The sequence below is a fragment of the Maniola jurtina genome, chromosome 24, assembly GCF_905333055.1.
Source record: "Maniola jurtina chromosome 24, ilManJurt1.1, whole genome shotgun sequence".
NCBI classification, from domain to species: Eukaryota; Metazoa; Arthropoda; class Insecta; order Lepidoptera; family Nymphalidae; genus Maniola; species Maniola jurtina.
In genome coordinates, this window is record NC_060052.1 from 5,121,137 (window position 1) to 5,265,315 (window position 144,179).

The 144,179-nt window shown below is 38.0% G+C and overlaps 10 protein-coding genes across 16 annotated transcripts in view; 5 read left to right on the forward strand and 5 right to left on the reverse strand.

Annotated features, from left to right (window-relative positions):
- Nucleotides 1–15,875: 15,875 nt before the first annotated feature.
- Nucleotides 15,876–16,859, forward strand: LOC123877680 (zinc finger protein 182). The gene has a single exon (XM_045924533.1). It carries the CDS (start codon nucleotides 15,876–15,878, stop codon nucleotides 16,857–16,859), a length of 984 nt encoding a protein of 327 aa, XP_045780489.1.
- A 10,136-nt stretch (nucleotides 16,860–26,995) lies between these two features.
- Nucleotides 26,996–28,310, reverse strand: LOC123877679. The gene is made up of 2 exons (XM_045924532.1): nucleotides 28,194–28,310; nucleotides 26,996–28,097 (listed from the first exon to the last, which is right to left on the reverse strand). The coding sequence occupies exons 1-2, from the start codon at nucleotides 28,258–28,260 to the stop codon at nucleotides 27,094–27,096; spliced, it is 1,071 nt and encodes a 356-aa protein (XP_045780488.1). The 5' UTR covers nucleotides 28,261–28,310; the 3' UTR covers nucleotides 26,996–27,093.
- A 347-nt stretch (nucleotides 28,311–28,657) lies between these two features.
- LOC123877685 lies at nucleotides 28,658–32,907 on the forward strand. The gene is made up of 4 exons (XM_045924539.1): nucleotides 28,658–28,894; nucleotides 30,149–30,292; nucleotides 30,637–30,790; nucleotides 31,690–32,907. The coding sequence occupies exons 1-4, from the start codon at nucleotides 28,799–28,801 to the stop codon at nucleotides 31,761–31,763; spliced, it is 468 nt and encodes a 155-aa protein (XP_045780495.1). The 5' UTR covers nucleotides 28,658–28,798; the 3' UTR covers nucleotides 31,764–32,907.
- A 3,026-nt stretch (nucleotides 32,908–35,933) lies between these two features.
- LOC123877881 (negative elongation factor A) lies at nucleotides 35,934–44,983 on the reverse strand. Its single transcript, XM_045924821.1, has 12 exons — nucleotides 44,774–44,983; nucleotides 43,546–43,800; nucleotides 42,760–42,937; nucleotides 42,003–42,155; nucleotides 41,025–41,135; nucleotides 40,430–40,539; nucleotides 40,078–40,242; nucleotides 39,646–39,705; nucleotides 39,185–39,325; nucleotides 38,905–39,004; nucleotides 38,604–38,779; nucleotides 35,934–36,296 (listed from the first exon to the last, which is right to left on the reverse strand). The coding sequence occupies exons 1-12, from the start codon at nucleotides 44,981–44,983 to the stop codon at nucleotides 36,207–36,209; spliced, it is 1,749 nt and encodes a 582-aa protein (XP_045780777.1). The 3' UTR covers nucleotides 35,934–36,206.
- Nucleotides 44,984–45,769: 786 nt separating this feature from the next.
- Nucleotides 45,770–48,818, forward strand: LOC123877887 (leucine-rich repeat-containing protein 27-like). The gene is made up of 4 exons (XM_045924837.1): nucleotides 45,770–46,003; nucleotides 46,103–46,812; nucleotides 47,635–47,983; nucleotides 48,699–48,818. The coding sequence occupies exons 1-4, from the start codon at nucleotides 45,884–45,886 to the stop codon at nucleotides 48,771–48,773; spliced, it is 1,254 nt and encodes a 417-aa protein (XP_045780793.1). The 5' UTR covers nucleotides 45,770–45,883; the 3' UTR covers nucleotides 48,774–48,818.
- A 6,602-nt stretch (nucleotides 48,819–55,420) lies between these two features.
- On the reverse strand, nucleotides 55,421–72,545 carry LOC123877874 (protein O-GlcNAcase). Of its 3 annotated transcripts, none has more exons than XM_045924806.1 (21): nucleotides 72,250–72,545; nucleotides 72,085–72,136; nucleotides 71,518–71,746; nucleotides 70,880–70,984; nucleotides 70,064–70,355; nucleotides 68,692–68,835; nucleotides 67,846–67,960; nucleotides 66,783–66,868; nucleotides 66,187–66,371; nucleotides 64,664–65,060; nucleotides 63,900–64,012; nucleotides 62,790–62,878; nucleotides 61,737–61,914; nucleotides 60,981–61,155; nucleotides 59,992–60,045; nucleotides 59,206–59,396; nucleotides 58,721–58,809; nucleotides 57,717–57,856; nucleotides 57,001–57,149; nucleotides 56,302–56,467; nucleotides 55,421–55,899 (listed from the first exon to the last, which is right to left on the reverse strand). In XM_045924806.1, exons 1-21 carry the CDS (start codon nucleotides 72,314–72,316, stop codon nucleotides 55,775–55,777), a joined length of 3,141 nt encoding a protein of 1,046 aa, XP_045780762.1. In that variant the 5' UTR covers nucleotides 72,317–72,545; the 3' UTR covers nucleotides 55,421–55,774. The 3 variants fall into 3 exon arrangements, with proteins under 3 accessions (XP_045780762.1, XP_045780763.1, XP_045780761.1); XM_045924807.1 differs by having other exon boundaries at nucleotides 64,748–65,060; nucleotides 66,187–66,380; XM_045924805.1 differs by having other exon boundaries at nucleotides 66,187–66,380.
- A 658-nt stretch (nucleotides 72,546–73,203) lies between these two features.
- On the reverse strand, nucleotides 73,204–88,908 carry LOC123877885 (protein glass-like). The gene is made up of 10 exons (XM_045924832.1): nucleotides 88,550–88,908; nucleotides 84,190–84,362; nucleotides 82,016–82,215; nucleotides 80,073–80,190; nucleotides 78,947–79,081; nucleotides 78,151–78,546; nucleotides 77,585–77,802; nucleotides 76,221–76,304; nucleotides 75,370–75,474; nucleotides 73,204–74,596 (listed from the first exon to the last, which is right to left on the reverse strand). Exons 2-10 carry the CDS (start codon nucleotides 84,307–84,309, stop codon nucleotides 74,524–74,526), a joined length of 1,449 nt encoding a protein of 482 aa, XP_045780788.1. The 5' UTR covers nucleotides 84,310–84,362; nucleotides 88,550–88,908; the 3' UTR covers nucleotides 73,204–74,523.
- A 15,511-nt stretch (nucleotides 88,909–104,419) lies between these two features.
- LOC123877879 (protein TRC8 homolog) lies at nucleotides 104,420–111,276 on the forward strand. Its single transcript, XM_045924814.1, has 2 exons — nucleotides 104,420–104,877; nucleotides 109,070–111,276. Exons 1-2 carry the CDS (start codon nucleotides 104,628–104,630, stop codon nucleotides 110,830–110,832), a joined length of 2,013 nt encoding a protein of 670 aa, XP_045780770.1. The 5' UTR covers nucleotides 104,420–104,627; the 3' UTR covers nucleotides 110,833–111,276.
- Nucleotides 111,277–111,378: 102 nt separating this feature from the next.
- LOC123877880 (F-box/LRR-repeat protein 2) lies at nucleotides 111,379–128,155 on the reverse strand. 5 transcript variants are annotated; one of them, XM_045924816.1, is made up of 12 exons: nucleotides 127,783–127,865; nucleotides 122,106–122,589; nucleotides 120,283–120,451; nucleotides 118,411–118,566; nucleotides 117,740–117,889; nucleotides 116,705–116,865; nucleotides 115,451–115,556; nucleotides 114,709–114,910; nucleotides 114,069–114,236; nucleotides 113,252–113,306; nucleotides 112,539–112,687; nucleotides 111,379–112,287 (listed from the first exon to the last, which is right to left on the reverse strand). In XM_045924816.1, exons 2-12 carry the CDS (start codon nucleotides 122,502–122,504, stop codon nucleotides 112,152–112,154), a joined length of 1,851 nt encoding a protein of 616 aa, XP_045780772.1. In that variant the 5' UTR covers nucleotides 122,505–122,589; nucleotides 127,783–127,865; the 3' UTR covers nucleotides 111,379–112,151. The 5 variants fall into 5 exon arrangements, with proteins under 5 accessions (XP_045780772.1, XP_045780771.1, XP_045780775.1 ...); XM_045924815.1 differs by lacking the exon at nucleotides 127,783–127,865 and adding an exon at nucleotides 125,160–125,326; XM_045924819.1 differs by lacking the exon at nucleotides 122,106–122,589 and having other exon boundaries at nucleotides 127,783–128,155.
- A 1,762-nt stretch (nucleotides 128,156–129,917) lies between these two features.
- The window catches only part of LOC123877888 (zinc transporter ZIP13 homolog), a 17,277-nt gene continuing 3,015 nt past the window's right edge, over nucleotides 129,918–144,179 (forward strand). The window contains exons 1-4 of the mRNA XM_045924838.1: nucleotides 129,918–130,522; nucleotides 140,361–140,474; nucleotides 142,688–142,963; nucleotides 143,868–144,010. Of these exons, the coding sequence (XP_045780794.1) occupies nucleotides 130,339–130,522; nucleotides 140,361–140,474; nucleotides 142,688–142,963; nucleotides 143,868–144,010 (717 nt within the window). The 5' untranslated portion in view covers nucleotides 129,918–130,338. The remainder of the gene's footprint in view (nucleotides 130,523–140,360; nucleotides 140,475–142,687; nucleotides 142,964–143,867; nucleotides 144,011–144,179) is intronic.

The following is a 144,179-nucleotide window of genomic DNA, read 5'->3' on the forward strand; positions in this document are numbered from 1 at the left end:
TAGCTTAAAGGAATTCGCAAATGAATTGTAAGACCCCGTAAAAATACCAACAGAATACTATACCGTACAGTAAAAATTAGTAAAGGTACAATTAGTATACCTAGTACTAATAAAATCAATAAGATTTATACGATTGTCATTTGAATATTATATTCGCATTAAAGCAAACTTATATCTTAGTGATATCCACAGTAATTATATTATACTTTTGTACTTACTTCGAGTTCCATCTATATCTATTACTTTATACTACTAATAAATAAAATTGAAGTGTCTGTCTTTTCGAACGGGCTAATCTTCGGAATGGCTAAACTTATTTTGACGGAACTTTCACAGACAAGTAGAGGATTAACCAAGGAGTAACATAAGCTACTTTTTTAACCGACTTTGAAAAATGGAGGAGTTGTGTTTTTCTACCTATGTACACTGATATGTCCGAAATTTCTGAACCGATTTGCGTATTTTTTTTTTATCAATCAAATCGAAGGAACTTTGCGACATTGTTCCATAAAAAATTTGGATTCCAACTCCTCAATCCTGATGCTGCAGGGGATCTGACCAATCCACGCGGGCGAAGCTACGAGCATCATCTAGTTTCCAATAAGATTAGATTTTTACTGCGTTGGGTTGAACACTTATAAGTAAACATTATATATCGCTGCTTATAAGAGTCATTGGAGTACGCCATCTATCGGGTGGTAGCGGTGATTTCATTAATTTTGCGAGACTACGAAACTAACACGGCCTCAGCTCACATGATGATGATCTCTGTTTAATGATTACGAGATGCAAGGGTACAAGACTGGACTATGTACCGTATACCTACGTGACCTACCGTATACCTATGTTTTAGTTCGGTCTGACCCATTTGAAAATGTCACCGTGTGCAATTCCTAGATACATGTGGCTGATTGAAAAATGTTCGCTTCGTTAAAAAACCGGTCAAGTGCGAGTTAGACTCGCACACGAAGGGTTCCGTAATATCGTACAAGATCGACACGCACGGAGTGCGTTAGGGCAGTTCCGGCTTAGCACGCAGTGTGTATATTTACACGATATACATAACATCTTTATATTGTAGAACTTTGCTAGTTAATAAAATTCTGCGCGATCTATATGTGATTTAGTGAATTAAATTTTGTGGTCAACACGTTTTCATTTTTTTTTGTGCGATATAATCAATAATTCATGGTTTTCGGATTTTTTCGTATACCTACTTGTGCTATAAGACCTACCTACCTGCCAAATTTCGTGATTTTAGGTCAATGGGAAATACCTACTATATAGGTTTTCTTGACAGACACGACGGAAGGACAGACAGACAGATGGACAGAAAGTCAGGCAACAAAGTGATCCTATAAGGATTCCTTCCGTATTTCCTTTTGCGGTACGGAACCCTAAAAATATGAAATATCAAAAAAAATGTTCTCACAGGGTAATTAAATTCCTACCACATTTTGCTATAGTATTGGGTGTATTGAATATGGCCATAAGTGCATGGGTGTGCCGAAACAGATGCGGTTAGTGGTGTGCGTTATTTTTATTATTGGGTGTCATTTAATTTATTGGGGTTGCTTTCGCGTCCGCCCCTAGTGACATCCCTTCGTATAACTGATTTTATAGAAAAATTCTCGACAGAATATACATATAAAAATGCCGAAATTGTAACCGTCCGTTTGTTAACTTTCATAACTAAACTATATCTAATAAGTAAAGACCCAAATCCAAAGTTTACAATGGAGGGACCTCTTTGGCGCAGTGGTTTTATAAGTGGGAGGTCTTAGGTTTGATTCCCAGCAGGAGAGATTATAATTTCTAAATAGTCTGACCTGGTCTTGTGGCAGGCTTTGACCGTGGCTAGTTTTGTATTTCCTAGTATGGTATTTTAACTGCATTTCATACAAAACATAAATGGAAATATTAAATCAAGCAAAGTAATAGAACTTCACACTATCACACTAATCACACTAATATTATAAAGGCGAAAGTTTGTATGTGTGTGTGTATGTTTGTTACTCCTTCACGCAAAAACTACTGGACGGATTTGGCTGAAATTCGGAATAGAGATAGATAATATCCTGGATTAGCACATAGGCTACTTTTTATCCTGGAAAACCAAAGAGTTCCCACGGGATTTCGAAAAACCTAAATCCACGCGGACGAAGTCGCGGGCGTCAGCTAGTATTATTTAAAGGCGAAAGTTTGTATATGTGTGTGTATGTTTGTTACTCCTTCACGCAAAAACTACTTGACGGATTTGGCTGAAATTTGGAATGGAGATAGATAATATCCTGGATTAGCACATAGGCTACTTTTTATCCCGGAAAATCAAAGAGTTCCCACGGGATTTCGAAAAACCTAAATCCACGCGGGCGAAGTCGCGGGCATCGGTTAGTCAAATATAAAATTTCGTAGGAATATCATAATTGAGGTTTCTTAAAAGTAAAGACAGTAAAACCACATTCTAAATCAACAGGAAATATACTATTTTAACGTTTAAACTATCGTGAGTGATTTCCATTATAAGATTGTTGCTGCTATACTGACGTATTTAGTCCTTTCCATTTTGGTTAAATTTCTTCACTTTCTGTACAACTAAAATGATCGCAGATTCGTCACAGCACCTCGCCCCGTCACACGATTTAGCAAAGTCAAATATTCAATTACTTTCAATCTACTTTCAACACAAACTCTCCTTTTTACTAGCATAATTATAATTATCAAACGAAAATCGACTCTATTACCAATTGTATAAGGATCTACAATGGTCATGAAATAGCAAGTAACAATCAGTAGAGTACTTAGTATAGATGACATTGTTGAAAAGATCATGAGTGCATTAGCTATTGTGGTTTCTACAACAATGAAAGATATTCACCGGCATAAGTCAACGGTTTTCAAAAGGAGCACCAACTTATTCTTCACTTAAAATACAGAAAATAGAACTCTATTGCAATGGAATAAAGAAAACATGGCATAGTCTTCAGAAGTGGGATTATTACAAAAGAATTTTATGTATGGGTATTTTTTCGTGTTGCGTTCTCTAAATTGGGTTAGGATTTGAACGCATTATGCCTGTAAGTGTTTGACACTTCGATTTGAGCTTTTGAATGTTTACAGTTTTTGTTTGTAAGCCGATTACTGAGTATTTGTTATTGTTTTGTTTGCTGTTATGATACGTTCAAACAGGTGTGAATGTTAATGTGGTTTTTGTAAGTTTTGTAAGATAATATGTCCCGTTATTGGGTTCTTTAATAGGTTAGGATATTACGTCGATTTTTAGAGTTACATACAGCTGTTTAGCTATTGCTGTACTAAATTATTTTCTGTAAGGAAATCAGTCAATTAGTCTGTAAGGGTCAGTATCATCATCATCGCCTGCCCACTCTGAGTATCCCTCTCAGAATGAGAAGGGCTTAGTTAGGCCATAGTCTACCACGCTGGCCAAGTGCGCATCGGCAGATTTCACACACGTTTGAGAACGCTGTGGAGAACTCTCAGGCAGGTTTCCTCACGATATTTGCCTTCACCGTAAAGGAGTATTTAATTGCGATAATGCCTATGTCTAAAATAAATTATTTATTAGAAGTCATTAAATGGAGGGACTTCCAAAATTCGTAAAATCCACGTCCGGTGTTAGTTTTAAGTTTGCCAACTATTTTAAATTATCGATTTAACTAAAAAAAACGTCCAATTGTGTCAAATGTCTATGACGTCACATCTGTGAATTTCATACAAGCTCCCTTACTAAGCGAGCGTTTTGACGTTTGATAAAAAGTCACCGATTTGACTAGTATTTATCATCCCTATTGCTTTCAACGCATACAACTCCAATAAGTTAAGAGGTGCGTGCCCGAGATCGAACCCCGGACCGCCTGAATAAGGAGACGACGTTTCCACCACAAAGCTATCATCTCTACGGGTATCTATAATCATAATACTTACAATAGATTATAACAAAATGTGGTATGGCATTGGGATGCGGCGACGCGGAAACCGCCGACGCACGTGTTATGGGGACAGACCAAAGAAATAAATTTTAAATAATAGCCATAAGGGGATTTTATTATATCGGCAACTTTTGGTATAGTGCGAGACAGGCCGAGATGGCAATCGGGGTGGGGAAGCTCCACACCACACACCCGCACAGCCCCCCGCGCTTACCCGGTGCGGGATAACGCGGGTTATGTGCGGTTGTACGTATACGGGGCATCACCCCGCCTCATACCCCAATAGCCATTTCAACCTGTCGCGTACTATTCTCGTGGTGGTGGTGAGGTCACCAGGCCAATGTCTAAAATGTAATAATTGGCCTCGATTAATAAAATTACCGTATTAATTATTATTAATTAAAAAAAAAAAAAAAAAAAAGCTGTGATAGCCTAGTGGTTAGAACGTCCGCCTCCTAATCGGAGGTCGGGGGTTCGATCCTGGGCACGCACCACTAACTTTTCAGTTATGTGCGTTTTAAGCAATTAAATATCACTTGCTTTAACGGTGAAGGAAAACACCGTGAGGAAACCTGCATGCCTGAGAGTTCTCCATGTTCTCAAAGGTTTGTGAAGTCTGCCAATCCGCATTGGGCCAGCGTGGCAGACTATGGCCTGAACCCTTCTCATTCTGAGAGGAGACCCGTACTCAGTAGTGGGGCGGAAATGGGTTGATCATGAATAAAATTACCGACATAATTAAAATTTACTGTACCTATCGAGCACTAGATGATGCTCTCGACTACGCTCGCGTGGATTTAGGTTTTTGAAAATTCCGTAGGAACTCTTAGATTTTTCGGGACCAAAAATAGCCTGGTATCCTTCGCCAAGATGCAAGCTATCTCTGTACTAAATAAATGATGTCAACAACTTCGTACATGTGGATTTAGGTTTTAGCCCGTACAAAAGGATTTAAAGAATTGATCAAGTGCGATTCGGATTCACATAGGAAGGGTTCCGTGGCAACGATGGCACGGAACGCCAATTCAAAATTAAACAAAAGTGATAGTTCTTGTACGAACAAGGAATATCACTTTTGTTTAATTTAAAATTAAAAAAAAAAAAATTTTTTTTAGTATTTGTTGTTATAGCGGCAATAGAATTAACATTCTGTGAAAATTTCAGGTCTCTAACTGTTATATGGTTCACGACTCATGAGATACAGCCCACTGGCAGACGGACGGACAGCGGAGTCTAATAGGATCCCGTTGGCACCCTTTGGGTACGGAAACCTAAAAATCTTGGTAACCAGACGTATTCTGGAGTGAAGACCGCGCCGTACAGAAAGTATAGCTAGTTAGTGCCACGTGGCTCTAACCCTCTGACTAGCGAAGTGGGTACTGGAAACGCGAAGGACTTACTAGGTGGCGTATAAAGGCTCTGGCTGGCGACCCTGGAAGGACTACCGCTTGCTGTAGCGCAAGCTGTCGTGCCTACATGCAAAGTGCACGAGGCCAGGGGAGTGCATCTTTCAGGATGAGTCCACTGGGCGTCGCGCAGGGGAAGCACCGGCGCATGTTCGTAAGAGTTCCCGGAGCCTCTTAATATGCGCTGAGGATGGCCATCGAGGGGGTTTTAGTGGGTACAAATCCCACATAACCCGATCTCTCCTCAAAGAGGTCGGGTATCTTGTGAAGATTTCCCCCCTGTCAACAAAAAAAAAAAGGTGGCGTATAAGAGGCATTTGGGCCATCAGTGGGAGGAAACAGGCCGATGATAATGAATCAGATTCAAACCCAGGTTTCCTATATGCCTACCTCATTCCTTGTACCTATTAAATACATGTTTGTTGCGTTATTTACTCCAACTATATAATTTAAAATTTAAAAAACCCCCGACACAAAAACCTTTATAAGAAAACTAGAAAAGAGCTGATAACTTTCAAACGGCTGAACCGATTTTCTTCGATTATAGCTAAGAACACTCTCGATCAAGCCACCTTTAAACAAAAAAAAAACTAAATTAAATTCGGTTCATTAGTTTAGGAGCTACGATGCCACAGACAGATACACAGATACACAGATACACACGTCAAACTTATAATACCCCTCTTTTTGGGTGTGGGATTAATAACAAAATATATGATGTTAAATCAATCTCAATACGTCAACACTCATTTTAGATATTAGGCGGGCTTGTTATTGGTAAAACATTCTATGATTGATTGTGAACGCTGAAGGGTTAAGTAACAGTAAAAAGCTTAATTTTTTTCGTGATCTTATATTTGACAGTTGGAACAGTTCTTCCATCCTCAAAAGTCAAAGTCCGTTCAGCGGGATTGTAGTGTTTTTATTGTATAGTTTTTTTTTCCTGAGTTTGTATGCAACTTTGGGGTTTCTATAGGCCTAAATGACATAAGCGTCGGTATCAACTATCAACGTTTCCACAAGTTGTCCCATTTGGGCTATTTAGTTAATTGTTTCCGTGCTTTCTAAATCCATTTTTCTCATAGGTATGATTCATCAAACATAAATACATTACGAATACAATAATCCCAGTAAGTACTTGCTCAAGCTGAGAAATTGCGGCACCCAAAACTGGGTATCCATAATAATACTACCTTGTATAATCATAGTATTTACTCCAAATGTTATATTTAAGGAATGTATTTATGGAATTGCAATAAATTGATTGAAATTTAAATTGAAATTGAAAGTCCAGTGGTCAAAGACATTGGTTAAGACATCCGTCTCCTAATCAGAGGTCGGGTGTTCGATTCAGGTAAGCACCTCTAACTTTTCGGTGTTTAACTTGCTCTAACGTTAAGGCAGAAAGTTAAACATCGAGAGAAGCTGTTCACTTGAGAATTCTCTATAAGGTTCTCAAAGTTGTGTGAAGTCTGCCAATCCGTACTTGGCCAGCGTGGCAGACTATGGCCTAACTTCTTCTTATTCTGAGAGGAGACTTATGCTCTGTAGTGAGCCGGCGGTGGGTAATGATGATAATGAAGTACCTGATTGTATTTGTATGCACCTACTGATTGTATAAAATGCTAATTCATCTTCTAAGTTTTTTTTACATCTCTCTTTCAAACGTCAAGCCCTAACGCCGTAAAATTTCTGTATGTAACTATATACGTGTTTATTAAACTCAGAGTGCCGTAATAATGTCGTTTGGCCGTCAATCCAGTATTGTCGGTAGCTTTTGGCGTGTTTGTGTCATTGTTTGCTATTATTTACTTTAAACTCAAAACTAGCCGACTTTGGTAAAGTCAAATATTGTAGCATTTTTAACAAGTCTTGCTACTCGTCTCTATTTGGGTTTTTATAAAGTTATAGGTAAATATATAGGTAGATAAAAATATATTAGTAACATTACACAGTATAGTTAAAATCATGTTGAGATTGTTAAGTTAAGGATTAATTACCAAACAAGACACTTTGCAAAGTACTTTTGTGATTAATATTTTAATCTATCTTTGCACTATGACAATTACCAATCTTGCCTTTTTTTTATCAAAATTAAAAAAAAAAAAAACATTTTTTTTTAAATTTCAAATTCAAAATATTTTTTTTTATTCAATTAGACTTTTACAAGTACTTTTGAATGGCCAAGAGCATCTACCACTGGTTCGGAATGCCTATCTAAAAGACCTATAACAAGCCAATAGAATCAAAAATCGGATGCTCAAGATCGGCTAAAGTGTGTGAAAGAATGCAAGAAAGCGGATCTACAGGTGGGATAACACTACGTGCTCTAGATCGCAGAAGAAGAATTCTTAAATGAAAGCTAATATTAAAGTATCAAAACACTTCGGTCTGTGTAATTTTTTAAACTTGTCATGTATAGCGGAGGCGGGGCGCGGCGTCTTTGTGTGTGTTTGTTTGCCGGGCTTATTCGCACCTTGTCCTCAGCCGCTACAGATGTGATCGCATTGCGAAACAGCCAAGCGTGAGTTGCAGACAAGGGTTGAGCGACACGTTGACAGTTTAACTCTGTGTCGGTTGTTTGTTGAATACTCACGTCTTTAGTCATAAATGCAGAAGAAAAAAACCGGCAAAGTGCGAGTCAGACTCGCGCACTGAGGGTTCTGTACTCAGGTATTTTTTTCAACATTTTGCACGATAAATCAAGAACTATTATACATAAAAATAAATAAAAATCGTTTTAGAATGTACCTACAGGTAAAGCCCTTTCATATGATACCCCACTTGGTATAGTTATCTTACTTTGAAAATTAAAACGCTTTTTTTTTAATGATGTAACCACAAATTCGGGGTTTTCAGATTTATTCCTGTACTTGTGCTATAAGACCTGCCTACCTGCCAAATTTCATGATTCTAGGTCAACAGGAAGTACCTACCCTATAGGCTTCTTTACAGGCAGACAGACAGACAGCAAAGTGATCCTATAAGGGTTCCGTTTTTCCTTTTGAGGTACGGAACCCTAAAAATGTGCTAGAGATACATAATTTTGATTCTACGAGATATCGAACTATATTGGTCATATTTGATAGTAACTAACTTTCCACCACCAAATTAGATGAAAATAATTTCAAAATAATATCCTCATCGGGTGACAGAAGGGCTGGCCCATTTTTTGCGCAACGGATCATCCTGGCTGTTCGATTTTCCGTTCCGTTTCGATTTCCTGGCTGTTTGATTTGTATACCTATTACCTAGTAATTAGATAAAGCTACCTTTAAATTTCAAAATTGTCCCAATTGCCACTTGTAAATGCAGAGTTCGTCAAATAAGTTAAATACCCATGGAAAGCATTTTTTTACACCAGTACCTACCTAAACCGTTTTATCGTCATTGCATTAATAGACAATGATCTTTATACCTATACGCACTACCTAAGTATATGATTTAAGAACTATATAACCTTAGAACGAGTAGGTATGTACTATGTAGTATGAGTATGAAGGTAACCCATACAGTTTTAACCGACTTCCAAAAAAGGAGGAGGTTCTCAATTCGATGGAATCTTTTTTTTTTTTTAAATTATTAAACGTTACAATAAAACTTAAAAAGCAAGTCTCATCTAACTACTGTTCAAATCATGCGTGGAAAAGTGCCAAGAATACTGGCTGCTATTCAGTTATTATAGAGTTGTATAAATATAAGACTTAAAGTAGGTTACTTGCCTATAAAGTATAAGGTTTAGCCCACATAAAATACAAAAATAAAATGAGAGCAGTTACAAACAAGAATTTTGAATGTCTACAAGTCATTTTTTATTTTATGAAGACATTAACCAGAGCATAAAAGGATCTACCATTAATATAAAGTACTTATCCCATTCAATCGCAACCTTATAACATGTCAACTGGGCGAAAATACCTTCAAATTCAAAAGCCGCCGATCTTTGAAGTGGCCGTCTTTTCAACCACCGACAAAGCTCACAAAGGTATCATTCTGACTGTCGCAAAGGTGTAAATTAGATTAAAACCGGCCCGCGATAGATGTGGCGAATTATTGTTGTGCTAACAATGTCGTTTTGTAGGTTTTTATACCGGCTGGTAAGTGATGGTTGCAAAATTGACGTGTACGAGAGCAAGCGTAGTTTTACTTACAGTAAGATAAGTTAGTAGATATTTTTTTTTACTTTACTCACTACAAACAAAGATAATTGTAAAGTTTTCAACGATTATCAATTAGGTATAAAAATAGAGACTTATTTCTAAAAGTTCATACTTCATGATTTCTACGACTATGGTAGGTATTTTGCGATACGCACGTCACTCGTATGTAGATAATAATTGTTAGTGATTACATACTCTTTGTAATATGTCACCGGAAATGTATGAAATCCGTCATTGTATACAATGCCTTGGAAATGTATATTATAATTCCTAAAACCAGCAGGAAATGAGTGAAATAAATTTTATTACACCTACACATTTCCTAGGAATTCATTCGTTCCCTAAACAGCAAATGAAAATGAGTTAAATTCGAGATAGGACTTCGTCTGTGGTGGCGTTTGCTGGCGCGCGTGTTGTGATTTTTTGGAGTGTTTTTTTTGTTAAAACTGACTGGAAAGCGCTCTAAGGGGGTGCCGTGCGTATGTCGGTGAGCGCCGGCACAGACGGGGTCCATACTTGTATAGTTTAACTAACTTGTTACAAATAACTACAAACTTGACATTGGCTAATCATTGTAAAAGCCAGACGAGAGAGAGAAAAAAAAAAAATTCGAGATAACAATGTCGATAAAAATACTTAATATGTACCTACTTGAAGTCCTATTTTCATAAAAATTATTTAGATAATGTGTTAGATGTAGATATAGTCCGTATGTTCTGACGGGCAACTAGTCACTGAGCGTGACTCGAGCTCACACGTTTCTTAATTATTATTTTTAATTTTTATAAAAAGCATACGAGCAGGCAGGTCACCGGACCGCGCGCAGCCCATATTTGCAGAATCCGCAGCACCAGAGGATTCGCCAATGCGTTACCAGTCTTTCAGGAATTTGTTGATCCGCACGTTGAATAACCCTATGTTATCTAGTGGGAACACCGCCGAAGGGACACAGTTTGTATGTGTTATAGAAGGTAAATCCTACTTCCTACTAATATTATAAAGGCGAAAGTTTGTATGTGTGTGTGTGTGTGTGTGTGTGTGTGTGTGTGTGTGTGTGTGGGTGTGTGTGGGTGTGTGTGTGTGTGTGTGAATGTTTGTTACTCCTTCACGCAAAAACCAATGGACGGATTTGACTGAAATTCAGAATGGAGATAGATAATATCCTGGATTAGCACATAGGCTACTTTTATCCCGAAAAATCAAAGAGTTCCCACGGGATTTCGAAAAACCTAAATCCACGCGGACGAAGTCGCGGGCGTCAGCTAGTTGTTAGAATAAGAACGGGAGTCGGATAAGAATAATTTTTGGTTCCATATTTCTCCACGAAACACTTTACCTTAACGATCCAGTGTAATTGATTTAAAAAGTATCTAATATCGCCGCAACAATCTGTGGTTATCCAGCAGGGGACAAGTAGGGGTCAGCGGGGAGGGGCGACACCCCTCGATGGGGACGAGAGTGGGGTTACGTAGTTCGCTCTGGTTACGGTATTATTACTTTTGCTCTAACCTTTCACCTAACTTATGGCGAAATTGTATATAAGCGAAGCTCTTTGCAACTTTAGCTGTCTTTGTAAATTATACGAGCTGTACCTACCTACCTACCTACTACTAAAATGAAAGGACTAAGTACTTAATACCATAATTTTCATGAACATTGTGATAAAATTAGCTTGTAAAACTTTGTTACTTTTTTATTCCGTTAAAAGTTAGCCCATGACTGCAACCTCACCTGCAGGCCGATTCAGAACCCTTCGATAACATAATTGTCGATCGAGGCAAGTGATAATGTAGTTTAAGATGGATGAGAGATAACTTGGAATTTGGAAGGGGTATGGCAGTTTCATTAAACCCATAAATACCGCTGATGGGTTTCTATGAGCCATCGCACCAGAACTCTAAATCGCTTGTCAGCATGGCTTTGAGAGTGAGGTGGTAAATAGCCATGGCCGAAGCCTCCCACCAGACCAGAGACAATTTAGAGATTATTAATTTTCAAATTGCCATTGCCGGGAATCAAAACCATTGATCGATCTCTCGAATAGGAGGAAATTTAAAATTTGCCCAGTCAGGAATCGAATTCAACGGTCTTCAAGTCAATTATATACCTATATCTAATAATTTTATTATAATTTTATTTCGCTTGCATAAGCAGCTTGATATGCCCATCAAGCAGCGTGATCCAGTAAAAGGCACTTTTCTCATATCTCGAACACTGTCCTAATGTCTCGTCAAGCCAAATTTATAAAACCGCATCAATCACCATCAAGGATTTTACTCCTTGACTCAAGCATCAAGCAAACATTGTAAACTGTCAACATACTTGGCTCAAGCAAAAATCTACGTGCTTGCCATCAAGCTGTTTGACCGTCTCGGAAGCCCTAACAGTGTTTATTTCATGTAGCCAAATATTTCAATGACCCTCGTAAAACCGCATGGCGTCAGCAAGTCTGGGCAAATCAATGGAGTGTCGGTGGCGCGCTTGCGGCGCGCAAACAATAAGTTGTCAGCCATTTCAAATTTATAGCCATTTTGTTCTAGATAACTCCGTGATTGTGGTCAAATATCAACTGTGGACCACACAGGACATCGCGAAACAGTGTACAGGGTGTTTTAAAATCTTCTTCTTTGTTGCACTCTTGACGAGCGGTCGTGGTCGTCACTTCAATATTGTGGCTCGCTTAACAATGCGTCTTCATCCTTCTTTGAGCACCATCGCAGCCCTAACTTGGTCTGTCCGTCTCATGTCTGTCTGGAAAATCTGCTACTTTAGAATTTTGCCCTTTCCCTAATGTTTATCTCATACCATCATCATTATCAAAAACCCAGCACCGGGCCGCTCGGGAGCTTCTCAGAATGAGAAGGGCTTAGGCCACAGTCCACCACGTTAGCCAAGGGCGAATTGGCAGACTTCACACACCTTTGAAAACGATAGTTTCATTCTCCGTCAAAACTACTTACCTATTTGCAGATAACTTGATTAGTTGTTAGGTTAGTTGTTTAGGCGGTTTTAGTCTCACAATATCCAAACCAAGAAACAACTCTTACATAACCCTACGTAAGAACGTAATTATCCATATACCTAGGTCCAAACGCATATGCAACGTCGTACTTACAAAGACTATATTCGCCGCGCCGCTTTGTTCCATACAAACTCATCACACTTTCACACTAATATTATAAAGGGGAAAGTCTGTGTGTATGTGTGTATGTATGTGTCTGTGTGTGTACGTTTGTTACTCCTTCACGCAAAAACTACTGAACGGATTGGGCTGACATTTAGAATGGAGATAGATTATACCCTGGATTAATATATTTAAGCTATTTTTTATCCCGGAAAATTAAAGAGTTCCCACGGGATTTTTAAGATCGTACATCCACGTGAACGCAGTCACGGGCATCAGCTAGTATAATATTATAAACTATAATAGCCGCGCCGCGCAGCGCAGCTCAAGTGCCTTAAGAATATAGCTATAGTGTACCGTAAAAAAATCTCTTATTTATATTTTAGCTATACCTTCTTCTATACACCCTGTATCTTCTTACATCTTACAATTCCATTGATAAAATTCACTCCACTACGACAAGCGTAGTAATCGACTAAACTACAATGAGTGGCTTTAAAAAAACCGCACCAAAACCTATTCTATCCATATAAAGTTGTCACGGTTCGCGAGGATTCCACTAAAAGATACTTTAAATTACATTCAGTGCATTATCCGAGAGATTTATAGGAATTTCATAAAGAAATTAGGACGTTGGAAACCAGAGCGAAATATTTGTGGTATTATAAAAATATCTTAAAAGGAGGCCAGAGGTTTATGAATGAAACGGTAGAGTATTGTGGGTGGATTTATTTTTAATGCAGTCAACCATTTATTAGATTTGATAAACGTTTATTATAGGTCGTACTTATTTACATGGTAGTTCAGGTAGGTTTTAGCGTTAGTTTTTTTTATCCAGCTACAAGTTAGTCCTTGACTGCAATCTCACCTGGTGGTAAGTGATGATGCAGTCTAAGATGAAAGCGGGCTAACTTGGAAGGGGAATGACAGTCTGAGATCTACACCTACTTGTCTTACTTTGGTTTTACTCAGAAACCAGATTTATGTAAGAGCCATAAACCTGTCTTGTTTAACTGTGTCTTAGGTTTGAGAAAAGTCAAAGTTGATAGGTACGTCTATACTTAGATTTGGCGTCAGATTCGTCTCGAGCTTTAAAAAAATGTGCTATTCACCCCAGCTTCGAACGGGTGAACTTTAGAATCTGTCCAAAATGCTCTCTTCCTATTGGTGAAAACTTAAATAAAATCCGTTTGGAGCTTTCTGAGATTAGCTATTTCAGATAGATATACAGACACAACAAGTGGATTTTATACATACTAAAGTAGCCATGTTTTTTTTGGAAATACTTACTTAGGTACTACCTAGGTAAACAATGATAAAGCTTGAAAGTTCTAAAATTTTTACTGGATTCCTGTAACTATTCCCTTATGAAGATAGATTGTCTTACATTCTAGTTCCTTTAACCTCTCTCGGGAAAGAACTAATGGTAAGAACGTACTTACCTACTACAATTTTCTTTGTTGGAAAAGAAAATTTTTCTCGTTTCATTCTTTTCTTTCAATAATTGTGCCAATGCTGTGTGAAGTTCGTTTTTAAAACGAACATACAATATTCCGTTATTCGGAGACTCTATCGATCACTCGATACTGAGGCGTGTTTTAGAAACCTCCAAATAAAGATAAATTTTCAAAAGCCATCCTCCAGTACAATGTCAACGTTTTGATGCATCGACTTATGATTGTATCAAGAATTTGAATTTGGAACTGTATCATAGATGCTGTTACTTTTAACTATCAAAAAAATGCTTTAACACGCCTAAGTACTTTGCAAGTACCCTGACGGTGGAACGTATGGATCTAGAATTCTAGAAGGTCCTGTAAATATCCATAGACTACAAAAAAAATAAACTGTCTTTTCCCAATAGTACGGACTTGCGAGCTAACTTGCGTACATCATCCATCACTCGCGGCGTGCTCGCGGCATCGAATTTGACAGATCGCGCCAATTCCTAAATTCGTTCAGAAACCGCCCAAAAAATATCAAAAGCATCACAATCAAGCGCATTGTATTTGAATAGATAACTTGATTTGTTTAGATTGATCCTTCCGATCAATTTTGTGGATGGCACTTGGACTTTTTATTATAATCCAGGAAATCATTTCATTGTACCTATTCTTGGACTGTATTTTTGACCTGGTAGGTTAAAAACAACAAGGGAACGGTACGGTCTATATTATGAGATAAGATGTTCTATTTTTAACAAACTTCAAAAGAAGTTGGCCACAATTTAATAATAAACGAAGATTTTTAACGTACGTTTTTGTCTCTGGGACTATGTTATGCTGTTTGGCCCTACTAGCTGTTACAGCGTCACCGGTGAGTTGGGCGAGCGGTGAGCTCTGCCAGAAGTAGAGTTTAAGCCTTAGGGTTCGACGAGATCGGAAGGTCTTCCGGAGCGCGCCTCATACGAGGCTCAGACCTTGGCTTAGGATGACTTTAAAACGTATGGTATGTAGGACTAGATTGATTAGTCCGCATGTAGATGCTTTAACGGACATTTAGATTTGGATCTCCTTAAGTAGTAATAAGTGGAACAGTTTGTTTCGCTTGTAGTGAGATGGGACATAAAATTATGGAAAGAAAAAAAAAAGAAAAAGAGACCATAATGTGCGTTTTGGCTTCATTAATTAGATACAATAAAAAACCGCGAAAGTTAACATTTGGCCCTGGGAAATTAAATCGTCCCTCATAAACTATTCCTGACAATCCAACCGTATATACTTGCATTGTTGCGTGTATGTATCATATAAATCGTTCGGGAACCGCAACAATCGGCGAAACCATTAAAACAACAAGCGAGCAGCTGCAAGGGCCGCGGCCACTCGAGCATGGCGCTCTGCCCCCGAGCCCGCCTCCGGACGATGCACAAAAATCAACATAAATAACATTACACACCCCTATCTCAAACACTATGACAACTAATCCAACTAAAACGAAGCCACTACAACACAAAAAACAAATAAAATTCAACCTAATATCAACGAATATAAAGTTGAACTTCCATTCGAATCATAAAGTTACATACGTGACGAAGAATAAGGTGATTTCAAGTGTGCAACAATTGAAAAATATTTCGTCTCTTTCGTCCATTCAATGGCTTTGGATATCCCTCTACTTTTCGGCGCTTTTATTAAATTTATTGTTAAAGGAATGTATATAAAAGTTGTTGAAATGAGAAGGGGTCCCAGTTTGTTACTTCGATCGTGTGCGAGATCATCCTGATAGTTTCACTAAAATGTTATCAGTTCAGCAAAATTATTCAAGGCTTTTCAGGCCTTGGGATGTAAGTGAAAATAAGAACACGCAAGTAGTCAATACGAGTATAAAAAGTGAGAAAACTGAGTTAAAAGAAACACAACTCAAGAAGAGGAAAGAAGAAAAGAGGGAAAATCGACTTAGAAAAATTCGCAATTCTTTTAAGAGAACCGACTGTATTACTAATAATAATTATCAAGACGCTACCGTCTCTACAACAACGGTGGACTGTGACGATGACAAAAAAGTTCTAACTCTTTCTAAGGAGCAATTAGATGTGAAAGATTCACCGGTTGCAAGTTTAAGTCTGTGCTGTGATAGATTGCTGCAAGAACCAGATAAAGAAATAAAAAATGAAAAACCAAAAGAAAAAGTCACCAGAGCTTTACCCGATAATTTGTATCCACATAATATATTCCCACAAAATGCTATGCCACCTTTATATGGTCATGGATTGCTGCCTGAATATATGCCCACAGATATAGCTCAAACGCTAGGCGTTCCACCAACAGATCCTCTCTTACTCGAATCTTTAGCCCAAGGATACGCAATGGAACTAGAGTATGCCAGAATACTTCAGCAAGAAAACGAGGCTAAGCTTCTAAATGCAAGGAAACAAAGACCGAAGAAATATAAATGTCCACATTGCCAAGTTGGGTTTTCTAACAACGGCCAATTAAAAGGTCATATTAGAATACATACTGGTGAACGGCCTTTCAAGTGTGATGAGAAGAATTGTGGCAAGACCTTTACCAGGAACGAGGAACTGACCAGGCATAAGAGAATACATTCTGGGGTTCGACCTTACCCCTGTCCTGATTGTGGGAAAAAGTTCGGAAGAAGGGATCATTTGAAGAAGCACACGAGGACTCATTATCTTCAGGCTGAAAGGATGATGCCGGTGTTTGTACCTCTGTCGGCAATGCCTCATGTTGGGGGATTCCCTTATTTATACGGCTATTAGAAAAATACCTACGATACAAAAGTTGTTCAAAAATTATGCTAAAACAACACTTCCCGGCCAGTATAGACAATTTTAGTAAAAAAATAGGCAAATAACACAGCACAGCTTTATTAAGTGGTCTGTTTGGGTTGAAACTGCGTTTAGATGTAAATAAAGATCAAACGAAATAACGTATATTTTTGTATAATGTTTTAGAGATTAAATCAGGAATGTGTGCAAAATATTTTTATACAAAGAAAGTGAGAATAAATATTATATTTCTATGAATGTGTCGCATTTTATTACGAACCTTTACTTGCTATAAAATGTACGTGCTCCTATTTCTTTCATATTCTTCAGTGAAATACTTTAACACTAACAAAGCTGCGACCTAGCTTTGAATACAAGTTTATACACTGATTATACAAGCTTTAAAACTACATATTTCAATCATATATCATCGAGTAAGTAAGTAAACCAATATTAAGGTTTATAAAAATCTCGTGGGATTTTTTTTATCTCCTGAATAAAAAGTAGCCCATGTGACTCTCCAGGACTTTAACTTTATTCATGCAAAAACTACGCCTATCCGTAAGTCCATTATGGCGTGATTGAAGAACAAATAAACACACTGTCGTATTTATAATATGGTGCCATCCATGTATGAACAGTAAGTGTAGTAACAGCTAATGTATGTTATAGATTAACAGGGCTCTCTCCGTCACTCGTTTCATACAAACGTAGTTCTAATTTCATTTGAATATTAAGCAACCAAAGTCCATGAAATTTTGCAGACATATAGAAACTAATATCTGTGTCTGTGGTGTTTTAGATTTTTCCAAAAATATGTAGTTTTAAAATGAAAGGGGCTCAAAGATTTGTATGAAAATTTTTAAGACCGCGTAACTTTGAAACCGAATATTTTATCAGAAATCTGGAAAACCACAGACATAGATATTAGTTTCTAGAATATGTCTGCAAATCTTCATGGACTTTGGTTGCTTAATATTCAAATGAAATTGGAACTACGATTGTATGAAACGAGTGACGGAGAGAGCCCTCTTAAGAGATATGACTATAATATGAGGTAACTAATACCATATTATAATTATACTCAAGAAAATAATACTACGCCTACTAATCTATAAAAGTTATAATTAAAAAATTACCAAGCTACTGTTCGCGTTCAGACCTTTGCTGAAAAATATAATTTTCTTTTAACTGAATTTTTTCCTCTATTTACTTTCTACAATATCGTTGAAGTGCAATTCTGGAGCAAAGTTAATTTTTAATCAAGCTTAGACCTCTCATTAGTACTGAGTTTTAATTTTTCCTGGATTTTCTTAATATGATTATACACTTGACCTGAATAAATTAAAAATGAAATATGTATTAGAATTAAAATTATTAATATTTTGCTTTTCTCTTTAAAACAATGTAAAATTTAACTATATGACCTACCTGCCAAACATGATTCCAGGTCAACGGGATGTACACGATAGGTTTCTTGGCAGACACGACAGACAGACAGACAGACAACGAAGTGATCCTGTAAGAGTTCCTTTTTTCTTTTGAGGCACGGAACCCTAAAAATCCTGGACTAATACTCTACTACTACTATTATTAAACTACTGTTACGTACTACTACTTAGTAAGTAGTAAGTACTACTATTCACGGTCGCCTCTCGGCCGGCGAGTCCCACATACCCTCCCTCAGCTTGTACATTTGAAAAGAGCAACCGCCGAGTTTCTTGCTGGTTCTTCTCGGCAGGAACAGCATTCCGAACCAGTGGTAGATTATTTTGACCATTCAAAAGCACTTGTAAAAGTTTAATTGAATAAAAATAATTTGAATTTGAATTTGAATTTGAATTTGTACGTCATCATTACGTCACTGCTTGGCCACGCGCCGTAGCGACTAGAGTCACTACGTCGTAGCCAAGGGCTACAAAACAAAAGCGTAGCTCGCTTATCATTGTAATTAATTATAAGCAACGTAGACTCAAATCGGTGAATGGCCATTTTACTTTTGTATTTTAACTTCTTAAAACCTACTGGATCTTATCTATGGCTAACATCAACTTAATTATTCTTAGTTACAAGAGAGTTGGCGATCTACACAACAGGCTGACTAGACACCGTAACAGGCTTGCGACTCCTACGCTCCGCCTCAGGAAGGTCCAAAAGTCATTTTGTGGGAATGGGTATAATCTTTTATAACAAAATTCCTCAGCCAATTTTGGACTTGCCTTTACACAGGTTCAAAAATCTATTAAAAATATGCTCCTGAGAAAAGCATATTATACTATCGAAGATTATGTAAATTATAAAAAAGCGTGGATTTGACCTGCAATTCGCTCTAGCAATGCGCAGGACTTCAATTGTTTTTATACATGGCATAATATTGTATATCAAATCTTTGAAAAGACCAACCGCCGAGTTTCTTGCTGGTTCTTCTCGGTAGGAAAGGCATTCCGAACCAGTGGTAGATGCTTTTGACGATTCAAAAGAACTTGTAAAAGTCTAATTGAATAAAAATATTTTGAATTTTGAATTGCACTGCTACCATAAATTACCAGTGCGATGGTATATACCAGATATGGGTCGCGAGGTCTGTTAAAAAATCAATGCAAAAATTTGATCCTTATGAGTTCTGACTTTCTGTGCATTGAAATTAACAGAAAAAACCTACAGTAAAACTCGTTTCTTTTGAGGCGTATTTGGGATACGGCAGGGCTATACAAAATCAATATCAAAACTCCCTGTACCTACATCGATTGATCACTCAACTTACAAAGTCACAAAGGGAAAAAAATACTTACGCAAAAAGCCATTGAAGTACGGACTTCCGGTAGCCGTGAATGGAGACAGATAAACAATTAGCCGTTAGTAAAATATTTTGACTCTGTGCCATTGTATGGACACTTGCGATTTTAAAGAAATTTTAGGAAATGTAAAAGACCCTGGGGCGCATCGTATTAATCAAGTTTTTTGTTTTGATGACAGTTTTATAGGAGTGAGCTGAGATCACGGACTTGCAGTAGCTGGATATCGTAGGCTATCTGTCCAGTATGCCTGCCCGGCTAGCATGGGCAGTAGATAAAAAATATATCCCCTGATATCCACTGATTTGTATGACATCAGTGGATATAATCGGGGGATATAATTTGTATCTACTGCCTATGCTAGCCGGGCTGAAAGAGCCAAAAAATAAATAAATAAATAATAGTTTATTCGCTGGAATGTAGGTACAAGTAGGTCTTACATTTAATTGAGTGACCTTACACATTCTACTCAGGTCTTGGTGTGCAAATAATAAATAAAAGAATCTTATAGGTACGCAATATTAAAATTATTCTGGTTCATTACAATATGTTGAAATTATATTGAACTAATGCAATCTTCACCAAGTATAGCCTCACAACTTTGTTGGTATTTGAAAGTGAAATTAATTGAATTTAACTATGTATTTCATGCAGATTTCATGCCTATGTCGCTTAAGATATAAGACTCTACCACGCACCGGTTCGAAAAGCAGATTCGACTGAGAAGAGCCGACAAGAAACTCTGACGTTGCTCTTTTTTTTAAATAAAATATCACAATATGTAAATGTAACTAATCTACACATTGTAACGTTTCAAACGATATTCATGCATAAAATCGCGTTAATTAGACTTACCAAAAACAAGCACATTTTCGCTTTTACAATCACGAAACGTTTTGCGTCATCATTCCTCACACGCATGGCTAAGGTTTGGAATACTCTTCCGCGATCTGTGTTTCCTACCAATTACAATCCGGGTATCATTAAAACAAGAGTGACTATGCACCTTCTAGGTAAACGCGTCCAATCTTAGACTAGTAGTTAGAGTAGTGCTTACTATATTTATAATTTGTGGAACTGCAACAATAAATAACAATCAAATTAGACGTATTCCCACGACCATTTACAACAAGAAACAGGAAAGATGCCCTACATTTACGATAAGAAATTCGGAAGTCCGTCCGCGCAACGGGAGTCCGCCATTGGTGACAGTTTATCTTTTTAATCTGTGATCTTAATTTAAAGGGATATTTATCTGTACAAAGTCGTTACAATCAGCTTGACGTCTTTATCATTTGACGTTGAATTCGACGTTTGAAAATTATTTATTATTGACAATAATGTGATTTCGTTGTGCAAAGTGCAAATACATAGTTTGCTTTTAACCCCCGGCCCAAAAAGTGGGGTGTTATAAGTTTAACGTGTGCATCGTAGCTCCTAAACTAATGAACTGATTTTAATTTAGTTTTTTTTTGTTTGAAAGGTGGCTTGATGATTGTTTAGGTTAATTATTTTTAACCTTGAATAATGCATGGGTAGCTACATAAAAGTTTTCAAATATTAACGCCAACAAAAAAACAGCATTCCCACGTATTAAATTAAAAAAAATACCTACTTAAAAAGATGGTCAACACAGCAGAAAGAGGTGTGACAAATATTTTAAAGTCAAAAACTCTACATTTTTTGTGACTACAATAATTTTTTAGTCCAAACCTATGAGAAACTGTGATAAGCTATTTGTATTAAAAACCCGCCTACAAATCCAACAGATTTGTTGAATAGATAATTTATCGGTCGTATCAAATTTATTGGTTTGTTCTTGGGATAAAAAACATCGGGCCTCGCAGGTGATTCGCGACTTGAATGAGTTTTTAGGGTTCTGTACCTCAAAAGGAAAAACGGAACCCTTATAGGATCACTTTGTTGTCTGTCAGACCGTCCGTCCGTCTGCTCGTCCATCATCCGTCGTGTATGTCAAGAAAACCTATAGGGTACTTCCCGTTGACCTAGAATCATGAAATTTGGCAGGTAGATAGGTCTTATAACACAAGTACAGGAATAAATCTGAAAATCGCGAATTTGTGGTTACATCTTATAAAAAAAAAAACTTAAATGTGTTTCAATTTTCAAAGTAAGATAACGATACCAAGTGGGGTATCATATGAAAGGGGTTTACCTGTTCATTCTAAAACAGATTTTTATTTATTTTTACGGATAATAGTTTTTGATTTATCGTGCAAAATGTTGGAAAAAATACCCGAGTACGAAACCCTCAGTGCGCGAGTCCGACTCGCACTTGGCTGGTTTTTTCTTAAGATAAATGATACCGTGTAAACATTTATATCTTTCTGCAGGCTTCTTTGAATATCTGCTGCTCATTCATACTTTTACGATTGTTTGAACTAGGAATTATTTATGGCTACCTACAAATATTCTTTTCTTTTATTTTTGACGACCTGCCAGGCGCAGTGGTAAGCGCTGTGGTCTTAATAGTCGGAGGACCTAAGTTCGATTCCCGGTAGGGTTTAGAATTTTATAATTTCTAAATCTTTGGTCAGGTCTGGTGGGAGGCTTCGGCCGTGGCTAGTTACCACCCTGCTGGCGAAGCCGTGCCGCCAAGAATACGATGAGGTAAAACTGAGCATATCGACCACGATATCGACAGAACTTCGACAGAATAAAGTTCCATCGAGGTTTTAACTTTGTTGAAGGACCGGTCAAACATAGATGGGCCTAAGTTTTAAAAACGTGTGTAATAGAGTTCATATTTCAAAATCACAGATCTAATCGCCAGAGTTGCATAGATATAAAATTTTTTAAATGCACGTCTTTTAAACTTAGGATGTATGTTAGGATATAACATCGTGCTAGGTACGTAGTTACATTTATGGGTAATTTTTCATAATATCAATAAGTAGATACTTCTTTAAATTCTAGGTTAATAAAATCAGAGGAATTTGGTTATGATAGCGGGACATTATTAGCCTGTTACGCCTTGACAAGTATAATTGGGTTTCATAGCAATAAATTAACCTGAACAAATAATGGGTATGGGAACTCTCGTCAGGTGGGTCAAATCACGCCTACGCTTTCAAGTTTTTTGTAATGCTCGGCCACTGCGCTACTACTTACTGTAAGGTGGCAATGAATTGAGAGAAACTAGGTACTTTGTTTATTTCAATTTTTTTTGTTTTTCTTTTTTACCTTTAACTCTTGACCTTGGTTTTCCAAGTATTTCAACCAAAGCAGGCTTTGATAAGGATAGTGATTTTGATAAAAATTTGAACAATATTTTATCTACTGGTATAATAATATATGGTATATAATAAATCATTAGGTAGGCTTTCGATCGGAGCAGTGGTTTAGCGAAATCTGCAAACAACACACAGCAAACAATAGTACATTATTGCAATGGCCGGGAAACAGGCAATTGCCATTTCACGCTGAGGCATATATATAGTGTTTTTCTCAAAAGAATGCAGGGAAATAAAACACACTTTTTATATTATACATTATATTTAATTTACCTTTGTTGGTAAAATCTCTTATATCGCTTGGTCTATCTGGAGGGTCCCCGCACTACGCTTACTTTTTTTAATATTTATTAAACTTATACAATGTACAGGGCATTTTTATTACATGCAGTGCCACAAAAACCACCACATGTTTTTAAAACTTGTTCGCGGTCTACACTTAAAAACTCTCTCACTCTTGCGACAGCATGATCTACCCACTGCCAATTAAATATCTAATACGTAATCCCATCTATTTTATTAAGTAACTAGCTGATGCCCGCAGCTTCGCCCGCGTGGATTGGCCAGATCCCCTGCAGCATCAGGATTGAGGAGTTGGAATCCAATTTTTTTATGAAACAATGTCACAAAGTTCCTCTATCGATTAAAAAAAAATTTACGCAAATCGGTTCAGAAATCTCGGAGATTTCGGTGTACATAGGTAGAAAAACACAACTCCCTTTTCGAAAGTCGGTTAAAAAAGTAGCCTATTTTACGCCCTGGTCAATCCTCTACTTGTCTGTGGAAATCCCGTCAAAATCGGTTCAGCCGTTCCAAAGATTAGCCTTTTCAAACAGACAGACAGACAGACAGACAGACAGACAGACAGACAGACAAAAATTTTAAAAACGTGTGATTCAGTGTTGGTATCGTTCAAATAACCATATGAGCTTAATATGAGGTAGTTATTTCGAAATTACAGACAGACACTCCAATTTTATTTATTAGTATAGATTGAACTATATAGGAAGCGACCGTATGATGTTGTACGTAGTACTTAGTAGTTCCATGCTGGAAACTGGCCGAAGATTGTGTCACCCTACACTCGAAGTCCTTCTCCTAAGGATTGCACTTACTCTTACAATACAAATAGCGCCATTTACCTCGGTCATTACGCATAATACTCATTCATGACTTGAAAATGCAAAAAAAGCAACAATTTTATTCTCACGGGCAACTCGTGGATTTTTGCTCAAATTCGTCACAGCGCAGGTTATTTTTACAGGTAGGAATAAGAATTTCGCGCTCTTTTTTGACGTGTGACAGTTCAATTGTTCGCCATTTTTATTTCGCGCCTAAAAAGTGATCGATTTGATCCGATTTTTGTGTTTGTTTAGTCGACCTATGTGACTTTTGCCACTTGTGACTAACAGCTTTTAAGACTCCCACGCAATATATTTCTTTTGAACTTTCGAGGTTGGACCGATCGCTGATCTGAGGAAAGGTTTTATTTAAAAAAAAATTAAGGTTACTTTTAAAAATTGATTTGAATTGTCAACAATAATATAAAATTATTAATTTATCTAATAAAGGTAGTTTGATAAAATCGATATTTGGCTCATTCGATGTCATACAATCTGTTGCTAGGAGGCCAACAAGAGTGAACTTGCATAAATACGGGTGTTTTGAAGGTTTTAGTTTAGTCTCCTCCTGAGATTCGGAGCGATATCGCATATTTTCGGTATTTGGATTGTGAACTGGATAATTAGATGTTGTGATAGCAATCACGCTCTAATTAAATTACTTATTTTGGCATTAGTTTGTTTAGATTAAAACTCTCGGATAACCTTACACATTGAACTTGTGTTTTTGTGTTGGTTTTGGAGAGGACATTCCAATAATTCGATAAAAATATTTAAATAATACCTGCTTTTCTGAGTGACGCCAATAGTATTATTATAAAGAAAGTATAAGTAAAGAAAGAAACTGTTTGCTAGCTTTTCACGGCCCATCCGTTTAACCTTAAATTTTTCATGGGTAAGTACAGAGATAACTTACATCCCAGAAAAGGACAAAAGGTAGCTATAGACTACTTTTATCCCGGCAAATTAAAGAGTTCACACGGGATTTAAAAGATATCAAAACTTACGCGGGTGAAGTCGCGGACAACATCTAGTAAACCTACTTACTAAATATATCTAGCTATAAATGGTAACAGTAGGTATTCATATCTAATAGCAGTACGTTTCTCATACCCCCAAAATATCGGAAGGAAACGCGGGAGAAAACAAAATGGCGACCACCCATGGCGCAGGATTTGTCAGCACGCTAATGATCTTGCGTGTGCCATTCAATCTGCGGCCACAAATCGATTTATTGAGATACTATTGCATCAATACTTATGGTTAACCGTTATTTCCATAATAATAAAACTTTTTTTTTTCAGATAAAAGTTAGCCCTTGACTGCTCTCATCTCACCTGGAGGTAAGTGATGATGCACTTGATGGAAGCGGGCTAACCTGGAAGTGGTATGGCAGTTATTAAATCCATAACCCTTGGCGGCACTACTTTACCAGTAGGGTGGTAACTAGCCACAGCCGAAGCCTCCCTCCAGACCAGACCAGAGATTTAGAAATTAAAAAATTCCATACCCTGCCGGGAATCGAATCTGGCAACTCTCACTAATTAGACCACAGTGCTTACCACTGCCAGGGAGGTCGTCATTAGATTGCGGATTAGACCAAACTCGAGACTCCCAAAAAAAAATATAAAACCGACGCTAACTGAAATCACCAACCTATACCTAAACCAGCCATATTATAAATGCGAAGTTATGTCTATTTGTTGGTTTATTGGTTGGTCCTTCAATCACGTCACAACGGAGCAATAAATCGACGTGAATTTTTGCATGGTTGTAGTTAAACATTTTATTGACAACTAAATCCTCGCGGACGAAGTCGCGGCCATAAGCCAGTACTTAGATAAGTTCCTATTAAAATTCATCAGTTTTATATAACAGCGTAAGTTACCGTCCGTGTGGTCTATCGACCGCAAATATCGCAGCCCCATTGTGCAATGAGGGGACCGTGCACAATGGATCTTTGTGCATCACGATTGTTGCAATTTGATTTATAGTTCGCGATGTTGCTTGGGATGTGTTGATGTGTAATTTATATAGAAAGAGAGAGAAAGAAACCCTGGTAACATCACAACATTGTTACTCTTATAATGTAGGTTATAGGCATTTTTAACCCCCCACCCAAAAAGAGGGGTGCTATAAGTTTGATGTGTGTATCTGTGTATCTATCTGTGGCATCGTAGCTCCTAAACTAACGAACCGATTTTAATTTAGTTTTTTTGTTTGAAAGGTGGCTTGATCGAGAGTGTTCTTAGCTATAATCCAAGAAAAACGGTTCAGCTGTTTGAAAGTTATTAGCTCTTTTCTAGTTACTGTAACCTTCACTTGTCTGGGGTGTTATAAATTTTTAATTTACACTTGTGTTTGGATTGCATTCTCTATCCTTAAATTTCGTAAATAATCAGCCTATACCGAATTCGGGCGAAATTGATCAGCTTACGGTGCATTAAACGGGTCTAATCGCGAAATTCAAATTTAATTTGGTTTTCCAATTAACTAATACAACAAAGTAGGCTTATAGCATTTTAATAGCGCCAATTGCAGTATTATTCCCACGGATTTATATAAAAATCTTTACTTGAAAGAGTTCAGTTTAAGAAATTAGTCAAAATAATGAGTTTGACGTGAGTTACTCACAAATTAGTCGCAACTCTAATTTCTTAAACTGGACACTTTCAAGTAAAGATTTTTATATATAAACCTGTGGAGATGATACTGCCATTGGCGCTATTAGAATGTCATAAGCCTAGTTTTGTCGTAATAGTTTACAAATTGCGAAAATCCAAATTAAATTTGAATTTCGCGGGCAGACCCGTGTGGTTATATAGTCTTACAACACCGCCACAATTTTTCCAGAGGTTCAACATAAAAGTAAACCAAGATTTCATTATCTTTTTAAGTAGGTACTTACTAACTTATTTATAATTTATTAAGTTTACTAATTTTAGAATCTCACTTACTAAAACAAAACAACGTAAAGAGATAAACTTCTACAACAAAAATAATCTATCGGAAAACTAAAAAGTAATGAAACAAAAATAGCTGCTCAAGAATTGAATTAAAACTCATCTCTTACACTGTCCTTTAAATTCTTGACAAAGTCTTTTACAACCACTATCACTTCGGTCATGTTGAGCTCAAGACTATGCAACAAATCTACATTTTGGGGATCCATGAAATAATTTTCTAATCCTTCAAATAACTGAATTGCTTTATCTTTGCCTTTATACAATTTTAGGCAAAATGTCTTCATATTCTTCACAAGTTCAAATATTAAAATTGAAACTTGCTTATCATCATTACTAAACGTCATGAGAGCTTCTAATATGTTAAAAAGTCCGTTGCACACTTGTGGAGTAGCCATTCGCTCTATGAGACCAATCGTTTGATAAAGTTGCATTCTCTCATAATCTTCTTTGTTTCTCTGAGATTTGCTATTGCGGGCATCTATGTGTTCTTTGAGAATTTTGTGGAATAAGTCTAATAAAGTGTAGATTGCAGTGTTATCTAATTTGGAGATTTGATTATAAAAGGCTTCTAGACCTTTACGTCTCATAACACGAGCTTGAACTGTTGGGTTATTTGGTAGCCAAATGTACATTATGTCTAGCGCGTGAGCCTTCAAAGCCAGATTATCATCATGTTCGAAAATATCTAGCAATTTATCAACGACACTTATAGGAATCAACGCTTTCGTTGTTATAGGCGCAACGTTAAACAAAGTTTTGATTACAATCAAAAGCTGTTTCTTCAATGGTTCATAAGTAGTTCCGATTATAGGTGTAATTATTCTATCGACTCCTTTAGAATTGAGGAATTTGTATGCTTTAGTCTTATGTTTGAGCTGTTCCGTAATGTCTTCTAGAGTTTCAACTATGCGACTGTGCAGTTTGTCGGCATGGTCCGTGGGAAGGATGCCTTCTCTACGAGATTTTTCTGCTGAAGCAGCAAGGTTTTCAATCTTTTGTAAAGAGCTTTCGATATTTTTGTTTTCACCGACATCTTGGACTGCGGAGGGAGTTGAATAATGTTCATTTTCTTGCGAGAATATTGGAGTACGCTCTGAAGATAAATAAATATAATTAGAAGTTAAATTGCGTTATAGTCAAGTCTTGAGACTGTAGGTATTTATTTGCCTAAACATTCATCAAAAGTTACCTTCTATTAGATCATCAGCTACAGAACAAACAACGATAAAATAATATGGCAATAAAAGCGAGAACATTTTGCACTTTTGCGTAAAAGCAAATTGTCAAAGTCTTGTGAAAGAAGAAATCAAAGAAATTACAGACATCTGTTTGAAAAAGTTTTATCCTGTAATTAGTAATGTTTTATCGTAGCGAAAATTGTAAGTCTATGGTTTTATCCATTATCATACAAAATATATTGTAATTATATTTTTTTTAATATATGTGATTAGAAATGATGAATCTAATCAAGAAATAAAAGCAATACATACTTCCTAGTTATAAAGAAGCAAAATTAAACTAAAAGAATTATATTTTTGTAACAGGTGTATGTCTACAACTGTAATTAACCCTTTTTCATCGATATAATATTAGAAAGTAGACTAATACGTCCATAATACGTCAATGCTCTTTTTATACTTACTTATAGTGACATTTAGGTACAATTTTACAAAGACTGTGACGCATACATTATTATTAATTAGTACCTACTCTACGAACAACAAATTAGTGCCTGAGTACTTCTATGCGGTAAAGCATGTTTTTGATTAAAATGGCCTTAGATAGAATACCTTAATGGAGAATTTAAAAATAATAACGATATGTGACGATGGTTCCTGCTGCTGCTTATCTCTAAAGGGCACAGTTATTCTCATAGCTGTTATAGGTCTCGTAAGTCTCCAAACTTTTACTAACAGGTCTACATTGACATATTTTTTAAGTCCATGTATTTCATATCCAACATGTGGGAGGTCCCGGGTTTGATTCCCGGCAGGGGTTTGGAATGTTATAATTTCTAAATTTATTATCTGGTCTGGTGGGAGGCTTCGGCCGTGGCTAGTTAGATTTATCGTTCCGGTACGATGCTGTGTAGAAACGAAGGAGTATGGGTTTAGTGAAAACTGCCATCCCCCTTCCAGGTTAACCCGCTCCCATCTTAGACTGCATCTACACTTACCACGAGGTGAAATTGCAGTCAAGGACTAACTTGTATCTGAATAAAATAAAACCTGCTAACCAGTATACCAACAATGCGGCTCCGTATAACTCAGATAGGTATATACTATCCTGTGAAAGATATTGGGTTATGTAGGATTTCTACCTAGGTACTAAAACCCTCAGCGCATATTGGGAGGCTCCGAGATCTTTTATGAACACATCGCTCGATTGATCGAGTTTTTTTCTGTTTCTTGCTTTTGTGTAATTATTTCATTTTTTGTATGCAATAAAATTTTTATCTATCTATCTATCGCCGCCCTCCTTGCCGCGACGCCCATTGAGCTCGTCCCAGCGAAAATAGACCTCGAACTCACAATTTGCTATAAGGTAAATTCAAAATATTTTTACAAGTACTTTTCAATCGTCATAAGCATCTACCATTGGTTCGGAATGCCTCCTACCGAGAAGAACCAGCAAGAAACTCGGCGGTTGCTCTTTTCAAAGATTTAATAAACAATTATTGATTTGATATTATTATTATTACGATATAATATTATGTATTATGGTATAGCAACTCGTGCCACAGCGAGCTGCCAATTTCCCAAGGTCACATACGAGATGATAAAGTGAACGGCTGTAGCCCCTACTCCACACGCGACCTTGAGGTCTCTTCCTCCGGGACTACAGGATAGACAGATCGGGATGGTGGTCATCACCACGCTGGCGTCATGTCTCCGAGTAGGATCGATTCGCTCTTCTGAGAGGGCCGTGCTCAGTAGTGGGCCGGCGATGAGATGATGATGGCTGTTGTAGGTACAATCAACTGTTCAACGCAACAGACCGCACCAAGTTCGGTTCAGTGTCGGGAGCTCAGGCACGATCTATCATGCTGCAGTTTAGCTTGCCGCAGCAGATTTTGTCCGCCGCCAGCGGCCTCTATGTTAACCATGTCAATGGATTTGTAGCGCTTTTAATTGTTAAATTCAGCTTACGTGTCTGTTGGACAAGCTGTCAAATGACACGAGCGAAGCGAGCTGCGGTGGAATTCGAAAACATTTGGTCACTCTTCGGAATTTGCTGCTTGCTTTGAATCAGATGGCTAACATGCTACTTCTCCTGGGCTCTATAGTTGTAAGTAATATTAATTACGTTTATTAAAGAGAAGCTTATTCGTAGCAAGCTCCAAACAAACGTATTTTAGTTCTCATTTGAAAATATACTACCAATCTAACTCAATTTGTCCATACAGATAACAAATACCTTAAGCTTCTTGTTCTAAAATGTGTATATTTTTTTGCTTCCTCATCAGTCGCTTTATATAGTCAGTCCATCGTGCTGGAGGGCGTCCCACACTACGTTTGCTTATACACGTTCTCCACTCAAGGACTTTCCGGCTCACATCCGTCGGGCTTACGTAAAATACGTGAGTAAAGCCGGTACATTCTACACTTAAAATGATAATTAAGTTTTTACAGGAAAATGCTCCGCTATTATCTATCTATCTATGGCAAATGCTGGCGTCCATCGTACTTGGCTTCGTGGTCTCCATCGTGGAATTTTGCTTCCGCGTCAGGGAAGAGGGCGCGTGGGGTTTCGCCACTTTTGTGCTAGAAGTTATCCATCTATTTGGTAAGAATATTGATGTGAACACTTTTTAGACTACTGCTAGGCGGTTCGCTAACTCGAGGCGATAGCGAGGTTGGTTCGTTCTACATTGCTGCTTTACTTGTGGACAATAAAATATTTTTCGTAGAAAATCTTCAATGGACCAAAAAATGAATTCAGTGTTAGAAACTGAGTTAGCGAATCACCCCGCAGCTGGCAGCTTTAAAGTAAAATAGATCTTAACTGCTTTGATTTAAAGCTTAAGTTTGGCCATATATCTACAGCCAGCGCTCCAAGCGGAAACGGCCGACATTAATAACCAAGCTATCTATCTGCGATCTGACGATAAGTTACCTAGCAACGTTCTATTTTCAAAAAATACCAGTCTGACAAAAAACAACTTCGGTAACTAATCGACAGATTACTGATAGACTGATTATTATAGGTATTATTTTCGGCCGTATAAAGATCCAGGCTATCTATATTAATAATATTATACTAGCTTACGTCCGCGACTTGGACTAAACAAATTTCAAACCCCAACTTTACCACCTAAGGGGTTGAAATTTCAATTCTTTCTTAGCGGATGTCTACGTCATAATAGCAATCTGCATGTCAAACAGCCCGAGTTTGAGCTGTGCGTAGATAGATCAATGAGTCAGCCAGCTTTCCTTTTATATTCCATTAGCCTGTAAGCGTCCACTGCTGGACATATGCCTTTCCAAGAGCGCGCCACCAAACACGGTCCTCCGCCTTCCTCATCCACCCGCTCCCCGCTACCTTGTTCAGGTCATCGGTCCAGCGGGCTGGAGCTCGTCCCACACTGCGCTTACCGGGACGCGGTCTCCACTCCAGAACACGTCCTTTCATATTATATTTTAAAAAACTTTAAGAAGCTAATTTATTTCTTTCTCTTGTTTCAGTGTTATTTCGCTGCCTTCCATTAGTGGACACGTACAGGAAACGTCTTAAAGGACTCAGAGGGTTATTGCTTTAGGTTTGGATAATAAAAACACAATTTTCAAATACTTGCATTTCGTTTAATATTTTTGTACTATCTACTATATACACTGTGAATATTAAATATCTATAGAAAAACGTATAACAAAAGTAAATCTAACGCGACTAACCGCTAAATCGAAAACAATTATCGAGCTTAATAATTAAATCTGCCATTCAAACACAAAAGCAATAAAATGACTGAACTCACAATACGTCATAATATGTAGTACGCACTCACGCGCCGCATTCTTTAACAGGTTTAGTACGAGTTAATACATGACGACAACGTTGATAGCTATCGAGTAATCAAAACATTATATAATGCATACATTTTGAGATCTCACTCGCCAGTCGAGCTGTATGACACAACTGTCATGTGAAAAATACGATTTTAGTTCTTATTTTAAAGATAAACAGTACTTTTGACATGACAGTTGACACATAGAGCTAAAATATCGTTATAATGTTTTGAAAATTCGATCAAACGATCAATCGAGTAAAGATATGATACCGAGTAAGCATCTTTAATTTTTCGGAGTTATGTGCATTTTAAACACTTAAAATATCACTTGCTTTAACGGTGTAGGAAAATATCGTGAGGAAACTTGCATGCTTGAGAATTCGCCATAATGGTTTCAAATATGTGTGAAGTCTGCCAATCCGAACTGGGCAAGCGTCGTGGATCAAACCTTTCCTATACTGAGCTCTAAAGAGCGCACTTTGACTTTGCTCTGACTTAAGACACTTAAAACGAGACAGCGTTATACCGCTGGTATAAATCTGTCTCGTTTTAACCTAAGCAAAGTCTAAGTGCACTCTATAGATTTCAACCTGAGCCGCCGTGCTCAGTAGTTGGCCGGGACGGGTCATCAATGATGATGATGATAATAAACTAGTAATGTTTTTCACAATATTAAAAACTGTCGTCGTAAAGGACATCTCGATATTAGTTCTATAGATAGTTAAGGCATTATAATAATATAGATAGTTTAAGAATATAGAACAAAATATAGATTCACACAATACAAAATTTTGAAACAAATTTTGGCACCAACGATACAGAAATGCTTACCAACATGCATAGACAACTTTTTCATTATAAATAACCGCGTATGATAAATTGTACAGAACTTTATACAGGGTGCGACCAGAACGCTAGAAAAACCAAAAAATAGGGGTGATAGTACTGATGATTACTGATAGATACCATTAAAACTACGAAAAAAAAAAATGCTGTATTTTTGAAAGTTCACAATATATTGCAATACATCTGACGTATGCTAGAGGTCAACGAACGTTCCGTAAATAGATCACTTGATGTCAATGCCGCGTCGTAGGTGGGGCATTGAACCGAGTTTAGCATGCTATACAATGCGGGTTTGAGAAACACTAAATCACTAAAACTACAAGATAAGGCAAAAGGTTATTGGCATTGGATTGTGTTAAGATAGTATAATAATGACGCTAAATTTTTGCTAGCGTTCTGGTTATGTTCTGTTTTTATGATAATCGCAAAATATAAAAAAGTTTTAATGCAGCCAGTATTATAAGGCCGAGAAGATCTTTGAGATCAACAAAATCATCTCTAATACACACTAAATAAAACTACGAAAACAATTAAAATTATATTATTATCATTACGTTTTATACTTGTCTGTAGGCTTAGTACGACTTTACAGCCGAAATTATAATAAATCAAGCCGTAATTGTTGATAAGTTACTTAGATTGTTAATATCAAAGAAAACCCTACATTTTTTGACAAATAACAATGTTCCTAGGAAACTTATCAAGACTTAGGAGACTTATCGAGATTAATTTATTATAATAAAATCAATCCTATCTGTGATGGCTGTATAAGTTTCCTAGCAACATTGTTATTTGTCAAACAATGTATGTTCTTTTTAACCCCCGACCCAAAAAGAGGGGTGTTATAAGTTTGACGTGTGTATCTGTGTATCTGTGTGTCTGTGTATCTGTGTATCTGTGTATCTGTCTGTGGCATTGTAGCGCCTAAACGAATGAACCGATTTTAATTTAGTTTTTTTTGTTTGAAAGGTGGCTTGATCGAGAGTGTTCTTAGCTATAATCCAAAAAAATTGGTTCAGCCGTTTAAAAGTTATCAGCTATTTTCTAGTTTTCTTGTAGAAAAGAAGGTTAGATAACCCTTAGGTTCATAATATTCAAGTGTCAATTGACAAATGTCAGGCTGTCAAAATGGACGTTGCCTAGATATATACATAATTATTTATTTGAAAATGATTTGTCGGGGGTGTTGAAAATTTTTAATTTACACTTGTTTGACAAATAACAATGTTGCTCATCGACAGATTAAAGATATATTGATTACTAGCTTTGCGCGACTTCGTCCGCGTGGACTAAATTTTAGCCCGATACGTCCAGTGGTTTGAGTTGAACGTTGATAGATCAGTCAGTCAGTCAGTCAGTCAATCAATTTTCCCTTTTAGATATTTAGATTAATTTCGGCCGTTAGGAACGTTATTTTTCAAATATTGTAGGAAGTGTAAAGGCAACCATAAACGGTTGTTTCATTAAAAAATAGTAATTTCGGGCATAACCTATCGACAGATTACAGATAGGATCGGTCGTAAGGGCGATTACGCACTGCATCCGATCCGAATCTGTTAAAATACGAAATAGTCATAGAACTATTTGTATAGTAGCATCCGTGAGAATATTTCTGATGTGCCAATAAAAACAACAGCAGTAAAAATCTTTTAGGTATGAGTTGCGAGCTAGAGTCGGCAACACAATAGCATCATACTTTACTAATATTATAAATATGAAAGTGTTTGTCCTTCAATCACGCCGCATCAGCGTTAGGGATCGACGTGGTTTTTTGCATTGGTATAGGTTAAAGACTTGAAGACTGGTATAGGTTACATTTTAAACAGGAAAATCAAAGATTTCCTACAGGATTTTTGAAAACCTAAATCCACGCATGATGCAGGACATAATGCTGAGCTGCACACCCATTTGGGGTGGTGTCACAGATGAAAATGTACATTTGTGTACTTAGTTTTTATATGTGACACCAACAACAAATAAATGCCTTTTCTTTCTTTCTTTCTTTTTTCCACGCGGACGAAGTCGCAAGTATCAGCTTGACTACAATAATGATAAAAACAGCCCGTTACGATCGTTTTTCGCTTTATAAAAATGTTTTATCATAATATTAATAATAATAGTATACTTTAAAATACATCAATAATAATTATTGTTGGTGTTGAAATACAGCTATGCAATGGTAATAGAATAAAATTATAACTATCTCAGATAATACGAATTCATAGACCGTTTGAAAGATAAAATACTTAATACATCCATACCGTAAGTTTGCACTGATGAAATATTTACATAAAAACATGTTGAAAACTATGATTTCTCTCTCTCATCTGGCTTTACAAAGGTTAGCCAATGTCAAGTTTGTAGTTATTTGTAACAAGTTAGTTAAACTATAATATACACGTATGGACCCCGTCTATGCTGGCGCTCGCCGTACACGCACGGCACCCCCTTAGAGCGCTTTCCAGTCAGTTTAAAAAAAAAAACACTCCAAAAAGGCAGAGCACGCCCGCCAGCTAACACCAACACAGACGAAGTCCACTATGATTTCTGTTGAGACTCGTCGTAAGAATCGTCTAGTGACAATACGCGACGACGACCTAGTGAAGTAGTAGGTCACAAATGCTATCTATTTCACGCCGCTACACCTTTTTTGTGTCGTGCGATAGAGAGAGTAGTTTAATATTTTGGTGCAAATTCACGGTTACATCGTCAAATTGTATAAATCTTCTTTAGGCTTAGTATGAGAAGTCATCTCACCAATGTTTACATGATTCGAGCAAAGGTAATCGGGCATTTTGGACCCGCCTTTGCAAAAAATTGCGGACACGAACCAAAATAGTTTTCAGTCAAAGATAAAATTGTAACCTTTCTGTATATATGTATAAACATTTGATTTAAAATCGATGGGGGATAAAAGTTATTAAACAATGAAAAGAGTATATAAATCAATAGATTTCTTTCATGGTAAGTCCCAAAAATTATTTAAAAAATTTTCGTGATTCCCATGAAACACAACAACGCGACATATCATTGTAGATCAGAGCCGTATTTGAATATAATATAATGTTAATTTCGTTTGTATCCGCCGTGTTATTAAATAAAATAATAAATATATACAAGAATTATTTATGTTAAAATTATTTACAACTATAAGATACAAGTAACACCCTTGTAAGTTTGGACCTCTTTACCCTATCCACGGAATGAAGTTGTATAGCGCTCTCTCTATCATTTGTATGGGATAACGTAACAGAGAGAGCGCCATACTAATATCATTCCGCGAATAAGGTACAGTTTGAACTGGATTGCAACACCAACAGAATAACGAGCAAACTTAAACATTAACCAACCTTAACTGACACTTTGGTTGGCGATGGATACGACTGGTTGCTGGTTGTTGGCCGCTATGACGGTCGAGCCCGGAGGGATCTTCTGTGGGACCTGTCAATGTAATAGGGTATTATGACATAAGTGCACAAAATTGGTGATTATAATCAAATGTTTTGTGTGAGAGTCAAAGGTGTTTGTGTATTGACCAAGCAAAGTGAGGTGTCCAGGTGTATTTATCCTTTTTTTGAAAAGTGTCTTAATTTTCTTCTTAATATTCTTTTTGAATCTATTTAATTAATAATCTTTTTGAAAAGTTTATATTTTGTATAATTTTATGTTATTTGCAGCAAGTTCGAAATCTTTTTCTTCTAGTGTCATCACAAAAATAGCTTATTTTAAAAGTTATTTTTGTATAATTGTAACCCTTTACGCACAACATAAACTTATATCAATTAATTATGCGCAGCATCATTTTCACTATTTTGCAGAAAAAAAGTTATGATTAAATCATTAAAATATTTACGATGCTTAAAAAACATACAAAACAAATCATGATTTTGAGAGCGTAGCGAGCATAAAAGAATTTATTCCCGTATTTTATAGTGAAAACAGTCGCTTAGGTACTATTCTACCAATGTGCCTGTACTTCTTGAGGCGAGCCCACTGTCCGTCGAGTTCATCTGGAAGTGCATCTCGGATAACATCGTGAGGTACGTGTCGTCCGACTGTAGGACGTTCTCTATGTTCTCCGACAGCTTGATTGTGACTATGTTACCGAGGTAACACGGGTTATCGCTTACCATTCCATCAATATGCCTGTACTTCTTGAGGCGGGTCCACTGTCCGTTGTTGTAGTTCATCTGGAAGTGCATCTCTGATAACATCGTGAGGTACGTGTCGTCAGACTGTAGGACGTTCTCTATGTTCTCCGACAGCTTGATTGTGACTATGTTACCGAGGTAACACGGGTTATCGCTTACCATTCCATCAATATGCCTGTACTTCTTGAGGCGGGTCCACTGTCCGTTGTTGTAGTTCATCTGGAAGTGCATCTCTGATAACATCGTGAGGTACGTGTCGTCAGACTGTAGGACGTTCGTTATGTTCTCCGACAGCTTGATTGTGACTATGTTACCGAGGTAACACGGGTTATCGCTTACCATTCCATCAATATGCCTGTACTTCTGAGGCGGGTCCACTGTCCGTTGTTGTAGTTCATCTGGAAGTGCATCTCTGATAACATCGTGAGGTACGTGTCGTCCGACTGTAGGACGTTCTCTATGTTCTCCGACAGCTTGATTGTGACTATGTTACCGAGGTAACACGGGTTATCGCTTACCATTCCATCAATATGCCTGTACTTCTTGAGGCGGGTCCACTGTCCGTTGTTGTAGTTCATCTGGAAGTGCATCTCTGATAACATCGTGAGGTACGTGTCGTCAGACTGTAGGACGTTCGTTATGTTCTCCGACAGCTTGATTGTGACTATGTTACCGAGGTAACACGGGTTATCGCTTACCATTCCATCAATATGCCTGTACTTCTGAGGCGGGTCCACTGTCCGTTGTTGTAGTTCATCTGGAAGTGCATCTCTGATAACATCGTGAGGTACGTGTCGTCCGACTGTAGGACGTTCTCTATGTTCTCCGACAGCTTGATTGTGACTATGTTACCGAGGTAACACGGGTTATCGCTTACCATTCCATCAATATGCCTGTACTTCTTGAGGCGGGTCCACTGTCCGTTGTTGTAGTTCATCTGGAAGTGCATCTCTGATAACATCGTGAGGTACGTGTCGTCCGACTGTAGGACGTTCTCTATGTTCTCCGACAGCTTGATTGTGACTATGTTACCGAGGTAACACGGGTTATCACTTACCATTCCATCAATATGCCTGTACTTCTTGAGGCGGGTCCACTGTCCGTTGTTGTAGTTCATCTGGAAGTGCATCTCTGATAACATCGTGAGGTACGTGTCGTCCAACTGTAGGACGTTCTCTATGTTCTCCGACAGCTTGATTGTGACTATGTTACCGAGGTAACACGGGTTATCGCTTACCATTCCATCAATATGCCTGTACTTCTTGAGGCGGGTCCACTGTCCGTTGTTGTAGTTCATCTGGAAGTGCATCTCTGATAACATCGTGAGGTACGTGTCGTCCGACTGTAGGACGTTCTCTATGCTCTCCGACAGCTTGATTGTGACTATGTTACCGAGGTAACACGGGTTATCGCTTACCATTCCATCAATATGCCTGTACTTCTTGAGGCGGGTCCACTGTCCGTTGTTGTAGTTCATCTGGAAGTGCATCTCTGATAACATCGTGAGGTACGTGTCGTCCGACTGTAGGACGTTCTCTATGTTCTCCGACAGCTTGATTGTGACTATGTTACCGAATTAACACGGGTTATCGCTTACCATTCCATCAATATGCCTGTACTTCTTGAGGCGGGTCCACTGTCCGTTGTTGTAGTTCATCTGGAAGTGCATCTCTGATAACATCGTGAGGTACGTGTCGTCAGACTGTAGGACGTTCTCTATGTTCTCCGACAGCTTGATTGTGACTATGTTGCCGAGGTTTGGACACGGGTTATCTAAAAGAAAAATGTAATACGAATATGATTTGACTGACGTTTTTAGTCTACGCGGGTACCATCAACGTATAGGAGGTGCAACACATGCCGAGTAGCTAGTAATGTATAAAATGTTCAGTAAATACCTCTAGAGCCAGCCATAAAGCCGAGTATGAGCGCTTTCTCAGGCCTCGTGACGCGGTTGGCGTTGCGGAACATGTCTTGAGCTTCCATCATTTGTTCGCGCTGCAATGCAATACATATCGTTACACAAAAAAAAAAAAAAAACTAGCGGTAAATTTTGTGCTTGCTGCGGTTGCGGATTCGGTTGTGGTTGCGGTTACGGCTGCACTGCTACCACTGGTACTTGCTGCACGGGTTGCTGAATTTACACTTGGGTTGAAAAGTTTAGAATACATGACATACCGTAAGAGATAAGCCTCTACGCGGCAGCAGCGGTTGTTGTGCTTGCTGCGGTTGCGGTTGTGGTTGCGGTTGCGGCTGCGGTTGCGGTTGCGGCTGCACTGCTGCCACTGGTACTTGCTGCACGGGTTGTTGGATTTGCACCTGGGTTGAATAGTTTAGAATTATTTGTTACATTACTTTTTAAGTATATCTAAACTTTGGGGTTAACCATTTTGAGTTGCCAACCATCATAAACGAACCTATGTATTCCGTACTACTCTATTAGAAAACCTATGTTTCAAAAAACATTCGAAATTCAATTCGAAAACATACTCCTTTGTGATTGGTAGGTGCCTCAAAATGGGTAACGCCTACTGAGTTTTTATCTTTGTTATTTGTATAGAATTATGTAACAGAGGGTAGCCCTATACTAATTTCTCTCCGAGGATAGTATACAATATACAGTATAGTACAAAACTTACGGGATGCGCTATTTGATGTTGAATCGGCTGCGGCGTCTGTTGTACTACTTGCTGCGTCATCTGTTGACAAAAATTCACAATCAAATATGATACACCAGTGACCTCTGTTAATACACGCTGGACTTATGATTGCCGTCCTGTTATTGAAGCAACTTGATTTTCGTAATTTTGGCGCAATAGCAGCAGTAGCGTATGTGGGTGTACTCGGAAGTAAATGTTAATGATGAGACATATCTTGTCAGCATAGTGTCCGTTCGCGATATAAGTCCGTTTTTCCTTAATTAGCAGAAATCTTCTCGGCGAAAAGCGCAACTATTGCATAGTTTTTCATACAAAATTAAGAGTCCAGATATCATTGTTATCAGTTGCATGCGTTGCGTACGTGGGATCAGTTTCTTTCTTTACTTTTTACACTCAAGTTACGAAACTCACAGGTTTGATGTTCTGCAGAAGAACCGCCTTGCCGCCGCCCTGCAGTATAACCGCGGAAGTGTTGAGTAAGTTCTGAGCAGACAATAGCACTGGCTTGCCGCCCGCCTGGCCCGCTATAAGGAGTTTCGGCTGCTGACCTATTACTATTGGTTTTGCACCCGTACCCTGAAAAAAAAAAACAGTTTACGGTTGACCAAGTGTGTTTAAAAGCTCTTTTATGTCCATATTTTATGACACATGTCATCTGAAAGGTCAACTAAAGAAGCCCCTATCTGGACTTTCATAGTCATGATAGGAGATTCCAGTGTAAATGAGGCCGTTTATGAACTTTTTTAGGAGTGTTTTTTTTTACCTGCTGCACCAGTAGAGGGGGAGCGGGCTGCGCGGGCGGCGGGGAGGGCGGGGTGTCCACTTCGTTCGTTGGCTCAGCCGCTTCCGGAACGGGTTCTGTACTCGTGGCGGCTGTGAAATTGAATCATAATATATGTGGACTGATACACAACACAATAAGGTATTAATATGCATGTTTTTTAAAGTTCCGTACCTCAAAAGGAAAAACGGAACCCTTATAGGATCACTTTGTTGTTTGTCAAGAAAAACTATAGGGTACATTCTGTTGAACTAGGTCATGAGAGGCAGGTATTTAATATTATAATTAAATTATAGAAAAAACTGTAGATACATAATAAAGCCGGTCAAGTGCGAGTCGGGCTAGTATACAGAGGGTTCTGTACCACAGTAACACTTTTTAAACCACAAAAAAAAATGTGATGAAGGGAAAAATATGAAAACATATTTTTCCCTTTTTACTTTACTTGTACAATAAGTAAGATATTGCTACCTGTCAAATGATTGTAGGTCAACGGGAAGTACCCTATAGGTTTTGATTCCCCTGGTGAGTCTTGACAGACAGACAGACAGACAGACAAAAGAGAAAGAGAACTCACGAGGCGGCGCATCTTCCACTTTGGGCACCTGGTAGTTGAGGCCTTTGGCGTAGTCGGGCGGCGGCGACGCGGGCGCGGCGGGCGGCGCCTTCTTCGCGCCCTCCTCCATTTCTGAAATATCAACCGGTTTTAACGAGGACCGACAAGATCGTTCTATCGATAGTAATAACGATCTCGAGAGAGAGAGCAGTAAGTCGAATTTTTTAAAACTACATAACTTGAAACTAATAGTTGTCCGTGACTTCGCCCGCATGGATTTCATCATCATCATCACGTGCTTTCTTCGAAACGAAGTTTGCCAATCATCGTCCGAAAAGCTTCACTATAAAAAGCCGCCTCTTTCAACTTCGGATAACTAAGCCCTAAGGGCGTGGATTTAGGATTTTCAAAAATCCCGTGGGAACTCTTTGCTTTGCCGGGATAAAAAGTTGCTTATGTTTCGGTGTTTTATAGGATATAGGATTAATAGAATATATTTCGGAAACTTTGCACGGGAACTTTTCGATCCTGTTCCCCGTTCACCATTTTACCACCAAACTGCAAGACGTCGGGTGAGTTTCCATCCTTATATCGTCGACATTCGATCTACACACACGAAACGTGATGCATACGTATCACGTTCCGTGAACGTGATTCCTCATACGTATGGCTAAGGTTTGGAATACTCTTCCGCGATCTGTGTTTCCTACCAATTACAATCCGGATATCTTTAAAACAAGAGTGAATAGTTATCTTCTAGGTAAACGCGTCCCATCTTAGGCCACATCATCACTTCCCATTCAAGAGTTCCCACGGCATTTAAAAAAACCTAAATCCATGCGGGCGTAGTCGCGGGCATCGGCTAGTAATGAATAAAAAAAACAAGCTGTGGCAGGCACTCATTGATAGGTGATGCTTACTTTTATTTTTTAACGTTAATTACTGGTATTTTGTTTGCGATAACTCGGTGACTGTTGGAGGGTAATAATCTGAACTTACCCAGCTTCCTTCGTTTCTTGATCTGTGCATGTGTGGCCGGTTGTTCAGCAATATCTAATAGCTTAATGCCCGTGCGCGGCGGAGGACGTACTATGGGGGGCACGCGTGCTCCCGTGCGCGCCGCCCAACGGGAGGGGAGACCTTTGAGGGGTGCTACAGTAAAGAAGGTTTTTATAAATTATTACACTTTATTCGGACCACCACAAAAGGAAAAGAACAGAAAAAAAGGATGAAGTAAGATAAATCCAAAATGATTTGTTTTAGTTTTATTTTATTAATAGCTTTTTTAACTCTCTTCACTGCATGTGTATTGCAAGTGAATTTTTTTTAATATCAAGACATTTATTATTTAATTTACTATATGATATTACAACTAGTGGCTCAGATCTTGGTCTCCTATTCGGTAGGTCCAAGGTACGATCCCGGGCACACACCTAACTTTTCAGAGTTATGGGCGTTTTAAACAATAATAAATATCACTCGCTTTAACAGTGAAGGAATATAAAAAGTAAAATTCTAGGTCTTAGCTGAAGTTGTTTTAGGTCATTACGGTTAATTTAATTATGCTCTAACAAACAAAAATAAATTAAAAAGTAAAATACTAGGTTTTAGCTGAAGTTGTTTTAGGTCATTACGTGTAATTAAATTATGCTCTAACAAGCAAAAATAAATCAATTATTCTCTCTTTATTTTTCTTCAAACTCTCATTTCTCTTTTTTTTCTTCTCCATTTATATAAATCCAGCAGACATACTCACTGGTATCAGTCATTTTCCTAGGCATGCCGCGACTGCGTACAGGCACAGTTGGCGCTTGCGCTTTCTTCTGGTTGGCTTGAACTTCAGCTGCTTTGGCTAACAGCTCACTTCTTAATGCAACTGACTTAGGTTTACGTTTTAGTGTAAAGTGCTTGACTGGGTTGGGCTGTTGCCCTACCTGTAAAGGAAATGAAAAACATGTTAGATTAACCTTGAATATGTATTTAATTTGTTCTAATCACACTTCTTTTAATTGTGAGACGGGCTTGCACTTGAAGTCAATCATGCCTAATAAAAAGCTATGATGAGATCTAGATTGGAGCACACTTGTCTAGAAGGTGCCTATAGGTGCTTCAGAGTATTTAAATTATATGTGCCTGAAAACACAGACACCGGAGGGGCCTACCACACCTTAGTGGTTTGTATTAGAAAGGTTGAAAAAGCAAAACGGCCTATCCAACTGACCAATTTGAAAGAAGTTTTCCACAGAGAAAATTAGTTTGCATTCCACAAACAGACATAAATAATACTTCTTGTACTGGAAAGTCAATGTCTTCCCACCAGGTTTTTAAAACCTAAATCCACATGGAAGAACTCACAGGTATTATAACTATTTTGATACAGAGTTAGCTTGCATCCTGGAAATAGACATAGGGTTTTTTTATCCAGAAGAATTAAGAATTTCCAGTGTTTACTTATTAGCTAATAGGCTAGATTATAATATTAGTAGAGTACTGCTGCCAGCACTTTACGTTCTTGAAAAAAAAAAACCTTTAATCAACTTACCACAGACACTAAGGCATTTTTGTTTAAATATAGGCACTCAAGTGGTAACAGTCCAAGGTCTGAATGTTTAGCTAAAGCTCTCCGGAGCTCTCCAATCATGTCACTGAAGATGGGCCTTGTCTCATCAAACTCTGCTATCTCTGTATTAAGGGTCCCAGCTGAGGGGAACGTCTTGAGGACCTCTGCAAGCATGGCCACCCACAGATCCGAATCCACTGCTGCAACTTCAATGATTTCTTCCAACTCATTTCGCCACTGAACAAAAACTCAACATTAAAAAAAATATTAATAGATACCTGAATACTAAAATATAAGATAGAAATGATTGACAGTCATTTTTGGCAGGTAATGAAATACATGGACATGTGCCACTTATGACATGTCAAGACTCTACCACTAGTATGGAAACCAGATTCTACTGTGAAGAGCCAGCAAGAAACTCAGTAGTTGCTGTTTTTCCAGTCACAGTTACAGTTTGAGATAGCATTAACAAATTAAAATTTTAATAACTATTGTACTGTAAGTTGCAGACATAAAAAAATCATATTTTATTAAATAATGTAAGTAATTGTTTATTCAAAACTACTTTAGTTCACTTGAGCAACAAAAATGGTAAAAAATAATATTATAGTATGGCATACTGTATGTTTATAATAAAGATGTAATGTGTGATTTATTATAGGTACCTAATTTGTAAGTGAAATATGCATATACATTATCCCAGATGTGAAACAAATATAAATTTTCTAATACATAATAGGAAATAGTACTGAGTTATTATAAATTGAAATTGTTTGTATTCACAAAAACAATTACAGCAAATGATGTTAAAATGAAGAAATACTATTACTGTGTGTAAATGAGTTTAAACTACTATTATGAGAATAAGAGGAATAGATTTTTAGTTTAATTTTAACTACACAAGCTGCATTATCAATGTCTTAATATTTTTGGTTAGTCCTACATTTGGTGAAAAGACAGGGCATATGCTTGATTGTAATTATATCAATCTGTGCATTCTATGCATCCTCCAACAAATATTTCACTCGTAATCTTCATCAATACGATAATTTTTAAGAATTCTCCACAAATATTTTATGACAACAAATAGTATAATATCAATAGCAGTAGCGTCTCTTTTTAACTGCAATTTAATTAATATACAAATGAAAGGGACAACGCATACTAAACAGTTACGCAAAACCATAGAATACAAGAGAAAAGTTACCTCTTCAACATTTCTGCGCGGGATATGAAAGAAACTTAGCAATAATTTTAATTTCACTTGTGTTTGCAGATCTGGAAAACAATCCTTGATGTTTTTTAAAACTTCGGCGTTTAATTGTGTACAAATTGAGCCCGTAGTCCAAGAATCATTCGATGTTCCGAGTTTATTGTGGAGCCACAACGATGTGTCACTATCCCGAACGTTCGCCATCTTGTAACTGAGATAGTGACGTATGTGTCAAGTAGCTAGGTGCGTGAATTACCCGAAAAACCGGTAGAATTATCTAAAAACGAAATATCGATTAGTATTTTACGACCTTCAGTAATTATTTTACTGAATGTAATGTTTCAAATATTAACTAGTGGTTTTACTCAAACAAAAACAAATGTTGTTAAAATAACTATGAAACTAAAGAAACTTAATCAATGTTTTAATTTTGTTCTTTACATAGTAACTTCATGAACAATCAGATCTAGTTTTATCAACTAATCTTACATAACATCAAACAATCGGCTCACTCCATCTTATGAACACTAAAATCAATCTATTCATTGAAGATTTATATGGGATTTATTTTATCACTATCACCCGTGAAAAATCGATATCAGTACATCACTAACAACTTGTTGTCTATGCTTCTAAATTGTTTTTTGCCAACCTTTATAATACGTCAATGTTGCCAACATAATCACGTTTTTTTTTTTTCTCTCTCGTCTGGCTTTACAAAGATTAGCCAATGTCAAGTTTGTAGTTATTTGTAACAAGTTAGGGAAACTATACAAGTATGGACCCCGTCTGTGCCGGCGCTCGCCGACATACGCACGTCACCCCCTTAGAGCGCTTTCCAGTCAGTTTAAACAAAAAAAAAAACACTCGAAAAAGGCAGAGCACGCCCGCCAGCTAACACCAACACAGACGAAGTCCCATAAGCACGTTTGAAAGCTATCTTAGTAATAGCTCTTTGTATTCTGTTTATGTGTTGTCTGTGGTCAACTTAATGCGCCGCGCCATTTTTCAAATTGCTCACTGATTTTAATTTGTTAGAGATTTTATTGATTAAACAAGTATTTTTTCAATAGTACTACATAATAAAACTAAGTACTGGTTAAAATGTCTGATGTTTTCTTGCAAACTTCTTTATATGACGAGGATCTCAATGAAGACACGATTCTTGATCTGTCGTCACAAGGTTTAGTTTCTGTGCCAGAAATTAATAACGAATTCCTAAGTGTAAGTAGTTCCTTGAGACTTAAGCCGAGAAGAATTTATTTATCTACTAATATTCATTCTAAAATAAATATATGATAACCATGTAACTTGCCTTTTTAGGTCCTCTATTTGCAAAACAATAAATTAAAAACTCTGCCTGAAGACTTTTTCCCCTCCTTACCAAATTTAAGATGGCTTGATTTAAGGGACAACCAACTTACGGATATTCCGAAATCAGTTAAAGATCATCTTTCCCTTACTCATATATTACTACAAAACAATAAACTCACAATTTTACCTAACGAATTAGGTACTGTGACAAGTTTAAAAGTGCTTCAATTGAGCGGAAATCCGTTAATGTACCCTCCGAGAGACGTGATAAAGGCGGGAACGGAGAGTATTTTGAAGTTTCTGAATGAAAAATTCATAGAGGAAGTGTTTGAAGAATCTAGGTCCTATGTATCGGACAAGGCAAGTACGAGCGAATGTTTGGATAAGTTAGGTTTAGTGGCTCGGAGTTACAACTCAGTTATAGACGGTCCGAGAATTCCACAAAACAAAACATTGTCCGTACAGTTTAGTGAGAGAGACTATGTTGACGACGATGAAGAATTGTATGGTAGAACGAAAGAGAAATGCCCGAAACTAGCCAAAAGTCGAACTAAAACGTTACCGCCATATTGCCAGAGCGCTAAATATCTTCGACCAGTTGTGATTGGCCCTAAGAAAGAGCAAGATGAGAAAATAATGGAAAGCTTACTAACAGAAGCGGCTAAGAAAAAGCAGAAAGATCTTATTGCGAAACGGGATAAAATTTTACAAGACAGGAGGTGAGATTAGACTTAATTAACACCATACGTAATAGAGCCTCAATAGCCCAAGGGCTAAAGAAGTGCATTGAAATTCGAAAGTCGCTGGTTCAAGCCCCACCCGTTGCACTATTGTCGTACTTACAGCACAAACTTCACGCTTAGTGGGAGGGGAAAAGGGGAATATTAGTCATCATAATAACCTTGGCTAGTACTCTATTAAATAAAAAACTCCTCTAATGGGTGTAAAGACGTTAACACCTACAACTCAACTAAACCTATTCATACCTGCCTATTTTACAGCAGAAGACGTCTCAAACTAGTCGGCGTCAGTAACAAAGAGTTCTGCGCGTTAGTGAAGTGGAATTCAGGCATGCAGATTTCTTCACGATGTTTTTCTTTAATTAATGTTAAATCAAAAATCATACTTATATTTTAACTGCTTGACACGCACATAATTACAAAAAGTTAGAAGTGTGCGCCCGGGATTAAACCCCGGACACTTCAAATAGGATTTTTCGAAGGGAAAGTAACTAGACTATCGCCGTATTATATCGTATTCAATGCAATTCAAATCCAAAAATATCGAAATAAATCTTCAAAGTATAAAAAGAATAATTCTGGGACTCAATTATTAACGCCCAGCGTAGTCGCTATCGACCATAGCTATAGTACAGGTTGAAATGGCAATCGGGGTATGAGGCGGGGGGGACGCCCGCACGTCACCCGCAGCGGGTTAGCGCGGCCGGGGTTCCCATTCTGGTTGCCATCTCAGCCTGTCGCGCACTATAGGTACCTACCTATTCGTGGTTTCTATTTAAATTCGCTTAATCATTTTCCTAGAAACATCGAGCTCTTGAAAACCTGGCGCAAAAACTATAGACACCGACAGCTCACTCTTTCGTTAGAGGACAATAAATACAAACTCACAGCTAAAAGTTACCCCTATGACACGAACCCAGAATACATGACGCTCCTAACTCGCGAGGACATTGAAAAAGACCTGCCTGATAAATACAGGAAACGATTGAATAGAAAACCTAAACCAACTGTACCCAGGAAGAGTAACAATGATGTGCATCTCGCTATGAAGATAAAGAAGTTGTTTGAGAATCTGGAAGCTATTGACTTGAACAGGGAGACTATGTCACCAAGGACTGAGCAGAAAGTGCTTTTAGAGGAGATAGAGAAGGTAGGTTTCATTTCATCATCATCTACATCAGCCTGTGGACGTCCACTGTTGGACACAGGCAGTCTAAACAGCACCTCCACACCCGGTCCTCAGCCTTCCTCACCCAGCCACTTCCCGCCAGCCGCTTTATATCGTCGGTCCATCGTGTTGGAGGGCATCCCACTACGCTTGCTTATACGCGGTCTCTACTCAAGGACTTTCCGGCCCCAACGGTTATCGCCTCTACGACAGGCATGGCCTGCCCACTGCCACTTCAGCTTGCTAATACCGGCTAAAATTCCTACTGTCTCTTTGTTGACCTGCCTGAAAATCAGCGCTGCAGTAGTCAAATACTGCAGCATCTTGCTGAGGCAAAGCCCTTTTAGCTCACAGATACAATAATAGTTTTAGCATTCTCTAGTTTTAAGTTTAATTAATATTTAAGTTTAAATGTATCTTAATTGTTATTCTTGTTTTTTTTTTTGTGATTGAGCTAAATAAACTTTTATTTATTTTATTTATTACTAGTCTTTCAGCCTATAACACGGCCGTACTCGTCTTTTACATCATTTTAAGGTACCGTATCACCATAGAAAAAAAGGACCCGTATATCTTCACTTCGTTGTCTGTTTGTCGTATCTGTCAAGCCCCTTCAAGGGAATCGAAATCAATTTTATTAAAAAAAAATTGCTTTTTAATAATCATGTACCTTAGAGCAATTTTTATATTCTTTCAGATATCGGAAATCAAACAAAAATTGATGGAGCTCTCGACTACGAACTCAAGATCAGTTTCAGCGGATAATAATTAAAAATTATCTATTTATAAATCTATTTTAAAGTCATTTTACCAACTAAATTAAATTATGAATTGAAAGCTATTAATTGGATCCTTTATTTCTGATTTCAATCAGGCTTTTTACTTTAAACTACTGAATATTCATCGTTCCAGCAGGGCGATTCAGAACACTTCGTTCAATACATTATTGTCGATCGATTCGGTAAGTTATCATACGGTAACTTACCGAATGTTATCGAAGTGTTCTGAATCGCCCTGCTGGTGGGTAAATAAAGCTACGAACACATTACTGTGTTGTGTTGTCTTTGTGACAGACGAAAGATTTACATTTAATATCATAAGACGTACACAACAGTAATGTATTTGCAGCCCAGATTGTAGGTACAAGTGAAACACATTAATTTCCTTTACTAATAAACTTTATTGTTGATTCATCTTAAGATGGCCGGCACCAAAAAGTTAAATATTGTATATAAATAACAAAGCACAGCAGTTTATCTTAAACAAAAGCGGGCGATACAATAACTAAATAACTAAGATTTATTTTAATTTCCAATCGATTCCAATTTGAATACACAGGCAAATCTTTAATTTCAAACCAATTCGATTGAAAGGTGCTATTAGGCCTCATTCGTACGAGAGCTTTTTAACATCCGTTAAAAAAGCGTTCGAATAGAACAAATGCATTCCCAAGTATCTGTTCACACGACAACGCTTTTTTAACGCGTACGTTAATATCCGCCAACGCCGGGTTTTAATGCAACGCTTTTATAACGCTCGTGTGAATTAGGGCTTATGGTTTATTTAGCGTTTCAGTGACACGAATCGTGACGCAGGGTGCAGGTTGCGGGAGGGTGCCAGTTGACGTAAAAATCAAGGAATTCCTAGCGCACCCTAACCCACGCGCCATCTCAGTGAATTGGTAGGTACACCTAAGGTATATAGTCTGAATATAAAGGTGCAGACAAACTATTGTGTTGTAGTGTTGTGACGCGACAGAAGGCACCCAGAGTCGAATGCCGGACACCCTGGTGCTTTTGGCTTGGGGGCACGCTCCGATTGGTCCATCCAAGTTGCAACACACCACAACACGTGTAGTATGTCTGCATCTTAATGGTAGGGGTAAGGAGAGAATATTATCAGTTCTTGAAAACAAATTATTATAAAGCTCTGGTTTCCTAGGATAGCGATGGCCGTCACATGACGGCCCTTATAGCGTCGACTGACGTCACTGAAACGTCTGAAGGCCGGAAATAAGTTATGGAAATGCCAAACATATTGCTTAAGGTATACGCGACGAACGAGTCGAACGAAACGAATTTTAGAATTCTATATATGAAATCTCATGAAATCTCGCACATTTCCCCGCATAGAATCGTCCGAATCGGAAAAGATTTCATATAGGTACAGAATTCTAAAATTCGTTTCGTTCGACTCGTTCGGTTCGGATAAGTGTGCGTTCACCTTTAATCGATCATTATTCATTATTCTGAAAACAGTAAACGGTTAAACAGTTATAAACTTAAACTTATTTTTTTTTATAAATTTTAATGTTAGGATTCCGAATTTGATAACTTAAATCTAATAGCTGAATAAATGATACTGTGACTGACTACATACGACAATTAAAATAATTATATACATAGATATTTTCTACTTACAAAAACAGACGAATAGTTAGGAAAGAAAATAAAAATTATAAAATAAAAATGCATCGTAACCATTTTAATACTATCAAGTGCAGTAGAAAATTTGGAATGCTAATAGCTAAAGAAAAATGTTTGTGTTGTTTTTACCAAGATAATAATATTACCTTGCACATAAACAATTAAAAATATGAGCTTTATAAGTACAATAATAATAATTAATTACCTACAATCACTCAAAGATAGCTTTCAATAAAAGTTACCAGATTTGTAGAACCATACTACTTATCTCAATCATATTTAAGTTTTTTGCAGCATTTCTGAACACTAAAAAATAATTAAAAAAAATAGTACATATGTAACTTTTCCGCGCGGTGAAGTAAAACGAATAGAGCGCGAGCTTTTATTTTTAAAAATGAAACGGCAAGGGTTTCATCATATCATGTAGCAAATCAAAAATAGAGTTTTTATCTATGGCTCTAACTTCTTGGTACTTTAAAACACCTTGATAAAAGATGACGGTCACAAAACAGGTGTTGTTTGGCGACCAATTTACATGCAAAGGTAAGCAACGCGAATGTTGGTTCCGTCAGAAAAAATATGTCAAGTAGCGCCTAAAAAAATTTAAACTTTATCATTTTGTTTGGCCAATATATTTTATTTTAAGCTTCAAACACATTCGCACCTAACGACTCCTAATTTATTACTAACATACGATACAAATAAAATAAAAAATTGCTTTTGCATACATATTTACAAGCTTAAGCGACCATTAGACTTTAATCTAACTTCAGTCCATTACAGCTTCCGTTGCCTGGGATTGAAGCTGTCAATCAAAACTATTCAGATTTCATCAATCAATAAAATACATCACATGATTAAATACGTCACAGTTTGGTTTGATCTCAAACTGCCCGTCCTTCCAAATATTCACACATAAATGTGAGCACATTATTTAATTATTACGTTCTATACAAATATAGTAAATATTGCTTATAGAATAAACACAAATACTTATATGTACATACAATAGATACACTGGTGCTTATTCGAACAAGACTGACATGACAAAAAATCAAGCAGATTGTGAGAGGATGACACTGTTTGCTCAAAACAGAACTAGCGCCATCGACTTAACGAATAGAAGATTAATTTGACCGATTCCGTTTATCAACCCTAAAACAGTCAGCCTAGGGTGTACATTCGGGCATATTTCCTGTTATACACACCAGGGTGGATAAACGGAATAAAGGATCAATTTTACTATTTGTCATGCCATGCAAATCGTCATTATTAGCAGGGCTCTCTCCGTCACTTACTCCATACAATCGTAGTTCCAATTTTATTTGAATATTAAGCAACCAAAGTCCATGAAATTTTGCAGACATATTCTAGAAACTAATATCTGTGTCTGTGGTGTTTTAGATTTTTTCTAAATATATGTAGTTTTAAAATTACAGGGGCTCAAAGATTTGTATGTGAATTTTTAAGACCGCGTAACTTTGAAACCGAATATTTTAACAGAAATCTGGAAAACCACAGGCATAGATATTAGTTTCTAGAATATGTCTGCAAATTTTCATGGACTTTAGTTGCTTAATATTCAAATGAAATTGGAACTACGTTTGTATGGAGCGAGTGACTGAGAGACCCCTCTTAAGATAGCAATATTAACATATTAAACAAAATTCATGCTGCTTATATTATTCACATAAATTAAGTATAGTAATTATGTAAATGCGAAAATAGGAATAACTTACGCAATACATAGGTATTAATTATATTATTTACACATGATTTATGAACTTAGACGCGAAGTACTTACTGAGAAAAGTGAACTCGAAATATTGTTAGTATTGGGGCCTTTTCAGTGCGACGCGGACGACCCACGCGGACGCCCGCGACGGACGGCAAAATGTATGAAACCTCAACAACTCCGCGACGCGGACAGCTCCGCGTCGCTCTGAACGCGCTGTTGAGGTTTCATACACTCCACCGTCCGCCGCGGACGTCCGCGCAGGCCATCCGCGTCGCACTGAAAAGGCCCTTATAATGTGTTAGACTATTAGACGTACTCGACGGGTAATTCCAAACAAAAATTTTGTAAACTGTAACTCGTTTCTTGAAAACTTGATGTTCAATGGCATACTAGTTTTGACTGCTTCATAGAATAGAATAGAATACATTTTTATTCAAATAAACTTTTACAAGTGCTTTTGAATCGTCAAAATAATTTACCTACCATAGATGATAGAACGCGATTTTTGTTTGAACTAACCCTTATAAAGCTACTGTTTTTAAGTTCAATAGTATGATGCGCGCAAAACAATCTGAATATAAGGCGTGTGTTGACGCATTCTACAAAAACAGATGTCTAAGAAGAAATAATCTCAGTTTAGTTTTCCTTTCACAGCACTAGAGTCTAGAAGCTTTAATAAAAACATTAAACTAACTTTAATAAAAACTGTTGGTGATAATAAGACGTATTGAACGCCTTATTAACGCCAAACCTTGCAAGATGGAAGGAAATGTCATTATTTACCTATTTATTACATTATAATTTGACTTATTTACTTTAGGCTTATCATCTAAAGGTATGACCTAAATGTGTGGTGATTTTTCAATTTAACACGCTGAAACGTGATAACAGCTATCTAATAATGGAATCAATGCGATAATTCTACGTCACTCTTACCGTGAGATTGTACCAAAAAACATTAAACATGTGAATGTTTGACAGGTTAGTAAGGATTTTACTCAGTACCGAATATATCCGATAGTTTGGATACCCGAAAAAAAACCGAAACCGTAACTTAATCCATATTAAAAGGTATTATAAATGCGGAAGTGTGTCTGTCTGTTTTGACAGCCCATCCGCTTAACCGATTTTGATGAAAAATAGAGAGATAGCTTCCGCCTCGGAGGCATGCGACATAGGCTAATTTTATCCCGGAAAATCAAAACTTCCCATGGGGGTTTCCAAAAACCTAAATCCATGCAGACTTACTTTTTGCTTACAGTCACATGTTTCGCTTTACACATTATTCAATCTCATTATCTCATTATTAATTCATTATACAATCTCACAAATTACATAGAAGAAACATTTTGAAGACACCACAAATTATGCACAAATAGGAATTCTCCTAAAATACTTGATGGGTAAGGAAGAAAACGCAATCAATGCCTTTCATATCTAGCTACTCTAGCTTCGAATAATCGATAAAGTCCATCCAAAATGAGAACTCACATGCCATTTTAACTCTATGTGTCAACTGTCATATCAAAAGTACCTTTAAAATAAGGACTAAAATTGTACTTTTGACATGATACTTGACAAAAAGGGAGAGTGAGTTCTCAATTTGTACGCATTATATCAATCAATATCACACATAGATCTTCTAACCTTTACTCAGTCTTTACTCACTGTTGACTAGGTATAATTCAATATGAAATTTTGGAAAAAAAATGTAAATAGATCGATAACAATAGAATACAAAAAAATCTTTTTAGACGACTACCCAAAAAAGGGGTGTAATGTTTTCAGGGGTCATGAATGTACATGCATGAACAACTGAAACAAGTATTTTATTATTATTTTTTTTTTTTTGGACTTCGTCTGTGATGGCATTTGCTGGCGCGCGTGCTGTGCTTGTTTGGAGTGTTTTTTTTTTTTTGTTAAGAGTGGCTGGTTTTTGTGTTAGTTGGTGTTTTTTGGTGGTGGAACTGACTGGGAAGCGCTCTAAAGGGGCGCCGCGCGTATGTTGGCGGGCGCCGGCACAGACGGAGTCCATACTTGTATAAATTCAATAACTTGAAAATATCACAAACTTGACATTGGCTAATCAGAGTGAAGCCAGATTTAAAGAAAAAAAAAATATATATTTTTTTTTTCAAAAAATTATAGCCAGTTCAATCAGGATGTAAGGATTCTAACAACAGTCAATATCCCAAGATCCCAAGTTATGGTGGAATAAGGAGACTTATAATAATTCAGACCTAACTCAGAGGAGTTTATTTCTTAATTTATTTCCTGGCAGTGGAGCCCAAAAAAAAGCTCCAAATTATAACTAACACCATAATATAGATAAAATGAAATGCAGTAAGTTATACTCATCATACCTATTCGGAAAACGCACATTGCAATTAGGGAATACCGGGAACAAAATTCCACTTTGTTCCCATGGGAGTTAGAACTTTCTCTCTTCTGATTGGTCTGCGTTCCTAAATTATTTTCAGATTTTCAAGCCCAGCTGTGTACCTAGTCATTTATAGACATTTCAAAACTGTAATAGTTTAAATTATTTAATTACCTATATGTGACAATAGCGTCGTCAGATGTCTTAAATAACAGAATAGTTATTTATGTCACAAGGGGTCAAAGCGAAATTTTGTTCCTCGAATGCGTTATTTTGAATTCAGATCGATTTTTAGGGGGATAAACGTAATAATCCAACTTAATATTAGTGTTAGTAATATCATTATATTACTAACACTAATGTGATTTTATTATTTCATACGTTTGATATTGTCGCAAGCCAAGAATTAAGCAGACGAACTATAATTATTCAAGCTGTAACCAGAACGCTAGCAAAAACGAAGACAGGTGATAGTAGTGATGATTACTGATAAGATACCATACAAAAATTACGAAAAAAATCTTTAAATATCCTGTATTTTTAAAAGTTCAAAATATATCGTAAATAAAACATCTGACTGATGCTAAAGATCAACGAACGTTCTGTAAATAGGCCATTCGAAGTCAATGCCACGTCGTAGGTGGGGCGTTGACCCAAGTTTTTCACGCTATACAATGCAGGTTTGAAAAATACTAACGGCCGTATTTACAATCATTACTATGAGGTCTCACAGCGCGCTCAAAACGCATAGTGTATGTTCCACCAATCAGATCATTGTAAATTGACGTCATACAGTCATCTGATTGGTGGAACCGACACTGTGCGTTCGAGCTCACTATGAGACCTCATAGTAACGTTTGTGAATATGGGTGTAAATCACTAAAACTACGAGATAAGACAAATGGTTATTGGCATTGGATTTAAGATTAGCGTTAAGGTAGTATAATAGTAGTCGCTAAATTTTTGCTAAGGTTCTGGTTAGACCCTGTATAATAGCTGCACTACAATTATATAGATATACTGTATTCACTATACGCACTTAATGATCTACATTATAAAATACATTACATTAAAACACATTCGTCATGATTAGCATGGCTAATAATCTTTAAAATAAAAAAGTTAAATTAACGACGTCTTCTCCGTCGTTTGTCTATGGCTAGAGCCAAGGGCCTCACGCTGGTGAGGCTGCGGTGCCGCTAGCGAGGCACATAGAGCTGTCTCTGGCGCTAGAAGGCGCGCGCGAGGAACACGCGCCCGCCATTTCGCGACACCTCAACAAACCCTAGCTTGTTGTAGAACTGTTGTAGGTAGTGGTCCGTTGCGTTTATGCATGCATGCACGCCATTTACACCTGAAATCACACTACCTGGATTAGCACATAGGCTACTTTTTATCCCGGAAAATCAAAGAGTTCCCACGGGATTTCGAAAAACCTAAATCCACGCGGGCGAAGTCGCGGGCATCAGCTAGTAAGTTATTAATTTAAAAAACTTTTTACCCGACTATTAAAATAAAGGCTTTTTAATGCAATCAAATAAGTTACTTATTGTGACACAAGGGCGGTAGGTAGATTATTACAAACGAGATGACGAATGTAAGCCCAAAAAGTTAAGCAAGTGTCACAAATCCCCATCGTCACAAAACTCACAAATGTAAAACGATATATGTGTGCTTTAAAAATTGCTCTCGACGTTATTTAATGCTCGCCTTCGGCTCGGCTCATTAACGCACTAGTGTGGTGGCGCAATCATACCGTGAGCACGTAGCGCGGCCAGCAGGCAGGTCAGCAATCTAGCCGGCGCCAGAGAGTCGGATCTATTCGGCAGCACGCAGCAAGTGAGCAGCGCCGGGTGACTACGCACTACGCTGTCCGGCGCGCGCTCCAGGGTGCTAAACTCATGGAAGTGGCCTACGCATTCCTGGAACAAAAGATATTAACTTAGATCATCATTCGGATTAGTTTTTCATCTGCGGATCATGAAAGCTATGCATCGAGTTCAATACTGTTTCTCGAAAAACGCACAATGATACTGGTAGTAAACGTGTTTTGAAAGTTAAATTCGCTGAACAAGTGCAATTTGTTTACAGCTTTTTAAATTTCTTTACTGGCATCAATTGCTGAATTTAATGTGTCTCCAAAGTTAAATTTACTGCCCTAGTGCGATTTCTTTGCGACTTTTTAAAATTTATTTATTGCTTTCTAATGTCAATTTTTTTGTTTTTGAAGATATCGATATAAGTTTAAATAAAATCGATAATTTCAAATAGTGTACGCCATTTTGCAATTCTTTCCTACAGGACCGAAATCTTTCAAAATCGATATGATAAAAAGGAAACAGTTTCTAAAATTTAAAAAGGGACAAACTCGAGACGATAATAACCTTACCTACGGCTCGTACGAATGATTGTTTACCTACTTACCCCTCTTGTATAGCAATGTGCTATTTATTACCTTAGCAGCTGGGCCCAGGTCGTTTCTCTCCATGAGCTCCTTGGGATACTTGACGCACATCTCCGGTATCCACGCGATCTCCTGTTTCTTATAGAACTCCTTGCTGTTAAGCGCTGCACATGCGTAACCTACAATTTCTCGTTTGATAGCTGAAACAATCAAAAATAGCTAGTGGTTCATTCCTAAGATCTATTCCTTTGGGCCACCGCTTTAGTAACTTTATAACGTTTCAAGACACCGCAGTAGAAATTAATTTCAAATTGTAGGTGTTAGTGCGATAAAAAATGTCTTGACTAATGTTAGTATTTGTTCGGCTTTGGGCCATATACATAATCTTTGTGAGTTTGAAGTAAGTATGTGCTTATTCAGAAGTAATAAAGCAATTACTTCTGACAGAACAAATTAAAATCACCCAACTCACTGAGCTTGGTTAAAAAGTTTTCAATACAATGTTTTTTCATACACCACTGTCAAAACTATAAAGAAGACTATATATTACTACACATGTGTACATTTGGCACCTTCACAGATCTTGCAGTAATACTTTATTATGACACAAATGCGGTAATATTTAATTATGGCACAAGTGTGGTAAAATTTTACTATGGCACAAGGGTGATAATATTTTATGTATGGTTTGTATGCATTAATATGTTATGTATAGTGAGATTCAAAAGGAGGAGTTGGAGGTGGCTCAAAATGTACGCAGTATATACCGTTGTGTTTCATGGATTTAATTTCGCAGTCCACATCGGGGTCGTCGCCGTCGCCGTCCTCGTTGTCCACATCGCCGAGCCCGTCGTCCTCTATCACCATGCACAGTTCAGGCGTCAAAGTTAGGAACGGCATCACCAATCTGCGCAAAGTTTTTCTTTCAATACCAACCTTTTTAGGATTCCGTACCTCAAACGGAAAAACGGAACCCTTTTAGGATCACTTTGTTGTCTGTCTATCTTGTCTGTCAAGCAAACCTATAGGGTACTTTCCCGTTGATTTAGAATCATGAACTTTGGCGGTTAGGTAGATCTTATAGCACAATTAAAGGAAAAATCCGAAACCCGTCAATTTGTTGAATCACAAAAAAAAAATTAAAATGTGTTTCAATTTTCAAAGTAATATAAATCTACCAAGGGTATATATGAAAGGGCTTCACCTGCACATTCTAAAACAAATTTTTATGCATAATAGTTTTTGATATAAATACCCGAGTACGAAACCCTCGGTGAGCGAGTCAGTCTGACTCGCACTTGGCCGGTTTTTTTTCGGGTTGTGCCACATATGACAATTTGTGGAATGTGTGGAACAATTTACCAAATAAACGTTTTTTCTTTCTTCCTTTTAAAGAAATGAAATCACTTAAAATAGAAGTAATCGAATGGGCTGCAATCCATACTATTATAAATGCGAAAGTGTGTGATCTGTCTGCTAGCTTATCACGGCTCATCTATTTTCCCATTTTTGACAAATTTCGGTACACAGATAGCTTGCAAAAGGAAAAACCAAAGATTTTCCATGGGGTTCTTAAAAAACTAAATCCACGTGGACGAAGTCGCGAGCGTCATCTATTTGGTAATGAAATTCATCCTGACGAGATTCATATGCCACTTTTTATTCCACCACACCAGAAAAGTTCCCACAAAATTCTTAAAAAACCTAAATTCATCCATACAGATGAAGTCACAGGCATTATCAGTTTAAAATATTTTATTAGTAATCTTACCTATCTGCCGGTAGAGTTTGAAGATCGCGTGGAAACAAATCACTACAATCAGAGCCGTCTCGACATGTCTTGTGGCATATTGTGCATACCTGAAAAGAAATGTAGACAAAAATAATGTGTACATTCATTAAATAATATCTAAAGGGTCGTAAAGGTCTGGATATAAAAGTTACATGAGACAGTCGGGCTATTTTCACTTGTCAGCTAGCCAATAGGCCTTCTGTGGCCATTTTCAGATACAAAATGTGAAGGATGTACATGGTACAGATATCATAGAAACGGTGAAGGTAAGAAATAATTTAGAAGAAACAGGTTAGATGGCGCCGCGCGGTTCTTAATCGCGCTAACAGATTTTTTTTTCTATGAAGTACTATAATAGTTTACTGTATAATGCAAGTTTCAAGACGTGCGCATACAATGCGGTTTCAGCACGTTCCCACTAGACTCCACGGCAATAGTCTCCTCAGGTCTGTCAATGAACTCACCGCTTCCTCGTCAGCGGGTGTATAGGGTCGCACGTTGAGAGGCAGGCCGGTGGGCATGCAGTGCGGTCTCAGCGCGTCGCCACTGCACTCCACGGGCAACAATCTCCGAAGATCAGCCGTTAAACCACCTCGGAAAACCCAGGGTTCTTGGGCACCACTTTCGAAAGCTTCGCGCCAACCTTTCGAGAACCCTGTACGCGAAATATTATAAGAAATAACAAAAAAACTCCTTAAAAATAGTTGTACAGTCCGACAAGGCTCTTTTAGCACTTGAATGAGGGCGTTGTTGTAGCTTTATGCCGACACATCGAACTATCAACAAGTGCATTTCTCAAGATGGCGGCTTAAGTCCCGATTTTGGCCACGCGTCAAAAGAGCCTTGTCGGACTGTACACATGCTTAAAAGAATTTAAGGTTAACATCACTCGGAGTTACGATTGCGTTCGTGAAAATGCATACAAAATTAAAGTGATCGTGCAAATGTCTATTAGAGCACTGTAAGAAGGTTTGTACGATAAAACGTAATACGATAGTCGCAAATTGGTTCAAATGATTGCCAGTTAAGACTTTGGTAAATTTTGTACTACTTTAAGTGACTTTAACTTAGTGCATGTTAGGATATTTTCTCTCATAAGTGCATCTGTAGTAGACAACCATACTGCAATTTGTATACTTCTTAGACATTCTTGTATAGTTGGTATAAATAAATAAAAACCAAATTAACATCATTATTATATCAAAAGTGATGTGTTAGTGTCACTGTGGATGAAGTGGAAAGTTACTCACATGTATAAGTCCCCTGTGTGTAGGTCGCTATGCTGGGAGGGAATTTTCCAAGTTCTGTAATAAGCAATTCCTTTATTGTATAAAATTGAATGATCTGGTTTTCTAAAATACCGTCTAACTAACGTACTACGAGAAACGACTAAGCGACAACGCCCTTCGCTTGTCTGTGAAAAGGTTACCATAAATACTCACCAAGCCACCGTAAGAAGGCTTGTAGCAAAGCTAATACAGCACATAGGTCCTAAGAATAAGGCCGCAGTTCAATGTTGGGCGCGCACGCAACTCTCCGCGCGAGCCATCGGGTGGCCCCGCCCACCACGAGAAACGACGTAAGCAACGACGCCATTCGCTTGTCTGTCAAAAGGTTACCATAAATACTCACCAAGCCACCGTAAGAAGGCTTGCAGCAACGCCAATACAGCACACAGGTCCCACAGATAAGGCAACAGTTCCGCGTGCAGTTCCCTGTTGGGCGCGCACGCAACCCTCCGCACGAGGCGTCGGGTGCGCCCCGCCCACCACGAGAAACGACGTAAGCGACGACGCCTTCGCTTGTCTGTGAATATGTCACTATAAATACTCACCAAGCCACCGTAAGAAGGCTTGCAGCAACGCCAATACAGCACACATGTCCCACAGATAAGGCAACAGTTCCGCGTGCAGTTCCCTGTTGGGCGCGCACGCAACCCTCCGCACGAGGCGTCGGGTGCGCCCCGCCCACCACGAGAAACGACGTAAGCGACGACGCCTTCGCTTGTCTGTGAATATGTCACCATAAATACTCACCAAGCCACCGTAAGAAGGCTTGCAGCAACGCCAATACAGCACACAGGTCCCACAGATAAGGCAACAGTTCCGCGTGCAGTTCCCTGTTGGGCGCGCACGCAACCCTCCGCACGAGGCGTCGGGTGCGCCCCGCCCAGCACGAGCAACGACGTAAGCGACGACACCTTTCGCAGGTTTTTGAAAAGGTCACCATAAATACTCACCAAGCCACCGTAAGAAGGCTTGTAGCAACGCCAATACAGCACATAGGTCCCACAGATAAGGTCGCAGTTCCGCGTGCAGTTCCCTGTTGGGCGCGCACGCGACCCTCCGCGCGAGACGCCTGGTGCGCCCCGCCCACCACGAGAAACGACGTAAGCGACGACGCCATTCGCTTGTCTGTGAAAAGGTTACCATAAATTAGCGACCGTGAGAAGGCTTGAAGCAACGCCAGTACAGTAATGAAATAATTCTTTCATTTTCCGGGGGGAAAAAATTGCCAATGTCAATTTCCGGGATGCAAGTTATCTCTATACCAAATATGTAAATCGGTTAAGCGGACGGGCCTTTAAGAATCCCGTGGGAACTCTTTGATTTTCCGGGATAAAAAGTAGCCTATGTCCGTCCCCAGGATGTAAGCAGCTCTACAAAATTTCATAAAAATCGTTTAAACTGTTGGGCTGGTAAAAAGATATCAGACAGACAGACACACTTTCGCATTTATAATATTTGTATGGACTAGATGATGCCCGCGATTTCGTTGGCGTGGATTTAGGTTTTTAAAAATCCCGTGAGAACTTCTTGATTTACTGGGATAAAAAATTGCTTATGTCCATTCCCGGGATATCTACTAACAAACTTTGTACCTTTCATCAAAATCGGTTAAACTGTTGGGCCGTCAAATGCTAGCAGACAGACACACTTTCGCATTTATTAGTATGGAGGTATGGGTAATGGTATGGATAACGGCTAATACTTACTTCTGGTTTGTTGCCTCTAGGCAGTATGCTAGTGGCGTGGGTGGTGAGCCAGTGGAAGTCGTGCATCATTCGCAGACCTCGGGAGCCGTGCTCGAATGGCAGATAGAACAGATCGCATAACAGTAACAGATCGTCTGTCGTGAGGGCGTCCGGTTCTTGCGATGATTCATCTACTGGCCTGGAGTAAAAAATTCTGTTTAGTTACATTTATCTATACTAATAAATAAAATTGAAGTGTCGTGTCTGTTTGAACGGGCTAATCTTCGGAATGGCCTATACCTATGTACACTGATATCTTCGAGATTTCTGAACCGATTTACGTTTTTTTTTTAATCGTTAAGGTGGAAGCGACGGGCCTGCCGGCGAAATTCAAATGATTTGGTTTTTCACAATTTGTAAACTAATACGACAATGTAGGCTTATGTCATTTTAATTGCGACAATGGCAGTATCATCCTCACAGGTTTATACAAAAATCTTTACTTGAAAGGGGCCAGTTTAAGAAATTAGCTCTAGTATCGACTATTCTCACAAATTAGCCGATACTAGAACTACTTTCTTAAACTGGACCTTTTCAAGTAAAGATTTTTATATAAACATGTGAGGAACCATGCCCTTTAAGGGAACTTTGGGACATTGTTCCATAAAAATTTTGATTCCTGAAGATTGATGAAGGTGGCCGCATTCGAAGGTAGTCAGATACTATTGATTGCAAAAAACTGGTCAATTGCGATTCGCACTCGCATACGAAGGGACCATCGTACAATAAATACCACTTTTTAATTATTTTTTGTGATGCAACCACAAATTCCAAACGGCTTTCGAATTTTTCCCTTTACTTGTGCTACAAGACATTGCTATTTGCCAAATTTCATGATTCTAGGTCAACAGGAAATATCCTATGGATTTTGATTCTCTTGATGGGTCTTGCCAGACACAACAGACAATGAAGTGATCCTATAATGGTTCTATTATTTCATTTACCCAAAAAATCATCAAATGCAGTTTATAACTACAAGGTAAATAACGAGGCTTTAAGGTATACTCCACTTACTCATCAGTTACGTCGGCGGTTTCCGAGGATTCTACCATCATGTCAGCGCTCAACGGGCTGTTGCTAGGCTCCACTTGCATTGAACCATTCTGAAATTATTCAGACAATCTAAATCTGATGAAATATTATCAAAATATCCAACAAATCTAAATATACAGGATGTAACCAGAACGCTAGCAAAAACGAAGACTGATGATAGTATTGATTTGTAAAGTGGTGATAATAAAAAAAAAGAATACCCGGCTGAGTTTGTTGTGGGCTCTTCTCAGACTTGGGCGCGTTTGGAACCCTCGTAGCTTTAGTTTTAAGTAAAGTAATTAATTATCACCCCTATATCGTACCAGTTTAACAATTTCGACCATCAAAAGGAGTACAATTGTACCTACTTTGAATAAATGATTTTGACTTTGACTGATGATAGTAGTTACCATAAAAAACACTATGAATTTTTCATTTAAATCCTGTATTTTTAAAATTAACAATATATTGCAAATAAAACATCTAACTGACGCTAGAGGTCAACGAACGTTCCGTAAATAGGTCACTCGAAATCAATACCTCGTCGTAGGTGGGGCATTGACCCGAGCTTTGCACGCTATACAATGCGGGTTTGAAAAATACTAAATCACTAAAAGTACAAGATAAGGCAAAAGGTTATTGGCATTGGATTGTGTTAAAGTAGTATAATAATGACACTAAGTTTTGCTAGCGTTCTGGTTACACCCTGTGTAAAAGAAAAATGTAACTGACTGACTGATCTTCAACACACAGCTCAAACTACTTGCCAATCTTTACTTGGCCAGCTGTGGTGGATTATCAATCAACCAGCCTGTTTGTGTCCACAGCCTGGCATAGGCCTTCTCGAGAGCACGCTATCATACGAGGTCCTCCGCCTTCCAGGAGGTTGGAGGTCGTCCCACACTGTGCTTGCTGGATACGTGGATTATGCTTTAATCTAAACCAATCTTATTTGGAGAGGAGGCCTGGTCTCCGTAGTAAGCCAGCAATGGATTGATTGAATAAAGAGAAAAAGAAAGAAAAAAGAGATAAGGAAGCACTTATCTCTATAAGATTTATAAGATTATGCTAGATGGCTAGGATAAAGGTTACCTCGCTTAGTTGATCGTGCATGATAACATCAGAGTCAGTGGCGGCGTTGGAAGGGGGGTCCACATCCAACGGCTCCAAGGCTGGCCGTGTTGGACTCAGGGTTTGCGGAGTATCTGAAATTCACTTATGTGGTTAAGGCCCAATTTAACCAACGGCGTTATCCGAGAATACCTATGTCAAGGATAAAATTAATCGCCACATTTACTCTTGAACAACCTATAATGCGTTTCACCAATTTATTCATATCTTAAATTAGCTATTCTTTGAAATAGCGTTTTCTAGTTGTCTATGGCAGGTTTGAATGAGTGAAAAGAATTAGTAATAATGTCAAAAAGAATAAGCCCGATATACCTTCAAAAGCGGCGGTATGTCTTAGGTTAAGTATTTGTGAAATAAAAACTTGGCTATCTGGGAGTAATTCCATGTTGGTGAAATTGGCCCTAAGGAATAAATAACTGTTATAGTTATACTGTTATACTATTCTAATCATAGTTAATGTACGTAATAAATATACATACAATAATGGAATAATGACTGATATATGATAATAATAATGACCGATTTCTCAACCAGTCTTCCTGACTCCCAGCCGTTTGGTCTGCCCTGCCGGGGTGTAATTATCCGCCCTGTACAAATATCTATTTATGTAATGAGTATGTAAGTTTATGTATGTTTATAATGTATTTATTTTGTACACGGGCGTGAGAGTATAGAATATAGAATAATAAAAATAATATACATATAATACATAAATAAATAAATACCTCCAACACTCATATCCCCATTCTGCTGTTGTTCACCCACCGGGTCAACATCATCAACAATAATTTGATCATCTTCATCCTTACCCTTTTTCATGTGTTCTATAAAACTAGGCGATTCCAACACACTATCATTCGATACGGATTCGTTCATATCGATTTTATCAGCCATCGTTTGATCTGTCTCGATTTTTTCCCTGTTCTCAACATCGATAGCTTTCAACCCCATGAGTGGTACGGGTAGGGTTGAAACGGGTATTTCTGATGGGAGGGACATGTTGGAATTGGCAATTGGTATTATGGGGTTAGGTATGGATTCGTTGAGAATCACTTTGGTGGGTGAAACTAGGGAATTCATTACAGGGGTAGGCATCGGGTTGAAAGTTTCTATTGGTGATATCTGAAACAAAACAAACGATTAAGTTTAGAAACTGGACCTGATTTTGTGATTAGTGTATCATTTACTGAATTGCGCTGTAGTATATTATACTGTAATGTACTGTATCCTGTAATGTTCTATTATGTGTATTGTTCCATAATAGGGCCATGAGACGGGCCTGCCCGCGAAATTCAAATTTAATTTGGTTTTTCGCAATTTGTAAACTAATACGACAACGTAGGCTTATGGTTATTTTATTTGCGACAATGGCAGTATCATCCTCACAGGTTTATATAAAAATCTTTACTTGAAAGGGTCCAAGTTAAGAAATTAGCTGTGCTATCGACTAATTCTGTAAATTTCGCGGGCAGGCCCGTCGCTTCCACCTTAATTCTCTCATACCAGTTCAGTATTCAGCCACAAGGTGTGACGGACCACACAAGCAAAAGCCTGCATCTTACATGTGTTAAAGGGTGACAGGTGCTGTTGCATTAATGTGTAGTTTCCGTTTATGTATTGTGCTGTAATGTGCTGTAGTCTGTAATGTATTGTAGTGTATTATTCTGTAATGTATTGTAGTAAATTGTTCTGTAATGTACTGTAGTAGGGTGATGTTTTGTAAAAGTCTATAGTATATTTTTTTCTATCGCTATTGTAGTGTAGTAGTAGTTGTGCTACTGGTAAGGGTACTAGCGACCTACAAGTGTTGAGGGAGGGTAGGCTTTGTTGTGTTACAGTGTGTAGTGTATCTGACTGTAACACTGCACTGTATTCATCTGTAATGTACGGTAGTAATTATATTTACTGTTCTGTAATCTACTGCAGTGTAGGTATTCATTGCTCTGTAATGTATTACCACTCACCCCAGTAGACATCATAGGGCGATCAGGCGTGGCGGAGCACACATCAGCTAGCGTCTATACTAGTGGTAGTTATACTACTAGTCAAGTATACAAACTTAACATGGTGCAAAGTATTATACTGTAATGTACTGAAGTGTATCGTTCTGTAATGTACTACAATGTATTGTTGGTAATGTACAGTAGTGTATGTTTCTACTTTCTGTGATGTATAATGTACTGTAGTAAGTATATTTATTGTTCTGTAATGTACTGCAGTGTATTGTTCTGTAATGTATTACACTCACTCCAGTAGACATCATAGGGCGGTCAGGCGTGGCGGAACACACATCGGCTAGCGCCTGTAGTTGGCTCGTGTTCACAGTAGGGATGGCGGGCGCGAGGTCCGCAGTACTAGTGGTAGTGGTGCTGCTAGTGGCCGTCATCAGCGACATGCAAGTGTTGATGGACGGCAGGATCGGTATTATGGGCACTGGAGGCGCTGTAACAAATGGCAGCTTCATACTAGACAAGGAAAGTGCGCTTTCACGCATATCAGAGAAACTAATTAATACATGACACATTCCTATTCATAAAAAAATTGGCCATCTTGGTTTTCAAAATGGACGTCCATTTCGTGATCAGCACTTCAAGAAACAACAACATTCCAGTTTTTTCAATAAACGAAATAAAATATGAATATAATCATACTTAATTCATTGTTTAATTTGTCTTTCCTTTTTATGATTATTTCATTCATCATAGTTGCATTATACCGTTCAGATGGTTCTTGCCGAGTATCGCCCATACGTCCCGCGCAATTACGACTAGCTGTTTCCATTGGATGACTTTACATTATGTGTTATAAACAATGTATTGAATTATTTAGTGACAAATTCCTTACCACTAATAGGTGTTTGGGGTTTTATCACAGGCCCCTGTGCTGCCTTAGGTATAGAGAATTCAGGCAGCCAATCGTTGATTGCTTGTCTACAACAAAATACTGTCAATAAATATACAGGGTGTTTGGTAATTAGTATATAATGACGACACGTACCCATGCTACTTTGATCTGATAAATACAATGCTGAAGTATAATGACGAAATAAAATTATAAAAATTTCCATACTTACAAAATTAAAAAAAAATATGTCAAAGTTTTCACTACCCTAACGTGCCCCTAACTCACTGAGATCGTTGGCCATCTTTAAATAGGCGGAGGCAACGACCTCAGTGAGTTAGAGCACGTTAGGGTCATGAGAACTTTGACATAAAAAAATATTCAAAAAAATATGTGGAAAATTTTTATAATGTTATTTCGTCATTATAGTTCAGCATTGTATTTATCAGATCAAAGTAGCGTGGGTACGTGTTGTCATTATATACTAATTACCAAACACCCTGTAAAGGTGTCAGTGCGATGTTAGGATTAAGACTGAAAACTGAAGGTTAACGGTTTAAGTCCCCTCCCACCCTTCACATTATTGTGCCTAAAGCTTGACACTTCCACTCAATGCAAAAGTGTGTCTATTTCAAACAGTTAAATTTTATAAATGGACTTTTTAGCTTATACGTACTAGATTCTGTGTATTGCATGGTAGTACTATCCAACACACCTAGTTTCTCCTTTCACCAAAGGTTGCCTGGTAGAGATTGCTCTGAGCAATAAAGCTGCCTTTGCATACAATTGTTTTTAGTTTAAGTTTCTTTGTTTTGTCTTGATTATTTCATGTTTTGTGTGTAATTAAGTTTTCTATCTGTCTATCTATCTTTTCACGGCCCATCGGTTTAACCCGTTTTGACGAAATTTGGTACAGAAATAGCTTTTTTACTTTTTTAACAGAAAGAGCCCTATACAAACTTCTCTCTGTGGATATAATAATAATATTTCTTGATGTATTTTGACACCATGACATTGACAATATGCTTATTAGGGTATCAAGAATCAAATTGTGGCAGCAACATACCTAAGTGCTTGTCTGTGGTGGTAGACATGTTTGCCCAGTGACATGGGCATATCATCTTCACACACACCCTGTTCGCTCTCTCGCTCCAACTTTATGTCCCACGATACTGCTTCCACTGTGGAATTACACGAAATAAAATATTTGATAATTAAAGAAACAGCTATTAGCTGTGATAACCTAGTGGTCAAAACGTCCGCGTCCTATTTGGGTTGGAGTTCGATCCTGGACATGCACTTCTAACTTTTCGGAGTTATGTGCATTTTAAGCAATTAAATATCACTTGTTCTAACGGTGAAAGAAAACGTCGTGAGGAAACCTGCATGTCTGAGAGTGCTCCATCATAATGATCAACCCATTTCCGCCCCACTACTGAGTACGGGTCTCCTCTCAGAATGAGAAGGGTTTAGGCCATAGTATGCCACGCTGGCCCAATGTGGATTGACAGACATCACACACCTTTGAGCACATAGGGAACTCTCAGGTATGCAGGTTTCCTCACGATGTTTTCCTTCACCGTTAAAGCAAGTGATATTTAATTGCTTAAAACGCACATAACTGAAAAGTTAGTGGTGCGTGCCCGGGATCGAACCCCCGACCTGTGATTAGGAGGCGGATATTCTAACCACTAGGCTATCACAGCTTAGTGCTCCATAATGTACTTAAATTCTTAAAAATCTTCTTTACTCTTTTATGCAAAACTACTGGACAGATTTGGCTGAAAGGAATGGAGATAAAGTATAGGCTACTTTTTATCTTGGAACATCAAAGAGCTCCCACGGGATTTTATAAACCAATATCCACGCGGACCAAGTCGCCGGCATCAGCTAGTAATAATTTAAAACTTACTATGTGTAGGCGCATCCAAACTACATCGTGCCCAGTGAGCCAGCGTCCATATAGGCAGCATGTTGGCGTTGTATTCACAGTTGGGGTTGGAAAGTACGCCGCGCAATAAAGGTATCAGTTCTGGGGATCTCCCACAGTAGGGGCCTGGAAAGACAACATGTATTTAAAGATGGCAATTAAAGATGGTCTGAGCTATAGTTTTCTTTGCTCTATCATCTATATCTATACTAATAAATAAAATTAAAGTGACTATCATTTTGAACGGGCTAATCTTCGGAATGGCTGAACCTATTTTGACGGGCTACTTTTTTATTTTCAATAAAAATGCTAGATAGCTGATAGTGCTATTCTGAATATATTTTATCTCAGCTTTCCATTTCTTCAAAATCGATGCTGTTGTTCCAAAAGCATATTACACAATCGAAGATTATATAAATGATAAAAAAGCATGGATTTGACTCGCTCCAGCAATGCGCGGGTCTGCAATTGCTTGTATAGTATAGAATATTATTGTAAATTGAACAATTGAAAAGAGCAACCGCCGAGTTTCTTGCTGGTTCTTCTCGGTAGGAACAGCATTCCGAACCAGTGGTAAATTATTTGACGATTCAAAAGCACTTGTAAAAGTTTATTTGAATAAAAATCTATTCTATTCTATTCTATTCTTATTTTTAAGTGCCAACATACGATGAAGTGTCACTCAAGTTAGTCAAGTCTTTTTGATAATTATCCAAACTCAACTTTAAGTGCTTTCACATAAGGTTGAAATTAGCGTAATAAAAACGAAACATGGAGGATGCAATAAGGGAACAAGACCTGCCACCAGGCGCCGTCACTGTTATGCCAAAGTAAATAAAACTTGGTTTTAGTTGCTATCAAAAAAAAATGGTGCGCTTTAGGTTCATTGCGATCTGTATGTATATGTTGCGCCTAAGATCAAGTAATAATTGTTTTAGTTTTTTCACTGCTGTTAAAATAGCACCCTTATAAAGATTGAAGTTCGGCCGTGGCTAGTTACCACCCTACCGGCAAAGCCATGCGGCTGAGCGATTTGGCTGTACGATGCAGTGTAGAAACCAAAGGGTAGATTTAATAAAAACTGCCATAATGCCCTTCCAGGTTAGCCCGCCTTCATCTTAGACTGCTCTGAAGTGATGATCACTTAACACCAGGTAAGATTGCAGGCAAGGGCTAACTTGTATTGTAAAGTTATGTGTTAGTTGGAGTATTCCTGACTAGTTTTATCCTGCATCCTTTTTCATTGGGCCTCTACTTCCGTCGAGGTGGCCAGTGCTAAGGAGACTGAGGAGTTCCTGACCACCAGAGATTTATATTTGTAACAGATATCAGTCACAATTTTTTGTCTTCTTACCCAAGAAAATTCTCTTCTGGTCATAATCATTGGCATGTAAGTTATCCCATATGACCGGCGGCCGCCGCAAAACTTGAGTTATTTCCTCTATGCATTCAGTTGTTAGAGTTTTTGATATCACTTTGGGGCCAGTCCACATGATATCAATTTCCTGCGACAGTTTAGTGCCAAGAGTGTTGAGGTACTCCGAGCTGATGACCGTGGGGACGGCCCGCGTAGAACAGTACTGTGTGGGACACAGCAGGAATTTAGGGCAGCCCAGGTGTTGATGGATTTCATTGGTTACGGAAACCTGGTGGACAAAATCATGCATGAGCATATTAATTTTAAAGGATTTTTGTACAAAGATTGTTGTAAAATGTTCACTCAACATTTTGAATTCGGCCTATTTTTGACAAAAGAAAACATATTTGCACAACCAAGAGAGGTGAGCAAGCCCTAATTCGCACGAGCGTTAAAAAAGCGTTGCGTTAAAACCCAGCGTTGCGCTAAAAAGGCGTTGACGTGTGAACAGATACATGGGAATGCATTTGTTCTATTTGAATGCTTTTTTAACGGACGTTAAAAAGCTCTCGTGCGAATGTGGCCTTAGGGAGATAAGAGTTAACACGATAGAGAGGTGTTTGTTCAAGTTTAGAACACATCATAAACTAAATTACACTTTGTTGCATTGAAATTTGTACCATGAGTCTAATAATTATAATCTGACTCTATAGTTCTTCTTCTTATTCTTTGGGGCTATGCATGTTCTTGAGTACCCTATATCACTTCGACCATCTCCAATCCATTGTTTATACATATCAAAGCCATAGTTACCTGTGCATGTGCAAAACTTTGGAATATCTGCTTGTCTGCTTCACTCATCTCAGGCTCAATATCGTCAAAGAGTAATGCAAAACACATGCAACCAAATTGGGAGACCTATGAACAAAAAATAATAACCATTTTTATAATCAAAACTGTTTTGTGAGATTATCAGCATCAACAGATTGCTGACCTGAGCTGATTGCTGACCATGGACCTCATCTTTGAATGAGAAAGATTTAATGGATGGACAGACGGTGGAGGCTAAGTGAAATTGGCACCCTTGGAGTGCCAATGGGATTATATTGCCATTATAATAATGCATATGTAGTGATTTGTACAATAAAAAAATTATTTATTTAGCTTTAATTATTTATTTACTCTGATGGTCTAAAATTTAAATAATGCTGTCCACTTTTACTGTTTATTCCGCCTAAAACAGCCATCCTAGGCTATAGACTCAAAAATGTGGTTCATCTATCTACACCAGACTTAAAAATAATATTATGTAAATTCTGCTAATCCCCCCTATCCAGGATGGATAGCAAGACACATGTTTCTGGATATACACCCTAAGGTGACTGTTTTATCATGGATAAACAGAATATTCTGCTGAATCTGATGACAGATAGTCTGCAGTGTGATATTACCTGTTCCAATTTTCTTTTTAAAGTAGTTATTTCCTTCTGGCTACTATAAGTTATGTCCAGTCCTGGAGATAAAGCATAGCAGAATGTTATGCCATGCGACTTTGCCTCAGTTATGAGAGAAGTTAGATGCTCTGCCTCCTCCACAGTGTAGAGTTCTCGCCAGTATGCGCGATGCTTGTAATCGTCTTTTGGAGCATAGACGTACATGTCTAGACCCCATTTTTTAAGCCTACAAATACAACAAAATGTAACAAACAACTTTGCATAGGAGCAATTGGCTGAGCTTTTGATTGCCTACAAGATTGTATAGTAAAAATTATCAAATAGTGATAATAACTGGGACCAACAGTTAAATATGTTCTCAGAGGTAAGGAGGAAAAGTAAAGGACATCTAAAGTTGGTCACTCATGCAGTTACTAACTTGAGTCAATGTAATTAAGCCAGTATTGAATTTTATTGACAGTGGTTTCTTACAAACTTTATAGTATTCTGATATGAAGTTTAGAAATTAAAATAGTTGAATTGCATGTCACAAGTAGAGAGTATAACTTGAAATACTTGACTTACTTTTGGAATAGATCTTTCCTCTGCTCAGTGGTCCACGGGCGACCGTAGAAGCCTGCAAGTTACAACAGATCTTAGGTCATTCACACCGACCTAACATACCTACTACCTAGCGTGCATGTATAGATACAACCTAATATTGCTTTTGTTACCCAAAAATAAACGTACCTTCCACGACGCCGCATATGAAATCTTTTCGTTTAGAATTTTGTTCGTCTGAAGAGCTTTCAGTCATTTTCTTTAAGCCAATAATTGAATACAAAGTAAAAAATGAAAAAAAAACCAGTAACTATCACAAGTTACTACTTTGATCTTTAGCTACAGATTGGTGAAAATAAAGATACTGATACGAATTCTTGAGACATCAAGCACCGGTTCACTAGGTTTAGGTTTAAATTAGCCAATTTACACGCAAACCGCAACGGAAAAATAAAAGGAGAATTGAGAAAATCTCAAACTTCCAAGAATTTTAATTTTTCAACACAGACATAGTACAATTGGAAAAGTCATGCTTCTATACATCTATGGTCAAACCACAGACTAAAAACAAGGATTTCATGAGAGGCTTTACGGCTCTGGATTCTAGCATAACAAAAACCAACGAAGTATGACTCATACTCACCCATCAAGGGTCCCGTAGCTTGGAAAGAAACGTATAAATAAGAAAAAATAAAGATTTCGAAATAAAGTCCTTTTTTCCACTAATATTGATCTAACTAATTATAGCTTTACTTTAAAATTTATAACCTCGGTCCCATTTCGTGTTTAGTTAGTTAATTAATTATTTCTAAATGAATGTGAACAGCTGCACTGGGCCAACAAACTAGCCCACCAGTTTGGCGAGTTAGTAATGTTAAGAACCTTGTAGAATTAATATGAGTACCTAAATAAATTAAAAAAAAAAGCTTCATTCAAAATATCTTGCCACTAGAGCACCCATGGACCATGTTGCGGGCCCAAAGAGTATATAATACATATTATACCTACCATATTATACCCGTCAAGACGTATAAGTTCCTTGAATTTCGTAGTTCGAGGAACAGTCAGGTTATACAGTTGCAATAAAATACTATTTATGTGTACATAATTATTTATTTCATTTATAATTTATAGATTTGTAAGTGGTATTTTACAATATATATAAACATTTTACTAATTCTATAATACTGAATATAACTTGATTATGTTTAGCTTAATTTCTCAGAGTTCAATCACTTTTGTAGGTAGGTACCTACCTAATTTTATATTATTAAGATACATTATAAGATTAGACTAAACGGATACAAAAATGCTTGCTTTAGAGGGTTTTATTCATAGTTCAAATATTAGTAGATATTTAGGTACAGTGTTGATTTCATTTGAGAAAATTTCTTTTTTCATCAATTTTACTTTAGCAAGTTTAATAAAGGTGCAATATTTAATTGAGTAAAATCTTAAAGATGTGATCGCGGCCTTAGAACAATGCGTATTGGTTCAATTTGAGTTAAGTAGGTACAAAAACTGAAAAAACTTTGCTATTGTTTTTTTTTTTCTATTATTATCTGCTGAAAAAAGACAGCTTGATTTCTTTAGTCAAATACATGGTACGTTAATTAATTTGGAGTTATTTATTATTAATATCAGAAACAGCGCGCTAAGCTAAAATTCAAACTTGCAGGTGACTAGAATGATGTAATAAATAGTTACATTTAAAACTAAATATTTACAAAAAACTAACTTTTAAATCACATTATTTACATAACACTAATATTAGATATAAATATAGTTCGTTAAATTTGAAATTTTCAGCTCCTGTTTTACGAAAAATGAGGAAAAATGTCGTTCCTACTTTTGAAGTACTCGTAGGTACCTGTATGACACTACCATGTTGCGGTAGGTAAATATACGATGTCCATTGTTCTTCTATATCTTATCTTGCCATATCAAACTATCATGTGATACCTACCTAAGTTAAACATGCTAGTTTCTTTAACTCGCGAAGATTGCTAGTCAGCTTCTTAATTTCCTATCTATTCTTTGCAAGAAGACATGATCCACGTTGGACATCCCAAATTATTCGAATGCTTAGTTTGAATGGCGACCCCGCATCGGCATAGGGAATCAAAAAGGCGATTCTAAGAGGTAAGAGCACAATATACCGACGGTTCTTTACGCGATTCGGCTGATACAACCGAGAGGTTGGTGGGCCCAAGTAAGATAGTTGGTCCATCAAAAGCTCTGCTTGGATCCCCTACTAGGTAGATGGATGATCTCAAATTTTGAAGTGACTCCCTAGATTCCGCAATCTGCGGAACTAGATCGGTACAAGCGGTACTAGATCGTCTTTTGTGATCTGTGCGAGAGACCTATGCCGTGGTTCGGTTGAAGTGATGACGACCCTATGGCTTTACGAGTATGTTCACAAGATTTAGTTCAAAAGCGCATGGCGCAACACTACAAATGTCAGGCGAGCATGCCGCCCGCCATGTTGCCATGCACTCGCATGTGCCTGTTTAAGTTGCCCGATTGAGAGAACCTGTGGGAGAAAATTAATATAATTAAATTTTATGATAATTAATGGCTTGGATATTTCAAATATGATAGTGTTTTATCCTCACTTCAAAGAAATTTCTAAATATTTTTTAATTTAATATCAAAAATTGCAGAACCGGCAGGTTTCAAACCCATATTTAGAAATTTCTTTTAAGTTAGTCGATCTGAGTAGTACCTACTGTCCTTTACATATCTATCTACTATGTTCTCTAGGGCAAAAAATATCCCTACTTGTCGGTCTGTTAGGACATTTGTGTCTAACTACTTAACTGTAATGGCACTTGATTGGCACCGATCGGCACAGCTGTTATTAAATTGTTAATTATTATTATAAAATGCTTTACGAAAATACATAGGAATGAAATCGATATACTGAGGCGCCTAGTAAGCTAAAGAGCAATTTCACAATTAAACTTTGCTATTAAATTTAATCAGGCGCTCGATTAAGTAACTGTAGGGATGGGGCGTGATTGGTGTACCTACACAAAATGAGAGTAAAAAAGTGTAAATAATTTATAACACCCCCCACAAGTGAAGGTTACAGTAACTAGAAAAGAGCTGATAACTTGCAAACGGCTGAACCGATTGTCTTGGATTATAGCTAAGAACACTCTCGATCAAGCCACCTTTCAAACAAAAAAAACTAAATTAAAATCGGTTCATTAGTTTAGGAGCTACGATGCCACAGACAGATACACACGTTAAACTTATATGTATACACCACTTTTTGGGTCGAGGGTTAAAAAAGCTACCAACCTGAGTAAACACAGTTTACATTGGTAAGGTTTTTCGCCGGAATGTATTCGTAAATGTTTGGTCAACGTTGAGCTGTCGGAGAATGCCTTTTTGCAAGAACGACATCTAAAACAATTAAAAAAATTTACGACAAAATGTTCTAAGTGTTTATTCTTTGTACTACCGACCACTTCAAGATTGTAGTCCGCAATCGTTACAAAATGACATCATAGACACGAAAACTATACTCTATCTACGGAGAAAAGTTAATATATAGGGCTCTCTAAGCTGCACATTTTCCCTACCCACCCACTAGATTAAGTATTATGTACTTAACTTTAAAAAAAATCGCAATCAGTTCGCAATTTATTGCAAATAAGACATCTGACTGACTGACGCTAGAGGTCAACGAAAATGCGTAGATAGATACCTACCGCCGCTTTAGCTATACATTGCGGGTTTGTCCGAAAAAACTTAGTAAATCACTAAAACAATAAGGCAAATGGGTATTAGTATAGGTTTGTTTTTACTTTTTAGTTACTACAATATAGTGCTAAGTTTTTGCTAGCGATCTAATTACGCCTTTATAAACCATCTTGATTACAAATTACACTACGACTACCACACTAATATTATAAAGGCGAAAGTTTGTATGTATGTTTGTTACTCTTTCACGCAAAAACTACTGGACGGATTTGGCTGAAATTTAGAATGGAGATAGAGTATACCCTGGATTAACACATATACTACTTTTATCCCGGAAAGTTAAAAAGTTCCTACGGGATTTTAAAAAACCTATATCCACGTGAAAGAGTCGCGGGTATCAGCAACAATCAGCAAATAAGTTACTGATAATAAAAAAATCGACTCACTGGTAAGGTCGTTCTCCAGAATGTGTTCTCATGTGCGTCGTCACGCTGGAGCTTTGACTAAACCGACGATCGCATATTGGGCACCTGCGAAAGTTAAATTCAAAATCAAACGAGACATTCCTGATTGGACGTTGGACCTGGCACCGCCTGAAATTATAAACATCGCTACCTAACACTACCCATAATAAATGTGAAAGTTTGTGAAAGTTTGTAGCCTCAAAAGCTCAACGGTTATAGGAGCGGACTGAAAACCGAAAGGTTGCAGGTTCAAACCCCACCCGTTGCACTATTGTCGTACCCACTCCTAGCACAAGCTTAACGCTTAGTTGGAGGGGAAAGGGGAATGTTAGTCATGATTAAAAAATGACTAATATTCTTTTTTTTTTTTAATGTGAAAGTGTGTTTATTTATCGGTTTGTCCTTCAATCACGTCACAACGGAGCAACGGATCGACGTGATTTTTTGAATGCGCATAGTTTAAAAACTGGAGACATAGGCTACTATTTATCCCGTTAAATCCGAAGATTCCTCACAGGATTTTTAAAGTCCTTAATCCAGACGGACAAAGTCGCGTAAAATGTAACTTCACAAACATCAATCAATTTTCCTCTTTGTATGATGGCTTGATCCAATCGGCTAATTATAAATCCTTTGGACAACAAGTCTTGGAGCGTTACCCGTCGTTCTGTTAAAATATTCGATTTCAAAGTTACGCGGTCTTAAAAATTCACATACAAATCATTGAGCCCCTGTAATTTTAAAACTACATATTTTTAGAAAAATCTAAAACACCACAGGCACAGATATTAGTTTCTAGAATATGTGTGCACATGGTCTTTGGTTGCTTAATATTCAAATGAAATTGGAACTACGATTGTATGGAAGTGACGGAGAGAGCCCTGTAAAATTTATAATTGGACAATAATTTATTAGACACGATGGTGTGGAACCTGCATTATAAATTTTATTATCGTCAAATTATTATAGGGTGATATAGGGAAAGTCAGTACAGCAAGAGAAAAATTAAACAATTTCAGTACAAGCGTATTACCTAAGTATCTCACTGCTACTAATGATTTATTTTCGTTTGGTAGTATATTCATTCGTAAGTTTTAACTCTAGGTATTGTAAGTATCGTGTCGTAACGTAACGCGCTCATGATATTCTTATGTAGAAAAATTAAAACTTAGTTTTCCTGTAGGTACTTTCTCCTACATTGGAGTCTAAAAACAAATAAGCCGCGATTATAAAACTTTAAAAGCAGCCATTGGAGCATTTTACTTTCTAAGATTGGTACCGAATGCATTTCTTCTTCACAGCATCTCGAAATAGAGATCGTAAAAAATTTTCAGTAAGCTACTTACCTAAAAGGTTTTTGTCCCGTATGTGTTCTAACATGAGCCGTAAGGTTGGCAGCTTGGGAAAAGCTTTTATTGCAGTCGCCACATCTGTAGGGTCGTTCCCCTGAATGCGTTCGAAGGTGAGTTTTCAGAGTGCTGGGCCTGGCGTAAGTTTTACCACATATCCGACAAAGGTTAGGCTTTTGTTCGTCGTCTTCTGAACAACCACTTAGAGCTCCGACCTGGTTGAAAAATTGCAGAGTTTAAAAGAAAATCGTATTTCATTTTACTGCGTCGATTGAAGTATTACTAAACCTCTAAGTATTGGCTTAGTCATGTCGTGAAAAGTCCTTTTCTGTCAATGGAAAGAGTGATTATTAAGCCTCATTAGATGTACCTACTTATTAGGGGGCCGGTGCCGAAGGTTTTTTCACTCCAAGCGGTCTCACTTCTATTTTAAAAAGAGTTTATTCGTGAAAAGAGCGGAAAAAGTATCAGAAACTTCATTGAATTTATTAATATTAATTGTTAGTAAAGTTTTCTAAGATCTGAAGCATGAATTTTTTAAGGTAGGTACTTAATATACTCACTTGCACTTTTCCCGACGCATTAACGCAAGCAGAATATCCAAAATCCTGATGCATTTGCCCCTGGTGATTCAATATGTATCCGTTCCCCATCTGGTCTTTCTGTTCTTGCATATACATTTTCGAGGGTGATCTTTTTAACATCGGACCTAAGTTTTTCTGACTCGAGAAGTTTGGCTTTTGTTGGAACAAATAGTTTGGGTTTTGCTTTTGGGCATTTTGTAACTGTAAAGGTTTGAAAGTGGAAGTTGCGGTTATTAAGGGGTCTGATTGGTTTGGCGGTCGAAAATCTGCTGTGAAGGAGTAAGTGGCAGCTGGGTAAGATGTGGGAATGACGTTTTGTGTTTGGGGATAGACGACGTTTACTGAGGGGGTAGCTGCGTTTTGATTCCATTGGACCTAGGACAAAAAGTTTTAGGACATTAAATTGCTTCTCATATAATTACTAATAGGTTCAATGAAAATCATTTATCGTTCAACCATAAAGGCGTGAAGATTTTTTTTAATTATAACTTTCGCAACTGGCATAAAAGAATTTTTGAAATACCTATTTTTAAAATGCTTCATTCAAAAAGTTAAGGTGCCATATAATCTGTTTTATCTATGTTGGCTTTATTGGAGAGCGAGCTCTCACGGCAGAATGGAGAAAGAAAAGAGGAAGAAACAACTAAGAAATGCACACCTAGACTGATATAATAACCTCGAGGCCCACACTGCTGCTGCTCAGGCCATTCAATGCACAACTGTTTCACATTTTCCCTTATCAAATATGTTCCTGTCAGGTTTTACGTTGGCTTACTTGTGAGCAGAGCTGATCAGGCGGACATCCGTGCATGGTCATGTTCATGGAGACGTTGACGCTCATGGTGGGGAAGAGGGGCGCGCCGCCGTAGTGCTCGTAGTACGGGTACCCTCCACCGCTGTTCACCACCATCTGGACAAAGATGATGATAAAACTTCTTCTTTAGGGGAGAGTTCTTTATAGAGAGTGAATTCCTTCAAGGCATAGCATAGGCAAGAATAAATAGTCATCTTCTAGGCAAGCGCACTGTAACCTAGAACGACAACAAATCAATTGACACCTCATTCATCAAAATCGGGTCAGTAATATAGGCGCTACGGAACACACAGAATCTAATAAAATCCTACATAAGTAGGTACATAGACTGCAAAAATCATAACCCTTCCTTTTGACTTTGCCGTAGTCAGGTAAAAAGAATCGTTAGTATATTATACATACTTAGTTACATCCGAATGAGACCTACGTACGTGGTTACGTAGTAGGTATATTGTTAGTGAATTGTTATTAGGGCAATTTTAACTTTGGAGCCGCTTAAAAAATGATCTGGTGATCTTTCCAAACCATTGCCGAAGTTGCATTACAGAAGCCACATTAGCAATAAACGCTAAAGTAGGTACCTACTTATACTCAAAATTATACGGTCTATGTAATCTATACTACAAAAAATCTAAAATATGGATAAAATTTACTTTACCTATTTAGGTAAGTATATTATCTGCATATTAAAATGGTTTTTGTACGAAATTTAGATCTCTAGCTAAATAGGTTTTTCATAAAAATAAGTTATAAAATATAAATAAACTTTGGTTTTTCATAAAAATAAGTCGGCAAATTCAAGAAGCTGCAATGATTTACCTATATTCAATAACCTAATTTCGGATAGCTGAAATCAAATAGGAAAATTATGTTTTAATAAAACAAACATGACGAAATGTATCAAATTCATAAGTAGGTATTCCTATAGAATACGCAGTAATCCCCAATATTAATTACAAGTATTTCATAACCACCCCTAAGCTACCGATTCACCCCAATCTACCCAAGCAACTAAACAATAGGGTAACTAAACCTATGTTTGTCTCTTTCGCTCGCGTAGGTATACTATTGGGTGTGAGAGAGATACCTGCGGGTGCACAGTTTCTGACGCGCAGTCTCCATGGACGACGGCGTGTTTCAGCGAGAGGAGGACGTCCGCCGCCTCCCCCCCGCCCCGCTCCCGGCATTCCCCCCCGTTGTTTCTGCTGAAAGGAATATCGGAGCTGAAAATTGGGAAGCCATTTTCTATTGCAATCTAAACTTATACAGGGTGTTATTTTGGCAGAACAGTGAGATGAAAACCTAGAGAATTTGTGTAGATGAATAGGTAATAGAAAAGAAAAAATCGGTTAACTGCGACTACAGGAAGGGTTCCTTACCATCGTACAATTTTTTTTTAATGTTCATGGCGGTAATTTTGAAATTTTTAGTATTATGTTGTTACAGCGACAATTGAAATATACCTAACTATACACATTCTGTGACAGGTCTCTACCTATTATGGTTCACGAGATACAGCCCGCTGACTGACAGACGGACGGAGGGACGGACGGACAGCACAATTTTAGTAATACTTAGGGCCCCGTTGGCACCCTTTGGGTACGGAACCCTAAAAACTGAATCTGAATATTTGAAAAGGTAGGTACAAAGAACGGGAATCGGAACCTTACCGGAACTTTGTAACCGACTTCCAAAAAAGGAGGAGGTTCCCAATTCGTCGGAATCTTTTTTGTTAAACAAACATCTTTCGTAGAACAACAATCGAATCATGATACTGATCTCTACTCCTAGGTACCTCTATCTACTTACTACCTGTTACTTCTAAGTTAGTTCAAACAGCGACAAAGCTAGGTTTGCACTTTGCTTCCGCCGCGCCAGTGCTGCAGAGTGCAGTGTAAGCGACTAGGTATGTATAGACGGATGCAAATTGCAAATCTAACTTCGTCGCAGACTCTACTAAGTATTATAATTTTTTATTTATTACCACGAATACTTTTACGTTTTTTATAAAGTCGGTTAAGCTACCTACCTACTTCATTAGAAACTAGCTGATGCCCGCAGCTTCGCCCGCGTGGATTGGTCAGATCCCCTGCAGCATCAGGATTGAGGAGTTGGACTCCAATTTTTTTATGAAACAATGTCGCAAAGTTCCTCTATCGATTAAAAAAGAAATGACGCAAATCGGTTCAGAAATCTCGGAGATTTCGGTGTACATAGGTAGAAAAACACAACTCCCTTTTTGAAAGTCGGTTATAAAAGTAGCCTATGTTACTCCCTGGTCAATTCTCTACTTGTCTGTGAAAATCCCGTCAAAATCGGTTCAGCCGTTCCCAAGATTAGCCTTTTCAAACAGACAGACAGACAGACAGACAGACAGACAGACAGACAGACAGACAAAAATTTAAAAAACGTGTGATTCAGTTACAGTATCGTTCAAATAACCATATGACCTTAATATGCGGTAGTTATTTCGAAATTACAGACAGACACTCCAATTTTATTTATTAATATTAAGTATAGATGTTACAAGTGTAAATTAAAAATTTATAACACCCCCGACAAGTGAAGGTTACAGTAACTAGAAAAGAGCTGATAACTTTCAAACGGCAGAACAGTTTTTCTTGGATTATAGCTAAGAACACTCTCAATCAAGCCACCTTTCAAACAAAAAAAAAAACAAAATTAAAATCGGTTCATTGGTTTAGGAGCTACGATGCCACAGACAGATACACAGATACACAGACACACAGATACACAGATACACACGTCAATCTTATAACACCCCTCTTTTTGGGTTGGGTATTAAAAAGAACAGTATTTAAAAGCCGACTTTTTCGCCTCTCTACCTAAGTATATACAACCAACCACCACCATTTTACATGGCAAAATAGAAAATTACGTTTTAATTATTAGGGAACATAGTTTTAAGTATTACATAATAATATAGTCTAGACCTGCGAGAGCCACATGGTCGCATTAATGATCCAGCTCTCTAAATAAGAATTTAAAAAGAAATCGCAAAAAACTTACTTGTAACCAGAACACGGCGAGAACGGGAACAGTGACGGCAAGGGATCCAGCTCGAGTGGTGGTAAGGAGAAGGAGCCCATGTCCTCGGCAGGCCAGCTCGGCTCGTTCACATCGCCCAGCCCCACATCGCACGGAGCGATGGACTCGCTCAGTGCGTTGAGCTCCTCTTCATTCTCCGGGCAGCAGTTCTCGGCTTCTTGCTGCGAAAATGTACGTGGCTTTAGATCTTGAGTTTCGGCAACCTGAACCTATGAAACTTACCTAGAGTTCCTACTAAAGGGTAAATATAACCTACTAGAGGATGCCTGCGACTTCGTCCGCGTGGATTTAGGTTTTTTAAGATCCCGTGGGAACTGTTTGATTTTCCGGGATAAAAAGTTGCCTATGTCAATTACAGAGACGAAAGCTAAGTACCTCTTGTACAAAATTTCATACAAATCGGTTAAGCGGATGGGTTTTTGGGAATCCCGTGGGAACTCTTTGATATTTCGGGAAAAAAGTAGCCTTTATCCGTCCCCGGGATATAAGCTAACCCTGTACCAAATTTCGTCAGAATCGGTTTAACTGTTGGGCCGTGAAAAGGTAGCAGACAGACAGACAGACACTTTCACATTTATACTTAAAATATTAGTATGGATGAAAACTTGTAAATAGAGAACTCGTTCGATCGTGGGCATTGGGGAGCGCTAAGACAGAGTTTTTCGTGAAACAATCCCTAAGGTTAAAATGGGTTGAAAACAATTTGTACAAAGCAACCAGGACATCAATTAGATTGCCAAGTTGAAACTGAATTGAACAACGAGCAATAGAGACAGCTCGAGTGGTGGTAAGGAGAAGGAGCCAATTATGTCCTCGGCAGACCAGCTGGGCTCGTTCATATCGCCCAACCCCCACATCGCGAGCGACGGACTTTACCTGGAGTTCCTACTAAAGGTTATTACAATCTGTGGAAACTTGGAGTAGAGAACTTGTGTCCATTACGAGCATTGGGGAGCACTAAGAAAGAGTTGGGCTAAAATTCTGGGTTTTTATCTCATGCTAACCGTTCTCTGGCAGATCAACGCGTAGCAGTCGTATGACTTCAGCGGGTTCTAGCACAGCGGTTGCAGACCAGCAATTGCGGGTTATGGAGCACTGTATCCACAGAGTAGGGGCAGCTCACAGCTTCCGACGATTGGCCACATTAATTGCAAGTTACCTGACATTATTTTCCGGGTGATCAAACGCTGTTACTAGCGCAGTTTAAACCTCAGATGTTTTCATTATGATTTATAACGTGAAGTGGGTAGTTACCTGACAGCAGTCCTCTGGCAGGTCGCGCAGCGCGTCGCAGTCGCACGGCCGCAGCGCGTCGCAGCACAGTGCGTGGCAGCAGCTCAGGAACTATATAGCATCACTAGGATCACAGCTTCCAACGCTTAGCATGTTCAGGATGGTTTTGAGAAAATGACCTGAGATAGTCCTCTTGGAGTCTGTTACAAATGCGAAACGGCACTTTGAGCACAGTTTGGCTAAATATCAGAGCTCTTCATAACTACTTAAGTTACCTGACAGCAGTCCTCCTGCAAGTCACCCAACGTGTAGCAGTCGCACGGTTGCAGCGGGTCGCAGACTATCTAGCATTTGAACTGCGGGTTGTGGAGCACCGTATCCATAGTGCAGGGTCAGCTCACAGCTTCCAATGATCCGAAACTCGGAGTTTTATATCATGATTTATAGCGTGAAGTGTGTAATTACCTGACAGCAGTCCTCGGGCAGGTCGCGCAGCGCGTTGCAGTCACACGGCTGCAGAGGGTCGCAGTAGGTATACCTAACAGTTGCAGACCAGGAGCTGCTGGTTGTGGAGCACCGTTTTCACGGTGCAGGGACAGTTCACAGCATCCGACGATCCGAAACTCAGAGGTTTTCATGGTGATTTATAACGTGAAGTTGGTAGTTACCTGACAGCAGTCCTCGGGCAGGTCGCGCAGCGCATCGCAGTCACACGGCTGCAATGGCTCGCAAACCGCTGTATAGTTGCCTACCAGGAAATATGGGTTGTGGAGCACCGTATTCACAGTGCAGGGGCACCTCACAGTTTCCGATGATGCCAAAGGGAAAACGCTAGTACTAGCGTAGTTTAATGAAACCTCTGAGGGTTTTATCATGATTTATAGCGTGAAGTTGGTAGTTACCTGACAGCAGTCGTCGGGCAGGTCGCGCAGCGCGTCGCAGTGGCACGGCTGCAGCGGGTCGCAGCACAGCGCGTGGCAGCAGCCCAGGAACTGCGGGTTGTTGGGCACGTAGCAGTCCATGGCGCAGGGCGCCGCGCAGGGGCGGGATCACAGCTTCCGACGCTTGGCCATCCCTGCAATGGGATGGGGAAGCCACACCTATTTTAGTGGGACCGCTTTATGCAGACTGCCAAAACTTTTTCTCCAGACGAGAGAAAAAAAAAACTTTTTTCATTTTTACACGACTTCACAAAAAAAGGAGTGTTTTTTCAGGGTTCATGGTGAATTTCTTTATTCCACCATAACTTCTAAATGCCTGAACAGATGTATGAGGTTTCGTTAGAATTCGTACATTATCCCGACTGACACTGGCTGTAAATTTTTTGAAAAAGTTCAATATGGCGGCTGTATGGTTCCTTTTTCAAATGTGAATTCTGTACTCTTTAGTTTACTTTTTGGCAGGGCAGTTGTGTTTTTAACTTTATTCAATTGCAACTTGTTCACTCGATTACTTTAGCTGTAGTCTAATAGGAAGAAATGATAGGTTAAATCTATATCAATAGTCAATACTAATATGATAAATGCGAAAGTATGTTTGTTTGTAAGCAACCAATTATTGACTCTATTTTTGGCACAGAAATGTTGAAAGGACGGAGAGTAACATAGGCTACTTACTTTTATCCCGAAAATCAATGAGTTCCCAATGGATTTTTATAAACCTAAATCCACGCGAACGAAGTCGCAGGCATCAGCTAGTATTAAGTATACAAAAGTAAAAGCTGACTGACTGACAAGAAAACTGTAACTGGATGGATCGGGCTGAAATCTGGCATACAGATTGCTACATACTTAAGTATTATGACGTAGACATCTCCACTAAGAGAGGATTTTGAAAAATTCAGTCCCTAAGGGGCAAAAATACAGGGGTTTGTTATGTTGTCCATGCGGACGAAGCCGTGGGCACAAGCTAGTGATCATATAAAATAGGTCACAGGCCACAATTTTACCCTAGGGCTGGAGAAGCGCATTCTGACAGACCAAATCACGTTATTATGAGTAGGTAGTTATTTAACGGCTTCCCTGGCGCAGTGATAGGCACTCTGGTCTTATTACTGGGATGTCCGGGATTCGATTCTCGGCAGGGTTTGGAATTTTATAATTTCTAAATTGCTGGTCTGGTGTGGAGGGAGGCTTCGGCCGTGGCTAGTTACCACCCTACCGGCAAAGCCGTGCAGCCAAGCGATTTAGCGTTCCGGTACGATGCCGTGTAGAAACCAAAGGGGTATGGGTTTTTAATGAAAACTACCATACCCCTTCCAGGTTAGCCCGCTTCCAACTTAGACTGCATCATCACTTACCACCAGATAAGATTGCAGTCAAAGGCTAACTTGTATCCGAATAAAAAAAAAGGTAAGTCTGATAATAATATTTTATTTATTTATTTATTATTATACCTACATACTTAGCACGATAGTGCAGTGCCTAGAAGTTCTTTTTATCGCTTAGTTAGTGGGTGGGTACCTACCTACCTAGGTACCACTTTACACTTTACAGTCTCAGCTGAACTCTACACCTCTAGATTTGACTTGCCACCTGAACCATTTGTAAACGTTCTTTATTAGACCGGATTAGCCGAGAATCGAATACAAAATCTTACCGCTGCGCCTGAGGTCATTATTATTCTGAGGTCTGATAATAATCATTTGCGCAAAAGTACGCAAAATTAAAAATGACCTCTTCATATGTAAGATGGCTGTTTACTGCATAACGCAGACCTCATTGTACTATCCTATTTTGATCTTGGAAAGCTTCGTGATTTTTAACGTAAGTACCTAGGTATAGGTAACATTTAATATTATTGTATATGCGAACAATTTGTAATTTTTTTGTGACCAGAGGATGCCCGCGACTTCGTCCGCGTGGATTTAGGTTTTTCCGTTCCGTTGGAACTGTTTGATTTTCCGGGATAAAAAGTTGCCTATGTCAATTACAAGGACGCAAGCTACCTCGGTACCAATACAAATCGGTTAAACGGATGGATTTTTGGGAATCCCGTGGGAACTCTTTGATTTTCCGGGATAAAAAGTAGCCTATGTCCGTCCCCGGGATATAAGCTAACCCTGTACCAAATTTTGTCAGAATCGGTTAAACTGTTGGATCGTGAAAAGGTAGCACACACACACACTTTCGCATTTTATAATATTAGTATGGAAGTATGGTCTATAGGTCTATATGGTCTATAGTCTATATGGTCTGAACTGAATGGTCTATGTAAATAACTGGGTAGATTAATATGGCTTAATAATCCCTTTGCGACTAGGTATATGTAACCTTGTTACGTAGTCATTTGTTATCTTTAATCTAACTGAATTGGAACTGATTTTTGCTTAGTAGGATGTTAGTAGGTTGGTAAGTACTTAGGTTGTTACTTTGCTGCTTACGTATAAGAGTAAGAGAAAACCTGCATGCCTGAGAGTTCTCCATACTATTTTCGAAGGTGTGTAAAGTCTGCCAATCTGCATTTGGCTAGCATGGAGAAATATTATGAACTAAGTCTTCTCTTTATAAGAGGAAACCCGTACTCAGTAGTGGGCCAACGATGAGTGGAAGGTGATGGTGATTGTATTGGCATCCTAAAGGATAGCCAACCAGTAAAACGTTACGGTCTCTGAGAGTTTGTAGAGGAGGTCAAATGCTGTCAAATGATCTCATAACACCTATGGACAAAAGGGCTCGTTTTTTTTGCTACGCGATTACTCTGTCAATAATATGAACCGATTTTGTTCATTTTTTCGTTTGGTAGGTTGTACTTCCGAGGTAGTCGCATTTTAGTTTGATGTATTCATCGGAGATAGAGAACGGCTAACTCCTCAATGGATGAGAGTAAATTGCTCGCGATCGGTGTAAAGCTTATATTAGTACTAAACAGTAGGTTTTTAACCAGGTAGGTAGGTAGGTACATAGCACATTTTAATACAGCGGGGCCACTAAAAGTTGTGAAATTAAATAAAACTTTTAGTGTTTGTGGTTATTGAAGTCGGTTTGTATTTTTCTTTAGATTTTTTTTAATTTCACAACTTTTAGTGGCTCCACTCTCCTATCTGGTTAAAAACCTACTGTTTACTAAGTCATTTTACACCGACCGCGAGCAATTTACTTACCTACTCTTATCTGTTGAGGAGTTTTTTTTTTTTAAATCTTGATTTTTTGAGTTTTTTCCATTTGGAAAATGTCACTCCGTAAGGCTACATTATATACCTAACCACTTATTTGCATAAGGCCTTCTTGTACAGCCGTAACAGTGCCCTAGCCTCATCCGACAGAGGTTGTCATCTGTTGAGGAGTTCTGTTCTTTCTGATCTCCGAAGATCAGCTGATATTCATCAAACTAAAATTATCTCGGAAGTATCACCTACCAAACCAAAAAAAAATTTCAAAATCGGTTTATATTTGGTGGAATAATCGCGGAACAAACATACAAAAAAACAAAAAATATAACTACCACCTAATTGAGAACCTCCTCCTTTTTTTGAAGTCGGTTATCAAAATGTTGCACGCAACTTCATTCACGTAGATTAAGGTTTTTAGGTAATTATTTATTTGAGTAATTTACTTTTCTATGTGGGACCATATCTATTATTTTCAGCACTACTATTTTGCTACCCAATTTTTCAACTAAGTAAGTACCTACCCAGTAGGACCTACCTTGCTAAAACTTGTTAACTTTACAAGTTTTTCGATTTTAGGCCATAATATTTTCTTGTGGTACTTAAGTATTTGCTACCCAATTTCTGCAACCTAGTAGGTACACGTACCTATTTGCTAAAACTTGTATACTTTTGGTACAAGGTACGCACATAATATAGGTACGTAGATCTATTATTATTTTAAATCCCGTAGAAACCTAATTTCCTAATTTTGCGCTGAATTTTTAGACATTACACTCAATTTCTAAAGCTGGCAGTTTGGACCAGTAGGTAAGTCCTTTTTAACCGACTTCAAAAAAAGAAGGCGGTTCTCAATTCATCGGAATCTTTTTTTTTAGAGTAGGTAAGTAATTCTACCTATAAGTCTGGATATTCAGTGAGGTAACGCATCCAGCCTTCTAAGCACCTTGCCCGTTTACAGTGTTTTGACTCTAGGATACCTACTTAATATTTTTGATTTGTACCTAAATTCTTAAAACTTACCTATTTTAATTTTATTTTAGCAATGGCATCCTATCGTATCGTAGTCATTGTCATTTATTGATTTCGAACTCGCGCACACACCTTGCCTATTGTTTGATTATAATTTGTTAATCAAATAAATGTTAACTCACCTTTTTCAAGAAAAAATCCAAAATAATCCAATTATTGCGAACAATAAATATATTGAAACACATCACAAAATCACAGTAACACAAAATAAATTTTCCACTAATTAAATTAAACGGACACATGCGCGATGGCAACATATGATTTTCGAGCCCATTTTCGGACGAGCCTTTCACCCTTGCAGGGTAGTGTTGGTGACTAAATGACTATCAGTTAAGTGCAGTCGTCCGCCCCTACGTTAATTGGCTGTTTGTATCTTGTGTTCGTAGTCTCAACCCCTCTGGAAAAAAAAACATGACATATTGCGCGCGGGAAAGCCGCTGTCAACGTATCAAGTTAGTATCAGGCGGATGGACGGCGGAAGCAACGTTTTTGTGGTGAGAAACGTTTAGTGCTATCTGATCTCGGTTATGATTAAACTATTAAAGTAATTAAAACAGTGGTTGCACTGAATTAATTAGCTAGTAAAGAGTTGTTAAATTGTAAGGGCTATACGTTGTAAACTCTACATGATATAAATAAAAAGCTCTGCGTTGTAGAGTTTATGTTTACTAGCTCAACCTACGCTTGTATTTTTATTCAGATACAAATTAGCCCTTGACTGCAATCTCACCTGGTGGTAAGTGATGATGCAGTCTAAGATGGAAGCGAGCAAACCTGGAAGAGTTAGAGCAGTTTTCATTTAACCCATACGCATTTGGTTTCTGTACGACATCGTACCAGATCGCTTGACGGCCCGGCTTTGCCGGTAGGGTGGTAACTAGCCACGGCCGAAGCCTCCCACGAGATAAATATATCAGTGAGATGTTTGGAAGTGCATTTTATAATAGCCAAAGACTACCTATTATAAAATATCCTGTAAAACACCGAATAATTTATTGGAACATCGCGTCCAACTTCCAAGTTCCAATATCCGAGATGCAGCGTATAATTGCACTAACCAAAGTTGGCATGACTCCTGAGTCATGATGTATCGTTTTGACAGAGCCCTGTGATCGGGTATTGCACGAATATCGATTTCGGTTGGGCGATAGGCCACCCAGGTAGCCGGGCCATGCGATGCGCACAGCCTTCCATATCGCACCACATGACGGCGGGTTCCCATGGGATTTTGAGAAAATATGGATACTATGAGTAGATTTGGTCATAGGATATAGTGTAAAGACATGCTTCGGATTATGGAGATAGCTTGACTTTTTTAAAAAGACTAGCTTCTTACATAAACTGGCGTCCAAACTACAAATCATAACTACTGTAAGCAGTCCAAATTCCAATTCCAAAAAGTCCGAAGCCTAATAAGTTTATATGATTTGGACGGTAGGCCGCAGTTTAGGTACATACCTACCTGCTGAGTTTCTTGCCAACTCATGTCAGTAGAACTTGCTTTCCTAACCTGTGGTAGAATCTTAATATACCTACTTATATCACATGAATGAAGATCCTATAATTCAGTACTAGATGATGCCCGAGAATTCAATTTTTGAAAAATCCCATGGGAACTCTTCAAAAATCCCATCAGAACACAAACCTCTGTACCAACAGAGCCTCTGTACCAAACTTACCTACAAATCGGTTAAACGGATAGGCCTTTAATAATCTAGTGGGCACTATTTGATTTTCCGAGATAAAAAGAAGCCTATGTCCGTCCCCGGGATATAAACTAACTCTATGCCTTTCATCAAAATCGTCTGGGCCGTAAAAAGCTAGCCGACAGGCAGACAGATACAATTTCGCATTTATATTTAGGTATTATTAGTATGGATAAGATTATATCACACGTATACATATATGACGAGGGGTTGCCGTGGGATTTTAAGAAAAAAGGCTTTATTGAGTTGATATTAAGAACATAATATTTATTATCCTATAAATATATTGGAGGTAAGTTATAGCTTGTATACATCTGATTTCCTATTAGTTTTTCACAACTTTGACAAAAAAATTCAGATCAATTAATTGAATTCACAGTTGGCTTTTTAATGAAACCGCGTTTAATAGCCTCATCGGATGACAGAAGGGCTGGCTTATTTTTTGCGCAACGGATCAGCCTGGCTGTCCAGCGTGGAAATGCAGCCAGTATTCTTGGCACCATTCCACGCGGGCATGATTTGTATAGTAATTAGATACCTAAGGCTAGCTTTAAGTTTGATTGTAATATTTTCGTAATAAAAATAATAATAATCTATTTATGGGCCGTCAAAATTGTAGCTTTTAGTGAAATCTGTATCTACCTATACAGTAACCATACTAATTATAATAATAGCCATAAGTATGGCTATTATAATATTAGGTAGGCTTAAAGTTAAAATTTTTTTGCTAAGTTGGTAGCTGTCCTACCAGCTTTCGCACAGTCGGCCGTCACATGAAAGTAACGATTTTTTTTTTGTGTTTTTTTGATGTGGTCTAAGATGGAACGCGATATACTTAATTTTAATTTGAGACACTTGATTACTAACAAGACAAGAGCATATTGAAGTAGAGAAAAAATTGAGAAGCCCGCGAACAACGGACACCGTCCAGTAACAAAAACTATTGCACATTGCACGTTGAGTTTTTCTAAACTTAATTTTCAGCGGCCCACAATCTAAAAACAACTTTATTTTCAATGCAAATAGAGTTTATGTTCGTATGTAATGGTTTTGCAAAAAGTATGCAGCGAAAGCGTGTGAATTTGCAGGTATATGAGTGCGCCCGGCATGCCTCGTGACCTCTCGGCTCATTGAACAGTGATGCCTTCTCCAGTCGCTCCTCAGCCGGTGGTCTGCGCCCCACACGAAGTTGCGGGAACCTGGGAAAGAGATAATAGGTATATTATGACGTTAAGGTACTACTGGACGAAAGCCTTGATGGTAGCCTATTGGTTAACATTTCCTATTCGGGAGCTGAAGGTTCGTTTCGGTTCGTGATCTTGATGTAGACCTTTGCAATTGTGCATTGTAAGGTCTACATCTGTCCGCCGAGTTTCTTGCTGGTTCCTCTCGGTAGGAACAGCATTCCGAACCAGTGGTAAATCATTTTGACGATTCAAAAGCACTTGTAAAAGTTTATTTGAATAAAAATCTATTCTATTCTATCTTCTGAGGATGCTCTGGTGTCGGAGCGAAACGTGCGTTATGAGTGTTCTGATGGATTTGTGTGGTGTTGCGTGTACTTGGGGCTTGCTTGGCGGCTGGCTTTTCCTGCATGCTTAGCAGTGGGAGGGCAGGTGTTGAATGTCGCATGTTGTAACCATATACAGATTTGTCTTTTTTAGCGAATTATAGTAAAACGAATTGGCCTTAGTTGCCGGGAATTAAACCCGCGACCTCCCACATAACATAAGGCAAGGGCGCTCACCATTGCAACCGTGCCAAAGAGGTCGTCAGGGAGATCTCATGCAAAGGTTGGTTACCAACTTAAATTACAGCTGAACAGCTTAGAGGAATTATACCTGAACCTACGTTACATAAGTACATCGTAACTACATAGCACAAAATTATGTATTTTCAATTTTGTAATTTTGCCTATAATTAGATATATGTACACAAGAGTAGATACTCGTAGATAGATAGAAAATTTTATTGCACACAAAACATGAAATAATACAATAACTTGACAAAACAAAGAAACTGGGTTGCCTGGTAGAGATCGATAATTAGCGATAAGGGCGCCTTTTGTATCCTCCTTCTGTCTGTGTTTTTTGTTCTTTTACTGTACCTACTCATAATCTTTCTTGTGGTGGTACAAATGAAAAGTATAACAAGTGTAAATTAAAAATTTATTACACCCCCCGACAAGTGAAGGTTACAGTAACTAGAAAAGAGCTGATAACTTTCAAACGGCTGAACCGATTTTCTTGGATTATAGCTAAGAACACTCTTGATCAAGCCACCTTTCAAACAAAAAAAACTAAGTTAAAATCGGTTCATTAGTTTAGGAGCTACGATGCCACAGACAGATACACAGATAAGTATAGTGTCAAACTTATAACACCCCTCTTCGGGTCGGGGGTTAAAAATCGGCCAATTAGGTAGGGTAAGGTTGCAATCATTGGACCACTTAACTTAAAACTGCCATATCACCAAAAATATTAGAGTATATGGACATATGACTCAACAGTTTCTTAGGCCTTATACCCAAGTATTCACAGCTGTTATATCAGATTTTTTACTTTAAGCATAAATACACAAAATACAAAAAAATATTTTTGGGGTGGTTGCCTTGTTTGGACCACTGTCTCCTTGATTGAACCACCTAGTTGCTATAATTGGACTTAGGAAATTTTATGGACTGGTCCATTCATGGCACCCAAGGATTTTAGTAAATAAAAGGCTAAAGATCATTACTAAATACAGTCTTTATTTCTTTTTTGCAGTCTAATTGAAAAGTCTTTTACATTAAATAATAATCAACTATAACAAGTTTTAATCTATTTTTTAAAAAGTTTTCAACGACTATAAAATAGGTAGCTAGTTCAAATTGTATTTTGTGGGTTTGGTCGTTGAACCACTTAACCTAATAAAAAATAGTATGTGAAACTTCGCATTTGCTGCGAGTACGCAAAAAATATCCTAATGCACCAACCACATTACACAAAATCAACATATGACACAAAATAACAAAGTAATTATTAGTAATAGTAATTAAAAGACTTTACTGTAACTTTTAACATAAACATTGAACTATGGTACTCAATCAGTCAAGTCTTAAAATGTGAGATTGATTCATTGACAACCTAATACCTATTATAAGTTTGTAAAACATAACATTTGCAGAAATATGCAGTAAAGATATAGCAAAAAAACAACATTAAACACAAGTCACTGAATATTTTGAATTAAATTACAAAACTATACTTAAATATAATACAAATTTTGGTTTTTGAGATCAATCAGCGACATGATGGACAAAAATATTTCTTTATCCCCTTTTTTACACAAGCACACTCTTCATGCACCCAACATTTACATACTAGACATTGTATCATGTCTTCAATCGAGCATAAAACACAAATCTTACAAAACCACTTTTCCAACTCTTCTTGTGGAACGTCTTTAACAGCTTTAACTTTTTTAGTTTTTTGTTTAAAATTCGTTGGTTTTGATTTAGCTTTATTTTTGGCTGCTTCTAATTCCCTTTTGTATGGAGATGACGTTAGTTCTAACGCACGTTGGGGTTTACGGCTTCTTTTTCTTAGCTCTTGAATAACCTTCTTTGCACATGGAGATATACTAGCTATTTGGAAATTGGAACTAGTGCTTGGACCTGGTTGTTTGCTGGGTTCTGGTCTGCTGGTAGTAGCTGTTGAAACTGACTGATCAGTAAGAGCATGAATTTCTGAATCTGAATGGGTAGCTGATACAAGTGGCTGAAGTTCATTTTCTGTTTGATTTTCAGAGCTAGTGCCCATATCAGGACAAGTTTGTTCCTCCAGAGAACATTGAATTTGTCGCCGTCTTACTTGTCTCAATCCTTGAATAGCTTTATTTGCACCTAAAGATTCACCTGTTATTGGTACTTCGGAGCTAGTGCTTAGAATTGATTGATTGTTTCGATCATGTGCAGTATGTTCAGCTGAATGAACATCAGACGCGATAAGCTGCAGAGCATTTTGTGAATGAGATTCAGAGCTATGACTTAAATCTGGATGGTTTTGACTTGGTCCTGGATTTTGCTCCATAAGCCTGATGGTATTTGTTGTTCTTGTAGCATCTGGTATCAAATAGAAGGGATCTACATCCATGTTCTCGTCATTACTTTGAACTTCATTATTGTGGTCGTCCGTTGTTGTGATGAACTCGTAGTCTTGGAAAATGTCTTTGTTTAGTGGCCAAATACCACATTTCTCAAATCCACTTACAGCATTTCCTACAGATGCTGCTCGGGCATAAGCTCTTCCAAAAAGCATCGAGATCTGAAATGCTGTAACGCATCGCCCAGGGTTACTGCGCAACCATTTTTCCGTCTCATCTATAAAATAATAGCTCAATGGTCTGAAGAAAGATGTGTCAAGTGGTTGAAGTTTATTTGAAGTGTGTGCGGGAAGTGATAGTAGCACAACATTGTGGTTTTTCGCATATTCAATAGCTTCTAGGTTTTTTGTGTGGCTTGTGTGCCCATCAAGTATCAAAAGGACCTTCTTTTCAGGAGATGGCTTTACAGTTTCCACAAAGTGCTGAATCCAGACAAAGAAAATTTCTTTGTTTATATAACCACTGTCAGGATTAAATGCGAATATTGAGCCCGGCGGTGCACCATCTTGTAGCTCATCTTTAGCACGTTTCCGTTTGAAAATGATGAGTGAAGGAATAAAATTCCCAGATGCGCTTGCACAACATACAGCTGTTGTAGTGGTGCCACGTTCACCACTCGTAATAGCCCCAACTTGATGTTTCCCTCTCTGCGCCAGTATTTTTCTGGGTTTTCTTTGAACCGTAGAGAGGCCTGTCTCATCTACGTTAAAAATATTTCTTGGATCGTTTATACCATGTTCGTCCATAACTCGTTCTAACTTTTCAAAAAAGTCATTCACTGTTGGTTTATTAAAGGCTGTAGCTCTATTAAACGAAGTTGCTCTTGGTTGTCTCAGACTTATTTCAGGATGACGCTTTAGAAATCCATAATACCATTTTTTACCGGCCATTTCTTTTTCTTTATTAAATCTGTGCTTCAAACCATTTTTCTCTGCTATTTTAAAAGCCAAACTTCTGACGTCAGTTGGTATGATGCCGTATAAACAACGTTCCATCTCCAAAATATGATTTACTAACTTTTTTTCCAAATCGGGTGTGAGATCTCCTTCGGAGCCTACAATCTGCTTTTCCCCTTTAGCTTTCACATTCTTGCTGTCAAATCTTCTTTTTAACGTTGCTTTAGGCACACCAAATATCCTGCTAGCTTCATTCAAACCAGCTTCTTTCTTACTCAAAGCCAACAATGCTAATTTCATGCTGCCTTCATTCCACTTATAATAGTGGCCTCGCTTCGCCATGCTAAAACAAAAAAAAGAAATAAAATTACTATTTTAGAAGTTTCTTTGATTGGACCGGTTCAATGGGAGAAACTTACATGGGTCCATTGATGGCAACTCACTGTGATCGCAATCAAAACAAAATTTAAAAATAAGTTTAAATATTTTGTGGCATGTTATTAGTAAGTTAGCCGAACAGATAAATATGCCAAGCTAATAAAAATAATTGAGTTGAAAATACCTTACAAATCTGTACTTACATGGTTAAGAATGTCGCATTAATTTTACATCGGGAGCTCGTGAAACACACCGACGTACACAAAGCAAAACAAATCGGTAAGCAGGCAACACAACGAAGCATTATGTGTGTGCATAACTCGTTTACTTATTATTTTACACCTATCTCTCTTTAATGAATTGTCGGTCTCTTTTCACCATACCTACTTGCAATAATTACAAATTACATATTTCGCTGATTTCCCCACAGCAGGCACTAGGTAGTATTGCCGCTTACCCACGCTGATAGAATCCGATCGTCGAAGCACAATTATGTCAGAGTAAAATGGCCTTAAACCACCTTGAGATAACGTCTAAAATTCACGACTTTAATTAGCAGTTTTCACTTGCAGTGCTGGCTGTAGATATGTGGACGAATTTAAGCTTTAAAACAAGACAGTTAAGGTCTATTCATCACTGAAATGTTTCGAACCCACAAAACGATAAATTATGCGGTGTAGGTATACCTATAAATTACAGAATGGCAATATCAAGTTGATGTCCCATTTTTTAAATCTACCCTACCTATTTTATAAATTATTGTCAAATAGAACTTGAGCACGCGGATTAATAAATCCTAGTAGTGAATTCATTTATGGTGTATTGTGTTATTTTTCACACTGAATAACTACTGAACTTCTCACCACCATGGAACATTTATTTATCTTTGTTTAAAAAGCAGAGATTGTTATTTGAGCGGAATATTTCGATAACCGAAATCGATGATATCGGTAAGTAAACAAATATAACCTACTCGTATTGAAATTATGTTTATGGTTTTACTTATGTGCATTTAGTATTTTCTAAAGGTTAGCGTAATGTTTTTAGTCCATTTAATACTTTTAATCAGACGCATTATAATATAACAATGTAACCAATATACTAAATACTAGTTGATGCCCGCGACTTCATTCCCGTGTATATAGGTTATTAAAAATCCCGTGGAACTCATTAATTTTCCGGGATAAAAAGTAACCTATGTATTAATCCAGGATATAATCATTTACAGATGAATACCGTGCGCTTGTGGGTCTGTCACTACGGAGAAACGGGGCATGTAGACAATTGTTGACCTGGGCCCAAACCATCAGCTTATAAGATGGAGTCACATCACCACCAAGAAATCGTTGCAATGCATAGCGTGGATTCCTTTTTAAAAATTTGGTTGACAGCGACCAAGCAAAATGTAGTTCTACAAACTGTGCGGAAGCATTTGCGTGCGGCCGGAATACATTACGAAGAAAATATTACGAATGGTTTGCACCAGGACCATAGACTTTCATTTTGCAATGAAATATATAAACTTTGACTGATGTAATTACGTTGTTATTTTTAATAATGAAAAATCTTTTGAGTCGGACAAGGATGGACGTAATATACTATAATAATAGAACAACAGGTAAACGATATATTATACTTTGAATAAAGTATAATATACCTTCAACCTGGGAGTCTCTGTGGGGCAGCATAGACTTGCTGGAATATGGTTACTAACATGACGAGTCGATTACAAAAAGTAATAGCTTACGAGGGTGGCCTACCTTTATACATTATTAAATAAAGTATAGGTAATTAATTTAATTCTATTTGTGAGTGATGTTATTGTTATTGCAGTTAGAAGTTATAATTGATTTTGATTTCTAACTAAGTAATTAACATGTTGATTCATCTCACAAACCTAAAAGTAACCCAAAACGTAAATAAAACATTACGTTCATACTTGACCGACTTTTAGCATACTTCACATCGATATTGGTTTTAAATTACTATAGGAGTAATAGGAGTAGATAAAGTATGTCAATTTTTTTTCCTCTATTGTATACCTTCTGTTAACTTGATGTGTTAATTTTTTGACAAGCGTCTTATTTATTTCTTGCTTATTATAATAATTTATGAACTGCACAAAAGACAAATAAATAACTTCTAAAATAGAAAAGTGTTATTATTTTTGTTTTTTCTTGCTTATAATTATATTGTTTGAAAGTATGATAATTTTGACTGTATAAAGAAGACAAAATAAATAATTGCAAAAATAAAAAAGCAATCCCCCACTAGGATTAGAACTCACGCCATATTTAAGAACTTCAACACTATTACCACTCGGCCATCAGAACTATGTTGACGAATGTGAAATTTGCAACCCTATACGACTGGTAAGGTTATCTAGAAGTGTGAGTGAGTGTAGTAAGTGTGAGTGTATCTATTATCGGATAGCATCGGGTCGTATCTTTGTGTGTTATACATACGCGCGCATTAGTATGCTCTGCCAAGCGAATTATTTTTCCGAGTGTACGTCCTGCCTCAACGAAGCCTGCGGCGGCACTGAAGGTTGAGGGGCCGGGTGCGGGGTCAAATAGCTAGCGTCTTGTTATAACGGACTATTTTTATGACTGTTGGTTTTAGAGAAACCTAAGTGGTCCAAACAAAGCGCTGGTCCAATGATTGCAACCTTACCCTAGGTAGTTTAGGCGCTACGGTGGAACACACAGAATCTGGATACAAACATACATACATACAGAGACTACTTAAATCTACCCTTCCTTTTGGCTTTGCCGCAGTCGGGTAAAACAGACTACTAAGGCTATTTAAACTTGTTGAAAAATTTACTCATCGCGATCGGCTCAAAGGGCTGAAAGTCGTCTCATCCTCTATCGGGTTACATTCCGAGCCGGACACGACACGCGACACCCGACACTTCCGTTTCCGAACGATCGACTTTCCGACAGGTGACCCTCGATCGACGGGAATTAGGGATTTGTGAATTGTAATTAGGAAATCGTCGGCCGATGGGGCAGACGTGTTCTGAAATGGAGACCGCGTACCAGTAAGCGTAGTGGACTGATGACCTGAAGAAGGTGGCGGGGAGCGGGTGAATGAGGAAGGCGGAGGACCGTGTTTGGTGACGCGTTTTTGGCCTATGTCCAGTAGTGGACGCATGCTGGCTGATGGAATGGAATGGAATTACAATTAAGTAGGTATTAGTGTAAAAAATATATCCACGAAAAGAAGTTAGTAAATATAAACGCTCTCTCTGTTACGGAGTCACCAACCAGTCACAACCGAAACTATGTTTTCTAATTGGGATATTAATCATAAAGTCGACTCATCTGAGACCCGTGCTCCGTAGTGAGTCGGCGATGGGTTGCTGATGATGATCAGTTATCATAATTTCCCACGAACATCCAAAAGAAGTAGAATCAAAAGATATCATCAGTAAATAGGTAGCAATTAACTATCAAAAACACCACAACATACCATAATCTCAATGCAAACAGATCCACAAACCGGCAGAATTGGCAACAATTACTCTCACACCTGTATTTGCCCTTAGGCTAACATCGAGTAGGGTGGTAACAGGTAAGTATTATGTTTTTTATGCAGTGTTTATTTTATGGGTAGTTGAGATCAATGGGCATTCAATGTGCCGTCACTCTTCGAGTGTGTCATGATATAAATAAATAGGTAGGGTGTGTGGAATTGATACTCTTAAAATTAGATGATTTGGTATGTTTTACTAGCATATCTAGAAAAAAATTTGCTACACGACTGCCTTGCTATTGGTTTTCAGGGTTCCGTACCTCAAAAGGAAAACGGAACCCTAATAGGATCACTTTGTTGTCTGTCTGTCTGTATGTCTGTCTGTCAAGAAACCTATAGGGTACTTCCCGTTGACCTAGAATCATGCAATTTGGCAGGTAGGTAGGTCTTATAGCAAAAGTACAGGAATAAATCTGAAACCCGTAGTTGTTGTAGTTACATCATTAAAAAAAAATTAAAATTTGTTTCAATTTTCAAAGTAAGATAACTATACCAAGCGGGGTATCATATGAAAGGTCTTTACGTATACATTGATGATGATTGAATCGGGATGATGTAAGAATTCTAACGACCATCATTACATCCAAACGGTGAAATAAAGAACCTCACATAATTTTGGAGCCGGTGCCAATTATAAGCCACACAAACCGTTTATTCGTCATATTGTTTAGGACCTCCACATTGGCACCTCATTGGCACCGACTCCAAAAAATATTAAAGATATTCATCAGATCTTCACGAAGTTGAAATCGGACCACCTTTGAAGTGTGGCCTACCTAACAAAAAAAGAATCATTAAAATCAGTTCATAATTAACGGAGTAATCGCGTAACAAACATACAGTCGAATTGAGAGCCTCTTCCTTTTTTGAAGTCGGTTAAAAAGTAGCAATAACTTACCTAAATAAGTAAGTACTAAGATGGTAAAAGGTAGACACTTTCCTAGAATCTTTATAATTCGCTGACAAAAACTCGGTAATTATTTGTAAAATACTTAAGTTTCTCTACAGCTATCCGAAGAAATCGAATAATCGAATCAGAATAGAATCCCGCCCGCCCTACGTCCATTTGCAAAAACAACAACTTCCAACCGAAATTAATTAAGTTAGTAGATTCCCATACCCACAAAGAACAATAACATTTTAGTTTTACTATCGTTGAAACCATCCGTAAAACGATACGGCTCAATCGGAAACGTAAATAAAAGATAATGTGTGTAATTCAATATTTTATTGCGGATTCACAACTTATCTCTGCTATTCTTAGTACGTTTTTCCACGGACTGTCGCACGGCACGACTTGCGGTCACGATCACAAGTCGCAACCAACGTTATACTGCTCATGACTGTCGTTTTCACGTTTCACGACACACACACGCACACGCCCGCACACCTATACACATACACACACACACGCGCACGCACGCACGCACGCACACACGCACGCACGCACGCACACGCATACACATATACACATCCACACGCGCGCACACGCACACACACACGCGTTATGCATACATTTCTTGTTTTTCAAACAGAACCTCATGTAGATTAAAGTGATGATACTGATTCTCATAGCCCAATATATGGGTCACCTAGTTCAGGAGTTTTAATTCAATCAAAAATTGCCAACGATGAATTGTTTACCGACCCAAAAAGAGGGGTGTTATAAGTTTGATGTGTGTATCTGTGTATCTGTGCACCTGTGTATCTGTCTGTGGCATCATAGCTCCTAAATGAATGAACCGATTTTAATTTAGTTTTTTTTTGTTTAAGAAAGGTGGCTTGATCGAGAGTGTTCTTCGCTTTAATCCAAGAAAATCGGTTCAGCCGTTTGAAAGTTATCAGCTCTTTTCTAGTTATTGTAACCTTCACATGTCGGGGGTGTTATAAATTTTTAATTTACACTAATTCTCTACTAATAACAATAAAATTCCAGCAACGACACAGCGCAGCAGATCTGTATCCAAATAACAAGAGTTTGGTGTCGTAATTCATAGGATGTGTGATGTGTCGTCATCAAATTCATAATACTTCTATTATTTCGTAATTATATCGTCTCAGCAATCGTAACAATAAGCTTCGACGACGAAACCAAAAAGTCGACGTAACGTAAAAAGTGCCCCATAGTGATATCTGATGAGTGGTAGGTATGAATACACTGTTCATAGAAATATTCGGAATCGTTGCCGGTTTGTCATGTCGTGCGATGGTCCGTGGAAACAGACCCATAGTGATTGATTTACATTTAATCGGCGAAGGGCGGGCGCGTGCCGAACGCGTGTCTTCGGATTGCCGCAATGTTCATTTCTCGTTTTTTTTTAAACCGGAACGTGCGGTCTGGATTCTTATCTTTTAATCTTTATAATTTTGACATTGCATAATCCGAGGAAATGTGTGCTTAAAATATTAAAGGCGATGAAATTACACGGTTTATCGTCCTTTTAATTGCTGAGTCTGTAGTATGTTATTTAGGGTTGTTATTAGGCTAGTTCGGTGCTCAGTCTAATAGCTTACTCCATGCTTACTCAAATGAGTTAGAGGATGTCAGTTAATACACGAGTACCAAAAGGGTCTAAACCTAACACTTACCTATAATTACGAACTCAATTTTGCGTTTCTAAGTTGTTACTTTTACCTATCAGCAAAAAATTTAAATCTGTCATTTTTAGTGTTCTGTACCTACCGCAAAAGGAAAAACGGAACCCTTATATCACGGATTACTTTGTTGTCTGTCCGTCTGTCGTGTCTGTCAAGGTTCTCCATAGGTTTTCACAAACACGACTTTCTATACTCTCTACCTATTTACGTTTCATGTCGTCGGACAGACAGCGGAGTTTTAGTAACAGGGTCCCGTTGGCACCCTTTGGGTATGGAACCCTAAAACAGTTTAATTTGATATCTTATTCTGCAGTCTAGACCTAGCCTGAACGCCCAAACACGCATTGTCGAAGGTCACAATGAGCGCGCGTGTACACGTGCACGATTTGCTATACATACCTATACATACAAGGAACTAAGTAGGTACCTATAAAGAAGCAGGTCACACTATAAGGCGACGTCACTTGACTTCATCTATTTTAGTCAGAAAATTGTGATTGTAACTAACTACCTACTTATAATGTCAATTGTTCCGATTGGTTGAAGTAATCGTACTTGGTAGGTATTCTTGGTGCAACTTTCCATATAAAGTCTTCACACTTCTAGAGACTACTAGCCAAGGGTAATTGCCATCGTTACACTGTAGCTATCAAACTGGCGCGCTGCGTTAGGACTCGCAAAGCATGGCTCCTAAAAAGCACACCTAACACGATATGTCCACGGACTATGGTTCATGCATAACCTCCATAGTGATCTCCCACTCCCGGCAACTAGCCCGTTACTTTTAAGTTTTTACAGCTTCCCAAAAACTAAGTATTATGAGAAAGCAATCAACCATCCTAACTCTCTAGGAGTTCAGACAACCTCTACAGAAATCCTTATAAGACTCCTCCGATAAAAGCCGACCTTAGTAGGTACGTCCTTTACGAATTCGACAACTAAATCATGACCGACAATGCACCTTATCTTATAGGGCAATACACGTTTACAACATAAGCCCCTGCATCTTCGCCGGCGAAACCGGAACCCTCAAATTCAAACGTCGTTCAGCGGACATGGATTCACGCCATGGTCTCGGGTGTGAGACTCATGAAACCCGTGTGTCCAAACGGTCATGAGTCAGGAGGCACCTTTGAAAAGACATTAGCCTCCGATCTCTTCGAGCCATAGCTGGCCACTTCCAGGCTGAGTTTCTCGCTCACCACCCTCTCCAGTGACGATGTAGCTGGCATTAGTGCCTGCGCAGCATATTCAATCCGAAAAAAAATCTATCGCCCTCATACGAATTTCTAAAAGCCGCGTAGTACACGTTTCGTTGCGCGTGGTGTGTTTCAGGCTTTAACTGCGAAAGCTCAAAGCGAGCTTATTGACAAAGCTTTCTATAGGTACGCGCTTTTAATTTTCCCCCGAACCAACGAAGCCCTAGAAGCCAAACAAATTCGAATCGATTCAATATGGCGGACTTCGCTTTTTTGGAGTCACTTATTTCTTTTGTTCGTCTACTTTCTTTATAAAGAAATAACTTTTAATTAATTTTCTAAACATTTTTTTATATTCGAAAGTTTTCTGTACCTACTTAAACTTTCGATGTTATTGAAAAGTTTCTCCCATAGAATTTATATTGTTAAATATTAAAAAAAAACAGCATTGAGGCGGAAAATTAGTAACTTGATCGATGTCAATTTGAACTTAAAAGTGCGTGTATGTAGTAGTGTTTAATGTTAGTTTAATGGCGCATAAAACCGTTAGGTAGTACAAATATTTTAAGATCGGTTGATAAACAGTAATAAGTTAAGTACCTACAAGGTTCGTAAAACTTCTAGAGGAAAACCCGCTTTGCTCTAGAGAGCCTGAAGCTGTCTTTAGTGCCGGGTAGTACTTAGTAGTTGTTGTTGAATGTGGTCATATTTACGCACAAGAAAAAATCAGCTAAGTGCGAGTCAGATTCATGCCCCGAGGATTCCGTAGCTTGGAAGGAAATAATGGAAATAATATACGGGTTGCGAGCCGCAAGGCCGAGAGATATTAAAGTAGCTTACTAGCTACTACTACTGTACAGTACAGTACTGTGAGTATGTAGTAGTAGTATAGTACTATTGTAGGGGAGAATAGCGTAATATTAGCGAGAAAATACAAAAACAGCTTCGGGAAATTCCCCGTTTCGTTTGATAGGCTTTCATACGATTTAATTTATTCAGGGTTGCTAACCCTATGGTACTTTATGGTGACCAATGGTAACTTTATATTATCTTGTGGTATTTTTTAAAATTTACAATATTGTACATTTTGTCTAACGAGGACTGGGGGCCCTGTATAGTCACGAATCTCTGGGTTGCAGCCCGAAAAAAGATTCGTCCATGTAAGCATGGCTGTCATTTTAAAATTTGCCATCTTGGTTATTATTTGTTGTTAAAAGCGGCAATAGAAAAACACTTTGTGAAAATTCAACTCTTTACCTGTTACAGTTCAGGAGATGTAAAAATTAGTAGGACAGACAGAGATACTTTCGTATTTATAATAATATTAATTAGTGTGGTTTGTTCTGTAACTTCTGGAAACATCTATTTCTATATATAATGAGCTCCATTATATAGAACGTGAAACTTTTTCAATGGTATCCTAAAACCCCCGCTACTGCACCAAAGTTACCCGTTTCTACAGTGTGTCGTCAATTTAAATCTGGTCACACTGGCACACTTAATAAAATAACTATTTTTTTATAAGAGCAACATTCACTTCCTACTATTATTTATTTTGGCATCCCCAAATTTTTATCTGTCAAATTTTATTGTCGCAAAAATTTCAGTCATATTTTTGTAAAATATTACGTGATCTAAAACAATTAAAAAAAATTAAAAAACAATTCACACCCCCCGTGGTAGTCGCCGTCTGATTCGGCGGTGGTTACCAACCTGCCGGTGCCCGTAGGTTTGCATCAATGAATGATGTCGCTGAGGTCGAAAGCCCTGGCTTTGGTGGAAGTGTTACTCAGGGTTCCACCGTTGTTTGTGGTGGATGAGTTCCTGAAGATCAGCCTGGGCTTGCCCGTGTCCACCGGCGAGGAGGTGCCCATCCTGTCAGCTGCGACGACAGACCACATAGATAGCTCTGAGAACGACACCAATTATTACGACGCGAATTTCTACAATGCGTTTGTCTTCACACTGCTAAAATTCTTCATATGCTGCTTAGGTACGTACACAGTCCAACCCTACCTTCTTTTTTTTCTGAATTTTGCAATGCATTGAACATTTCTTTCCTAATAATTGTATGTCGAAACATTGGTTCAGCTTGTGTCACAATAATGCATTATCAGATTTCAAAGAGCGGTTTTACAAGTTTTTAGCAAAGAAATATTGTAACTTTTTTCTTATAAATTTGTTTACTATGGTCTATGAATAACCTAACAGATCCCTTCAATTTTACCTTTGGTATACAGTAATGATGATCCAGATTAATTACCACAGAGTAATATAATCAATTTCTTCGTATTCTATTTTACTAGAGGTTGCTGTGCCATTTAAATAATTTCCTTCAATTCAAAAACATGGGACTTTCCAACCCCCATTTTATCTTAGAAAAGTTGTTGATATTTTAAAATTGTTTTTTATTCATTTTCTAAACAATGTAGTCCTGACCGACCAATTCAAGCTACAACTGCATAGCAAACTATAAAGTAGTAGTGGTGACAGCTCCTAGTATTTAATTTGAGCATTCTCAAGATGTCATATATTGACTGCACTTGACTTCTTGAGCTGTCACCTGCTCTAGTGCAATCAGCCACCTCTTAATAGTAGTTGATATCTACTCTCAAGTTACCAGTGTATAGTTTCTCTTGTAAACAGAAGCAAAAAATAGGGTATAATATGATGGTTTTTTATTCCATATCAAACCTATCTTTTTTACATATAAATAGCGAGCAAACTGGTCATCTGATTTTAGTGATTACCGTACCAGAGGAACTGCTAATGTGTTTCTAGCCTTTCAGGAGTTTGCTGGTCCACCCCTTGAATAACCCCATTTTGAAATCTATTGGGAACACTGCCAAAGGGAGTTGTTTACACAATTACTGGTACCTAACCATAATGTAACTTTTTGCCAATATGTAAAATAGAAAGTCTATAAACCTGCTTAAAAGTAAGATAGCAGCCTCTTAAAATTGATGATTAGGTACTTGTGGTAATCCATGAGGCTTGGTGATAGTAAAAAACTACTTGGCTGAGTTAGTCGTGGGCTTCTTCTCAGGCTTGGGTGCATTTGAACCCTTGTAGCTTTAATTTTAAGTTTTCCTAATTAATTATCACCATTGTACATCTATTTCCTTACAAATTCAACAATTGACAATTAAAGAGTGTTTCATGGTGCCTATAAATTATTTGACTTGATTTGATGCAGCTGTAGTTTGACAGCTACAGTGTGACATTCAAAATCAGCCTAAGATTATAGAAAATTTCAGCCTAAGAATACCATAAATTCAGCCAATCACATCAATTGAGATAGTAATAATGATTGATGCAGCTAGATTAATCAACCATGATATAGTTAATCATAATATTTCATTTGCAATGCAATATGTCATTTTGCCAGAATTGGCCAGCTGTAATCAGTTTTTCATAAGATCTGAATTTTAACTTGATTTTGGGTCAAAACACGTCCTACGTATCACCTTGAGCAATTAGATCCAAATGTATGCAATTATGTTGATTTAAGTGTTTTAATGGATTTGATGATTTTGATGTTTTAGTTTGAGGTTCTATTTATTTTATTCTTATTAGGGTTCCGTACCCAAAGGTTAAAATTGGAGCCCTATTAATGTCACTCTGCTGTCTGTCTGTCTGTCCATCCATCTGGTCCGTCTGTTCATCCATCCGCACGTCTGTCTGTCTGACCGAAACATGTTGAGGTCTCTAGCTTGTAGAATGAGTTACAAACCTGAAATTTTGGTATTTGATGTAGAACGTTAACCCAAAACCAAATATTGAAATAAAAATTCAATTAAAATATTTTAGGGGGCACCCATGGCCATACGTGAAAAAGGAGCAGAAAAAAAAAATTTTTCTTACCATTTGGGGTATCATTGTTTAGAGCTCATTGAGTAGAGTACAAATATATTTTTCATTTTTTTATTATCTTAAATAATAAGGAAATGGGGGGTCGTTAAAATTATCAGTTTTAGACCATTTTTATGATTATGGCTATCTCAAAAACTAAACTAGTTAGGAATATGAAATTTCTGTATATTATGTACCATATACTGTACTTAAATAACACCAACAAATACTAAAAACAAAGTTTTATAAAATAGTTTGTGAAGCTGTGGCAAAAACAAATGAACACTTTTTGGGTTTTTCTTTCGCAGTTTATTGCAATGTTCTAGCTCGGAAAAGAAATAATATTTCATACATCCAAAATATGATGTTCATATTAATTGTGTACGGAACCCTAAAAGAGCGAGGCCCGACTCGCACTTGACCATAAATTAATTTAACATAGTAAAATATCCAGATACAAATTACTTTATTACTTTCTATTAAAGGCAAATAAAAATACCGGTCAAGTGTGAGCCAGACTCGCACACGAAGGGTTCCGTATCATTGTACAAGGTATACCTAACACTTTAAATGTGAATTAGTATATTATTTTTTTCATAAACACATTTTTACAAAATACTTACAATAATTAATTACAAATTATACGGTTTTCGGATTTTTTCCTTTACTTATGCTATAAGACCGATCTACGTCCTGCCTTTCATGTTTCTAGGTCAACGGGAAGTACCCTATAGGTTTTTTGACAGACACGACAGACAGGCAGACAGACAGACAATAAACTGATCCTATAAGGGTTCCTTTTTCCTTTTGAGTTACTGAACCCTAAAAATTAACAGAAGGTTGGTACACCTATGTAACGGGATTTTATGTGACCCTGTGACCTGGTTGGAAGACGTCGAATTAAAAAAATATATTCCGTTACGTGTGGTAACTGGTAACCTTTAAGACTCCCTTTGTAAAATGTATTTTGTGTTAGTAAAGATGCAAAATAAACTGTTAATTATCCTTATGAATAATTTATGAACAATATGATCATCATATTTTGCATCGCATACATACCTACTTGTCTCAGGATTAAAAACCGGCCAAGTGCGAGTCGGGCTCGTACACGATGGGTTCCGTACCTTCGTACAAGATACACATAACACTATTCATACTTTTTTTATATACATGAGGTCCATTTTGAAATTTATATTATTTGTTGTTATAGCGGCGACAGAAATAGGTATCTATTCTGTGACAATTTCAACTCTCGGACGGACTGAAGGACAAATGGACAGCGGAGTCTTAGTAATAGGGCCCGTTGGCGCCATTCGGGTACAGAACCCTATACATGGTATTGCATGGTATATATACTTCGACCATCCGCTGTGCCTACCGAGGAGTACCTAAGTGGTTGTACCGGATCATCCCTTTTTTGGACAGTACAAATTGTGGAACCAACTCCCTTTGGCTTTCCACCCCTATTGAATAGCGAGCAAACATGCAGGAACTACATACTTATTTGCTTGCCTTCATTTAATTTCAAAACCTCAGAATACTTATTAGTATCAAAACTTAATAAATTAGGCCGGCTACGCATCGGCGGCTCCTCTGGTGCTGCAAATGTTCATGGGCGGCGGTAATCACTTACATCAGGTGATGTTAAGTTTAAGAAATTAGCTCTAGTATCGGCTAATTTGTGAGTTATAGTCACTAATACTAGAGCTAACTTCTTAAACTGGACCCTTTCAAGTAAAGATTTTTATATAAACCTGTCAGGATGATACTGCCATTGGTGCAATTAAAATGCCATATGCCTACGTTGTCGTATTAGTTTACAAATTGCGAAAAACCTAATTTTTGAATTTCGCGGGCGTCCAGCTTAAATATTGTTCTCGAAAACTATTTAAAGTTAAACAGTAAATATTGCAAGCAGTGAACATGTAAATTATTTAGTTTTGCAACATGCTCTACGTTCTTTGCATTGTTTAAAATAGTGACCTTACAAATTTTAATTTATTTCTTTATACTTATTCACGCAACCTTGCTGTTAAGGCTACACATATTCTTGACATTGGCCATTTCTGACCTTAGACCTTTTGACCACTTTAGACCGAATTTTGAAATCTGGTTTTGTTTGGAAGGAATACCTTGGCTAGTTGCCACCCCATCAGCATAGCGATGCCGTGTAGAAACTGGTAAGGTGCAGTATAGATTTAAAACTTTCATATCCCTTCCAACTTCCATTGTTGACCTTAGACCTTTTGACCACTTTAGACCTTTATGTAGGTCTTTTAGTAATAGTAAAATTCTATAGACCATGCTTCAGATTTTTTTTTCTTTTTTTCCAGGATGCATGTCAGCGCTCTGCATATTCGTGCTCTACACGAAGCACCTGATCATCGTGTACCTGTACCTAATGTCACTAGGCCTAGTCTTCATCTCCTACTGGACAAATGTCTCCGCTATCAAGCAAATACAAGCCCTGACGATGTCCGTCAGTTCGGCGCACCACTCGACGAGCATATTAGAAGATATCCTTAATTTAAATGTTAAGAATTTACTCGATCTCGAAGGGCCAGGGATTCTGGTCATACAAAACTTTGCGATACAGTTCCTGCTGGCCATTCTCTTCAGAAATGTCCATCTAGGACCGCGGCATCCAACAATACAGAAGCTCCTACCGATGAGTTTCATGGCGCCATCGTTTCTGGCAATGCTCCCGGTACCACCGAACCTCTTGCACCATTCTCCAGTTTTTTCAACACTGTTGCCACTATTTCTCGTAAAATACGTGCTCTGGTCGTCAGGGTACGACGTCGCACAAGTGATCTACGCTGGGTATCAGCACGGAAGGCTATTCATAAGTCACAATGGCCTCTCAGCGTTAGTCGAAACTGAATGGATGCGGCTCAACGTGCCATGCGTCCTTAGAGTGTTTTGGGTGATGCGTGTGGCGGAACACGCGATACTGTTGCTTATGGACAACTACGACGAAGAGGTCGATGAAGGGATAAAGGTCTCGACTTTGCTCGCCGTGCAGTCGCTCGCGTCGTTGGCCAAATCGCTGCTAGTGACGGGATGCGAGACCATAACTGCCGTGCTCGGCATGACGTCGGTCATCTCCTTTTTTTGCCACTACATCGGGAACTTCTTCCAATGGATTCTGCTGACGGACGAGGAGGAGGACAAAAGTATCGGCACAGTTTCGGCCATATTGTTTTACATTCTAGCGCTGCAAACGGGACTCACCTCTCTCAACCCCGAGAAGAGATTCATACGACTTTGCAGAAATTTCTGTCTACTATTCACCGCTCTCTTACACTTTTTGCACAACATTGTGAATCCAATGTTGATGTCTCTCAGCGCGTCGCGTAACCCGAGCACGCACAGACACGTCAGAGCGCTCGGCGTATGCGCGTTTCTCATCATATTCCCCATATCTTTACTAGTCTATTTATGGTCACAGCACTCAATATCCACGTGGCTTTTAGCAGTGAGTGCATTCAGCGTAGAGGTGATAGTGAAAGTAGTGGTCAGCCTCATGATCTACTCGTTGTTCCTAATCGATGCCAACAGAAGCACGTTTTGGGAACAGTTGGACGATTACGTTTACTACATAAGAGCTTTCGGGAACACTATAGAGTTTTGTTTCGGAATCTTCCTGTTCTTCAACGGAGCTTGGATTCTGTTGTTCGAATCGGGAGGGGCCATTCGGGCGGTGATGATGTGTATACACGCGTATTTCAATATATGGTGTGAAGCTCGCGCCGGGTGGTCGGTGTTCATGAAGCGGCGGACGGCCGTGAACAAAATTAATTCGCTGCGAGAGGCTTCGGTGGATCAACTCCTCCGGCTGGACGACGTGTGCGCGATCTGCTACCAGGAGATGCACTCGGCGAAGATAACGCGGTGCAACCACTTCTTCCACGGCATGTGCCTGCGCAAGTGGCTGTACGTGCAGGACCGCTGTCCGCTGTGCCACGACATCCTGTACAAGATCGACAGCGACAACAAAGACAACTCGGAGGCGGGCAACGAGGAGAACAGCAACAACCAAAACCTGCTGCTCGAGGAGGAGCCGGACCTCCTCCTCAACGAGGGCGTCAGGTGACTGAACCATGAAGACTTACCAATCTAGTTTAAAATCAAGTTTAAAACTCGATTTATCAGTGGTATTTTTTTAATTTTGTATAGTAAGTTATTGTCCTTTTAATATATTTTGACTCGGTTGGTTACTGTGATTTAAGATGTTAATACTGTCTCGTGATGAATGGGTGTCGTATTGGTGTGACGTTAGTGTTAAGTTCTTTGTAGGTGTCCTATACGCTTGGATTGTCGACGCGCTGTTACAGTTTCCTATTATTGTTACAAATTTTTGAGTCAAAAATCGCTAGTGCAACAAATTGAACGTCGCTCGTTCGAAAAAGACGCAAAGCTATTTGTAAATAGTTAAGTCGTTTAGAAATAGCTTTTAATATATCAGACTTACGTGAAATATATAAAAATAGCAAGTTTTTTCTTATAAAACTGTAAATAAACTATTATTTTAGTGTAATGCTTGTTTTTTTTCGACTTTAACTTGACTATGGGTTTTGAGGGTACTTTTTAAAATGGTAGTCATTTCAAAAGGAGATATGGAATAAAACAATATGCTTAATTTCGCAACAAAATATATTTTTGTAACGTTTAACAATTAATGATATTAATCCATTGCATTATTTTAATATACCTAGGTATCTACGTCTTATGATTACTATTTTAAGATACAGAATTGGTTGCTGTTATAAAAAGTAAACATGAGAATTGGCCAGTAGCCATTTTGAAATATAGTAGATACATAGCGTTGCCAACGATTGCTGAATTAATCTAGGTATGTAAAATTGCATTCTATTGAAGTCTATATCTTACACAAGATTAAATTAAAGAGTGAACAAGGGAATAGGAAACCATCATAGACAGTAGAATTCGTCTTACTGACTTTTTTATCATAATCTATGGCAATGCACCAGCTTAGGCTGCATACATCACTTACCATCAGGCGTGGATGCAGTTATGCGCTGAGTCTCGGGAGGTAAGTATATTTAAAAAAAAAAACTCTGTCCTAGCGGGAGGCTCTGGGTTCGATTTTCGGAATTTAAAATTTCTAAATTGTCATTGGTCTGGTAGGAGGCCTACGGTCGTGGCTAGTTACCACCCTACCGGCAAAGCCGTGCCGCCAAGCGATGTAGCGTTCCGGTACGATGCCTTATAAAAACCGATATGGAGTATGGGTTTAATAAAACTGCCATTCCCACCTGATGTGGAGAGGACAGGGGTTTTATCCTGAAAAAAGAGTTCCCACGGGATTTTTAAAAACTGAAACCCACGCGGAGGAATTCGCGGGTATCATCTACGTATTAGTCCATAGTTTTGTACTTTAATTAAAAAGTATCAATTGAATATAAGGTCTTTGTAATTAGACAAGAGGTAGTAGTTGGAAACTCTGCAGTTGGTGGACGTTCTCACAACTGTGGTGCGATCTGCGCGCTCGAAGTTCGCCTTCACGATTTCATAGTAACGGCCATCGCTGGAACAAAAGTAATCAAATCAAATCAAATCAAATTTCTTTATTGCGAATTTGGGTAAACAGTGGTGAATTTGGGTATTGTGAATTTGGGTAAGAGTTTATGTATGTCGAGAGGGTTGTTAGGCAGTGCCGTTTTGCCTCTATTGCATATTTTGGTTTATAAGGGCTCTACCGGCCGGTAGCTTTACTACTAGCTTATCTGCAAAGCGCAGTAGTTTTATTGTAGGAGAGAAAGAGAAAGCAATCTTTACCTGAGCACTAAGCACTTGAGCTTGAGACACTTGACGCGCAGGATATCTATGGCCTTTTGACTCTTATCGCTGAAACGGAGGTTCTCTGGATCCCAGCGGAGTTCGAGACGCTCTAAGTTGGGGCAGCTGTTGGCTATTCCGTCCATTAGCTGAAAGATAATGAAGAATTTAGCAAGGAGTGGAAAAAACCAGTCAAGTGCAAGTCTGACTCGCACACGAAGGGTTCCTTACCATTGCACAAGATGCACGACAGCCATTTTGAAAGTCGCCATCTTGTTTTTTTATTAATTTTGTAGTTGTAGTGCACAGTGCGAAAAGGACTTCGTCTGTGTTGGTGTTAGCGGGCAGGCGTGTTCTGCCTTTTTGGAGTGTTTTTTTTGTTAATACTGACTGGAAAGCGCTCTAAGGGGGTGCCGTGCGTATGTCGGCGAGCGCCGGCACAGACGGGGTCCATACTTGTATAGTTTAACTAATTTGTTACAAATTACTACAAACTTGACATTGGGTAATCTTTGTAAAGCCAGACGAGAAAAAAAAGGGCGAAAATTTCAACTCTACCTATTACGGTTCATAAGATACAGCCCTGAGCCCACTGACAAACAGACAGACGGACGCCCAGAGAAGGGAATAGTGCCTCGTTGGCACCCATAATACTCATTTGATCAAAATCGCTTAAGATACAGAGATAATTTGATTTCTTTACTCATTCCTACCTGATCAACATGGATGTTGACACCAAGTCTCTCTTGCGTCCCCATGATGAGGATCCTGTGAACAAGAAAGACGCAAGATAAACAAGCCAAGTATAAGTGAGTATCTACCTACAGCTACGAATTTTTTATAGACTTCACAAATAAGAAGATTTTCCATGATTTTATTTCATTACTAGCTGATACCCGCGACTTCGTTCGCGCGGATGTGGGTTTTTTAAAATTCCCGTGGGAACTCTTTGATTTTCCGGGATAAAAAGTAGCCTATGTGCTAATCCAGGGTATAATCTATCTCCATTCTAAATTTCAGCCCAATCCGTCCAGTAGTTTTTGCGTGAAGGAGTAACAAACATACACACACACACACACACATATACAAACTTTCTCCTTTATAATATTAGTGTGAAGTATCCACTTTGCAAAAGTCAGTAGCCCACATTTGAGTGCCATGGCGATAGAAACCAATGCAACTTAAGTACCTGGTCTATTAGGTTGTCTCAGTGAACGACAAAAGCATAGATATATTCCGTACGTCCCATTACAGAATAGCGTAACGAAATCTCTACTGGTGGACAGTGCGTTTAATAATAATTCGCGTAAAATATTCTACCGTACGCGTTTTCAATTGCAATAGTTTTAGATAGTAACTCCTTTGGAACTTTAAGTCGATCAATCTCGGCACAGTGCAAACCAATCATGAAGCCTTGTACGATTTGCGCTTATTTAATTTCAGATGTGAGTTTGTGGTCCCTATTTTCGAATAACAATTCGTTTGAAACGCGATTTCTATGCTTAGTCCTTCACTGAGTTGTCTACTCACTTGGCATTAGTCAATAACTGCAGCACGCTCTGCCACAGCTGGTCAGTTATGTGCGGCATGCCGCTCAGCACCAGGCCCCACAGTTGGCTTCCGTGACGGGACAAGAACCGGTGCAGAGCCTCGTCTGTTAGGTTATCTGAAGAGTCCACGTCCAGAGCTACTAGGTTCCTGAAAACAAATTCCAGGTGATAGATACTGATCTACCTTTATGAAAATTATTAAAAGACAAGATGTTTGTCTAAAAATCCCATGGGAACTCTTTGCTTTTCCGGGATAAAAAGTGCTTATATGTCAATTTCCAGGACGTAAGCTATCTCTGTACCAATATAAATCGGTTAAACGGATGGGCATTTAAGAATCCCGTGGGAACTCTTTAATTTACCAGGATAAAAAGTAGCCTATGTCAAACCAAAGGGGTATGGGGGGGGGGGGGGGGGGGGGTTAATAAAAACTGCCATACTCATTCCAGGTTGGCCCGCTTCCATCTTAGATTGCATCATCACTTACCACCAGGTGAGATTGCAGTTTTAAGGGCTAACTTGTATCTGAATTAAAAAATATTGTATTGGCCCACGGTAGTGACAAAATGAGAAGAAGAAAGAAAGAAAGAAGTTAGTCATGTATGAGTGTAGTTTCTCACCTAGCAGTTCCAGCTTCTATCCATGCTTTAATAACAGTGTCATTGAAGCCGTTGATCTGTCCCGCGCTCAGGAACCTCAGGTTGGGGATCCTGGTCAGCATGTCGATCAGGCACTCAGTAGACAGGTCTGTCGCCGTCACATCCAACTCAAGGATGGAGGACTTCTCCCATTCCACTTGCATCACGTATTCAGATTGTAAACCTTGAAAAAGCGTCATTTTTTGTTGGAGGACCCTCAAAAGGAAAGGAGTTTTGTTTCAATAGAAAAATCTCAAAAGTTCCGTACCTACCTTAAGAAGAAAAAAGGGACTCTTATAGGATCTAGATACCTAGGTCTTATAGCATAAGTAAAGGAAAAAAATCCGAAAACTGTGAATTAGTGGTTACATCACAAAAAAATAATTAAAATGTGTTCACGAAAAGATTAATTTACTAAATCTAATATAAAAGAGTTAAATATCTTTTACGATGGTACGGAATCCTTCGTGTGCGAGTCCGACTCGCACTTGACCGGTTTTTAATAGCGACTACCTTGATGCCCGCGACTTCGTTCGCGTGGATGTAGGTTTTTTAAGAATCCCGTGGGAACTCTTTGATTTTCCGGGATAAAAAGTAGCCTATGTGCTAATCCAGGGTATAATCTATCTCCATTCTAAATTTCAGCCAAATCCGTCCAGTAGTTTTTGCATGAAGGAGAAACAAACATACACATACACACATGTGTGATGGTATATTTACTTACTGCATCCATTCATAAGCAAGCAAGTCAGTCTCCGTGAGCGTTGGAACAGCGTCTTCATGGTTGAACCCGTCACTTTATTGCAGTAGTTTACTGCGAGGCACTCCAACTGGAACGAAAAGATTACACGTTTATCCATACTAATAATATAAATGCGAAAGTGTGTCTGTCTGTCTGTCTGCTCGCTTTTCACGGCCCAACAGTTTAACCGATTCTGATGAAAGATACAGCGTTAGCTTACATCCTGGGGAAGGATATAACCTACTTTTTATCTCGGAAAAGTTCCCATGGAAAAGGAGAGTTCCCAGTTCCCACAGGATTTTAAAAACCTAAATCTACGCGGATGAACTCGTGGGCATAATCTAGTCTAGTAGTTTATAAAGCTGATGATGGTCATTATTGTGTCGGTAGTAGACATCCACACAAGCACAGGCATACCGCTCCTCAGCATGTTTAATAACCCTTAAACGTAAAGCTGCTAAAATTGAAACTCCACCTAGAATCGTGCTCTGTTGTTATCATGCCAATAAAACCATAGATAGTATTATCCGGTCCGGTTTGATTCGCTCCAGCAATACACGGCGCTGCAATTGCTTGTATACAGTATGGCATATTATTGTAAATTGTACATTTGAAAAGAGCAACCGCCGAGTTTCTTGCTGGTTCTTCTCGGTAGGAACAGCATTCCGAACCAGTGGTAGATTATTTTGACGATTCAAAAGCACTTGTAAAAGTTTAATTGAATAAAAATAATTTGAATTTGAAGGACCAAATGTTTCAATAGACATGTTACGCTCTAGAGTGCATCCACCCGAATGCTGGGTACACACACACACGTCGGGATAAAAAGTAGCCTATGTCCTTCCCTGAAATGGAAGCTATCTCTGTACCTTTCGTCAAAATTGGTTTAACGGATGAGCCGTGAAAAGCTAGCAGACAGACAGACAGATACACTTTATCATCTACTAGCCGATGACGGCGACTTCGTTCGCGTGGATGTAGTTTTTTAGAAATCCCGTGGGAACTCTTTGATTTTCCGGGATAAAAAGTAGCCTATGTGCTAATCCAGAGTATAATCTATCTCCATTCTAAATTTCAGCCCAATCCGTCCAGTACTTTTTGCGTGAAGGAGTAACAAACATACACACACACACACACACACACACACACACACACATACAAACTTTCGCCTTTATAATATTAGTGTGATAATATCACTCAGTAAGTATAGATCATTTCAAATGTATACATAGTTACTTGTATGCAGTTGGAGCTGAACGCGTCAATATGGGAGTCGTCCACAAAGTTGATGCCGTACAAGTTGATAACCCGCAGGTTGGGTGTTGCCGACTTCAATTTGTGAACGTTGATCACTTCGTAGATCTCCTCCTCTTCTTCTTCCACCTTCTCGTATGTTCCTTGAATAAAATTACGTGTCTATTTGAAAGCGCTAGCCTCAAAAAGTGCTAACCCAAGTTTTCACCACAAAATATCTTTGTATGGATATCACAGGACAATCTCATAGAGCGAAATTGGTGCGGTATGAAATCACTTCGCCTCATTCATACGATAGCTTTTTTGACGTCCGTTAAAAAAGCGTTCAAATAGAACAAATGCATTCCCAAGTATCTGTTCACAGTTCACACGTCAAAACGCCGGGTTTTAACGCTACGCTTTTACAACGCTCGCGTGAATTAGGGCTACTTGATCTACTACAATACACTCCCCTCGCAATCGGTGCAGTTGACGTTCAGATTACTCGTGAGTTAAATCCTGAAACATGATTCAGATCCATGGTTTTCCAGATTCATGGTTTAATTATATCTGTCGGCATGAACCAACTTTTTCTTTAACTCCCATATTCTAACGGATTTTTATTGAACAGCTCCTTCGCGGGGAAAAAGCTTCATGACGTCACTTCCGGTAGGCAAATCCATATCCGGTAGTTTTTGTTTGGGTACCTACTATCTATTTTCCACGTTTTCTCCTATAGAAGCATCAAATTCTAGAATGCTGTGATTGATATAAGCACCACTCCCACTTTCCCACTTTGGAAGCCCATTCCCACTTGTTAACTGTCGGGTCCGGATTTTAATCGGATGTTCCAGTGGCAGAAGGGTTTGATACAAAATCGGTTTCAGACAAGTGTGAATAGCTTCATATAAAATGTACTGCCACTGTAACATCTGACTAAAATCTGGGCCCGACAGACAAGTGGGAATCTTTAATAGTTTAAATACCCGACTAAATATATCCGGTTCGAAAGACCAAAAACAGCAGGTTTCAACTTACCAATAAGATGTAATATTTCCAATCCATTGATGAAGTTGTATATCTTCCTCATGAAGCCCTCCATGAAGATGACCTCTGACAGACAAATGCACAAGTAACGCAGTTTCGTCGGAAACGCCTGCATCTCTGAGAAGTCGTGGAGCTGCATAGCTGAAAGATTATTACAGATTTGACTAAAGAACAAAGTCAAAATACCTATCTGTAGTTTGTAAAAAATGTTTTGCATACTGCTCTACTAGGCATGAACTGCCCTAAACAGTTGAGCGGACCTCTTGTCTTCTTCTTCACTCTCTCAAGTATCATCTACCCCTTTTATACGCATATCCTCTTTCACGCAATCCATCCAACTTTTCTTTTTTTCTTTGGTCTCTCCTATTTTTTCCTTCCACATGCATATTTTAACACTTGAGCGGGCCAATCGGATTTACTCGTATTTATTGATTGACAGATTACGTTATAATTTTTTCGCGTCATCATCTTATGTTTAATAATGTGATTGGTCTGTTAAAACATTTATTCTCCTTTTCAGTGGAAGTTGAATGGGATTAGAAGCTTCGAATATCAACACCAAAATGATTATTTGTGTAGTGAAGACTCGGTCCGGTATCAATCTCCAGGATTATCCTAAGAAACCTGACTTACAAACAATATTAAGATTCTTGGGTAGGTACCTGTACTAAAATCCAGCAGCATGTGTGTCAAGTTAGGGCATTTGGAGGCCAACTCGTGCAGTACCGTGTGTGTGATCAGTTCTATGGGCAGCTCGATGTACCGCAGTGAAGGGCCGAATCTTATTGATATCAACGCCAGCAGAGATTCCAGAGAACCTGAAAAATAAATATAAGTAATATTAAAAATAGATAGGTAACTAGTGTAGATGCTGGCATATCGAGTCAAGGACATGGGAGTTTTTTTTTCTATTCCTTTTCATCTATCTGCGATCAGTCCTTGAACTATAAACAGATTTTCGATTTTTAAATGGGAGTTTTATTTAATGCCAAAATAATTCTTTAAGAACAACACAATCATTGATTTTGGATCGATGGGCATGATTAAAGCTAATCGAGGCATTAGCAATACCGAGTCTGGCTAGAGTGAGGGAATAGGTACCTATCACACTATCACACTAATATTATAAAGGCGAAAGTTTGTATGTGTGTGTGTGTGTGTGTGTGTGTATGTTTGTTACTCCTTCACGCAAAAACTACTGGACGGATTTGGCTGAAATTTGGAATGGAGATAGATCATATCCTGGATTAGCACATAGGCTACTTTTTATCCCGAAAAATCAAATAGTTCCCACGGGATTTCGAAAAACCTAAATCCACGCGGGCGAAGTCGCGGGCATCGGCTAGTATCAAATATTAGGCAATAGTTACGTTACCAGAATATATTCAGCAGCATCTAACCTGCTGGGAGACTGTGGGCTGGCTTCTACTAAGTTCTATAGGTACTAACCTACATGCAGTCCAGATATTTCAGGTCGCAAGCTGACGTGCGTCCACAGCTTGGTGTCGTACGCGACCACCCGCCATCGCTTGCACACCGTGGCCATACGACATATCTCCCGATGCGACTATATCTTCCGATACGACAGGTACCAGAATATATTCAGCAGCATCTAACCTGCTGGGAGACTGTGGGCTGGCTTCCACTAAGTACTATAGGTACTAACCTACATGCAGTCCAGATATTTCAGGTCGCAAGCTGACGTGCGTCCACAGCTTGGTGTCGTACGCGACCACCCGCCATCGCTTGCACACCGTGGCCATACGACATATCTCCCGATGCGACTATATTTTCCGATACGACAGGTACCAGAATATATTCAGCAGCATCTAACCTGCTGGGAGACTGTGGGCTGGCTTCCACTAAGTACTATAGGTACTAACCTACATGCAGTCCAGATATTTCAGGTCGCAAGCTGACGTGCGTCCACAGCTTGGTGTCGTACGCGACCACCCGCCATCGCTTGCACACCGTGGCCATACGACATATCTCCCGATGCGACTATATCTTCCGATACGACAGGTACCAGAATATATTCAGCAGCATCTAACCTGCTGGGAGACTGTGGGCTGGCTTCCACTAAGTACTATAGGTACTAACCTACATGCAGTCCAGATATTTCAGGTCGCAAGCTGACGTGCGTCCACAGCTTGGTGTCGTACGCGACCACCCGCCATCGCTTGCACACCGTGGCCATACGACATATCTCCCAATGCGACTATATCTTCCGATACGACAGGTACCAGAATATATTCAGCAGCATCTAACCTGCTGGGAGACTGTGGGCTGGCTTCCACTAAGTACTATAGGTACTAACCTACATGCAGTCCAGATATTTCAGGTCGCAAGCTGACGTGCGTCCACAGCTTGGTGTCGTACGCGACCACCCGCCATCGCTTGCACACCGTGGCCATACGACATATCTCCCGATGCGACTATATCTTCCGATACGACAGGTACCAGAATATATTCAGCAGCATCTAACCTGCTGGGAGACTGTGGGCTGGCTTCCACTAAGTACTATAGGTACTAACCTACATGCAGTCCAGATATTTCAGGTCGCAAGCTGACGTGCGTCCACAGCTTGGTGTCGTACGCGACCATCCGCCATCGCTTGCACACCGTGGCCATGCGACATATCTCCCGATGAGATAGATACGAGAATATATTCAGCAGCACCTTATCCGGTAGTTTCTCTATGGTCTGAAACAAATCATATAAGTTTATTAATCTCTAATGTCTGTGGCAAGCGTTGATCTGTGCAGACGAGTGACAATGGTCAAAGAATACGAAGGCCAAATCTACCAAAACTACGTAGGTACTGTTTACTTCTGCTAAAAATCGCGTGATAGTAGTTATTAAGATGCAGAGTAATAGTCCCAAATTTTGTCTGCTGGGAGTCCAGCAGAGAACCAAAGAAGTCGGTACCTACAGGTTTAATGAAAACTGCCGTACCCCTTTCCGGTTAGCCCGCTTCTATCTTAGACCGCATCACCTGGTGAGATTGTAGTCAAGCGCTAACCTGTATCTGAATTTAAAAAAAAAACGCAAAGCAAGATGGCCTGCGCCATTTTCGAAATCCAAGCAATTAAAATCGTTTAGCACGAGTCGATTCTTAGGACCTTGTAATGCTAGCGCATGGCATCGACCGCATCGAAGAAATACGTACTGATTGACCTCTGTTCCGGGGTTTCCAAAATGACTCGATTGCTGTATATCGTCATCATGATCAACCCATCGTCGGCTCACTACTAAGCACATGTCTCCTCTCAGACAGAGAAGGGTTAGGCCATAATCCACCACGCTGGCCAAGTGCGGATTGGTAGAATTAACACACTTTTAAGAAATTATGGAGAACTCTCAAGCATACAGGTTCCCTCACGATGTTTTCCCTTAAAATTTAATTGCTTTAAACCACATAACTCTGAAAAGTTAGAGGTGCGTGCCCGGGATCGAACCCCCGATCTACCGAATAGGAGGCGGATGTCTTAACCACTAAACTATCACAACTCTATATTACTTACTGTATATTGCTATTAATTTTATTATACTGTGACAGTGCTTCGTTCAATAAGCGATAATAATAAAATTCGTCTTGAAATATTGCAGATATAGTCTGACGCTTTGCTTGCATAACGATGTAACTAACATTATTTATTTACGTTTTGAAATAGGTCACGGTATTCATTATATTTGTATATTGGTTTGAGCTTTTTATACCATGCACAGCTTAAAATAATTTAGTACAGTCACTTAATAATTCGTTTCGGTATATTTTGTATTGCGTAAAAAACTAAATTTACGTTACCGTATTAGCAAATGGACTTCTGATTTGACCTCCTTCGGTCAAGTAAACTTGACTGGCCTCTAAAGCGAGCTGCCCCCAAATATCTGTCGGTATATCCATCATGAACTGATAGTTTTATCCACAAACAATCACAAGGAATGCATATGATATGCTTTGAAACTGTGAAATACACACAGATAACTGACTTTACTTCATGCGCGAAAAGTTCACGCGAGCTAAGAATATGAGACGCTGTGGTTAATTTTGGAATCATCTGGGAGGTGGGAAATATTCTAGGAATCTGTCGATTATATCCTTTTTATTGACAAATGGTTCATTTTGTGAAAAATCAATGGTGTAAATAAAAAATGCCATTGTTATTTTATTTTAAAACAATGTATCGAACTTTATTCGTTGCGATATGATTTATTTGAAACATCAATACATACATGCTCGATGCTATGCTGGCGGGAAATTTGAAATACGTGCGATGCTCCTGACATTAAAATGAAACAAAATTGCATTCCATAATTTGATTTGTGAAAAACGTAGGTATTTCTGAAAACTGACACGATTTTTTCTTTTGCTTCTTTCAGGAGCAGTAGGAATCTCATCTCCTGAAACATCACTATATTCTGATGGAGTGAACTCTCTTTTTCTTCTAAATCGTCGTGGCGGAGTTGGACGGTTCTCCTCCAACGAATTCGTTACAGTAATCTCTGGAACTTCTAACGACATCGGTAAATTATTAAATTCTAAACTTGGTAGAATTATTGGGGCATCATTTTCTGGACTTTCAAGTAACGTAAATAAACTTTTTTCTGGACTTTCTTGCATTATTGCTACATCATATTCTAGACTTGGTAGTATTATTGGTGCATTATTTTCTGTACTTTCAGGCATTGTTGATACATTAATTTCTGGACATTCTACCATCGCTGACACATTACTTTCTGGGGCTTCGTGCATTGTTGATAACTATGGGTTTGTCCTTCTGTAATGTGAACAGATTTTTGCGAGAATTCGGCCGAATTCTATGTCATCAATCATCAACCTGGATAACAATAAAACTCTTTATTATAATCATACCAACCACATCTGTCATAGAACTTATTAATGGCTGATTAGTTAACATAAAAATATTACAAACAGGTAATATTTTTACCTGTTTCTTTATTGAATTACTTCTATTACTATACTTGTTTATACTCTTAGATATAGAGTATCTTAAATTTTTTTCATTTAATTTTGTCACTACGAGAATCTTATAGTAATCTACACTGAAATATTTATATTTAATAATTGGTAGGTACGGTACGGCAAAGGTATAAATATAATCGAGAATTAAATTATGATGATTACTAAAAGCATTTAATAGCTACTGATAAAATAAATTGAATACAATTTATCCAACAGACCGAAACAGTGCAATATTACACACATCTCAATACACTTAAAATAAACTAACACGTAAGAGTACTGTTACTGTTTTACTCCCTTTCATTAAGTAATATATGTATTTGGAATGTGGTAGAGCAATTACAGAATTCTTAAGAAATTAAAAAAAAAAATTACGAGACATTTCAGCGCGTTTAATAGCTTCATCAGGTGATAAAAGGGCTGGCTCATTTTTTGCGCAACGGATCAGCCTGGCTGACCAGCGTAAAAATGCAGCCAGTATTCTTGGCACCATTCCACGCGGGCATGATTTGTATAGTAATTAGATGAGGCTAGCTTTAAGTTTTATTGTAATATTTTCAATTAAAAAAAATTACAGAATATCAATGTATCTTCTAATATAAAACAACATATTATGTTAATATTATTATCTCAAGTGATTAGACGGGAAAACAATTTAGGTAGTTACTCGTTATGTATTAATCAAATTAAGAATTTCTTAATTGCATCTATTAGAAGGACACACGTAAATAATTAATTATTATGTAATGTTTGATTATCAATTTTCTCTTTCTTTTGGATCTAATTGGTTTCTTGTATTACAATTTTAAATCTAGACTTATTAATTAGTTCAAATTAATAATATTACTAGGTACTTTGTGCTCACTCAGAATCTTTTAACTAAGTAGTTGTCTATCGTAGCTTGCTATGGAATATGTAGGTACCTATAATTCAGTATAACCACTTACAAATTTTTGGTTGTGACGATTTTTTCATATTTTGTTTACCAATAAAAGGAAGAAAATGGAAGAATAATTGAGCGGTGCAAAACGTACGGAAAATTGAAAAGTTGACAGCATGGAAGACAATGTAAAATAATAAAAACTTCCTGAAATAGAACTAAGTAAGTGAAGGTAATTGGAGAGATGGCTAACGCCAAGGGGTTATAGACCCGACAGAAGTAAATAAGAAGATCTATTTTGAGATCATCCCCGCCATTTTGATGCTCATCAAGATTGACTCTTCTATTTTTAACCCCCGATCCAGTTTGACGTGTGTATCTGTGTATCTGTGAATCTGTCAGTAGCATCATAGCTCCTAAACTAATGAACCGATTTTGATTTAGTTTTTTTGTTTGAAAGGTGGCTTGATCGAAAGTGTTCTTAGCTATAATACAAAAAAATCGGTTCAGCTGTTTGAAAGTTATCAGCTCTATTCTAGTTATTTCTGTAACCTTCGCTTGTCGGGTGTGTTATAAATTTTTAATTTACACTTGTAGTGTCTGCACTTCTATAGTTTATATACGCGCCTTTCAGTTTAGTCAATTAGTTTATAGTTGTCGATTATAAACGGATTTGCTGGCGCCATTACAAACCAATAGAGCGTATGAACGTTTTATGAACTGTTTATAATATGTGCCGCTGCCTTGTCCCGCCTATGATCTTGAATTGGCAGCATATTGGCAAGGAGCGAGGTATTTCCTGAACTAATGACTCATCAACGCGCCTATTAACATTTTTCTCGACTGAAATTTCTAGGTTGAAGACAGAGGCATTTACCTCGGTGGATGTCTTGTAAAAAAGTTTAATTAGTTCAGTGCTATGTTCACTAACCTACTTACTCATAAATTCTTTGGTGTTTTGATGTTTTTTTAATATTATTTGGATTTATTGTATAAAAAATACATTCGCGTAGTAAGTATAGCATGTAACTTAATCAAATATGAAGTGTATATTTTCTGATAATATTTTGACAAAATATGGGGAATTTTTGCTTATCTTGGCGTTGCACAGTCCACGCAATGAGACAATATGACGGCATAACAAATCCAATATGGTGGATATATTAAGAATGGTGGATATATTAAGACAAAACACGACAAAAATATTTAGATAAATATAATACTCAAGTGGATACAAATGAAAGAGATATGAACGAGCCTTTTCGGTCGTAATTATTCCGTAATTTTTGAGAACAGTAGTTTTGTTTAAGAATTTTATCTTGTCAAGTAAAAATACCACAGAACAAATTAAACGGTGGGTTTCGCACACAGCAGCCTACAAGGTAGTGCTTAAAACATAAAATATTCTGTTTAAAAAAAAGAGCAACCGCTGAGTTTCTAGTCGGCTCTCCTCAGTAGAATTTATTTGGCAACCGATGGGTAGAGTCTTGACATATAAGTGGAAGAGGGTCCCGGCCTATTTCCGATTCCGTGAAAATACTCACAGTTCACGTCAATCACAACTCAAGATATCCAAACAGAACTTGTATCACTTGAATCACTTGTAGCACAGAATAAGTATAATTATAAAAGTACTGTTGTCTGTGCTGACTGATGCAATGCACAGCCGATGAACTTTCAGCTGCAAATAGTTCAATTAGCCGTGGATCGAAATGCTCAACACATACGTATATCAATCATCACTCATCAGTCAACGTTCTTAGCAGAAGCCAAGCAGAATCAGTGTGACAACGCTTTCCCACAACTTTTTCATCGACAAAGCTTTGCGAAAACCGCGAGAGAGAACCACATTGACTGTGCTCGGGCTGTCTCTAAAACTATATCGATTGGATCATGGATATTATTATTTATTGAAGCTATATTATATGGCTACTGATGGTGTCTAATTATAAAATTGTATTATGATTCAATACACGTGCATTCGAACAAACTGATGTTGTAAGTAGGTATTTTATTAACCCCCGACTTAAAGAGAGGGGTGTTATAAGTTTGACGTGAGTATCGGTGTATCTGTCTGTGGCATCGTAGCTCCTAAACGAATGAACCGATTTTAATTTAGTTTTTTTTTTGTTTGAAAGGTGGCTTGATCGAGAGTGTTCTTAGCTATAATCCAAGAAAATCGGTTCAGTCGTTTGAAAGTTATCAGCTCTTTTCTAGTTACTGTAACCTTCACTTGTCGGGGGTGTTATAAATTTTTAGTTACACATGTTATATTCAACTATGTTCGTACTACGTCATCAACTGGAAATCGGAACAGTCTCATGAATTGTTGTTATTCCAAATCGTGTTTCAGATTGAAGTGCCTAGTACTTACACTATACCATAATACTCATTATGTAATACCTACCATAATTTCTCTTATTAATGTATAATACTTTCATTTCTTATATAAGGTACTTTTTACGTAGGTACCTAGTTATTTAAAATTGTAAGCGTTTAAAAAATATTATTATTAATTACACCGTTATGTTCGGTAAACATTCAATAAAATTATATTATATTCATTATATTTTAATACCTAATTCATTTATCACTTTAGTTAAAATTAAATAACTAATTAAAGTGAACCATGAACAAAATGATTCTATTAGAAATATTGTTTTTGAAAATGTCACTTTCATGGTTTTCAATTACGCGCGTAGAGACGAAATTAAATTACCTACCTACCTCTTAAGATTTTTTGAAAATATTACGATGGGATGCCGATGGGAAAACAACTTAAATTCACTGAATAATAATAAAATTTGAGTGTTATCTTATAGAAATAGTTATCTTACTTTGAAAATTGAAACACATTTTAATTTTTTTTTAAATGATGTAACCACAAATTCGCTGTTTTCAGATTTATTCCTGTATTTGCGCTATAAGATCTACTTACCTGCCAAACATGATTCTAGGTCAACGGGAAGTACCCTATAGGTTTCTTGACAGACAGACAGACAACAAAGTGATCCTATAAGGGTTCCGTTTTTCCTTTTGAGGTACGGAACCCTAAAAATTATGAATCGCCGCCGTATAAGTTAATAGTTACTTTTAATTTTACCTATTTATTAAAAATCGATGTCGAAAAGCTTTGGTCAAAGCAATACGAATATGTATAAACATTGTTGTAGGTACCTAGGTGGTTATTACTACTTTCTTGTGCTGCAATTTGGCACAATAGGTTTACTGAAATCGTTTATGTTTACCTAATTTTAACGTTGTTGCAATAATTATACTTTATGATGTAGGTATACCCAATTAATTACCTACGAATTAGCTTGATATAGGATAATAATATCTAAGGCCAATGCTGTCTAAAACAAGTATTTTAAACACTGTTTAAAACAGTACCTATCTAGGTATAACATTAAAAAATTGAATGTTTATTGATTTCATAGGGCAAGTGCGAGTTAGACTCGTGCACCGAGGGTTCCGTAGTATTTGTTCCGATGAGTATTTGTTCCGACATTTTGCACGATAAATCAAAAACTATTAAGTATGCATAAAAAATAAATAAAAATCTGTTTTACAATGTACAGGTCCTTTCATATAATATCTCACTTAGTAAAGTTATCTTACTTTGAAAATTGAAAATACTTATTATTTGTTCATGAACAATTTTTTTTTGTAATGGTAACCACAAATTTACGATTTACGGAATGTTTCCTTTACTTGTGCCATAAGTCACCTACCTGCCAAATTTCATAATTCTAGGTCAACGGGAAGTTACGTTATACCTACATATCTATGGTTATACCCTATAGGTTTTCTTAACAGATACGACAGACGGACAGACGGACAGACGATAACAAAGGGATCCTATTTAAGGGGTCCGTTTTTCCTTTTGAGGTATTGAACCCTAAAAACTGTTAAAATGATACACTGACTTAGTTGCTAATAGATACAGGTACCTTACACTGAGTTAGTTCCTATTTCTTTGGTTTTGGACGAATAGGTACTAATTTAAAAGAGGGTAGGGTCAGTTTTCATTATCAAATGTCATGGCAATGCATATTATGAACTAATGTTTATTGTTTATACATGATTTATTACGCCAGTATCATATATGGTTCATAAAACATATTGTAGCTTTAATATGACTAAAAATAAATAAAAAATACATACCATAGCCTGCCTCCGACGGAAACTAGTTGACGTATCATCTCGCGATATGGCAGCTGCTGCCGTGTCCACATTTAAAATCCCCCACGAATCCATCTTAGTCCAATATGGTCCAATACGCCAATCACCCAAACAAAGCAAGCACTAAGCACTAACTTTTGGCTCGAATCGCGAATTTTTAGCGCGTTCGTAATTCCGTATGGTGACGTCACTTGGCGCGGGAGACCTAGAGTTAACCGCGCAGAACCTACAGCGCTTAGTTTGTGGTTAATACTGCTAATACGCGGTCCGCGGTGCTCTACGTGTGTACAATGTACTATGCTGTCAGATATTTAAATTGGCAGGCCAAAATAAGTTCGGCATTTCGCTCCAACTGGGCTGGTGCGTGCCGCTGCCAAGAAGATTCGTATTGCATTTCGTGTCACGGCAATTGAACGATAGGCTAGTCGCACATTAGCTACTATCGTAACGTGGAAGCTTTGTCGCGTCGTATTCTCATTGCTGGGGGTTGTGACCCCTTTTTATTAATTACTAGCTAATGCCTGCGACTTCGTTCGCGTGAATTTAGATTGTTAAAAATCCCGTGGAAACTCTTTGGATTCTCCGGGTAAAAAGTAGCCTATGTCACTCTCTAGGTCTTCTAACTATATCTAAGCAAAAAATCGCGTTTATCTGTTGCTGCGTTGCAGGGTAATTGGAAGACAAACCAACAAACAAAAAACTTTCGCATTTATAATAATATGGCTTGTGATATGGCTAAGTAGTAGGAGAAAGGTACGACAATATGCCAACAGGGGCGAGATGTGAACACTCTACTCATGGATTTCAGGCCGCTCACCCGTAATTGCTGAACTATTACGGCTGCCAGTTTTTTTTATTCATTATAGGCAAGCGCTTAAGACCACAATCACACCTAATGAAAAGTGATGATGTGGCCTAAGATGGGACGCATTTACCTAGAAGATGCCTTTTTACACGAGTTTTAAAAAATACCCGGATAGTAATGTTCTTGTTCATTCAATTATGTGTTGGCTTTTAGGTATGTAATATACTTGCATTCGAGTCCAAAAAGTTAGTTACGATTACGTTAGTCTTCGTGCATTATCAATTTTGTTACTTTCGCAACTAAATTTTGCAATATAAATAAAACAGCAGTAAATACTTATAGATCGCTTGACCAATAATAAAATTGCATATAAAATCTAACAATCAAATGTGCGGTCATAGATGTCTTCAAGAAGTGTTTAAAAGTGGTTCAAACAAATATCGCTATTAAGCAATCTATTAAGCGATAAAGAAGCCAATGTGCGAGCAGCCTTATTACTGTGAATATCTGTCTACTGTAATGTCTGTTCAGCTGATCTCTTAGTTCAAATGAGATTTCCACATCCACATTATAGATAGACTTAGGTATAATGCGGAACTGCCTGTTATCTCTTCTCGACTAAACCGATTTTGATGACACAATCATAATTTGATGACCTACCTACTCGCATATGGTGCAGTGGTAAGCTATGGACCATAGCGGTCATAATTAGGCCAAAGCCCAAAGCCCAATACGTAGGTATTGGGCTTTTGTTGAAAAATGAAGCGAGCCTCTTTGCTTTGATAATTATTATCAAAGCAAAGAGGCATCTATACTTACCTAATTTGAATAATTGCGGGCATTCACTCCTCATTACATGGCCATTACCCCTTAGGGATACAATTTCCGAAAATCCTTTCGTAGTGGGTGCCTACGTCGTAAAAGGATAGTACTGTTAAAATTTTAAATACAACGGTGTGCTGATAATATTTTATGTTAGATTCAGTCAGGCGGAATGGGCGGAACGCGTCGAGGTAGGTACGGAACGTAACTATGGCAGGGTTGCCATCTGAACCGTTATACGAATAAAGTAGAGAGTTGAATAAATTAAATGTTGTTTTTAATATTCGCTAAACGCGAAGAAAAAAGTAGGGTTTAATACCGTAAATCTTTACATTTTAATACTGTAATGCCGTATTTCTTTAAACTGAAATATCATAATTATAATTGGTCATTTTAGCCCACTTCTATTAATGTTTTCTCTATCTGGTAACACTGATCTCAGTGTCAACTGTCAAGAATTGTCAAGTACCAACTGTCATTTTATTTATTTCAAAGGCATTCGATGATTCGAAACTCAAAAAAATAAACAAGGAAATTGGAATTTGTAATTAGCATCGCATACATTTCGTTACTCGATTATTTGATACGGCGTAGGAGTGTTGAATTTTTTGTTGTTGTCAGATGCGCAGTTAAAAGTTTATTGAAGATATTGAATATTGAAGCGGTAAAAATGAAACAACAACATTGAAAGATATTTTTTAAAAATCATCTGTGATATATCGAGATAAGGTCGGGCGCACTCAATCTCAGTGCAGATTAGTTCGTCTGGAGTCTGGACGGGAGAATCTTGGATAACAATGTCGAAATAATAATATAAAATCATCTGTGCAGTGTGCAGTGTGCATACAATTAAAAAAAAAGTGTGAGACGCGTTCCATTTTATTAGAAGTTTTAAATTAAGAACAATAACAATGGAGAGTGTTAGTGCTGCATTATCGGCGGGGTTTTGGCCGGAATATTTAAACGGTTTTGTGGAAGAGTTAGATGAACATCCGTGGTTATTTGCTGCCTTGGCTTCAATGCTCGTGGGTTTAAGCGGAATCTTGCCCCTTTTGATCATTCCGATAGATGAAACAGCATCCTTCAAAGACGGCGGTAAGTCAGTCTATTTTTAATTTTCTTGTCATTGGTCCCTCATTTTAAATGGGACAATGATCTGACAGTCCTTTGTTTAATTTTGATAACAGCTAACATTGCAAGGAACATTAGCGAGGAGATCTTTGTATACCCAGCTATAGACCTATAATACTCTACCCAGCTTAATATCAAAATATAATATTTAAAGTCACTATTTAAGTATTATCAATTGTGTCATCATTTACTTACTTAATTGTCATTATATCTACCTGTCGCATTTCCACCACTGATTGTTTCGGGTCTCCTCTCAATAAAAAGGTTTTAAGACATTGTCCTCCACACTGGCTTAAAATGCCTCTCTTTCTCATACTCTTTGTAGATAAGCGACAACCTTGCAAGTTTGATTCAGGGGCAAATTAGAAATAATTAATTTCTAAATTGTCTCTGGTCTGGTTTGGTGGCAGGCTTTAGTCATGGCTAGTTTTTTACAAAACCCTACTTTTTTACAAAAGCAATTTAGTGTTTTAAGTCAGCGGTAGGAAAGGCATACCAAACCAGTGGTAGATGCATATTTGAGTATTTCAGAATTCAAAAGTAATTGTAAAAGTTTAAGTACCATTTGAATAAAATATATTTCTATTCTAAAAATACATATTTTCATTCTATTCTAACTTAACATCAAGATTTCGCTTAACATAAGACGACCTGTCTGCTCATTTGCTTGTTATTTGTATTAAAAAAAAACTCTGGGAACTTCCCAACCTTTTTTGGCTTGTTTTAGGACCACATGATCTACAGCCAAATAAGCTAGCCAATATATCATCTTGCATTAAGTAGTTCCATTATAATACACATCATCATCGACCCATCTCTCAGTACTGAGTTTCATAGGTCTCATCTGAGAATGATGATTTAGGTCATAGTCCACTACGCTCACCAAGTGTGGATGGCAAACTTCTGAATATTTATTTTATTTTATTGAAAAAAGGCACACAAACAGGTTGTAACTCTAAACAGCCTAAACTTAAAAACAATAAATCAGGATTGTGACAACTCCTAATATGTTTACACAGCAATAGGTAATAATTTAGGATATTATGGAGAACTAGCTGACGCCCGCGACTTCGTTCGCGTGGATGTAGGTTTTTCAAAAATCCCGCGGGAACTCTTTGATTTTCCGGGATAAAAAGTAGCCTATGTGCTAATCCAGAATATTATCTATCTCCATTCCGAATTTCAGCCAAATCTGTTGAGTGGTTTTTGCGTGAAGGAGTAACAAACACACACACACACACACATACAAACTTTCGCCTTTATAATATTAGTGTGAAGTGTGATAGTGTGATCAAGCATGCTGGTTTCCCTAAAATGTTTACCTTGCAATAAAGCAAGTTAGATTTAATTGCTTAGAACACACATAACCCTGAAAAGTTAGAGGTGTGTGCCAGGTATCCTGGCATCCAAATTGGAGACCAATCTTTAGGCTATCATAGCTTACACACATATATACATACTGCAGAAGCATAGTCCTGGTATAGAACTTCCTTTCACAGAGGAAACTAAACCCAAACACGCAGTATTCTCATATCAGGTTATGTACACAAAAACATGTTGTACTTATAGTACAACTTTATAGTAGGTAGCAGGCATAATTGATATGATACTTAAACCAAACAAGTTTGCAAATAGGTATAACACCTACTATGTTTATCGAATTTTTAAAAATCTGTAGTTTCTTGTATAGTGGATCTACTTCTTAGTACTAATACCTACCTAATCTGAATTGAATACACCCTGCCTACCTAGTACCTACAGTTGATTTTTCCACCCCCCCAAAAGGAAAAAATCTGAAAACCACGAATTTGTGGTTACATCATTAAAAAAAAATGTGTTTCAATTTTCAAAATAAGAATTTTTTACCAAGTGGGGTAGGTATCATATGAAAGGGCCTTTACTTGTACATCCTAAAACAGATTTTTATTAATTTTTATGTATAATAGTTGATTTATCGTGTAAAATGTTTGAAAAAATACCCGAGTACGGAACCCTCCGTGCGCGTAACTGACTCGCACTTGGCCGGTTTTTTAGTAACGACGTAACACAAAACATTGACCGCAGTCTATTCTTACGTCATAAAACCAAATATCGCATAGACATTTTTTGATGAATTTCCAATATTTTCTTGTTGATAAGTACCGCTTAGCGTATAATTCCACAGTCTATTACTATTTAGTACAACAGTACAATACTTAACACTTGAGATTGCCAATAACTTGTGAAATGCTTTAGGCAATCGACCCGCGGTGACTGATTTCTGTGCTGTAGAGATAATAGTGACGATATCGGTTATTGACAGAGAGCAATACAGTGAAACGGAATCAAAAGTATTGAATTTTTACTAGAATAGAATAGAATAGATTTTTTATTCAAATAGACTTTTACAAGTGCTTTTAAAATACAATACCCTAGGTAGGTTTAGGTGGCATTAAGCTGGAGACTGACTTGTACCATTTGGTTTTTCTAATGAACCATTCTAGACGATCTTGTAGCTGGAGATTGACTTGTAACATTTTGGTGTAATGTATCGAGTTTTTGTAACTTAAACCAAAGACTTGTAACTAACGTTAGATTGTAAAACCTATCATTATTCGAGGCAAGCGCCGCGTGCTCCACTCCACTGTCGGTTTTTTCGCGAATTCCCTTTGAATGTCGGGTACGGACTACGGAACCCTACAACAACCATTCTCACTTATCTAGCAAAGTGAACTACTTATTAGTCTGTAATGATAAGTACTTGAACGATATGGCCGGACACAATGGCAATTGCAAGCGATCTCAATTAAATAGATGATGTCAACCTTCCTGCACTATGACCATTTAAGACATCTGCACAAGTGTACAGATACATAGGTAAGTACATACCTACGAGTAGTAGACCTTGAGCATTTACGACCAAACTTGGAAAGTCAAAGTCAAAAGTCAAAGTCAAAATCATTTATTCAGAGTAGTTACTTAATGTACACCTTTTGTTTGTCGGATTTGTTAGATTTGAAAGATGATACCTATAACTAGTGGTGATAACTACATTCGTAAACTTAAAACTAAAGCTACGAGGGTTCCAGACGCGCCCAAGTCTGAGAAGAGCCCACAACAAACTCAGCCGGGTATTCAACTAAATGAAAATTAGTCTCTTATTAGCTTCTTTGGCGGGATGGAGCTCTCTTGCCTGAAATTCTCCTTCCCAATAACAATCTTGGGAACGAAAATTTGTCTCCCCCTTTGTAAGTTTTCCTTTCTTTCGATATCTTTATAATGTTTATCGTGTTTAAAATTAAATCCATAACATGGTACGATGTTTATCGGTCGAACAGATATCCTGCGTTCTTACTCGTAGATGAAGATCTTAGAGCTCTGTCGTTTTTTTGTTAAATCGAAAACTTTTGTGAAAAAGTGGATAAATGCATTATGACAAAGAAGTCGTTTAAAGTAAGTAACGATTTAGGACCCTCATCCAACATCTATGAGTTCTTTATGCAGGGTCAGATAGAAAAAAAATATACTTTTATCTGTTAGTGTAGTGGCAGACGACCATTATCAAGTATGTCATTAACCTGATGACCTTTTATTATTGTTTATTTATAAGTACCACGATGTTACGATAAGTAGGTAGGTAATGGGAATTCGCAAAAGGCACTTTGTTTTGCATTCCTTTAAAAGTTTTTAACGGACTTCTAAGAAGGAAGGAGCTGGTTTGCAATTCAGCCCCTTTAAAAAACTTATGTTTGATCCTGAATGTAATTAATTGCTTGTAAGCTAAAAATGAGTGATGTAAAGCTGCATGTTTACTAATTAAAAAAAAAAATGCTTAACTTTGGCCTATTCAGGGGTTTGATCTCGGGCACACACCTCAAATTTTTAGGTGTTATAAGCGTTTTAATTAAATATCACTTCAGCGGTGTCCCTACTTGATTTAAACGTAAGGTTTTTAAGGTGTAGGGTCAAAAAAATCCTGGAAACCCGGCAACGCATTGACCGTTCCTCTGGTGCTGCAAATATTCATGATGTTCGGTGGGTATCCGTCGCTCGTTTGCTCGATATTTATATTAAGAAAAACCGGCCAAGTGCGAGTCAGACTCGCGCACTGAGGGTACTCGGGTATTTTTCCAACATTTTGCACAATAAATCAAAAACTATTATACATAAAAAATAAACAAAAATCTGTTTTAGAATGTACAGGTAAAGCCCTTTCATATGAATGTTGATAGTTATCTTGATAGTTGATAGTTATCTTACTTTGAAAATTGAAACATGTTTTAATTTTTTTTTAAATGATGTAACCACAAATTCGCGTTTTTCAGATTTATTCTTGTATTTGTGCTATAAGACCTACCTACCTGCCAAATTTCATGATTCTAGGTCAACGAGAAGTACTCTATAGGTTTCTTGACAGACACGACGAATAGACAGACAGACAACGAAATGATCCTATAAGGGTTCAGTTTTTCCTTTTGAGGTACGGAACCCTAAAAAATATATAATCACAATCATCACGAGGAAACCTACATGCCTGAGAGTTTCCCATCCTTTCCTCCTGAGTCTTAATCACTTTGATTTTTTGGTTGGAAAAATAAATCTCAAGAAATGTTATTTAGTAAATAAATATTAGATACAGTACCTAATTGATATTTGAACAACCGATAGACCGATATACTGATAACGCTAATAGATGTTATCAAAATCAGCGTTTTATTGATATCAACAGTAAAATTACCTAATCCGATACATTTACATTGATTTACAATATCTTACAACATCTAAGTCAATAAAGATAATCCAAATGGACGGCCCCCATGTACTAAATTAAATAACTAGTCCTATTGGTATACCAATGTAATTTCCTAGATACCAAATCTTGATAAGATAAAAGTATTAACCATAATAGGATGCACGAATTTAATTTAAGACATCTACTTTATTTTCTACTTTATATTTGGTGATTAGCTGTAATTAGCAAGCAGAAGTGGCATTGGCCGTTGGAGTCGAAAAGTCGTAGAGTGGAGAGTGAAAACCGCATATTAGTAAGCTTAGCGTGTAGTGCTTTCCGACACAATAGACTGGCGATAAAGATGGTGGCGGGAATTGGCTGGATGTTACTGAGGTAGGGAGTGTTGAGGCTCACTAGGGAAGGTCTATGTTCAACAGTGAAGTGGATGACAAAACGCGGTAACCCAAAATGTCCGAAATTGAGAAAAACGCGTTTAAAGTATGCTTTTATTGGTTTTCATCATTTCTTTGAATCGCATACTCTCAGAGCCAAAACAAGATAACCCGTAACAATGCTGCATAGGTTGCTGCATTTTATCAGGACATTACGTGTAGGTTTTTTTGACGTGACAACGTCTTATAATTCGATAGAGCCGGCTGCACGCACGAAAAAACATGACTCATGCGGCGTTACCTCGCTCTGAGGCGTTCCATGTAAGGCTTGAAGTGCAAGCGAGAGCGCGGAGCGAGCGACAAAGAAGCACAATCGGCCTTTGTTGTTACGTTCAACTATCGTCAGTAAACCGACTTTACAGACAACTAATTTTTTTTACATATTAATAAAAAGAAACCCTATGCGTGACCTGATAAAATATTATGCTGCAAGTTCGTCACGAACATGCATGTCCCTGCTATAAAATTACTGTAAGCTAGGTTGCACTGTTTTATCGCGATCGATGAAATAATCGAGTACCCACTACCCTATAAGTTTTCTTGACAGACACGATAGACGGACGTGTCTGTCTGTCTGTCTGTCTATCATCCTATATAAGGGTTGCCTAAAAATCCGATTTATAAATCGGGTGTTCAATAACACATCAAAGTATTTGTCTGTATTAAGAGGGGTCTCTCCGTCACTCGCTTCATACAAACGTAGTTCCAATTTCATTTGAATATTAAGCAACCAAAGTCCATGAAATTTTGCAGACATAATATTCATAGCCCCTGTAATTTTAAAACTACATATTTTTAGAAAAATCTAAAACACCACAGACATATCTATATTAGTTTCTAAAATATGTCTGCAAAATTTCATGTACTTTGGTTGCTTAATATTCAAATGAAATTGGAACTACGATTCTATGGAGCAAGTGACGGAGAGAGCCCCGTTAACCCTTTGATCTTCTACATTGTCGGTAATGTCGACGGGATCATTGTTATCTGTTTATTATCATTGAATTTAGAGACGCCGCAGAGCACGTATTGATAAGGGACTTATAAATACTTAAAGGTGAAGTACCAATTCTAAGAATGCAATTTTAAATAAAGCCCTCTAATGGCCCTCTCCTGACAACAGTAAAATTCAAAAGCATATCTCCGATTTTGATTTTTAACGAAAAGTATTATTTAGCACTAATTTCCTATACTTTTATAACGCTTTCTGTTTACTATCAAAGAAAGTTTATAATCGCGAAAGTTTGTATGTATGGATGTTTGTTACTCTTTCACGCAAAAATTACTGAACGGGTTTGGCTGAAATTTGGAATAGAGATAGATTATATTCTGGCTTAGCACATAGGCTACTTTTTATCCCGAAAATCAATGAGTTCCCACGGGATTTTTAAAAACCCATGTCCACGGGAACGAGGTCGCGGGCATCGTTTTCCTGGCCGAACGCTCCGAACATTTCCGTAATATACTTAATCGAAGTTTTTATGTTCAAATTCAAATTCAAAATGTTTTTATTCAATTAAACTTTTACAAGTGCTTTTGAATCGTCAAAAAAATTACTACTGGTTTGGAATGCCGTTCATACCGAGAAGAACCAGCAAGAAACTCGGCGGTTGCTCTTTTCAAGTACATATTCAATTATGTTGTTGTGATCCTATAAGAGTTCCTTTTTTCTTTTTGAGGTAGGAATTCTAAAAACATTTTTTTACCTTCACTCAGTAGAAGGTAAATTATCATTTAAAAGTTAGGAAGCCAACAAGTGGTGTCAATGGCTCAGCATCCGACAGTTATATTAATTCATATTGCAATGCCATACGAATCATCATTATCGGTTTATTCAAAGTCGTAGAGTGCGCACGTATTGATAAGGGGTAGCGGGTGACTGATAACGAAGGAGGCGCTTACTATCATTTATAGCGAATACCTAAATGTAAATTGAGTATCTTTTTCCGGGTTCAAGGAATCTATTCCGTTAATATGTTTATTTACCTATCATACAGTAGTTATCAGGGGGCACGGCAGTGCCCCCGCCAAGACGAGCCAAACGGCGGCCGGGGCGCTACGTACCTTTTTCTCGAAGTGTTTCGCCGTATTTTCGACCCGTCATAACTTCGGTCTGGAAGACGCTAGAAAGCTGAAATTTTCAGTATAAGGTGTCCTCAGCAAATTTACCAAATGTACCAAGTATCAAATATCTAGCTTTTATGGTTACAGATTTATTGATACCTAAAATACGCCGATTTCGTCCCTCACTGATGATCATCAAAACCTCTACTCAAAACCTCTAAGGTACTTCCCGAAGTCCTAGAAGACTGAAATTTGGTATGTAGACTAGAAATTGACTACAAACTACAGGAAAATTAAGAAATTGGAAATGCCCCCCCTCTACGCCTCTTATGGGTGAAGCAAATCAGTAAATTCTGTCGCTAGAATGCTGATATTTTCAGGATAAGATGTCCTGGGCAGATTTATTAAACGCATTGAGTATCAATTGTCTAGCCTTTATAGTTTCAGATTTATTGACAGTCAAAACTTCTAGTCTGTAATTCTAGGGTACTTCCCGAAGTCCTAAAAGACTGAAATTTGGTGTGTACACTAGAAATTGCATACAAACTACAGGAAAATTAAGAAATTCGAAATTTTCCCCCTCCACTCCCACGTATGGGGGAAGCAAATTATTTGTAAAGTCTATCGCTAGAATGCTGATATTTTCAGAATAATATGTCCTTGACAGACTTATCAAATGTACCAAGTATCAATTGTCTACCTGTTATGGTTTTAGATTTATTGCCATTCAAAACCCCTCTAGTCAAAAGTTCTAAAGTACTTCCCTAAGTCCTAGAAGACTGAAATTTGGTATGTAGGCTAGGGATTTCATTCAAACAACAGGAAAATAAACTTTTCCCAGTCTGTACATTTAAAAAATGTGTTTCCTGAAGTCCTAAAAGACTGAAATCTGATATATGTATCTGCTTTAAAATTGAGTTGCAAGATTCCACCCAAAAAAACATAGTTACATACATTGCAAGTGGAATAAAAGCTTTAAAAAAAAGAGGTAACAATAGAGAGGGGGCCATGAAAATGATGTAGGTACCTACAAAAAATAGATCCAAAAAAAAATCTAGGGCACCTGCCAAAAAGAAATGAAATCCCACCAAAAACATTTCATGTAAAATGTTGCCAAGACTCACAAGTTCATAATGCTTTCACTGTTAAAAAGTTATGAGATCTCTAGTAGAGCCAAGCCCCTAGCTGAGCTTAGAATTGTGCTGGCCATGGGACCTATCCCAAGTCCAAAGTATATAGCTCTTAAATGCTCTTGAGTATATCTCATTTATAACAATAAAGAACAAATAACTCTACTTACAAGCTCTGATTTTACAAACCCTAAATCTTGGTTAAAAAAGTACGGCTTGGCCGTTTAATGTTCGTGAAACTATTACATGACATAACATATTATATTAAGGTCATAAGGAATAGTTTGTTCGACAATTACTAATTTTTATTATACTTCATGATTGTCGCACAAGCTATTCCGGGCTTAAATGTCATATCAGATAAAAGTACCACGAACATTAAACGGCCAAGCCGTACTTTTTTAACCAAGATTTAGGGTTTGTAAAATCAGAGCTTGTAAGTAGAGTTATTTGTTCTTTATTGTTATAAATGAGATATACTCAAGAGCATTTAAGAGCTATATACTTTGGACTTGGGATAGGTCCCATGGCCAGCACAATTCTAAGCTCAGCTAGGGGCTTGGCTCTACTAGAGATCTCATAACTTTTTAACAGTGAAAGCATTATGAACTTGTGAGTCTTGGCAACATTTTACATGAAATGTTTTTGGTGGGATTAGTTATTACAGTTTAATCATGAGCTTGGTTAGAAAAAAATCGGTCAAGTGCGAGTCGGATTCGCACACGAATGGTTCCGATTCGTACAAGAAATAATACTTTTTATTTATTATTATTTTTATAGCGACCATTTCGAAATTTTTTATTTATTGTAATAGCGGCAAGAGAAAAACAAATTCTATGAAAATTTCAACTCTCTAGTCTCTACCTATTTACGATTCACGAGATACAGCCCGCTGACAGACGGACGGACGGGCAGCGGAGGCGTAGTAATAGGGTCCCGTTGGTACCTTTCGAGTACAGAACCCTAAAAATGACAATAGGTATATTAAAAAAAATCTGCCAAGTGCGAGTCGTAATTGTCGACAGGTCGAGAGGTTTTGAAAAGTGTCCCAAGTAAAGTTGTAGTTTGAAGTCCTCACTTTAGGTACATATTATGTAAGATGTTAACACGTTAATTATATTATATAAATTGAATAAATAATAATAATTAAAAGAAGCTGTGATAGCCCAGTGGTTAGAACTTCCGACTCATAATCGGAAGTCAGGGGTTCAATCCCGAGCACGCGCCTTAACTATTCAGTTATATACGTTTTAAGTAATTAAATATAACTTGCTTTAACGGTGAAGGAAAACATCGTGAGGAAACCTGCATGCCTGAAAGTTCGCCATGTTCTCAAAGGTGTGTGAAGTCTGCCAATCCGTATTGGGCCAGCGTGACCCGTGATCAGTAGTGGGCCGGCAATGGGTTGATCACAAATAATTAAAAGAATCCTTTGTCTTTTCCAGCCAGTGCCGCAACACTTCGTATTCTGCTCAGCTTTGCAGTCGGCGGTCTGCTTGGAGACGTTTTCCTTCATCTGCTGCCGGAAGCTTGGCAACATGATCTGGCCAGTACAAAAGGTGATTATTGGCAAAGTGTTCTTAGTATACGGTTATAGTATTGAGGAAAAACGGCCAAGTGCGAGTCAGACTCGCGCACCGAGGGTTCCGTACTCGGGTATTTATAAATAGAAAGAAATAAAAATCTGTTTTAGAATGTACAAGTAAAGCCATTCCATATGATATCAGACAATCAAGACAGACAGACAGACGGACAGATAGACAATAAAGTGATGCTTTAGGGGTTCTGTTTTTTCTTTTGAGGTACGTAACCCTAAAAAAGAAAAAAAATGTAGGAATTCAGTATTGACTGCTATTTTAAAATACACTGCATTGTTCGGATACGTGCCTACATAATTAGTAGGTAAGCGTACCATAATATCGAACATTGACATCACCCGCAAGTTCGATTTCAAGGTTAGTTTTTACAGTGCATGCACCATGCACTGTAAAAACTAACCTTGAAGCCCAAGACCCAAAAAGAGGGGTGTTATAAGTTTGACGTGTGTACCTGTGTATCTGTCTGTGGCATCGTAGCTCCTAAACTAATGAACCGATTTTAATTTAATTTTTTTTGTTTGAAAGGTGGCTTGATCGAGAGTTCTTAGCTATAATCCAAGAAAATCGGTTCAGACGTTTGAAAGCTATCAGCTCTTTTCTAGTTCTTACTGTAACCTTCACTTGTCGGGGGTGTTATAAATTTTTAATTAACACTTGTTATATTTTAATAAGATATTAGCAAAATAATGCTAATGATTCATCGATTCTATTAATAGACATCATTGTCCTACACATGTGCTACCTAAATGTCTTTACGAAGCACGTTCTGATAACATTGTAAACAAAAGATTTCCTTGTATTAATGAAATAATAAAAGCAAATTGTAATATCAGCAGTCAGTTGTGTATTAAGTAACTAGCTTATGCTCGCGACTTCGTCCGCGTGGACTAAACAAACTCGAAACACCCTATAGGGTTTGAATTTTCAAAAATCCTCTCTCAGCGGATGTTTACGTCATAATACCTATTTGCATGCCTTTCAGCTTGATCAGTCAGTCAGTCAGTCAGTCTCAAGTTTCAAGGAAAAGCTTTCCTTTTATATAATACTAGCTGATGCCCGCGACTTCGTTCGCGTGGATGTAGGTTTTTCAAAAATCCCGTGGGAACTCTTTGATTTTCCGGCATAAAAAGTAGCCTATGTGCTAATCCAGGGTATAATCTATCTCCATTCTAAATTTCAGCCCAATCCGTCCAGTAGTTTATGCGTGAAGGAGTAACAAACATACACACACACACACACACACACACACATACAAACTTTCGCCTTTATAATATTAGTGTGAAGTGTGATACAGAAGATTATAGAGATAAGAAAACTAGCTAATCATAGTTATTCTACAGCAAAAAGCAGTCACCATTCGCCTTAAATGATACATTTCGATCCTGTTATTTTAATTATTGTTAGCTGAGGTTTTGTGTCCCTAGTTGATAACATATGACTTCCTTACAAATGAATTAAAACCTATGTGTCATGGACATAGAGCTGAATATTAATTAGCTAAGTTCTATGGCATGATTCAAAGGTTGAGGTTTTGTGCTCCGAGCGAAATAGCTTTGTGAGAAAACAGTAGTAAACAAATGTGTGAATGAATTGACTAGGTTTTTAACCTTTGATAAGTTTATTACACCTACCATTGTTATCTATGTGCAGACTGTATATTTTTGTGTGTGTAAGACAGGTGGTGTCTAACCGACCAAGCATAAGTTTCTCAGTACCTACACGATTATTTAAAGTAATTAAGTCCTGCAGTTTTTTTCCTGTATAAAAAGTAGCCTATATTCTTACTCAGCTATCTCTATTCCCAGCCAAATCAGTACTGCCATTGTGTCGTGAAGGAATAACAAACAAACAACATTAACAAACTTTCACATTTATTACATTAAATACGATTATTAATATTACATGAACATTCTTAGATAAGTAATAATAATTTCTTCACATAACTATGTCGCAGCCACTTTATTTCAACATTCAAATGAATGGCTAGTCATTTAACGAATTGGAGTTATAAGCAAGAGCAAGTTGCAATCAACAGTTTTGTTTTTTGTTTTCAATAGCCACTCAACCTATAGTGAAGAATGAAGTCCGTTGAGTGAAAAGAAGTTTTAGAAGACAAGCAACTTCCAGCCACTAACAAAATTAAGAAGAATTCATAAAAATATTTCAATTTTCAGATGGAGAACACGTTTCTATGAAATGCGGTCTCTGGTGCTTATTCGGAATGCTAGTCTTTATAATTGTGGAGAAGCTCTTTGCTGGTGTCGAAGAAGAAGATGAAGAAGAGATTTCCAAACTAAATAGTACTGACCATATAGAAATAGAAGACATAGAGAAGCTTCTAGAAGCGGAAAGAAACAATCGAGGGAAAGAGAAAGGTGAAGGGATCTGTGGCAATGGCACGGCTGCAGCCAAGTTGTATGATACGTGTGTTTTCAATAATAATACTAAAGGTTAGTAATTAGTATTGCGGTGTCTATTTTATTATAGAAGTAGAAAATACAGATAGATATCTATCTATTCTTTATTGCGACACAAAAAGTCACAGTCAAAAACTGTGGAATCCATAGACATACTAGTTTTCGCTAGTGGAATCAGATTATTTAAGGGGCAGACCAACAAATTCCTTAAAGGTCGGCAACGCACTGGTTCCACTGGTGCTGCAAATGTTCATGGGCGGCGGTAATCACTTAACATCAGGTGACCTGTCTGCTCGTTTGCTCGCTACTTAAAAAAAAAACTGGCCAAGTGCGAGTCAGACTCGCGGACTGAGGGTTCCGTGCTCGGGTATTTTTTCCAACATTTTTCACGATAAATCAAAAACTATTATACATAAAAATAAATAAAAATCTGTTTTAGAATATACAGGTAAAGCCCTTTCATATGATACCCCACTTGGAATAGTTATATTACTTTGAAAATTGAAACACATTTTAATGTTTTTTTAATGATGTAACCACAAATTCACGGTTTTCAGATTTATTCCTGTACTTGTGCTATAAGACCTACCTACCTGCCAAATTTCATGTTCTAGGTCAACGGGAAGTACCCTATAGGTTTCTTGACAGACAGACAACAAAGTGATCCTATAAGGGTTCCGTTTTTCCTTTTAAGGTACGGAACTCTAAAAAAGTTAAAAGAACAACTGAAAAGTATAAAAAGCGCAAAAGCGGCATTATCGGTAAAGAAGGAATGGGGGAAAAGGAGAAAGAAAGTATCTAGTAAGAAGTTAATATGTGTGAAACAACAAAAGTTTTCGGTGTTGCAGCGTGGGTTATCCAAGGAGAAGACATTAAGAAGCTTGTTGAATAAGGAAGAAAGAAAATGGGCTGTAACAATATTTATTAATTTTTGTAGGGGAAGGTGTATGTTGCAGCGCTATAACTACAAAGAATGGTACAGTCCGCTGTAAAGGAAACCGTTGGATGGGGCGATGTCTGCTGAGAGAAGCGAAAGAGAAAACATTGAAGGCTTCAAAGGAAAAGAGCGAGAAGAAAGATGTGAGTATCCTTAGAACAAATATATACTATGTAATAAACAACTGTCCATCAGAAAGGTCTTTAGTCTTAGTTAGGTCTTTTATATTGTTTCTCTTTTATATCAGTGACGGTGAAAAAATTTAGGGATATAAAAATGTCAAGTATGAGTCGGTTTTTTTTTAAATTTTCA

What these genes read in the sequence shown, in the direction of transcription:
- LOC123877680 (XM_045924533.1), top strand. Translation starts at nt 15,876, where the DNA reads ATGTTATCAGTTCAGCAAAATTATTCAAGGCTTTTCAGGCCTTGGGAT.
- LOC123877879 (XM_045924814.1), top strand. Translation starts at nt 104,628, where the DNA reads ATGATGTCGCTGAGGTCGAAAGCCCTGGCTTTGGTGGAAGTGTTACTC. An exon ending in ATTCTTCATATGCTGCTTAG is followed by an intron (nt 104,878 to 109,069) that starts GTACGTACACAG and finishes CTTTTTTTCCAG; the next exon opens with GATGCATGTCAGCGCTCTGC.
- LOC123877874 (XM_045924805.1), bottom strand. Translation starts at nt 72,316, where the DNA reads ATGACTGAAAGCTCTTCAGACGAACAAAATTCTAAACGAAAAGATTTC. An exon ending in CATATGCGGCGTCGTGGAAG is followed by an intron (nt 72,137 to 72,249) that starts GTACGTTTATTT and finishes TGTAACTTGCAG; the next exon opens with GCTTCTACGGTCGCCCGTGG. An exon ending in ACCGCCGACGTAACTGATGA is followed by an intron (nt 61,915 to 62,789) that starts GTAAGTGGAGTA and finishes TTTTTACTCCAG; the next exon opens with GCCAGTAGATGAATCATCGC.
- LOC123877885 (XM_045924832.1), bottom strand. Translation starts at nt 84,309, where the DNA reads ATGGACTGCTACGTGCCCAACAACCCGCAGTTCCTGGGCTGCTGCCAC. An exon ending in ATGCGTCGGGAAAAGTGCAA is followed by an intron (nt 77,803 to 78,150) that starts GTGAGTATATTA and finishes TTTTTCAACCAG; the next exon opens with GTCGGAGCTCTAAGTGGTTG. An exon ending in TCTGGAGAACGACCTTACCA is followed by an intron (nt 75,475 to 76,220) that starts GTGAGTCGATTT and finishes TAATTGTTTTAG; the next exon opens with ATGTCGTTCTTGCAAAAAGG.
- LOC123877881 (XM_045924821.1), bottom strand. Translation starts at nt 44,983, where the DNA reads ATGGCGAACGTTCGGGATAGTGACACATCGTTGTGGCTCCACAATAAA. An exon ending in CCCCTCTACTGGTGCAGCAG is followed by an intron (nt 40,243 to 40,429) that starts GTAAAAAAAAAC and finishes TTTTTTTTTCAG; the next exon opens with GGTACGGGTGCAAAACCAAT. An exon ending in AACATCAAATAGCGCATCCC is followed by an intron (nt 39,326 to 39,645) that starts GTAAGTTTTGTA and finishes TATTCAACCCAG; the next exon opens with GTGCAAATCCAACAACCCGT.
- LOC123877685 (XM_045924539.1), top strand. Translation starts at nt 28,799, where the DNA reads ATGGAGAATTTAAAAATAATAACGATATGTGACGATGGTTCCTGCTGC. An exon ending in TCATAGCTGTTATAGGTCTC is followed by an intron (nt 28,895 to 30,148) that starts GTAAGTCTCCAA and finishes TGTTAAATTCAG; the next exon opens with CTTACGTGTCTGTTGGACAA. An exon ending in AGAAGTTATCCATCTATTTG is followed by an intron (nt 30,791 to 31,689) that starts GTAAGAATATTG and finishes CTCTTGTTTCAG; the next exon opens with TGTTATTTCGCTGCCTTCCA.
- LOC123877679 (XM_045924532.1), bottom strand. Translation starts at nt 28,260, where the DNA reads ATGTTCTCGCTTTTATTGCCATATTATTTTATCGTTGTTTGTTCTGTA. An exon ending in AGCTGATGATCTAATAGAAG is followed by an intron (nt 28,098 to 28,193) that starts GTAACTTTTGAT and finishes ATTTATCTTCAG; the next exon opens with AGCGTACTCCAATATTCTCG.
- LOC123877887 (XM_045924837.1), top strand. Translation starts at nt 45,884, where the DNA reads ATGTCTGATGTTTTCTTGCAAACTTCTTTATATGACGAGGATCTCAAT. An exon ending in TTAATAACGAATTCCTAAGT is followed by an intron (nt 46,004 to 46,102) that starts GTAAGTAGTTCC and finishes TTGCCTTTTTAG; the next exon opens with GTCCTCTATTTGCAAAACAA. An exon ending in AAAATTTTACAAGACAGGAG is followed by an intron (nt 46,813 to 47,634) that starts GTGAGATTAGAC and finishes TCATTTTCCTAG; the next exon opens with AAACATCGAGCTCTTGAAAA.
- LOC123877880 (XM_045924816.1), bottom strand. Translation starts at nt 122,504, where the DNA reads ATGCACGAAGCCCCAGAAAGTAATGTGTCAGCGATGGTAGAATGTCCA. An exon ending in TCAGCTCCAACTGCATACAA is followed by an intron (nt 115,557 to 116,704) that starts GTAACTATGTAT and finishes TTTTCGTTCCAG; the next exon opens with TTGGAGTGCCTCGCAGTAAA. An exon ending in CAGTTATTGACTAATGCCAA is followed by an intron (nt 113,307 to 114,068) that starts GTGAGTAGACAA and finishes TCTTGTTCACAG; the next exon opens with GATCCTCATCATGGGGACGC.